At 41.0% G+C, this 122,744-nt stretch overlaps 1 protein-coding gene and 1 pseudogene across 1 annotated transcript; both read right to left on the bottom strand.

The window, feature by feature from the left end:
* Window positions 1-1,650: 1,650 nt before the first annotated feature.
* On the bottom strand, window positions 1,651-76,597 carry PPP2R5A (protein phosphatase 2 regulatory subunit B'alpha). Its single transcript, XM_047754283.1, has 13 exons — window positions 75,694-76,597; window positions 45,021-45,217; window positions 41,509-41,610; window positions 19,536-19,628; window positions 15,558-15,688; window positions 14,348-14,407; window positions 13,375-13,483; window positions 12,517-12,570; window positions 5,878-5,928; window positions 5,488-5,607; window positions 5,281-5,408; window positions 3,901-4,002; window positions 1,651-2,830 (listed from the first exon to the last, which is right to left on the bottom strand). Exons 1-13 carry the CDS (start codon window positions 75,875-75,877, stop codon window positions 2,698-2,700), a joined length of 1,464 nt encoding a protein of 487 aa, XP_047610239.1. The 5' UTR covers window positions 75,878-76,597; the 3' UTR covers window positions 1,651-2,697.
* LOC125112038 (protein FAM136A-like) lies at window positions 64,773-66,115 on the bottom strand (annotated as a pseudogene).
* Window positions 76,598-122,744: the final 46,147 nt, after the last annotated feature.

Consider the following 122,744-nt stretch of genomic DNA (forward strand, 5'->3'; position numbering starts at 1 on the left):
ATCATTAAAAGTGAACTTGTGGAGTTGCCGTCATGGCTCAGCGGTTAAACCTGACTAACATCCATGAGGTTGCGGGTTCGATCTCTGGCCTCGCTCAGTGGGTTAAGGATCCGGCGTTGCCGTGAGCTGTGGTGTAGGTCACAGACATGGCTCGGGTCCCGCGTTGCTGTGGCTCCAGCATAGGCTACAGCTCCAATTAGACCCCTGGCCTGGGAACCTCCATGTGCGGTGGGAGCGGCCCTAGAAAAGGCAGAAAGACAGAACTTGTGTAAGGAACTTGTGTAAGGAAATAGTCCTGGCTATTTTTCTGTGCTACAGAAGCAGGCCCATTCAACCTTTAAGCCTCGGTCCTATCTCTCTAAATCTTATTGTAAGGCAGATGCAGAACCAGGTGTAAAAGTTTCCTCTGACAGTATTGAAAAACAGGTGTGTGTTTTTAAAGTAGCTCTAAAGAGGACACGCCACTTTAGTACTAAAATAGCTAATAAAACTTGCTCCGATGAACATATTAAAATCACTTGTGTATTGTAGAGTTGCGAGACCCGTCGAATGCATAAGTAGCTAATTAGGAAGTGAGCCTTTCTAGCTCTTTGAAGGGAATATCTTGAACAACTCTTAGCTGCAGCCTGCCAAAATCCACTCTAGCTGCTCTTTAGTAAAAGAAACATATGCCCGAGCCTTCCACACAACGGACATTTAGACCCAACCTGGACTGCCGGGGCTCGCCTTTTGTTGTGTGTTCTGTAGCAGGATCACCCGTTTCTTCTCCGGGCGCTGCCCCAGCTGTCGAGAGGCTGCCTGGGCTCGGCTCAGTGTGGAGGATTTGGATGGCAGCGGCAAGGTGCCCCTTGAGAACAGGGTGATGGGTGAGCCACGGACCCAACGGAAGATTGTCTCCTGGGGCCGGAGCAGGCGGGAGGGGTTGCTTCCTCAGAGACCTAGGAATGGTGCGCAGGGTCCAGGCTTGAGTTCTTCGTGGATGTGAAAGCAGAAGCAGACGTCAGCGGTTGAAACTTGATAAACAGCTTCTGAATCTGCCACAGTCTCCCCCCCAAACCCCAAAAAGTGCTGTTTCTGTAGATTTTGCGATTTATCCTCCTAGGTCTGTTTTAATTAAAACTGTGCATGCATACATACATTTAAGGTACGTTAAACCCAGCCTGTAAACATAAAGGGGCATGAGAGAAGGTGGAAGGGTATTCTAGAACTTAGAATTTTATGTGAATATTCTACACAATGTACAATAGATATACTTTGGTAAAGGGCAGGAACTTTGGCAGACTATATATTATATATATGTATATATTTTTTTCTCTTTGCTTTTTAGGGCCGTACCTGTGGCATATGGCGGTTCCCAGGCTAGGGGTCTAATCGGAGCTGTAGCCGCCGGCCTACCCCACAGCTCACAGCAACGCTGGATCCTTAACCCACTGAGCGAGGCCGGGGATCAAACCTGCATCTCCATGGATGCTAGTCGGGATTCATTTCCGCTGCACCATGACGGTAAGTCCCATTTTCTATTCTTTCATCGGAATGCCCCACACTTTGCAAGGAGGTTTTCTGCACATGCACACGTACGTATGCACGAACGAAGGGGGACAGGCTTCTTCTGGATGCCTAAGCTTAGTGCTGAAAAAAGCAAAGACGACATAAGGCAAAATACAAACATAGACTTTATTAAATGCTGCTCAATCCCCCAATGACGATCTCTCATTACAAAAGTTTTCCGCACGACTGCAAGAGATTGGAATGGTACTCTGATAACAAAATGTGAGAAATACTTGACCAAATAAAAACATACACGACCTCTCTCTAGTCAGCTTGTCCAGAACCCTACAGAGGAAGCCTACTGCGATTCCTGTCCATAAAGCCAGGCGGTGCCAAGGAGCGTGCCGCCTCACTGCCCGGAGGGACTGGAGGCGGGCAGGCTGTGTGGACTGGAAGGGCCCTGCCTTCAGCCTTTGGGAGGAAGAGGAGGAATGAGTGAGAGGCGGGCCAGCGTTCACCGCGCCGCCGCCACTGATCTGTGCTCGTCACTCCGGGAGTTGCCGGGGAAGGGGGGTGTTCACGAGGAGCTGGCGGAGGAGTCTGGTTTACTTTCCCAGCTTTTCTTCATAATTTGTGCTTTAAAGAGCCTGGAAATTGAAGGTTTTGCTCCAATTCCAGCGTACAGTAATCTCTAACAAAGGCAGGCTTAGGGCAGGTCACTGCCTCCATCCCGTGTCTGGGCGCGATGGAGGGAAGGTTGTCAGAGTTACGCCTCGGTTTTGTTTGAGGACATCTTTTTCCTAGGATGTAACTAAGGTCTGCAGCGACGTGAAAAGCACATTAGAAAAGGGAAAAAATATACAGAGCAGACTACTCTATGTGCAACACAACCCCAAACAGAATTCAAGTCATGATTCTCACCACGCCCATAATTAGTTCACTCATATCATAGATGATCAAGTTCATTCATTTCTGTGAAACTGCAGAAGTGACACAAATCAATGATTAGACAAAGGTTACAATATACTGTGGCTATAATATAGCCCAGGGCTATGTTTAGTCCATGTTTTTTTTTTTTCATTTACAGTTGCCAGAAAAAAAAAATTGGCTTTTTAATTATATTATACTGATGAGGTTTGTTTTCATAATTTTTACACATTTCAAAAAAGTGTACAAAACCGCCTATCCGGCAGAGGTGACAGGCTTTTTTTATTCATCGCTTGTATTGCTGAGGATACTGTGCATGTTGTAAGCACTGTTCTGCTTTTCTAGAGCTTTCTTTAGCTTTAGCTCCTCTAATTTTTTCCATAATTCTTCACGTTCCAATTCCTTCTTTTTCTCCCTGTAGATAAAGCAAAAATCTTGTAATTAGAAATGCACTTCTGAGCTGGAAGAAACATGCTGTTTGGCAGTTTGCTGGAGGACGGACTGTTCTCTCACATGTCCCTTCAATCCCCCTGCTACAGCATTTGAGGCCCGTCCCCCAGGGCACCTCCTTCTCCTACAGGAACCCACATCCGCGCACCTCCTGTACTGGCTGAGAGTCACCCCTCGCCTTCCCTGCCTGCATCTGATCACCACCACGGCCCTTGGGCTTCACGGTTAACTTCCGCAGGTAAGCCCCCTGCAGTGGCTGCAGCGGTCACGGCCACTCTTCTGCAGACAGATGGACGGGCTGGCCACGCGGTCAGGCCAGGGCCGTTTCCAGGGGGAATCGCATCCTTTGGCCCCACAGCTCTAGCTCTTTCCACTTGTGTCTTATTATCTCTTGTCTCTTACAAATCAAATGGAAACTTGAAAGTTTGAAAAGTCTGAATAATCTCTTTAGGGAAAAAAACTTAAAATATGTTGCTTCAACTACTTAATTTCAATTCGAAAGAAAACGTTTCTGAATAACTTGGCTCAAACTATTGTGAATGTCTATATGAACATGTGAAAAAACCTTGGGCTTACGGTTCTGCACTTAAATGTGTAAAAATGCTGATTTATGCAGATACTAAGATATCCACTGACTTGAAAATACCACCTTGGTAAAATGGGCAGCTTAAAAACTATCACACTATTGTGCATGGAACAGGTGACGAGTAAGCTCACTATGAAAGCCCATGTGGACTAAAGTGATTCTCGTAAATGCACAAGTCAGATTGTGCACAACAGTATTTAAAATGTGGCATAAACTGTATTTCACAATGCAGATGCTACGGACTGATGACGTCTAAGGCTCAGAATGAAACAAGAAGAAAAAATTAGAATGTAACTGTGAGGCGTTTCCCTGAATATGTATGACTTGGAAGTGTTTATTAGGGACATTCAGATTGTAATACTTGTCACTGGCTTCTTAAACACTGGACTAAATTACCGTCAACTGATCCAAAATACACAGATAACTCTGTCATTAAAAATGTCAAATACCTTTGTCTTTCAGCCTTGTATGAGCTCGTAAGGTCATCGAAAAGCTTGCCGTTCATCTCCATGAGGGTTTTCAGCACGTTGTACACCAGCGCTACAATGGTCCTAGAGTGGAAACGAGCCAGTGCTGGGTTATTGCCGCTACTACTCGACGGGAGATACAACACTGTCATCTTGGAAATGGGTTAGATGCTGGCTGACTCAGTCTACCTTAGAAATGATAAAGTTGGAGTTCCTGTCGTGGCGCAGTGGTTAATGAATCCGACTAGGAACCATGAGGTTGCGGGTTCGATCCCTGCCCTTGCTCAGTGGGTTGGCAATCCGGTGTTGCCGTGAGCTGTGGTGTAGGTCGCAGATGCGGCTCAGACAGATCCCGCGTTGCTGTGGCTCTGGCGTAGGCCGGTGGCTACAGCTCCGATTCAACCCCTAGCCTGGGAACCTCCATATGCCTCGGGAGCGGCCCAAGAAATGGCAAAAAGACAAAAAAAAAGAAAGAAAAAGAAATGATAAAGTTCAAGAAGTTTAGAAATTTGCTCAAGGCCACACAGCCAGTGGTGGTAGAGGTGGTCTGTCTGATTCCAAAACTCATGGCCTTCCCCCTGTATCGTGCTTAGATGAAATCCTAAAAATGTTGTGGTCAGCTTCCCGTACGCTCTAGAGTCTACTGTCACGAACCAGAGTAACAGCATCAAGAGAAGTTGAGAAAGATCCAATCACCGTAACTTGTAAGAAGAAAGTAGAAAACAGGATAAGGGAGTTGAGAACATATGCGAAATCTAAACATTACGATGTGACTTTCATGTACAGTTTTCTTTTTAGGGCCGCACCGGCGGCATATGGAGGTTCCAGGCTAAGGGTCCAACTGGAGCTGCAGCTGCTGGCCTACACCACAGCCACAGGAACGCCAGATCGTTAGCCCACTGGGTGAGGCCAGGGATTGAACCCGTGCCTCATGGATGCTAGTCGGGTTTGTTAACCGATTTGCCACGATGGGAACTCCCGGATGTGACTTTAACCACTGAAGCTCCCCCGAGCCAGGCCAGCTCTGGGGGCGAGACCAGATCCTGGTGGCCTGCAGTCTGCCAGCGCTCTGCAGATGGTGGGTTAGTTTCCCCAACAGTGTTTAACCACACACTAGGGCAGCATGCCACACCAGACAGTCCCCACCCTAGATCTGTAATTCTCAACTGAAAGGAAGAATACATAGACACATATTTATAGCTCCACAAAACTATGTATAAAGTATAGAACAGAATAAAGCTATGTAGTGTTAACCTTGGAATCGATTCCAGGTGATTTCAAGGATGAGCTATGAGATCAAGTGACAAAAAGGCTAAACAAACAAAACCACAAGAGTAACAATCAACAAAAAAAGACACTTACGGATTCCAGTGTTCTTTGGAGATTTTATACAAACTGCCAAACATAATTGGCAGAATTTTATCAATGTTCTCCTCAATCAAACTAAGAATATATTCATTATTCCAGAAGTACAGTGCCCTTTCTGCAACCTGAAAAAGACATTTAGATGTGTCAAAACGAAAAACGTAATAGTACAAGATAAACATGGCTTTTCTGAAAACGTCATACCTGAAAATGAGAACTGGATACACACTTGGATATCTGCTTAAAAAGGGGCTCTTCAATTTTTTTGAATTGTGTTGGTTCAATGACATCTAAGATTTCTTCAATTTCTCCTAAAAACATCACCTGGGTTAAAAAAAATTTTTTTAAGAAACATAGTATGACAAATTATATGATGTTAGTATAGAAAACACAGAAATGAATAGGTTAATCTACAAATTAACAGTGGATGAAAAAAACAGTACGTGCAGTTTACGATAATGTCGAGCTAGTCTCTCTGATCCCCGTGACACCCCCACTTGGTAGCAGTGACGGTACACCCAGCCCAAAGAAGCACGGTTGTAACTCGAGATTGAAAAGTCCTAATAAATGCAGTTTTTGTTAAACAAGGCCCACCTCTTTCTGACTGCATGTTTTTGGCCAAAATTTCAGCAATCCTCTGATCACCTGCAAAAAAGGGAAAAGTTTAGCATGAATTAAGCAATGAAGCTGGTTAGTCCCAAGAAATTTTAAATAACTGTGATAACCTCAATGTTGATTAATATCTATGTACATCTCCTTCCCTTTACTCTGGCTCAGCTTTAGACTTTCACCAATTCCAACAGATAATTATTGAGAGTCTTTGTATCAGATGCTGTTCCAGATGCTAGGAGCCTGCTGATAACAGGACAGAGGAGGGCCCTGATTTTCATGAAGCAGGAAGACCAACATAAATTATCAATTAAGCTTACAAATAAAATAATTTTTTTGTCTTTTTTTGTTGTTGTTTTTGCTATTTCTTGGGCCGCTCCCGCGGCATATGGAGGTTCCCAGGCTAGGGGTTGAATCGGAGCTGTAGCCACCGGCCTACGCCAGAGCCACAGCAACGTGGGATCCGAGCCGCGTCTGCAACCTACACCACAGCTCACGGCAACGCCGGATGGTTAACCCACTGAGCAAGGGCAGGGACCGAACCCGCAACCTCATGGTTCCTAGTCGGATTCGTTAACCACTGCGCCACGACGGGAACTCCCACAAATAAAATAATTTTAATAGTAAGTGCTACTTTCCTACTAAGAAAATAAGGGAAAATATGAGATAATGACTTGGTGGGGTTGGGGGAAGGTTATTTTAGAAATTAAGGAACAGATGATTCCTGTTACTTCAACCATGATGAAGCACTCAAGCCAGAGGTTCTCTATTTCATGGCTAGCACAATCTTGATAACCCAAACACAAGAAAACAAGGGATCATGAATTTAAGTAAACATAGTTACAAAATTTGTATTACACAGAATACAACAGTATATTAACAGAACATTAACTACCTGCCCAATAACTAATTCCTGAAATTCTAGGATGTTTCAACTCATTACAGTTATAGGTTAAAAGGGAGGAGAAAAATTCTATGATCAGAGTTGCCACCGTGCTTCAGTGGGAACAAATATGACTAGTGCCCATGAGGATGAGGGTCGTTCAATCCCTGGTCCTGCTCAGTGGGTTATGGATCCGGCGTTGCCGTGAGTTCTGGTGTAGGTCGCTGACGTGGCTTGGAGCCAGTGTTGCTATGGCTACGGCTATGACTAGGCCAGCAGCTACAGCTCTAATTTGACCCCAGCATGGGAATTTCCATATGCCGTGGGTGCAGCCCCCCCCCAAAAAAAAAGAAAAAAGAAAAGAAAAACCGAACTATATGATCATTGCAAAAGATTTCGCACAGTTATTTGATTTTTTTTTTTTTGTCTTTTTCACATTTCTTGGGCCGCTCCTGTGGCATATGGAGGCTCCCAGGCTAGGGGTCTAATCAGAGCTGTAGCCACCGGCCTACGCCAGAGCCACAGCAACGTGGGATCCGAGCCGCGTCTGCAACCTACACCACAGCTCACGGCAATGCCGGATCGTTAACCCACTGAGCAAGGCCAGGGATTGAACCCACAACCTCATGGTTCCTAGTCAGATTCGTTAACCACTGCGCCATGACGGGAACTCCAGTTATTTTTTTGATTAACTATATATTCTGATAAAAGTTTAGTAAGCCAGAGCTAAGAATTTATCAGAAACTATCAGCAATCAACTTATATAAATTGATTTCTTGGAAACAGGCAGTAAAACCAACTGGACCTGCTGCTTTTGTGCAAATAAATCTTTGACAGCCTTTTAGGTAATTTTAGTTATTGGTCTTGTCCAGTACTGAAGAACACTCATCCAGATTAAAATTGGGAAGAACACTATTCTGGAGTCAGTCCAGTAAGATGAAAAGGATCTGATGAAAAATGTTGGAAAGGAATACCAGAATTATCCTTATTTGTCTAAGGTTATAATTATATACCCCCTAAATATTAAAAAACTAAAAAATACTAAAATGAGTATGAAAATTCAATATGTGGCCATATAAAAGACAAGTATAGGAAAAATTTCTTTTGAGGCAAAGTATCAGTAATAATTATGAAAATAAGATACCTTTCATAACAAAAAAACTAATGCAGATAATACAATTAGTAAGAAATGTTTACAATTTATATGAAAAAAAATATAAAAATTCCCTGAATATCATGAAAGACTAAAAATAGATGAGATGAACCAGTATTGTACATATATTTCCTCCAATACTAAATCTATACAAGTAATACAATTTCAGTCAAATACCAACTGAGTTATTTTATGAAACTATAAACAGGTATTTCAAAATCCATAAATGTTAAGTAAACAGCCAAAATTTTTTTTAGGGGGAGGAGGATAAAATTAATGGAATGGAACCTGTACTACTGAGATCAGTAATTAAAACAATATGATAGCAGCATGGAAAGTGACAGAAAAGATATATAACAGGAGTATCCAGACAGACAGAAATACATATGAGGTTTAATATATGACAAAGGTGGCATTTCAGTTCCATGAGAAACAGCTGAATTGGTGGGTACTTGAACTGGTGGCTCATTGGTTGGAAGGAAAAAAGTGTAGTTCCTCTGGCAGGCAGACTTCTGAAATGATCTCCTATGATCCTTACTTCCTGAATTCACACTCTTGTGTAGTCAAGCCCTCCCCTTAAGTGTGGACTGGTCTAGTGACTTGCTTCTAACAATCAGACTGTGGCGAAAGGGACAGAATGTCACTTCTATGACAAAGTGACAAAACACTGTGACTTCCATCTTAGCAGTAGACGCTCTAGGGCTTTCTTGTCTTGCAAGCTGCTATGTTGGAGGCCCAAGTAATAAGGAATTGATGGTGGCCTCAGGCTAACAGCCAGCTAGGAGTCCTGAAGAACCGAATTCTACCACCAACAATCATGTGAACCCAGAAGCAGGTCCTTTCTCATCTGAGCCTTATATGCAAGTCCATTCCCTTGCCGATGCCTTGACTTTATCCTTGTGAGAGACCCTGAGGCAAAGGACCCAGCTAAGCCATGCCTGGATTCCTGATTCACAGAAACTGTGAGATAATAAACGGTTGTTGTTTTAAGCAACTCAATTTTGTGATAATTTTGTTATGCCAGCAACAGAAAAATAATACAGTTCCATACTTCTGTCATACTGAAAAATTTCAATTTCAAATGGTGTAGTGGGTTGAATGCTGGCCCCCAAACAGATATGTCCATGTCCTAATCTCTGAAATCTATGAATGTGACTTATTTGGAAAATGGGTCTTCCAGATAAAATTAAGGATCTCAAGATGAAATCATCCTGGGTTATGTGGATGGGCCCTAAATCCAATGACAAGTATGCTTGTAAGAGAATACAGAGGAAAGACAGAAGGGGCAGCAACATGAGATTGCAGTGATGCAGCCACAAGCCCAGAACACCCTGAGACACCAGAAACTGGAAGAGGCAAGGAATGGTATCTCCCCTAGAGCATCTGGAGGGAGTGCAGTCCTGCCCACCTTGATTCTGGACTTCTGACCTTCAGAACTCTGAGAGAATAAATTTGTTATTTTAAGCCACCAAGGTAATTTGCCACGGCAGCTCTAGGAAACTATTATAGATGGAATAAAGTTTTTACACATAAAAACTAAATCTGTAAAGTAACTAGAGTATAACTAGAATTAGTTTTATAATCTCAAAGGTTAGAAGGATTTTACTTAGCATAACAAGACCAGAAGCCTTAATGATGAACAGATTCCCCCTACATAATTTTTTTTTTAGTTCTTTAAAAAGGCAAAGATTAAAAACAGTATATTCAAAGTGAAAAGAAAAACTCCAAATGAACACAAAAAATTTGTAAAATATAATAGGAAAAGCCTTAAAAAGTAGGCAAAGGACACGTAAATATAAATGACCAATAACCATGCAGAAGGATGGCTATAATAATTTTTAAAAGGCAATTAAAATAATATTTCATACCTATTAGACTAGCAAAAAATTAAAACAACATTCAGCCCTGGCTGATAAGCGGAAACAGGCACCTTCACACTCTGGACTGGAATACAGAATTGTTCAAACTTTTTGAAAGGCAACTTAGAATATATTAAAATTTTCATGGATTCTTTGACCCAGCAACATGGTTTTAATTTCAGTAGTTTAGTTTTTTAAAAATTTCATATACAGTACAATTTTTTTTTCCTTTTTTTGAGTATAGTTCTGACGTTTTTTGAAAACACAGTTTTTTGTTTTTTGGTTTTTTTTGGTAACCAATGTCACAGAAAGGAGCCAGAATAATTTCAACATCCTAAAACATCCCCACGCCCAACAACATATTTATAACAATGAAAACTCCAATAACACAGTGTTTACTAATTAAGGATTGCTTAAATATGTTACTGTAATTCATATAATGGAATTTGATGCTACCAGAGAAAAAAAATGAAGCAAATTAATATGAAAGGATAGTCACATTATATTGAAAGATGAAAAAACCTGGTCAGCACTGTCCTGCTGTTTAATCTATACATAAATATACATATAGAAAAACAATTCTAGAAATGTATCCACCAATTTATATGGTTATCTCTAGGGGACTAGATTTCAAGTAACTTCCCCCACCTTATGCTCTATGGTTTTGTCTAGTGTGAACCAAATTAACACACATTATTTTCATAAATGGAAGTAACAAAGTCATTTCCATTTTGGAAAATAAAATAGTTTCAATACAAGATATGGGAACATAAAGAATGTAACAAACTAGCCAAGGCTCTGACTAGTTTATACTCAAAGGAGTTATGACATGAATGCCAGGCTTATAGAAAATGACTAATAGGGCTCGAACCCAAGGACTTGGGTGCTGGAACGGCCTATAGGAGAAAGTGTAGGATCTCTGTATCTACAGATCTTTATCAACTGAAAAATACTTTCCTTTGTCAACTTGGACATTTTACCTTCTCATCCTGTTTCTATTTCCACTGACCCAACTCACCTAACCCAAATGCCCTCATCCCTCTCCCTAACGTTTTACTCTTTAAAAAGAAATCACCTATCTCCCCAATCCACTCATTAATTTAACTTACACATATTTAAATTATATCTGTTTATTACTTACCAAGCATGAACCATGACTTATTATATTATGGGTTTTCTTTGTCTCAATTCTAATGAGAGTTATCATGGATTTGTATTAAGATTTAATCCACCTTAGAGGTTTATGTGGTTTGATGTAAATACTGGGCTTCTAATTCTCCTGATTTGTCTTTAAAAACTGTTTTTAGCTGTTTCCAGAAAGAATTGCAAGTGTAAAGAGTCTAAAACTCTAAATATCAGAGAGTGGAAGAGTAACTTTCATTCCTTTACAAAGACAAAGCTCAAGTCAGGAGTTCCCACTGTGGCTCAGTGGTAATGAACCCGACTAGTATCCATGAGGATGCGGGTTCAATCCCTGGCCTTGCTCAGTGGGTTGAGGATCTGGTGTTGCCATGAGCTGGTAAGCAGACGCGGCTTATCTCTGGCATTGCTGTAGCTGTGGTACAGGCTGGCAGCTGCAGCTCTGATTTGACCCCTAGCCCGGGAATTTCCATATGCTGTGGGGTGTGGCCCCAAGTACATATACTTTTTTCCGAGCACCCCAGCCTCAGAAAGTTCTAACATAAAGAAAATATTATAATTTAAATCCCTTAAACCCTCTGCTATTCTTTAAGAACTCTTAAATATTTAGATCTAGGATATCTAGAAAACTCTCAAACTACTTATTTCACCAAGGTTAAAATGTTATTTTCTATGCTTTTACTCTTTTCTGTCTTTCCCTAAACTTACCTTCTGTTTCTTGAACCTTCAATTTTCATGATAACATTTTTATTCTCTCCTAAATCTTTGTTATTGACAAACAGTAAAATTCAAAGACTGAATTGCTATGCTGAAAAAGTAAAGTCTATTATTCTAAGATTGTATCTTTTTTTATAATGATTATTTTTTCCATTATAGTTGGTTTACAGCGTTCTGTCAATTTTCTACTGTACGGCACGGTGACCCAGTCACACATACACATTCTTTTTCTCACATTATCCTCCATCATGCTTCCCTGCAAGTGACTAGACATAGTTCCCAGTGCTATGCAGCAAGATCTCATTGCTTATCCATTCCAAATGCAATAGTTTGCATCTATTAACCCCAGATTCCCAGTCCATCCCACTTCCTTCCCCTTGGCAACCACAAATTTAAGATATATCTTAATCACCAAAGGCAAGGAAATGTTTTTAATCCCTATCATGTGGATTACTCTTAATAAGAGGGGAAAATCTTACTTCTAAAGACAAAACAAAACTCAAGGGAATAGTTTGGGGACCCTTACAGTATATTTTAATTTTAAAAGATTAAAAAGGCTATCACTGAAGATACTATGTATATAAAATTTCGCTGTAGTCTTTTGATCCTGTTATCATACATCATAACTACTGTATTTCAATATTAATCTATATTTAAGTTATTCAAGGCATACCTCATAACTCATGAGAACTCACTGTCCCAACCTCACTTTTTAAAATACAGATTTCAAATGTCACTTTGCTTCTTCTAAATAATTTTATAGTTTAAGAAATATTACTACTACTTATTGATAACTCTATGAGGATAGAAAGAGGGTTAAAGTGGAATGCTACAATGTAGACCAAAAACATAAAAATAAGTCCAACACTTACTGGTTCTGTTAGTGTTGTATCTTTCTCCAGGAACTGTACAACACAGTAGGCTAGCTAAAATGCAAGGGACAGTTTACAAATATTACTGAGTGAAATAATATTTAGTAATGCAGGATTTTTATATTTAGCTAACAAAAACATTCTCATTTTGACAAACTTTATCACAATACATAAAAATGAATATACTCGTCACTGTCTAAGCAGCTTCTACTTCAAAAAACATGTCCTTTTTCAGTAGTAACTACTGAACTTTAAGTTAACTGAAATATTAGAGAAATGTAGTTGGGCATATCAATCTTCTTCTATCATTTAGGTGACAGAGCACTTCTCTGGGGAATTAAAAGTAACTGTCTTTATCTCACAAATCAGCAATTTTACTATAGCCCACTAAATAAATAAATTAAAAAACAGATAAAGTGGACTGACCTAAGACTGGAGTTAACATTTTAGTTTTCCAGTATGTTGCTAACATGTATGCCTATGCTGATATATTATTCTCTGAGTATTAACAGAGGAAACTAAAGCATTCTCTAACTAGGTCACCACGGCTAGATGGAACATTCTGCAGGTGTGTGGGATTCATTCAAAGTCACACAGATAACTAGGTCAAGGCCTGGACTAGAAGAGAACGTGACCCTTCCTACATCTACACTTAAGAGTGCACTGAGCTTATTTAAGAATACTGAATCTCTCAATGCTTTAAAAGTATGATACAGTAAAAATTTGCTTTGGGCAACTTACAAAGCAAACTGCTTAATTATACTTAAAACTGCCACCTTGATATTTCTCAATTTTTCTGCCTTTATATCAGTCTTTGTAGCAATAGTCATTCCCACCTGAAATTTTTCTGAAACTTACCTGAGCATGAAACAAAGCTAATCCTTTCGCAGTATGCATAGGAATAAGAACCTTCATTAGAAATTGTTTATGTTCTGCTTTCAGTGGCAATGCAAAGCCATTGATAATACTGGAGGGAAAAAAAGGCAGGGGAAGGGTTAAGTAGTTACTACTTTATTTCTAAAAGTTATTACAACCATGAGTACATAAGGAATTGCTCTGCTTCCGTCCTGGCGTTGAATGGCTTCCTCATCTGCAAACTACTTTAGACAGACTATCGCTGTGAAGTCTGTTCCTTTAAGTCATCCGCTGTCCCTATGAAAGTTTCCCAAAAGAAAACAGGAATGCCGATTTAACGTCCCAGTTCTTCTCCAAAGCACAGGGGAGTCAATACGCAATACTGTTAGAATTTTCAGTATTTTCCGAAGTAAATGGGGAGCTTCTCTTCACTTATTGAGAGATCTGAAATTAAGACTCAGTTCTCTCCATAACCATTCCCTAAATATTAACAGAGGGTCTAAACTTCTCTCGAGTTAATACTGCTACGTGGTGAATAAGAAAGGTGGAATGTTCACATCAACTAAAAATCACAGGGTACAGATTCTTCTAAAAAGAGCAGATTGATTTAGGAATGGTCTAGCAACATCTGAACAAGAATTACTGTAACTTCGTCAAAGGTTCACCATAGCTGATTTCATCTCTTCCAATCAGATTCTGTAAGTTTCTGAGGGCAGTCTGGCAAAATCAGGCATAAAATATGCCACAGCTTCAAAAGCAGGAAGAAGCCTCCTCTGAACCAGATGTCTTACATGGCAGTACTTTAATATGCTGACCATCTAAAAAGCTATAATAAGAATTCAGTTGAGAAACTATGTCTTATGCTCTATATTTAAACTCCAAAATACAAAATCATTTCTCTAATCCCAGCTAATATTTTAATACATAAAACATTCAAAGTTATTTAATTCTTAAAAAGATCAAAAAACTGACCTACCTTCCTAATATTTCAAGGAGCTCAGCAACACCATTGAAATGCTCTGTTTCATATATAAACCTGAGTGGAAAATAAAGACAGATGAAATGAAAAAATCAAACATCAGAAAACTAAACTGAGAGTAAGTGGCAGAAAGGTATAAAGAGATCAGCCAAAGGGCGAACATAAATGTACAAGCACACGTTAGGAACTCTCTGTGAGCTTTTTGCCTCCAATCAGTTACTTCTTAGCTATCTTATAAACGAATGTCTATTTCCTATTAAATCACATATACTTTTGCTAAAACTTGCCATATATTAAGATAACAATTAATTCCATCTGGAATAGTTTATTTTACTTTAAAGTTTCTATGAAAGATGGATTTTTCTCAAAGAAATACTTCTCAAAATAGGAAACCTCTACTCATATGAAACTCTAAGAGAAAAAAGGACTCAAAAAGTAACAAAGCCGCTTTTATTTAGAATTTCTCTAAGCCTAAACTACATAGGCTGCCTAGCTTTAGAAAGATTAGGGTTGCCTTTAAAGTAGGGAGTCATAAACTCAAATGACTACCGGACAGGCAGGGAAGAGACGATAAATGACGGACGTGGACCCCGGGGAGATGACAGAGAATTGGGGAAAGCTGCTCGCTCTAGAGGAGGCAGCTACTACTCATCTCTGACTGTTACAATGGGAAAATGCCAAGTCTAATTTTGCCGGATCTTCAATAAAAACAAACCAAACCAAACCTGAAATGTGGGTATTAAAAAGCAAAATCCCCTCATCGGCAGCAACTACTTAATGAATTATCATTTATAAAGTAGTCAAAGACAGGCCCCATATAAATTAAATTAGCTTTGTCAAAAAAGCCAATGAAAGTACTTGCAAGAGCTATTGATTTAAGTAGTATTTACATTCAAAATTTTTAAGCAATTGCTCAAATAGATGACTAGACAAATTCTCCTCTCAATACATTTTAAACATGATTAACACTGGTATTATCTATTACAAACTTTCTTCACCACTACTATCCACTTAGATAAGAAGTAGGTTGTTACACATTTCTAAAAAGTTATGTGCAGAAAAACGGCTAAAATGACATGCAGAAAAATGGCTAAAAATGACAAATTCTACTAAGTTTATAAATTTCAGTATTAAAAATTAAACTAAAGCAGCCGGAATAAAGGGAAATATGGGGGGAGTGCTATATATGAATACACAACCAATTTACCTGAGAAAAATGTTGTTAATTTGTTTTCTGATGAATGCTCTTAATCCAAGAAATTTCCCATAAATTCGATGCAGAACAGTCTTCAGGAAGTCACGTTCTCTGGGATCTTCACTATCAAAAAGCTCCAGGAGCTTTAAAAAAAATCTGAGAAATTACTTTTAAAAAATAATCAAGCTAAAACTTCACTCTATTCTAATTTTGATTTTAAGATAACACACAAAATCTTTTAAAAATTTTAAAAGATTCTGCTTAATCAGTTTGATTTTATCCTTGTTAAATAATGAAGCTAAAGAAAAGTTTAGTATTTTTTTTACTTCATTTTGAAAAACAACACACAATAAATAATACAAACATTTCAAAATGTGGAGTTTTGGAGTTCCCGTCGTGGCACAGTGGTTAACGACTAGGAACCATGAGGTTGCGGGTTCGGTCCCTGCCCTTGCTCAGTGGGTTAATCATCCGGTGTTGCCGTGAGCTGTGGTGTAGGTTGCAGACGTGGCTCGGATCCCGCGTTGCTGTGGCTCTGGCCTAGGCCGGTGGCTACAGCTCCGATTCGACCCCTAGCCTGGGAACCTCCATATGCCGCGAGAGTGGCCCAAGAAATGGCAAAAAGAAAAAAAAAAATCAAAATGTGGAGTTTTTTGGGTTTTTTTGTTTTTTTTTTTTGTTTTTTTTTTTGCCTTGCTACTCAATTTTAAATGCTGTCCTAGGAGTTCCCGTCGTGGCACAGTGGTTAATGAATCCGACTAGGAACCATGAGGTTGCGGGTTCGGTCCCTGCCCTTGCTCAGTGGGTGAACGATCCGGCGTTGCCGTGAGCTGTGGTGTAGGTTGCAGACGCGGCTCGGATCCTGCGTTGCTGTGGCTCTGGCTGTGGCTCTGGCGTAGGCTGGTGGTTACAGCTCCGATTCAACCCCTAGCCTGGGAACCTCCATATGCCGCGGGAGCGGCCCAAGAAATAGCAACAACAACAACAACAACAGACAAAAAAAAAAAAAAAAAAAAATGCTGTCCTACTCTTGACTATTAAACATGGCTCATAATTACTTTAAAATTACTTTTAAAATTAAAATTTGAAATTTAAGAGATTTCTGATATGTCAAAATTACATATAAAATCCTAAGCTTATAGACTGCAAATTGTTAAATAAATGAAGTTTAAAAAATATGCACTCACGAATGTGTATTTCTAGTTTACCAGGAAAATTTATACAAACTTTCTTTTCTTATGATTTTACACTAAATATTCCAGCAGTCACAATGCCAACAGCTCAAAAATTAACATTTAGTAGGCAAAATATTGGTAGATACATGTTAATACAGTGAAAATCATTCATGAAATAACATTGAAACAAAAGATGAGACTACAGATTTCTATTTAAAAGTCAGTTCCGGAGTTCCCGTCATGGCTCAACATTTAATGAACCTGACTAGTATCCATGAGGATGCGGGTTTAATCCCTAGCCTCACACGGTGGGTCAGGCATCTGGCGTTGCTGTGAACTGTGGTGTAGTCTGCAGATGTGGCTTGGATCCTGCATTGCTGTGGCTGTGGTATGGCAGCGGCAGTTCTGTTTCGACCCCTAGCCTGGCAACTTCCATATGCTGAGAGTAACACCCTTAAAAAAAAAAAAGGCATATAAGGACAGTGCCTGGCACATAAAAAGCACTCAATAATCCCTCTCTTCCTCCTCCTGAAATCCCACGATTTGAACATAACCTGGAATCATGCACTTGATTACTTCTCTTCAAATAATGAATGTCTAAATTTATACTTTAGATTTTTCTCCTGTACTTCTAAGTCTTAAAACTTACCACCTAATCAAATAATTAAAAAATACAAAAGCCGAGAATTCCCATAGTACTATATATTAAAGCAACACATTAAGAATACCTCACAGAAGTGAGCTGTGAAAGCAGTGACTTAAACTTCTAGAAACACATTACTGGGCCATGACTTCTCAGATAATTCAGACATTTAGAGCAGAAGGTAGAAAAGGGTCCCAACCTACCAGTGTTCTTGTTTCCCCTACTTCTTCCCCTTGCTGAGTAATCCAACAGCCAAAAGACCTAAAGCTCTACAGTGAGGAAGCTCTAAAGCAGCTGCTCCACTCAATCTGCTATTATCTTAAATACACTTTAATATGGCATCATCAGAGTTCCTTCATATACTCTATTCCTTTTGGAGCACACAAGAGCTACAGAAGGAAATAATTATGCATTCATTTGCAATGACCAAAATAACTATTTAATCTGACTGATTTTTACTTGCTAGTGAAATGAAATTAACATTTTACTGTTGACACACACCTAATATTTCTTCATAATTGGGGAAGAGCTATTTGAATCGTTGAAAGACATATTCTTGACAATGTTCTTTGTTTATCAATACTTTATAGCAACTAGTCAAAATACCTTATATGAGATCAGGGGTAATGACAACAATTGACTAAAAATGAACTCCAAATATGTGGAACTCATGTTCACATCATCTTCCTCACAGGGGACACAAACTGGTGGGAAGACAGTAGCAAAGGCCCTTGTAATACCTTTAAACCTGGCCTCAGCACTTCATTACCTCCCCTCTGCCCATCTTCTACCTTTCTTTAAGTGCTGATTACTCTAGGAGTTCCTGCTATGGCTCAGTGGTAAGGAACCCGACTAGTATCCACGAGGTTGCAGTTTGATCCCTGGCCTTGCTCAGTGGGTTAAAGATCTGGTGTTGCTATGAGCTGTGGTGTAGGTCACAGATGCAGCTCGGATCTGTGTTAGGTTACAGATCGGCTCGGATCTGGAGTTGCTGTGGCTGTGGTGTGGGCCAGCAGCTGCAACTCCAATTTGACCCCCAGCCTGGGAACTTCCACATGCTGCAGGTGCAACCTTAAAAAGAAGAAGAAGAAGAAGAAAAGCTAATTCCTCTAGAAAATGACAGTATCAAATTCCTAATGAGACCTTACTTACCGTTAAGTATTCCAAAGGAGAAAATGGACACAAAGGCTTGGCCTACTTCACAACTTGTCTAGGGCCAGCAAATTCCACATAGTTAAAAAAACACCTTTAGAAGTTCCCATTGTGGCTCAGCGAATTAAGGACCAAACATAGTGTTTGTGAGGATGTAGGTTTCATCCCTGGCCTCACTCGGCAGGTTAAAGATCCAGCATTGCAGCAAGCTGCGACAAATGCTGCAGCTATGGCTTGTATCTGGTACTGCCATGGCTGTGGCGAAGGCCTCAGCTACAGCTCTGATTCAACCCTTAGCCCAGGAACTTTCATATGCTGCAGGTGTGACCATAAAAAGAAGGAAAAAAATGGCCTTTACATTGTTGAAAAGATTTTTAAATAAATATTAAAATGAACATCATCTGAGAAATTAATTTTGAGTATTTAGGTTCACCAAAAACCCTAATAAACAAAGCTAATAAATGATTTATAAAAAGAAAGAAGGTATCACATATGTTTAACTTTATCTCCCTTTCTTCTTAAAGATCTGTGGTTTAGGAACTGGGCGGCGAGAATACCTAAGGTGCGGTGGGGGCGGGGTAGGGGGGGAGCATAAACCCCAAACTTCTAGCAAAGGTTCCATTTCTATTTTCCCCTCTCTGTCATTTCAAAGTCACAATGCTTACAACACATGTCTAGTTCAAAGACTTTAAATTTTTAAAAAGGTTTGCCCTTGGACTGCATGGTTATACCACATTTTCTCAGATATTCCAGAAAGGCTTGCTTTTTCTGATCTTCATAAAACAAGTATGAGAATTTAGGACTGGACAGGATAATCTGACTGACTTTAATAGAAGCTACCTTTGATTAAAAATACTCTTTACACTCAAAGCTACTTTACTTTTACTCTGATTGTCTGGCAAGAATATTAAGTGCTTTTAAATTGAAATCATTCACGTTTTGAAAGACTATTTTAATCACAAATTAATAAATCATTGCTAAGATGAATATAAGAAAATTTAAGACATAAGAATTCTTTACCTGTTGTACAAATTTCTGATCAATGTATCGCTTGGCAATGCTAGGCTGGAAATCAGGGCTCTCCAAAAATCTTAAGAAGAATTCATACACCAACTATAAGAGAAAATAAAAGCCTATAAAATCTTACTCTAAGTCACTTCATACCCAAACCACATCTCCCTTACCAACTTAATAAGGAGATTTCAGATCTCACTAAAAATGAGATGAGGAGTTCCTGCTGTGGCTCAGTGGTTAACAGATCCGACTAAGAACTATGAGGTTGAGGGTTCGACCCCTGGCCTTGCTCAGTGGGTTAAGGATCTGGCATTGCCATGGGCTGTGGTGTAGGTCGCAGATGTGGCTCAGATCCCGTGTTGCTGTGGCTCTGGTGTAGGCCGGTGGCTACAGCTCTGATTGGACCCCTAGCCTGGGAACCTCCATGTGCCACAGAAGCAGCCCTAGAAAAGGCAAAAAAAAAAAAAAGAATGAGATGAGTTGGGACAGTGTTAAAAAAAAAACAAAAAAAACTAAATATATACTTAGAATTTGGTCTCCTAAGCTGATAAATTTTGTGATTTATTTATTACTCTGAATCATTCATTGAAAATGTAAACTTATATAGGAACCAGAAAACAAAGATAATACCTATAAGATATTTAATTTAGAAAATATTTTGCACTCCAACTAGTGGGAAAAAGTAAATTGAAACTGGGATATCTTATCCACACTTGGGGAAGAATGAGCCAAATCATATAAGCACCGGGCTCAGGAAGGAATGTCAGTTCAAAACAGTGAATAAACTAAAAGTCGTAACAAGCTTTCTACTTAAAAAATGCTGGAGTTCCCTGGTGGCCAAGTGATTAAGGATTCTTCATTGTCACTGCTGTAGCTTGGGTTCAATCTCTGGCAAGAAATTTTGCATGCTGCAGCACAGCCAGAAGAAAAAAAGTATCTTAAAAATAGAGTAGTTCCCACTTATCCATGGGGATTATGTCCTAAGACCCCAACTGGATGCCTGAAACCTAGGGTGGCACTGAACTCTATTTTCAGTTCAAATTTAACATCCTTTCCATCTTAACTAAGCACTTATCATGCAATTTGGCCTTAACTTTTGCAGTTGGAGGTGTGATAGCAAAATCAGCGTGTTTTCTTCCTTCACAATTTCACAGATAAAAGGTTCATTCTTACCTTAGATCTTAACCTCAACATAAGCTTTTTTGCTTTTTTCTTTCCTTATTGAGAACTTCCACCTTTTCACTTAAAGGAAGCACTTTACAGCTTCTCTTTGGCAGATCTTAATTGCCAGCCTCACCACTCTCACGCTTCGGGGCTGTTATTCAGTAAAATAAGGATCACTTGAACACAAGCACTGAGACACCATGACAGTTGATTTGGTAACAGAGGCAGCTACTAAGTGACTGATGGGTGGGATATGCTAGACAAAGAAATGACTCATATCACTGACAGGACTGTGGAAGATGTCAACTTGCTACTCAGAATGGTCCACAATTTAAAGCTTAAAATTGCTTATTTCTGTAATTTTTGAGTTGTGGCTGACCCCTGGTTACAAACTGCAGAAAGCAAAACCACAGATGAGGGGGGTGGGGGGGCTACTGTAATAGCAAAATGTTCACTTGCCACCACAAATCAGAATTAAAAGTAATGTTTAGTTCAACTTACCTACACGACGGCTACATCCCAACCTTTCAAGAAGAAAGGCAAAAACAGCAGTTTTTTCCTATGGTAATCTAGTAGCTATAAAAGGCAAGAGGTTTTTTGTTTGTTTGTTTGTTTGTTTGCTTTTATTTTTTAGAGCCGCACCTGCAGCATATGGAAGTTCCCAGGCCAGGGGTCACATTGGAGCTGTAGCTGCTGGCCTACACCATAGCCACAGCAGTGTGGTATCCAAGCCACATCTTTGACCTACACCACAGCTCACAGCAACACTGAATCCTTAACCCACTGAGTGAGGAGGCCAGGGATCAAACCCACGTCCCCATGGATACTAGGTCAGGTTCATAACCTGCTGAGCCACAATGGGAACTTCCAAAGGCCAGAGTTTAGCACAAAATGTGCCTTAATTTATTGGCTATTAAAACATCTCAAGCAGACACCCCAGAAGTTAGTAAGGAAGATTAGATCCCCAAGTAAAAACAAGTCATTCAATAGCATTTGGGCAGCCAGTCAGCCCACATACTGAGGGGTGGGGGGTGTCTACACTAAATTTACAGCCTTCACAATATACCAAAAAGCACTAACATCTGGGCCCTATCATTCACCACAGAATAGCAAATTTTTACTGATATGAGTTCATTAATATGCTAAGGCTGGAGTTCCCATCGTGGCTCAGTGGTTAACGAATCTGACTAGGAACCCTGAAGTTGCGGGTTCAATCCCTGGCCTCGCTCAGTGGGTTAAGGATCTGGTGTTGCCGTGAGCTGTGGTGTAGGTCGCAGACACAGCTCAGATCCCGCATTGCTGTGGCTCTGGTGTAGGCCGGTGGCTACAGCTCTGATTAGACCCCTAGCCTGGGAACCTCCATATGCTGCAGGATCGGCCCTAGAAAAGGCAAAAAAAAGACCAAAAAAAAAAAAGCTAAGGCTAACAACAATTTGGGGATCTGACTAAATAGTTCTGTTTGATGCATCTTTGTCCAACCGTGCAAAAAAAGACTAATGCTTATCTAGTCTATTATTATCCAACTTAACATTTAAGTATACTAAGTATGAATTAATGATATAATAAGAAATAATAGAGGTTGATATTTTTCTGTTTAAAAGTAAGTTTCTAGCTATATAGATAATTTTGCTTTGGGATAACACATACAAAAAGATATACGAAAGTTGGAGTTCCTGCTACAGCAAAATAGGAAGGGCAGTGTCTCTGCAGCACAGTGGGTTATCGGATCTGGTGTTGCCACAGATGTGGTGTAGGTGGCTACTGTGGCTTGGATCTGATCCCTGGCCTGGGAATTCCATACGCAGGGTTGTGGAGAGGGGCAAAAAAGAAAAGAAAAGAAAAAGATACATAGAAGTTACCACAGAGTCCTGTAAAGCGTACATTCTTGTGAACTGCTATGCAGTTTCACTGGCACAATTTGAGTAGCGCCTCTTTTCATCTCTAATACTGGGCTACTGTGATATCGTGGCAAAATTAGAAATCTATACTTGGTCTTCATCCCTGGTTACTGGCACAGGGCTCCTAAACCTTTGGAATTTCCTGAGTGACTGAGTGAGAGAAAAATCTTTTGTTACTCTTTCAACCATATCTGAGTTTATACTATTAAGGTGACTGTGGACCATGCAAATGAGTTACGAAAGGAACCAACCAAAGGATTAGAGGGTTAGAAAGTTCATTCCCAACCCCTCACGCTCCAGGAAGAGAGTAAGGGCTGGAGACAGTTTAATCAGCAGTTTAAACATGACTACCTAGTGGAACTATCAAAAAAAAAATCCTCAACAAAGGGGTGTGGAGACCTTCTGGACTGGTGAACACATCAAGGAGGTGAGAGGGTGGTACAGGGGAATCTGAGCCACTTCTCCACACCTTACTCTATGCATTTCTTCTACTTGGCTGTTGCTGAGTTGCATCCTTTATAATAAACTGGTAACAGTAAGTAAAGAGTTTCCCTGGGTCGGAGTTCCCGTTGTGGCTCAGTGGTTAACGAATCTGACTAGGAACCCTGAAGTTGAAGGTTCAATCCCTGGCCTCGCTCAGTGGGTTAAGGATCCAGCATTGCCGTGCGCTGTGGTGTAGGTTGCAGACACAGCTCAGATCCCACGTTGCTGTGGCTGTGGTGTAGGCCGGCAGCTATGTCTCTGATTAGACCCCTAGTCTGGGAACCTCCATATGTCACCCTAGAAAAGACAAAAAAAAAAGTTTCCCTGTCTGTGAGCTGTAGCAAATTACTGAACCCGAAGAGTAGCTCATGGTAAACCCAGATTTATAGCCAGTTAGTCAGGAGTATGGCAGGCCCAGGCTCATGAATGCCGTCTGAGGTGAGGAGCAGTCTTGCTGGATGAGCCCGTAACCTGCGCACTCTTTGCTGACTCTGGGAAGTTAGTGTCAAAAATGAATAAACTGTAGTACACCCAGTTGGTGTTCACAGAGAATCCGAGAATTTCTTGTTGTGAAAAATCTATATATTTGAAGCCAGAAGTGTTGGGGGTAGAAGAAACAAGTTTTCCTTTAGCTATGCTCAGGGTCAACAGACATTAGGCACCATAAAGCTCCAAGAAGTTCATTCACTTGTTAGGGAGCTAAGGCACAAATAAACACATGTAAAACTGCATACACATAAAAATTATATGGCATAAACTATGAGAGCAGGAGACATTCAGAAAGGGGTTATATCACTGTGGAATAAGGTCAATAGGAAATGTTTTAAGGATGACATACAACTTGAGCCCTGCATCAGAGATGATCAGTCAAGAAGGAAGAGGAGGGCTTTTATAAGAAAGGTAGAACTTGTCTTATAAAGGGTATAGGCTGGTGGGTATGAAATCAGAAACTCAGAATCTTCACGCAGATCCCAAGTTAAAAGCCATGAAAAGGTGGGACCAAGCCAAACCTGAGTCAAGTATGGCATGCATTAGCTTATATACTCTATCTCTTAAGACCTGTATCAGAAATGCAGGGCTTATGGTTTTTTAGTTTTAAGAGTAATAGCATGTCTTTTGGGAGACTTACATGACACCAAGTTCCAAATTAAAATGAATCCTCTAAATGACACATATAACTGAAACCTGCGCCTATCACAAGTATGACATATTATTTCTTACATAGTTTTCATCTGCATCATTTACCTGATACAGTGAATTAAGTGACCAGTCAAGATTAGCAGCAAACTGGAGTTCCTGCTGTGGCTCAGCAAAGTTAAGAATCCAACTAGTATCCATGAGGATGCTGGTTCAACCCCTGGCTCACTCAGTGGATTAAAGGATCTGGCAGTGCCATGAGCTGTGGTATAGGCTGCAGACGTGGCTCAGATCTGATATTGCTGTGGCAAAGGTTGGCAGCTGCAGTTCCAATTCAAGCCCTAGCCTGGAACCTCCATATGCCACAGGTGCAGCCCTAAAAAAAAAAAAAGATTAACAGCAAACTACTTTTATGCAACCAACTTAGCACCACTGAAGAAATGATGACAAAAGGTTATCTAAATACATGTTGAATAATCCCAAAGGCAGAACAAACACTAGTCATCTAAAGAGCTAAAAATCTTCAATATGGCACAACTAAGACTACTCTTCCATAAAACTGCACCCTGTCCCTACTGTCACTCTTGCCATACGCTTTAACCTGCACTGCTTTTTTTCTTGTATTTATCACGCCCTGACATAGTATTAGTTATTCTTTCCCCCTAGAATATAAGACAGTTTGCATATTAGTTTAACACTTTACCCCAAATATTAAGAATAATTCCTGGAAAACAACAGACACTCGATAAATATTTGTTGAATGAAAACCACAGTAGTTGAGAGGCTATATTTCTGTATTAAAGTTTCTCTATATTCTTCTATATGAAGAAATAATTTGCTCCAAGAACCTAAGAAAGAGTGCTGTGAAGAACAATAAGACACTTTTAGCAATGGGTTTACTTCTCTAATAAAATGACAAACTTCATGTATGTTCAATGTACAGCTGGTCCTCCTACTTCTATAAACAGACAGACAAACGAACAAAATGCCTTTTCGATGAAAGAGAACTAAAAAGTATAAGGAATGAAGGGTAATCTTACCATTCTACTCACTACTGACTGTGTCTTTCCTAGCAGTTAAAATAAAACATATAAAATTCTGGTCTTTACCAATAAAAGATTTTGGAAGGTATGACCAAAACAGTATAGATCATTAAAATATTTGAAAATAAGACCTTTACAAAAAGCTTAAGGACTAGAAATGTTTGGCCTAGAAAGGCAAAAACTTCAAAGTAACTGTAACTATCTGCAAATACACAGAGGCTCTTTCTCAAGGAGTAGAGTGACTGAATGTTTTTCAACCTCTATTAAGAGGGAGCTAATTTAACCAGGGTTTTAAAAATTGATTCAATACTTGAAAAAAGTTATATAAGAACTGACATATACTAAACTACATGAGATATATTAAGAGCCTAGAACATTGCCTGGGACACTGCAAACACTAACAAAGTCTTAGCTCTATATGAATCTTTTTTTCCTCTGCAATCTTTTTAAAAATAGGAATATTCTGCATGAAACTTAAATAGCTTAACTATGATCAGCCTATTTTCCCCCTGCTCTTTTCACCATAATAATTAAAAAGATAGTAACAAATAACTATTTACAATTAAAAAGGTCAAAGTAATAAAAATGTTCTCATACTAACATGAGGATAAAAGATGCCCCTTTCTATTGCTGTGAGTGTTAGTGCATTAGGCTATGGTCCCTATAAGTTTGGGCCCTTTAGAACATGCAAATATTTGTGACAGAGTATCTAGTCAGGAGCTATCTGAGTGTAAAGGTGTGTGTTATAAAATATTTATGTCCCTGGTTTAAATTTCTAATTATATAAATCAATAAAGAAGAGCCTCTGGTCGTTAAAATCAGGTTATTCTAAAAGGGTCTATGTTCTATCCGGTATCCTACATAATTATATATTAATTATCTGTGCTAATAAAGAAAATAATTGATAAAAGAAAAATACTAATCTGCCTGAACTCCAGGCTAGTATAGCAGCCATGCCTAATTATCTAAGAGTAGGTATACAGAAAATTACTGTCTTGTTGGTCTTCAATAAATATAAAGCAGTAATACTTGGGAAAGAAATTTTAAAATTACTTATAACTGTTGTACATTAATAATTATCATGTAATACTTAGTAAGTTAGAAGCTATGACCAATTCCCTAGTACTCAAATGGTCTTTTGTTCTTTTCTTCTATGTTTCTTTATTCCATTATTCCATTGCTCATTAGTATTTCCATTACAGTGTGAAAAAAAAGGAAAAGAGAGAAATTATAAATTAGCACATTTTTAGAAAATTCTCAAAAAAGTTGAAGAAACAAAAATTTGAGAAGTTTTTGAAATTACTTGTTATTACTCCCTTAGCTAAACTGAATGCTTTTTTTACCCTATCAAACTAATTTCTAACATCAAAGACTTGATAAGCTAAAGGTAAAATTTCCTCAGTGCTACACTCTAACTTTATTTGCCAGAAGAGAAGTAACATTCCATTCTAAAAAATGTATTATTAAATAATGATGTAGCTACAATACACTGACAAATCCTATCAAACAGTTCACAGTATTTAGCAGACCATGTGACAAATTTAAGAACTGTCTGTCAAAGTTTAGTTATTAAACAGATTTTTAACTATAAATATATATATCCAGGGCAGAGCCTTTTAATCAGGGGACCATGGAATAATTATTTCTTGTCTGTATCTATAAATCTGTCTTGAGAGAAAACACATTTTTTAAAAAAAATCATATTTTGAAAGCACCTCACCATCTCCTAAAATGTTAAGAACTAGTTTCAGAGAATTTACATGAAACTTCAAATCAGACCAGTGAAAAATAGAAAGCATGTTGTTTATATATGGCTGAACTTTTACTGTTTATTCCCAAAGGCATATTAAAACATCTTAATGGAAAAACTGTTTTTAAAAGTTCAAAGACTGGAGTTTCCGTTGTGGCACAGTGGAAATGAATCCGACTAGTAACCATGAGGTTGAGGGTTCAATCCCTGGCCTCACTCAGTGGATTAAGGATCCAGCGTTGCCATGAGCTGTGCTGTGTCACAGACGTGGCTCGGATCCTGCGTTGCTGTGGCTGTGGCGCAGTCCGGCAGCTGTAGCTTCAGTTCAACTCCTAGCCTGGGAACCTTCATGTGACACATGTGGGGGCGCCCTCCCCCCACTCCCGCCAAAAAAAAATTCAAAGACTGAGGAGATTTCTTTTAGGTTAACCAACTGCATGTGATTAAAAAATATATAACTTGACAGCTAATGAGAATTTCATGCTTTTAAAAGCTTTGCATTATTAAACATAGTATCATTAATTTTACACAACTATGGCATGAAATTTCAGATGAACTATACACAGTGCTATTAAAGAACAGTTTATCACTTAAGATTTTCTAATTCTGTAAGCTCTAATGTGCTGATAAACCTTAAAACTTATCGGTTTACACTAATTCTAAATTTCCTCTTCCATTTTATTTAGATATATAGGTGCTAGACACAGTGAATAAACAATGAGGCTGACTACTGCTTTAGAATGTCCAAAATAGTTTAGAATATAAATTAATTTCTCTTGTCTTTTATAATAAAAATAAAATGAAGTGGCACTAAAAATACAAGTCCTGGCAAAATAAAAAATCAACAACATAATTTAAAGTAATAACTAATACCCATTAACAAGGTTCCTCTCTATCTCCCAGGAATTAGGTACAAAATAGCTGATGCTGTCCATTTACCGTCATTAACAAATCTATCATTTTTCATTTTATTCAGGACAGACTCTTGCCCTCAGTGATTCAAGCCTGTGGCAGGCATTGCTGGTTAGCTAATCTAACTCCCATTCCCTTCCCCTGCATGTCTCATGGAAAAACTAAATATTCATTCTGTCAGTCTGCTTTTCAACAAGAGTAATGGAATAATAAAAAAGAGGATAGAAAAAAAATTAAAAACAATCCAACAGAATGAAGAAAGAGATTTAAAAAAAAAGATTTCAAGGCCAAGTGAGATATACAGATAGAAGCAAAGAAGAGCCAACATATTAATAGCAGGTATTCCCTAAGAAGAAAAACAAAGTGGTGGAACAAAAGAAACACTAAACAGTATTATTGAAGAAAACTTTCCAGAAATAAAAGTGAGCTTTTATAGTGAAAGAATACTATTCAACTAGTGAAACTGACCTAGAAAAAATCAACATTTACCTATATACTAATGAAAACAATTGGACATTAAAGGAAAAACATCCTTTGGGCATTCAAGCAAAAATAACAGGAATATAAGGAGAAAAAAAATCAGACTGAGGTCACGAAGAATGGAATAGAATAACAGATTTAAGGTACTTAAGGAAATTAAGAAGTTGAACATCAATTAAAGTTGATCTCTAAATATAAACGCTAGAAATAAACTGCTATGAAACATGCAAGAACTCAGGAAATAATGTTCCTACGAGCTCTTCTACTAAAGAATGAGCTTCAAATAACCAAGAAATGATCAGAGACACCTTGATATAGGATTGACAGTAAATATTACCTGTAGAACTAATGACTTTATGCCATAATGGTGACAGGATAGTATAAAATTAGTTACCTGTTCTAATTGTAAATATTAACACAACTATCAAAAATATGGAGTTGGAGGAAAGGAAAAAGAATATGGGAAGTAGAAGAAGCTTCAAATTGCCATATACGTATTTACTATGAGAGTAAAGGCTATTACCTTACATCAGATGCTAGAGAGGAAGGAAGTGGGGAAGAAAAGACACTTACTAATTAATTTCAATATTGTTCGTTCTAAAAAATCAATAAACTAGCTACAAAAGAGGGAACCAAGGGTGTCACTTAAAGGCATTAGCACAGAGGTAATGGTAAGAAAAAGTATACACTTCATAAATCTCAAAAGTAGTATCTTTTTCTTTTTTTCTTTTTTGTCTTTTTGCCACTTCTCGGGCCCCTGGCGCGGCATATGGAGGTTCCCAGGCTAGGCGTCTAATAGGAGCTGTAGCCGCCGGCCTATGCCAGAGCCACAGCAATACAGGATCCGAGCCCCGTCTGCAACCTACACCTCAGCTCACGGCAACGCCGGATCTTTAACCCACTGAGCAAGGCCAGGGATCGAACCCACAACCTCATGGGTCCTAGTCGGATTCATTTCCACTGTGCCACAACGGGAACTCCTCAAAAGTAGTTATCTTTTAGGAAAACGGAAGAAGAAAAGGAAACAGTGTAGTTTACAAAATGGTGCTAAGTTCTGTGCATACATTATCACATTCAATTCTTACACAACTCTGTTTTATGCCAGTTTCATAAAGGAGGATGCAGAGAAATCATGCAGCTTAACTAACACCGTTTCTGTAGAAAAGTTTGAAACTGGGATTTGAGCAGAGTCTGTCACCAGAATCATTTTCATTTCACCATACTTTGTAATGATAATAATTTCTTGTATCTTTTTTTTTTCTTTTCTTTTCTTTTCTGCTGTACCTGGGGCACATGGAAGTTCCTGGGCCAGGAATCAAATGTGAGCTGTAGCTGTGACCTACACCACAGATGCAGCAATGCCAGATACTTAACCCACTGTTCCACAGCGGGAATTCCCAATAATTCTTTCATATCTTCTTACAATGTGCATATACAAACTTTTATTCCATTTAACTACGGCACATCTGTACCTGTATAACTATACCTTTAAAAATTCATTATGAGGGCTGAAAAGAAAAAGTGATAGCTACTGGAATAATTTGGGAGATTTTATTCACTAGTGTTTAATGATACTAAAAAAGCATAAGTTAAACTTTATAAGAATTTGTATATATCTGTTTTAGAGTCATAGACAATAATATCTAGGAGAGGCAGTAAAGTTTTTAATAATGGAAAGCAGGGACTATGGAATAACAGTTTTTTTTTTTTTTTTTTGGAAACCTTATTCTGCCACTTACTTTTTGTATAACCTCGGGCAGGATTCTTAATCCATTTTAGCTTCATCTAAGCTTACCTATAAAGTATGAACAATACCTACTTTAAAGTGTTACTATGGGGATTAAATAAGATGATGTATACATAATTAGCTAAACAATAAAATTAGCTAATTAGTTTAGTGCTTTAGCAAAAATTCTAGTTCAAAGCGATACATGTACCTCGATGTCCATTGCAATCTTATAAGTGAATACTGTTGGTCATATGTAGGCAAATACATTCAATTTACTAGAACACTTCATTGTGCTGGCCTACACATTTTAGGTCACTAATACTACCTAAGAAATAGGAGAGTCATCCTGTCAGAATGGTTATCATCAAAATGACCACAAATAAATACTGGTGAGGATATGGAGAAAAAGGAACCCTTGTACACTGCTGGTGGGAAAGTAAATTGGTGCAACCACTGTGGAGAACAGTATGAAGGTTTCTGAAAAAATTAAAAATAGAACTACCATATGACCCCCAAATCTGCCCCTGGGTATATATCCAAAGAAAACAAAAACACTAATTTGAAAAGATACATGCACCCTAATATTCACAGCAGCATTATTTACAATAGTCAAGATAAGGAAGCAACCTAAGTGTCCAACAGATGGACAGATAAAAAAGATGTGGTATGTACACACATACACACACATAAGAATACTTATTCAACCATAAAAAAAGAATGAAATTTTGCCATTTGCAACAACATAGACAGACTTAGAGGGTATTATGCTAAGTCAGACAGTGAAAGACAAATATCATATAACTTATGTGCAGAATTGAAAAAATAAACAGACCAGTGAATGTAACAAAAAAGAAGCAAACTCACAGATACAGAGAACTAGTGGTTACCAGTGGGGAGAAGGAAGAGGGGGAGGACAAGACAGAGTAGGGGATTAGGATGCATAAACTACTATGTGTAAAATAAATAAGCTAGAAGGATATACTGTACATTATAGGAAATACAGCCAATATTTTACAATAACTATAATGGATTATGATTATAAAAATTTTGAATCACTACATTGTACAGCCTGAAACTAATACTGTAGATCAACTATACTTCAATAAGAAAATATTAAAGTCATAGTTGAAGCTTTGGGCAAGGGTGACTTTTACTTTTTCACTCAAAGCTTTGCTTATTTTACAAGTAAGAAAATATTTGAAAAACTTACAGTTTCCAAAGGAGATGGGTTGGGGGGTGAGGGGATGCGCTGGGGGTGTGAGATGGAAATACTATAAAACTGGATTGTGATGATCATTGTGTAACTATAAATGTAATAAATTCACTGAGTAATTAAAAATAACTTTAAAAAAAAGAAAATATCTGTAAACTGAAGGTGTCATATGAGTCTTCTCAGAGCATTTTTTTTTCCTCTTTTTAGGGCTGCACTTTTGGCATATGGAAGTTCCCAGGATAGGTGCTGAATTGGAGCTGCAGCTGCTGGCCTATGCCACAGCCAGAGCAACAGAGGATCCGAGCCACATCTGTGACCTACCTCATAGCTCATGGCAATGCCAGATTCTTAACCCAATGAGCAAGGCCAGGGATTAAACCTACACCCTCATGGATACTAGTTGGGTTCATAACCCACTGAACTACACAATGGTGGGAACTCCCTTATCAGAGCCTTTTAATTAGACATTTTGGGAAAAAAAAAAAAAAAACCTAATGCATGTAATAAAAAACCAATAATCATAAAGCCTAGCTATATAGGAACATGTGCAGAAGAAACACTAAACACACATTAAGTGTATTTTACAGCTATAGTGGAATCTTTGTATTTTCATAATACAGCAAAAGAGGTATAAGATGCTCTACCCAGAATCCTAGCTAAAGAGTTCTAATTACCGAAGTATCAAGTAAGACAGTGCCAATGTGATTCAACTGAGTGAACTTTAGATATCATGTTAAAGCCATATATTTGAGGAGATGTTTGAATAAAGCAGTAAGGGCTTGATAGAATTAGTCTGGGAAGGTTTAATGGAAGAATTGGTCCTATTTATATAAGTGTTTCTAAAAATTCTGAAGTATGACCTGTCACACGATGGCATTAGGGCAGGAAGACTATCCCTCCCTCAATCTCAACTAAGACAGGCTTCAGAGACGGACTTCCTTTTTTTTTTTTTTTTTTTTGTCTTTTGTTGTTGTTGTTGCTATTTCTTGGGCCGCTCCCGCTGCATATGGAGGATCCCAGGCTAGGGGCTGAATCGGAGCTGTAGCCACCGGCCTACGCCAGAGCCACAGCAACTCGGGATCCGAGCCGCGTCTGCAACCTACACCACAGCTCACGGCAACGCCGGATCGTTAACCCACTGAGCAAGGGCAGGGACCGAACCCGCAACCTCATGGTTCCTAGTCAGATTCGTTAACCACTGCGCCACGACGGGAACTCCCAGAGATGGACTTCTGAGTGAGGACTTCAGTAAACTTGCAAAGTAAAAGCTCAAATTGGAAAACAATTTGAGCTAGCAGAATAAAGATGGGTCATTCGAGACAGTCTTGTTAGAGGTGCAGAAAGACTGAGGACAAAATGAACGCTTCAGAGACCTGTGGGAAATCATCAATCATAATAGCACATACATAATGGGAGCCTCAGAAGGAGAGGAGAAAGAGGAAGAAAAAATTACTCGAATAGCTAAAAGACTCAAAATTTATGAAAAATATTAATTTTATACAATGAACTTTTTTTTTTTTTCCACAATGAACTCCTAATTGTGGCTCAATGAACTTCAAGTAGAATAAAGTCAGAGATCCATATTTAGGTATACCATCATCAAACTGACAAAAGTTAAAGAGAAAATTTTCAAAGCAGCAAGAGAAAAATAACTCATCCTATACATCAGATCTTAAATAAAATTAATAACTGACTTATCACAAGAAAACCATGGACACCTGAAAATAAATTGGATAATACTTTCAAAGTGTTGAAAGAAAAAAAGCAGTTAGCCAAGAATTCTATACCCAGAAAAACTCTCCTTCAAAAATGAAGGGGAAATTAAGACATTCCCAGATAATCAAATAAATACTGAGAGATTTTATCACCAACAGACTCACACTATGAGAAATACTAAAGAGAATTCTTTGGGATGAAATGAAAGGACATATATATAACCTCAATCCATAAGAAGAAATAAAGAATATGGGTAAAGATAATTACATAGGTAAATATAAAAGACAGTATAAATGTATTTTTATTTATAACTCTTATTCTTCTGCTTTACATGTCAATCACATAAAGCAATAATTATAAAACTTTGTTATGTACGGCTTGGAGATATTGTGGGTTTGGTGCCAGATCACCATAATAAAGTGAATATTGCACTAAAGCAAAACATGAATTTTTTTGTTTCCTCAATGCATCTAAACGTTATGTTTATGCTATAGTCTATTAACTGTGCAATAGCATTATATTTAAAAAAATTGTACATATATTACTTAAAAAAACTTTATTGCTAAAAATGCTGCCCATCCTCTGAGCCTTCAGCAGGATGTAATCATTTTGCAATAACAAATAACAACATCAAAGATCACTGATCACAGATCACCATAAAAAATATAATAATGAAAAAGTTATACACATAATGACCAAAATGTGATACTGAAACATGAAGTAAGCAAATACTGTTGGAAAAATGATGCTGATGAACTTGTTGCATGTAAGGTTACCACAAACCTTCAATTTATGAAAAATGGAACATCTGCAAAGTGAATAAAGCAAAATGCAATAAAATGCTGTTTTATGTGTGCATGACTATAATACCACAAATAATATCATAAAGGAAGGGGAAGAAATGGAGGTATACTGGACCAAAGTTCTGTATACTACTAAAACTCAGTTAGTAATCAACCAAACTAAATTGTTTTAAGATGCTAATATAATCCCTAAGAAAATAACTAAAAAAAAAAATAAAGAAAAAAATTAAAACGGTATCCTAAAGGAAAAGAAATAAGTAACATACAAGGGAAACAAACCTCTGACCGAGATTACTCTACCCAGCAAGGCTCTCATTCAGATTTGAAGAAGAAATCAAAAGCTTTACAGACAAGCAAGAATTAAGAGAATTCAGCACCACTAAACCAGTTTTACAACAGATACTAAAGGAACTTCTCTAGGTAGAAAAGAAAAGGCCAAAACTCAGAATTCACACTGTGACTCAGCAGAAATGAATCTGACTAGCATCCATGAGGATGCAGGTTCGATCCCTAACCTTGCTCAAGGGGTTGAAGTATCTGATGTTGCCACGAGCTGTGGTATAGGTCAAAAACACGGCTCAGATCTAGTGTTGCTGTGGCTGTGGTGCAGGCCTACAACCATAGCTCTGATTCAACCCCTGGCCTGAGAGCCTCCATACGCCGTGGGTGTGGCCCTAAAAAGACAGGAGAAAAAAAAAAAAAAAAAAAGAAGCCACAACTAGAAACAAAAAAATAACAAATGACAAGGCTCACTGGTAACATCTTATGTGTAGTAAAGGCAGGAAATCAGAGTTCCTGCCGTGGCTCAGTGGTTAACAAATCTGACTAGGAACCAAGAGGTTGTGGGTTTGATCCCTGGCCTTGTTCAGTGGGTTAAGGATCCAGCATTGCCTCGAGCCGTGGTGTAGGTCGCAGACTCGGCTTGGATCCCGCATTGCTGTGGCTATGGCGTAGGCCGGCAGCTACAGCTCCAAGTAGACCCCTAGCCTGGGAACCTCCATATGCCATGGGAGTGGCCCCAGAAAAGGCAAAAAGATGAAGAAAAACAAACAAAAAAGGGCAGGAAATCGTCCACACACAAATATGCTACAAAAACCAGAAACTGAGAAGAGGAGGGTACAAATGCAGGATACTGGAAAAGCATTTGCAATTAAGAGACCAGCAACTTAAAGCAATCTTGTATATACAGAGACTTCTACACTGAAACTGCATGGTAACTGCAAACCAAAAATCTTTAATAGACAGACACGCAAATAAGAAAAAGCAATCTAAACACAACACTAATGATAGTCATCAAACTCCAAGAGAACAAGAGAAGAGGGAAGAAAAAATACCAACAAAAACAAATCCAAAATGATTAACAAAACAACAAGAACACACGTATCAGAGTTCCTGTTGTGGCTTAGAGGAAATGACTAGTATCCATGAGGACGCAGATTTAATCCCTGGCCTCACTCAGTGGGTTAAGGATCTGGCACTGCCGTAAGCTGTGGTATAGGTTTCAGATATGGCTTGTATCTGGCATGGCTGTGGCTGTGGCATAAGCCAGCAGCTACAGCTCCAATTCAACCTCTAGCCTGGGAACCGCCATATGCAGCGTATGCCGCAGGTGCGGCCCTAAGAAGACCAAACAAACACACAAAAAAGAACATAAATATCAATAATTACCTTAAATGTAAATGGAATCAATGCCTCAACCGAAAGACAGACTGGGGGTTCCTGTAGTGGCTCAGTAGAAACAAATCTGACTAGCATCTATGAGGATGCAAGTTCGATCCCTGGCCTTGCTCAGTGGGTTAAGGATCTGGCACTGCTGTGAGCTGTGATGTAGGTCGCAGATGTGGCTCGGATCCCACATTGCTGTGACTGTGGTGTAGGCCGGCAGCTACAGCTCCGACTGGACCCCTAGCCTGTGAACCTCCATATGCTGTGGGTGCAGCCCTAAAAAGACCAAAAAAAAAAACAAAAAAGAGACTGGCTGAATGGATACCCATATATATGCTGTTTTCAAGAGACCCATTTCCGTTCTAGGGACACATACCAACTGAAAGTGCGAGGACGGAAAAAATATTCCATGCAAACAGGAAGCCAAAGAAAGCTGGAATAGCAATACTTATATCAGACAAAACAGACCTTAAAATAAAGAATGTTATAAGAGACAAAGAAGAGCATTACATAATGATCAAAGGATCAATCCAAAAAGAAGTTTTATATAACAATTGTAAATACATATGCACCCAAAATAGGAGGACTCCAATATATAAGGCAACTGCTAACAGCCTTAAAAGGAGAAACTGACAATAATACAATAGCAGGGGAACTTTAACACCCCACTTACAACAATGGACAGATCATCCAGACAGAAAATCAACAAGGAAACACAGGCCTTAAATGTGGCATTAAACCAGATGGATACAACATTCCATCCAAAAGCAGAAAAATATACATTCTTCTCAAGTGCACATGGAGCATTCTCTAGGATAGATCACATTCTGGGCCACAAGTCAAGCCTCAGTAAATTTAAGAAAACTGAAATCGTATCAAGCATCTTTTCTGACCACAATGCTACAAGACTGGAAATCAACAACAAGGGAAAAACTGCAAAAAAAATAAACGTGTAGAGACTAAACAATATGCTACTGAACAACCAATGTGTCACCAAAGAAATTAAGGAAGAAATTTAAAAATACCTAGAAGCAAATGACAACAAAGATACAACAATCCAAAAGCTATGGGATGCAGCAAAAGCTGTTCTAAGAGGAAAGATTAGAGCAATACAAGCCCACCTCAGGAAACCAGAAAAATCTCAAATAAACAACCTAACTTTATACCTAAAGCAACTAGAGAAAGAACAGGCAAAACCCAGTTAGCAGAAGGAAAGAAATCATAAAATCACAACAGAAATAAATGAAATAGAAACAAAGAAAACCATAGAAAAGATCAGTGAAACTAAAAGTTGGTTTTTTGAAAAGATCAACAAAATTGATAAACCCTTAGCCAGACTCATCAACAGAAAAAGAGAGGACTCAAATCAGAAAGTCAGAAATGAAAGGGAGAAGTTACAATGGACATCACAGAAATACAAAGGATCATAAGAAACTACTATTAGCAAGTATATGCCAATAAAATGGACAACTTAAAAGAAATGGACAAATTCTTAGTAAAGTACAATCCTTATAAGACTAAACCATGAAGAAATATAAAAGATGAATGGACCAATCACGAGCACTGAAATTGAAAATGTGATTAAAAAACTTCCAACAAACAAAAGTCCAGGACCAGATGGCTTCACAGGCGAATTCTACCAAAAATTCAGAGAAGAGTTGACACCTATCCTTGCGAATCTATTCTGAAAAATTGCAGAGGAAGGAACACTTCCAAACTCATTCTATGAGGCCACGATCACTTGATACCAAAACCAGACAAAGATACCACAAAAAAGAAAATTACAGGCCAATATCACTGAGGAAACAGATAAAATCCTCAACAAAATACTAGCAAACCAAATCCAACAATACATTAAAAGGATCATACACCATGACCAAGTGGGATTTATTCCATGGATGCAAGGATTTTTCAATAGCCGCAAAATCAGTGTGATATACCACATTAACAAACTGAAGAATATAAACCATATGATTCTCTCAATAGATGCAGAAAAAGTGTTTGACAAAATCCAACACCCATTTCTGATTAAAAAAAAAAAAAAAAGCCAAAACCTCCAGAAAGTGGGCATAGAGGAAACCCACCTCAATAAAGACCATATATGACAAACCCATAGCTAACATCATTCTCAATGGTGAAAAGCTAAAAGAATTCCTGCTAAGATCAGGAATAAGACAAGGATGTCCACTCTTGCCACTTCTATTCAACATAGTTTTGAAAGTCCTAGCCATGGCAGTCAGAGAAGAAAAAGAAATAAAAGGAATCCAAATTGGAAAGGAAGAAGTAAAACTATCACTATTTGCAGGTGACATGATACTGTACCCAGAAAAATCCTAAAGACACTACCAGAAAACTGTTAGAGCTCATCAATGAATTTGGCAAAATCACAGGATAAAAAATTAATAAACAGAAATAGACTGCATTTTTATATACTAACGATGAAAGATCAGAACGAGAAATTAGGGAAACAATCACAATTACCATTACATCAAAAACAAAATAAAATACCTAGGTAAACCTACCTAAAGAGACAAAGACCTATACTCTGAAAACTATAAGACACTGATGAAAGAAATCAAAGATGACACAAACAGATGGAAAGATATACCACGCTCTTGGATTGGAAGAATCAATATTGTCAAAATGACTATACTACCCAAGATAATCTACAGATTCAATGCAATCCCTATCAAATTACCAATGGCATTTTTCACACAAGTAGAACAAAATAATTTAAAATTTGTTTGGAAACACAAAAGACCCCAAATAGCCAAAGCAATCCTGAGAAAGAAAAATGGAGCTGGAGGAATCAAGCTCCCTGACCTCAGACTATACTGCAAAGCAGCAGCCATCAAAACAGTATGGTACTGGCACACAAAACAGAAATAGAGACCAATGGAGCATGACAGCCCAGAATTAGACCCATGCACCTATGGTCAACTAATATATGACAAAAGAGGAAAGAACATACAATGGGGAAAAGACAGTCCCTTCAGTAAGTCGTGCTTGGAAAACTGGAGTGCTACATGTAAAAGAAGGAAATTAAAACACTCTCTAACACCATAACAAAAACCAAACTCAAAATGGATTAAAGATATAAATATAAGTGGATACTATAAAACTCTTAAGAGGAAACTATAGACCAAACACTCTCTGACATAAACCACAGCAATATCTTCTCAGATCCACCTCCTAAAGTAATGACAATAAAAACAAAAATAAACAAATGGGACCTAATTAAACTTGAAAAGTTTTTGTGCAGCAAAGGAAACCCTAAACAAAACAAAAAGACAACCCACAGAATGGGAGAAAATATTTGCAAATGAAGCAACTGACAAGGGATTAATCTCCATAATATATAAATAACCCCTGAAGCTCGATATAAAAAAAAAAATAACCCCCTCAAAAAACGGGCAGAAGATCTAAGCAGACATTTTTCCAAAGAAGTCATACAAATGGCGAAAAAAAAACCACATGAAAAGATATTTAACATCAATAATTCTTAGAGAAATGCAAATTAAAACTACTATAAAGTACCACCTTACACCAGCCAGAATGGCCATCATAAAAAAGTCTACAAATAATAAATGCTTGCTGGAAAGAGTGTGGAGAAAAGGGAACCCCCCTCCTACACTATTGATGGGATGTAAACTGATGCAACCACTATGGAAAACAGTATGAAGACTCCTCAAAAAAACTAAAAACAGAATTCCTATATGATCCAGCAATCCCACTCTGGGGATCTATTCAGAGAAAACCATGACTCAAAAAGACATATGTACTCCAATGTTCACTGTAGCACTATTTTCAATAGCCAAGACATGGAAACAACCTAAATGTCCAATGACAGAGGGCCAACTAAAAAAGATGTAGCATATATATATGTGTGTGTGTGCGTGCACGTGTGTGTGTGTGTGTGTATGATGGAATATTACTCAGCTGTAAAAAGAGTGAAATAATGGCATTTGCAACATGGATGGACCTAGATATTATCATGCTAAGTGAAGTTTCAGACAGTGAGACACAAACATTGTATGTTATTACTCATATGTGGAATCTAAAAAAGGGTATAAATGATCTTATTTGCAGAACAGAAACAGACTCATAGACTTTAAAATATTATGGTTACCAAAGGGGACAGATCGTGGGGGAGGGAGAGACTGGGGGTTTGGGATAGAAATGTTCTAAAATGAGATTGTGAAGATGGTTGTACAATAATAAATATAATAAAACTTACTGAATTTTAAAAAATGGTACCCTAGGAAGTACCTATTTAATACAAGAAGCAATAATAGAAGAACAGATGAATAAAAATATAGGACATAAAACAGCAAAATGGCAGATATAAATCCTACCTTATCAATAATTACATTAAATGTAAATGTAAATGGATTAAATACTCTAGTCAAAAGGCAGAGACTGTCCAACTATATAATTTGTCTGTTTACAAGACAATTTAGATTCAAAGAAACAAGGAAATTAGAAGTAAATACATGTAAAAGATATTATCATGAAAAGTAACCAAAAGAGAGCTCAACAGTGGCTACAAAATATTAGGCAAAATGAACTTTAACATATAAATTGTTATTAGAGTTACAGTGGGAGATATAAGGGAGATACCGAGGAGGAAGAAACGATTATAAACACACATAGTGAATAAAAGGGCCCAAAAATACATGAGGCAAAAACTGACAGAACTAAAGAGAGAAAGAGACAATTCAACAATAGCTGAAGAGGAGTTCCCATCATGGCTCAGTGGTTAACCAACCCAACCAGGAACCATAAGGTTGAGGGTTCAATCCCTGGCCTCGCTCAGTGGGTTAAGGATCCAGTGTTGCCATGAGCTGTGATGTAGGTCACAGATGCGGCTCAGATCCTGCATTGCTGTGGCTCTGGCATAGGCTGGTGGCTACAGCTCCAATTAGACCCCTAGCCTGGGAACCTCCATGTGCCACGGGAGTGACCCTAGAAAATACAAAAAGACAAAAAAAAAAAACCTCAAAAAACAATAGCTGAAGACCTAATATTCAACATAGTACTCCACCCACCACCAACAACATACACATTCTTTTCAAGTACGCATGAAACATTATCCATGGTAAACTGTATGCTAGGCCATAAAACAAAATTAGCCATAGAAAAAGCCTCAATAGATTTAAAAGGATTGAAAACTTCAAAGTATATCACCTAACTACAATGGAATAAAATTATAAATCAGTAACAGAAAAAAAATTGGGAGTTACAAATATGTAGACATTAAACACATTTCTAAATAACTAATGGGCCAAAGAAGAAATGAAAAGGGAAGCCAGAAAATATTCTGAGGCGAATGAAAACAAAAACACAACATTTCAAAATTTATGGGAAACATATGTTAACTTTTTATGAATGTTACAGCAGCTCTAGTTGCATAACTGCCAAAGGCAGAAACCACCCAAATGTCCACCTACTAATTACTGGATAAACAAAAGGTGGTATGTTCATTACAATGGAATATTATTCAGCCATTAAAAGGAACAATATATTGATACATGTTACAATACTGATGAACATTAAAAATATTAAGTAAAAGAACACAAACACGAAAGGCCAAATATTATATGATTCCATTTATATTGCAAACCGATAGTGATATAAAGTAGATTAATAGTTGCTAGGGCTGTGGGGGTGGGAGCATGGAAGTGACTGTTAATGACAAAGGGGTGTCTATTTGGGGTGATGGACAGATTGTGGAACTAGATAGTGGTAATGCTGCACAGCATTACGAATATACTTAATACCACTGAACACACTTTAAAATGGTTTAAATGGTAAATGTTAAATGCATTTTATCACAATAAAAAAATGAAAAACGGTATTTTTAGAAAAGAAAACATTAAAAGTCAAGCATTTTAAATAGACACTCAGATCTAAAACAGAGCTCCATGATGATTTCAGCAGACTATCATAAATATAAAAATCATCAATACAAGATTGTGTTCCATACTTGTATGTGAGGCCAAGAGGCCTCGAGTGTGGGCTCATCCTCTTCTGGATCAAAATCTGGATTATCACTTGGAGGAAGAGTTCGGAAGATGTTAGCACTGATCTGTAAAGAAAAATAAATTTAGATTTATGTCCTTTGTTGTATAACTGAATTTCACAATGCAGAATGATTTAAGATAACTTCATCTAAGAAAAAAAGTTAAGTTGTGGCTATAAGCTTAGTTCAAAACCTATAAACCTCTTCAAGATATGAAGGCAGACATTTGCTTCTCTCTTTTCTCTATTCCATTACTCTGACTTCTACAGACACCAAATTTCATACACATTACCTCTAGATTCCTCTTCCTTAAATCACAAATTGTTCTTTCCAAGTTTTGCTTAAAAAAAAAAAAAAAAAAAAAAGAGGAGGAAAGGGAATTGGGTCGAACAAAAAAAGCACAAAGTCGGAGTTCCTGTCATGGTGCAGCAGAAACAAATGTGACTAGGAACCATAAGGATGCAGGTTCGATCCCTGGCCTCACTGAGTGGGTTAATAAGGATCCGGTTGGATCTGGCATTGCTGTGGCTGTGGTGTAGGCTGGCAGCCACAGCTCCGATTGGACCCCTGGCCTGGGAACCTCCACATGCTGCAGGGGCAGCCCTAAAGAGAGACAAATAAATAAATAAATAAGCACAAAGTCCCTAACTTGATTCTCATGTTTCCTGACTCCCTCCCATATTCTAACCCAGCCATTTACTTACCTTACAACCCAAAAGTTTGGTAAAATATCTCTATTCTTATGCATACACACCACACTTAAGCAGGGGAGTGACAGGAATAGAATACTTTCATTGCCATTCCAGACATAGTTTATAATAACCCATGGTGATTTAATTAACTTAATTTCATTTACTTTGAGCCTCTAAAAAATATTAGTCTCTCTAAAACAAATGGATATGCTGTGAGATGCTTCATTTTAGATTATAATTTCATTTTTCACATTGTATGTCTTAGTACCAAAGTAAACTACACATCCTTTTGCTCTAGAAAAGGTTAGATTGTGAGCCCAACTCAAAATTCTTTGAAGAATGATGAACAGACTGACAGGCCAAATGGTTCAGCAAACATTTGAGGATGAGAGAAGTGTTGTTTGGTGGTGCAAGCAAACTCCCAACCATTCTTATGAAGTGGTCTCTATGGTAGTCCAAACAACAGTCAATGCCTACAACCGCAAGACTTAGTAATAATGTAAAATTTTATCTGCTGTTAACTCAAAGCCAGTATATGAGGACAGAGGCAATGAATAGTATGATAGATATTAATTTCACGAAGAGTTGGCAGAGAGCTATATAACTTGAGAAGGAAATATGTCCCATAAGCAGGTATAATCTGCCTTTGAAATGATACTTATTTTTTGGTAGCAAAAGAAAACGTGAACCTAATAGCCACCAATAAAACTGTCTGTATATTGCAAACATACCGAAGGGCTTTAGAGGACTAAATGGGTGAGTTGCCTTTTTATCTAGATAATAAATTAAGTACCACAAGTTAAAAAAAAGACAAAACACATACCTTTTTACTTGGGAAAAGAAATTAAATCCCAGAATTTATTAGTATATAGCAAAATACAGAATAATTTGACTTAAATATTTGAGTATTTCAATATCTGAGGCAACAACTTTATAAAGATAAAAATATCTTCCCTAGGATTTTTTAAATTCCTGAATACAAACCATTTGAAATCAGTAAAATGGAAATATATCATTTTCCTCCTAGATATTTTTAATGATAAAACCCAGAACAAAATATAAAATCTATCAATATTCAGTATTTATATTTTCAAACTTCCACTTACCTTTCATTATCTATGGAATTTAAATGATTTTTTTTTTTGGTCTTTTGTCTTTTTTGTTGTTGTTGTTGTTGTTGCTATTTCTTGGGCTGCTCCCGCGGCATATGGAGGTTCCCAGGCTAGGGGTTGAATCGGAGCTGTAGCCACCGGCCTACGCCAGAGCCACAGCAATGTGGGATCCGAGCCGCGTCTGCAACCTACACCACAGCTCACGGCAACGCCAGATCGTTAACCCACTGAGCAAGGGCAGGGACCGAACCCGCAACCTCATGGTTCCTAGTCGGATTCATTAACCACTGCACCACGACCGGAACTCCTATCTATGGAATTTAGGAAGCCAATTTCATTTTGATTCATGGTCTCTCTAGAGCTAATCTTTTTAAAAATGTTAAGGTTTTTCTTTTTCTTTTTAAAAAGATAAAAACCAACCAAAATGTCTTAAATTCTTTTAACTAGTCTTCTAGTACAATGTATAAAAGAAAATTCAACTAGTGTATTAGGGCCAAATTTAACTTTCTTAAACATTCTGCTCTTCCCCCAGAACATAGATTAGGGAAGGGAAGGAAATTAAGGCAACTAACTATATATAGGTTATACTTGGTACAACTTTCTGTAACCCTGGTAACACAAGCTTAAATGGTGTAGACAGTGACTAATTACTCCAAATGAATTTTTGTATTTTGATAGTATGCACCAAAATACAAAAATCACGTCTTAAATAAATTTCTACAGTTTGATGAAGAATATAGCTAAATAATTAATAAACAGTATCCTAAACCACCTTACTTCAATAAAGTTGACAGTAATTCTTTTTCCACATCAGATATTTCAAATGTTTGTTTACATCATTTAAGTTCTTAAAAGTCCTAAGTTTTTATTAAAATTCAGTGTTATAGAATCTACACATGAAGTTCCTGTCATGGCTTAGTGGGTTAAGAACCTGTCTAGTATCCATAAGGATGAAGGTTTGATCCCTGGCCTAGCTCAGTGGGTTAAAGGATCTGGCATTGCCGTGAACTGCAGTGTGTCACAGACATGGCTCAGATCTGGTGTTGCTGTAGCTATGGTGTAAACCAGCAGCTGCAGCTTCGATTCCACCCCTGGGTCTGGGAACTTCCATACGCTGCAGGTTTGGCTCTATTAAAAAAACCAAAAACAAAAACCCCCAAAACAAAACTACACATATGATATCAAAATATCCTAAATAAGAATGTTTTTTTTCTAACATCCAACTCTCTTATCCACTGCTGAAATGTGGAGAGGCCCATCGTTTATCAATGGTCTTTTCTTCCTCCTTTAGATGTTCTTTTTCCATACCTATTCAGCTGCATGATATTAATTACCTACCAATCTACATAATCTTGAGCTTACATCTTTCTCCTAAACTCAAGATCTGTACTATCCAATATGGCAGCCACCAGCCACTGTGACTACTGAATTCCCAAGCTATTAAAGCAATGGCAGCATCACTAGAATGGACGGATGATCTTTCGAATGGACTATTTTTAAAAACATTCTTGTGAATGTTATACACAAGAATGTTATAATAATTATAAAATGTATAATTATTATACACTTTATAATTATTATACATTTATTAAAAATTAGTTTTATTAAATCATAATTATACCTCAAACCTTGAATGTATATAAACCTGAGGAACTTAAGTCTAGAGGCTTACCATTTTTACTATATCAGAATACGCTGATTCAACAATTACACCACGATTAGTTGAAACATACTCAACCAGTTCATTCAATGTTGCTCTTTTAATTTCTTTGCTCTTCAAGTCTGAAACAGAGTCCATGAAATCAAACAGTATGCAACACTGCTGCAACTTCTGACAGAAAAGTTCTTGTTGTTCATTTGAAGTGGCATCTATAAATAAAAATAAAGAGAAACTTAGAAAACGATCTACTCAAGAATTACCTTTATATGTTTATTCATTTTGTGGAAGATATTCACATACATAAAGTAAAACTTCTCCCAAAAATCTAGTGAAAATTTACTCATCTAATCCCATTATTCATGCCATAAATGAATTTCTACCTTCTTCCTCTTTCACTATCCACAATTAATCACTGAACATTATTGATTCTGTTTCTTTAACTTATCTGGAATCTATCCTTTTGGCGTCATTCCCACTGCCACTTCAATCCTTCACCATTCATCATCTACACTACAGCAATGATATCCTACCTGTTCCTCTAGCCTGAGCCCATAAACACTGAGATTCCTGATTTATCTTCTAAACGACTCAAAAGCTAAAATCTTGTTAAAATGAGAATCATTCTGAACATATAGAATACTTTTCAATGAGACTCCAAAAATTACAGAATGAAGTTCAAACTCCTCAGGATTGTATACAAAACAAAGCTGCCTATTGCCAAGAGCCATCTCTCAATACTATCATGTATTTTCACTTTGGTTAAACCTCACTCTGAGCAATTTTCTAAAGAGTTTACACTGTTGCCTCTGCCTGGAATGCCCTCTTCCCATGTTCCCTCCAGGGAACTCTCCCCATTTATTAAGTTTTGGCATAAGCATATTCCACTCTCAGAAACTCTCTCTACGGCACTGAAGCTAAACTGGTTGGTTATTTCACATTTAACTAAATGTATCTTAGGTGCTATCTCTACTGAGTATTTACTATACTATACGGCAGTTATATTTTATGTGTATTACATGCCTAGATTATAAGGTCCCCAAAGACAGAAAACAAGTGTTCTCTCTCTCTCCCCAACTCTCTCATTATCTAGCACAGTACCTGCTACATATTTAATAAATGTTTATTGTTTTACCTTCCTGCAAAAATATGGACACATTTGATTCTAACAAACATATTAAGTCTTTTTGCTTTGAACATTCAAAAAATAACAGAACTTCACATCTGAACCTTCAAATCTATAAACAAGGACCTTTCACTTAGCTCAATTATTTAAGTTTCTTGAACTACTGAGATTAAATTTTTAAAAATCTTGTATTTCAATACTGATATTGAGCTTATAATATATAAAGGAATTCCTTCATTCAAAACCAATGCTACTTTATTCAAAGACAAGAGGTAGAAATCTTCATAAAGATGATAACCTAACCAAGGATGCCTATGCTTTTTAAATTTTTCTGGGGCAGAAAGCCAAGTGAATTACTTTGCAACTATAATCAAGTTGCTGTCCTTAAAAAAGCTGAGTTAGGGTAATGCTAAAATGTACCAGGGTCAGATACCCCAAATGCACTCACACAAACTAAGAAAACAAACAGCATATCTTTTTTGTTCTTTTCCTTTCTTTTTAGGGCCACTCCCATGGCACATGGAAGTTCCTGGGCCTGGGGTTGAATTGGAGCTGCAGCTGCCAGCCTATACAACAGCCACAGCAATGCTGGATCTGAGCCACATCAGCAACCTATGCCACAGCTTGTGGCAACACCAGATCCTTAACACACTGAGTAACGCCAGAGATCGAATGCACATCCTCACAGAGACTATGTCAGGTCCTTAATGTGCTAAGCCACAATGAGAACTCCACAATGACCATTGTTTATCAACAGCCTACCTCAATAGTATATTTAAATGGATTAGACAATGATCATGAAGGTGAGTGCATATATTGCAAAGCAGAATATATATGGAAGGCATTTTTTTTCCTCACATCATAAGCTAGTAGCCTAAAAGACACAAAATTATTTTCAAGACTAGCAAATAGATTCAGGAACATGGTACATATAAAAAGGAAGTTTCTTTTTCTGGGCACCTAACTCTTGCATCTCCCCTGGGAAAAATTAATGTCTTTCATTTCTTCTCCTTTCAGTAATCTACTTCTCAGCCTAAAGATTTCTTTAAACTTGGTTTCTCTTCCAGAATTATATTCCAGCATTACCTAATATCTGGATAGGATAGGTCACATCTGGATTTTCCCAAACATTAGAAATATGTAGAAAGCAGTTAACATTTTAACTCCTCTGACTCTTGAGTTAAAACAGAAATGTCCAATCCTCAATTATGTTTAGGTATTAGGAAAAATTTTTCCTACCCAACCCCTCCTGTAACCACATGTTCTATTGAGCAGTCTACTGTGCTACATAATAAAACAATGCTAACATTAGCACTTTCTTCGTGCCAAATACAACTCTGTTTCATATGTCTATTTTTCACTTTCAAAACTAGTCCTTTGAGATTAGTTTTGAAAGTTAGAGATGCTTTCCTGCCTTCAAGAGCTTAAAAGCAGGTTGAGAAGGCAAGATACAAAACATAAATAAGATTAGGAGTAATAAAAGCAGGAAAGTTAGAGACATTACACTTGTGTTTAGTTCCTTAGCAGCTATGGTAAAACAGCTGTGGAAGAGTTGATTCCGTTGTAAAAGGTTAAATGAGAGAGGAGAGGAAGCTCTGGTCATCTACTATGCGTTGACCTACCTCTAGGTTCAAGACATGCAACTTTTTTTTTTTTTTTGTCTTCACAGGGCTGCACCAGTGGCATATGGAGGTTCCCAGGCAAGGGGGCGAATAGGAGCTGTTGCTGCTGGCCTATACCAGAGCCACAGCAACACCAGGTCCCAGCTGTGTCAGTGACCTACACCATAGCTCACAGCAACGCCGGATCCTTAACCCACTGAGTGAGGCCAGGGATCGAACCCACAACCTCATGGTTCCTAGTTGGGTTCGTTAACCACTGAGCCACTACGGGAATTCTGCAACTTTTTTATATAGGTTGAAAACATCTTTATAATGGTTATCTTAGTAAGAAAAGATGAGATCACTGCATCATAAAAAATTATTAAATAGTTTGCAATTATAGATGTTTATCCCAATTTTTAGGCACCTTTCTGAAATATCAACTTTCAGAATTTTCTCATAAGAAAAAGACAAAAAGCAGAAAATATATAAATGTTGAAAAAAGATCAGATTATGTTTCTGGCTATATTTCATAAATATGAATAACAACCTGTAAGGAAAAGAATGTATAATAATTCTGTTCACTACAACAGAATTATTTTTTTTAAAGTAAAAAGCACTGACGGTATCCACACTGACCTCTTTACACTTGGCCCCCCCATTACAAGCACACTTACAAATGAAGTAGGTCTAACAGTGGTGCTTCAGTCTGGTAATGTCTTACTTTTTTTTTTTAGGGCTGCACTGGCAGCATATGGAGGTTCTCAGGCTAGGGGCCTACACCAGAGCCACAGCAACTTGGGATCCGAGCCGTGTCTGCAACCTACACCACAGCTCACAGCAATGCTGGATCCTTAACCCACTGAGCAAGGCCTGGGATTGAACCTGCAACCTCATGGTTCCTAGTTGCACTGGTTTACACTGCACCACAACGGGAACTCCTTACTTGGCTATTTTTACTGGGCTAATGTTGATTATCCATTTGTCATTCTCAATGTGGATAACAATATCCATTCTCATTCCTATGGTGATAGTTTCTTCACCTAGGATCCTCCCTGTGAGAAATTAACTGATATTTTCCACCAGAATACCACTTAGAGGTTTAAAAATAAAAATACCTCTGGAAACATATAAATTCACAGGAAAATTCAGAATACCCCACAGTCCTACATCATAGAGCAAATGGAATGGTGGATGCTGATGATGTAATTGCTTTGCATCATGCCCCAAGTACAACTCTGTATTTGTGCAGTCACCTTGACATTAATTACAAGAAACCCCCAATTTTTTTTTTTTTTTTTGGTCTTTTTGCCATTTCTTGGGCTGCTCCCACAGCATATGGAGGTTCTCAGGCTAGGGGTCGAATTGGAGCTGTAGCTGCTGGCCTATGCCATAGCCACAGCAACGCCAGATCCCAGGCGTGCCTGTGACCTACACCACAGCTCACGGCAACGCCAGATCCTGAACCCACTGAGCAAGGCCAGGGATCAAACCCACAACCTCATGGTTCCTAGTCGGATTTGTTAACCACTGAGCCACGACGGGAACTCCAAGAGACCCCAAATTTTTGTTAGAACCGTTTAAACGAGGTCTTCTTGAAGAAATGACACTGTACCTATTTCAAATATTAAGTTCTTCCAAAACGTGACAATGAATTGTAAGTAAATTAAGTGCTTAGTACTGAAGATCCTAGTGACTGCCATTTAAATGAAGAGAAAAACCCAGCCCTACACATAAAGTGTTTAGTACATCTTGACCTTCTAAGGACTGATCTGGGAGCAATTCAGACCATTACTTATGATCATAGTATAGCATATTCAACAATTTTAAATGTCTTAAGTCTTTTTTTTTTTTTTTTTTGGCCACACCCAGGCACGTGGAAGTTCCTGGGAGAAGGATCAAACTCACACCACAGTAGTAATCTGAGCCATAGCAGTGACAATGCTGGATCCTTAACCCACTACACCACAAGGGAACTTCCTTAAATGTCTTAAGTCTTTATGTTGCCTCTAAAAAACCTAATCACAACTTAAGAATATAATGTACTAGACCTGAAATACCAATTAAATTCATCTCTTCAATAACAGTAACAGAGCCAAGGATAAGAGTGCCCTTCTAGAAAATATTACTAAATCCCCTATATAAAAAGCTCTTCAAGGAAATTATTAAAGCTACAATAAAGCTGCACAATCAAAGAACTATCTTAAAAAAAAAAAGATATGCCTTACCTTGCAAAACACATAATTTAAATGACTGGAAGATGAATTTTTTTAAAATGCATCTTAACTGCCTTCTATTTTATTACTATGACTGGAATTTGATCCCACTAAAATATTCTCACTGTTGAGATCCTTGCAGGGCATTAGGTAGAGGAAGAATCAAGACAACTCTAGGAAATGAGGCATTTCAGTTTTGGAGAATTATTAACATAACTTTTAAAAGAAAAGCCCTGCTAGGTATTCCCTACTTATCTCTAAATTCTTAAATTTTTTTTTTCAATACCCAATTTGAAGATGTTTTGGCTCACACTTTAAAAAATATTGCTCTAGAGAACTGTTTTTCAAAGTGTGGGTTGCAACCCATTAGTGGGTAGAGGAAGATAATTTCAGTGGGTTAACAACAAGAATTTAAAAATAAATATAGGCGTTCTCATCGTGGTGAAGTGGAAATGAATCTGACTAGGAACTATGAGGTTACAGGTTCAACCCCTGGCTTCACTCAGTGGTTTAAGGATATGGCATTGCTGTGAGCTGTAGTGTAGGTCAAAGATGCGGCTTGGATGTGCTGTGGCTCTGGCGTAGGCCAGCAGCTACAGCTCCTATTCGACCCCTAGCCTGGGAACCTCCATGTGCTGCAGGTGTGGCCCTAAAAGGACAAAAGACAAAATAAAATAAGAATATAAAATATCAGCATGTTGCATATAAAAGTACATTTTATGGAACTTTATATGAGAACTGAGTTGTAACATAAAATGTTTTCATTACAGTTTTCAGTCAAAAAATACTGAAAACCACTGCTCTACACTATGTAAAGTACTGTAAGATTTCACACTACAGTGTGCCCAAGATCACAAAGAATGTCTGCAATGAAACTGGGGTTAGAAACATCTAGAAGGTAAGGAAAACAAGTTTAAGACTTCTGTCTTTGAAATATCAACTGACCTTTAATAGTTATCTTCTAAATCCCTACCCACCTAGAGCTTATAATGCATGTTACTTTAAAATGGCAAGTTAATTTCCTCCCCTTTACTGTAAAAGATCAGACCTGGAAAAGAGAGAGAGAGAGAGAAATCTACAATGTCAAAGAGAATAGAAGAATGGGCCCTTAGGCAAGACTTCAACAAATTTATGGAATAACTCAAAGTATATGAAGTGTTAAGTAACAAAACCAAAAGAGAGGACACCACATCCTAGAATAAACAAACAGAAAGCGGGTTACAGAAGAGGTTCCTACAGCATTCCAGATTAGAAAATCCAGGTAAAACAGAGGATGGGATTAAGGTACGAGCCGAAAGTAGGGGGATTACATAAATCTGGTGTTTTTTGTTTATTTTTGTTTGTTTTTCTGTTTTTTTAAGGGCCATACCCCCAGAAATTGCAACCAGATGTTGGATTTAATAGAAAATGACCTCAAAATAGCCATTATAAATATGTTCAAAGAAATAAAGGAAACCATGATTAAAGAAGCAGAAAAGGAATTCCCATTATGGCTCAGCGGCGACGAATCTGACTAGCATGCATGAGGGCTCAGGTTCGATCCCTGCCCTCTTTAAAAAAAATTAAGGGGAGTTCCCATCGTGGCGCAGTGGTTAACGAATCCGACTAGGAACCATGAGGTTGCGGATTCGGTCCCTGCCCTTGCTCAGTGGGTTAACGATCCGGCGTTGCCGTGAGCTGTGGTGTAGGTTGCAGACGCGGCTCGGATCCCACATTGCTGTGGCTCTGGCGTAGGCCGGTGGCTACAGCTCTGATTGGACCCCTAGCCTGGGAACCTCCATATGCCGCGGGAGCGGCCCAAGAAATAGCAAAAAGACAAAAAAAAAAAAAAAAATTAAGGCAAAATAGGGAGTTCCCATTGTGGCACTGTGGAAACAAATCCAACTAGTATCCATGAGGATGCAGGTTCGATACCTGGCCCTGTTCAGTGAGTTAAGGATCTGGCGTTGCCATGAGCTGTGGTGTAGGTTGCAGACTCGGCTGGGATCTGGCGTTGCTGTGGCTGTGGCATAGGCCGGCAGCTGCAGCTCTGATTAGACCCCTAGCCTGGGAACTTCCATATGCCTTGGGTGCAGCCCCCAAAAAAAGCAAAAAAAGATTTTTTTAATTGTGTAAAATAATATGTATGTAATGTATTGTTAGGTCATTAACATATAGAAAGAATATATTTGCCAATAACAGTACAAAAGAGGTAGGTAGAAACAAAGCTGTACTGAGCTAAAGAAATAACTACTGTGAGTTTCCACTGTGGCTCAACAGTAACAAACCTGACTGGGATCCATGAGGACAGATTGGCCTTGATCAGTGGGCTAAGGATCCAGCATTGCCATGAGCTGTGGTGCAAGGTCACAGATGCAGCTTGGATCTGTCATTGCTGAGGCTGTGGTGCAGGCCGGCAGCTGCAGCTCTGATTCTACCCCTCACCTGAGAACTTCCATATATAGCAGGTGTGGCCCTTCAAAAACAAAAAAGGGGAAAAAAAAGAAATAACTACTCATGGTACAGCAATAATTATAACAATGTATGGTTAGGTTTTTTAACATTAATAAATGTAACTGCATAACAATAATGCCACAAAAAGGAAGAAAAGGAAATAGAGGAATAAAGGAGCAATGGTTCTAATATCTCACTGGAACTAAACTAATATAAATCTGATTGATTCCATTAAGTTAGTATGTATATGGTAAGCCCAAGAGCAATCACTAAAAATAAACTAAAAAAGATACAGTGAAAAAACTATTAAACAAATTTAAATGCTGTGCTGGAAAATATTAAGTAGCTTAGCACTAAAGAAAACAGTAAAGAGAAAATACAGAACAAAAAAGACATGAGATATGTGTAGAACAAAAAATAAAATGGCAGGAATCCCTGCTGTGGCACAGTGGGTTAAGGATCTGCCGTTGCTGCAGCTGTGGCTCCTATTTGACCCCTGGCCTGGGAACTTCCATACGCTGTAGGTGCAGTCAAAATAATAATAATAATAATAATAAAGGCAGACAGAAATCCAACCATATCAGTAATAACATTTAATATGAATGGATTAACAATCCAATCAAAAGGCAGAGATTGTCAGACTGGACTTTTTTTTTTTTTAAAAAAGGCCTAACTATATGCCATCTCCAAAAAATATACTTTAGCTTCAAAGATACAAACAGACTGAAATTAAAAGGATATAAAATGATACATCATGCAAACAACCACAGGAAAGCTGAAGTGGCTATACCAGTATCAGATAAACTTTGAAGCAAACAAAAAAATTTACTAGAGATAGGATCATTTTATTTTAAAATGGTCAATTCATCAGGAAGATGAAATGACTATAAAGATATCTGCACCTACTAATAGTGTCAAAATATATATGAAGCAAAAACTGACAGAAACGAAGATAAAACCAGACAACTCAATAGTAATAGTTGGAGACTTCAATAGCTCACGTTCAATAATGGATAGAACAATGAGGTAGGAGGTCAACAAGAAACAAAAGACTTATTTAACACTATAGAACAACTAGACCTAACAGACTTCTCCAGAAACCACAGAATTTTTATTTACTATAGAACACTCCATCCAAAAATAGCAGAATATATATATATATACACACACACACTCAAGTACACATGAAACATTCTCCAGGAGCAACCATATGCCAGGTCATAAACCTCAAAATATCTAAAAAAAACACAGAAATAATATAAAGTATGTTCTATGACCATAATGGAATAAAATTATAACTCATAAAACAGAAAAAATATGTGGGAAACTCACAAATGAGGAAATACAACAATGTTCTCCTAAATAATTAATGTGTCAAAGAAGAAATCAAAAGGAAAATAATAAAATACTTTGAGACAAATGACAATGAAGACACAAAACAAACAGGATGTAGTTTAAGCAGTATTTAGAGTATTTAGAGGGAAAATTATAGCTATAAATGCTTTTATAAGAATAAAGATCCCAAATCAATAACCTAACTCTTGCAACTGCAAGTGACCAAGAATATCCAAAACAATTATTAAAGCCAATCCTTTGAGGTTAGTTCTGAAAGTTAGAGATGATTTCCTGTCTTCAAGAGATTAAAAGCAAGTTGGGAAGGCAAGATACAAAACAAAAAGAATGAAGTAGAGAGACTCATACTTTCCCATTTCAAAACACACTGCAAAGCAACAGTATTCAAAGACAGTGTGGTACTGATTTAAAATACAAAAAAAAACACACACAGAGATCAATGCAGTACAATTAAGAGTCTAGAAACTCTTAATTGTGCCAACTGATTTTCAACAAGGAAACCAAGATTAAATGGGAAAAGCACAGTCTTTTTAACAAATAGTGCTGGGACAGCTGAACAGCCACGTAAGAATGAATTTGGACACTTACATCACATTCCATGCAAAAATTACCTCAAAATGTGTCAAAGACCTAAATGTGAGAACTAAAACCATCAAATTCTTAAAAGAAATTATCAGGGGAAGTTCCCATTGTGGCCTAGCTATGAAGAATATAGTTAAATAATTAATAAACAGTATACTAACCAACTTTACTCCAATAAAGCTGATGGTAATTTTTTTTTCACATTGGATATTTCAAATGTTTGTTTACATCATTTAACTTCTTAAAGGTTCTGAGTTTTGATTAAAATTCAGTGTTATAGGAGCTCCCACTGAGGCTCAGCGGAAACGAATCCGACTAGGAACCATGAGATTGCGAGCTCGATCCCTGGCCTCGCTCAGTGTGTTAAGGATCCAGCATTGCTGTGAGCTGTGGTGTAGGCCAACAGCTGTAGCTCCGATTAGATCCCTAACCTGGGAACCTCCATATGCTGCGGGTGCAGCCCTAAAAAGCAAAAAAATAAATAAAAAAAAAATTCAGTGTTACAGAATCTACACTGGAGTTCCTGTTGTGTGTGGCTCATCAGGTTAAGAACCTAACTAGTATCCATGAGGAGGTGAGTTCAATCCCTGGCATTGCTTAGTGGGTTAAAAGATCTGCCATTACCATGAGCTACGGTATAGGTTGCAGACAGCTTGGATGTGGCGTTGCTGTGGTTGTGATGTAGGCCAGCAGCTGTAGCTCTGATTTGACCCCTAGCCTGGGAACTTCTGTATGTTGCACCTGTGGCCCTTAAAAAAAAAAAAAAAAAAATGAGGGTAAATCTTCATAACCTTGGATTGGAAAGGATTCTTGGATATGACACCAAGAGCATGAGCAGTAAGAAAAAAAAGATAACTTGGATTTTTTATCACAATCAAAAACATTTGTGCTTCTAAGGACACGGTAAGAAAACGAAAATACAAAGGGGACATATCAATAATAAGATTCTTACAACTCTAATGATTAAAAAAATATACATAACATAAAATGGGCAAAGGATTTAAGAGCCATTTTTCCAAGGAAGATATACCAAACAGCCAAGAGCACATTAAAAGATGCTTGACATCATTAATCATTAGAAAAATACAAATCATAACCACAAAGAGATAAATTCACATCCATGAGGATGGTTATAATAAAAAAAATCAGAATAACAAGTGTTGGTAATTCCCCCTTAAATTCCCTCATTCACTGCTGGTGGGAATTTAAAATGTAGGCACAGTAGAAAACAGTGTAGCAATTCCTGATTAAACACAGAATTAGCATATGATCCAGTGACTCCACTCCTCAGTGTATACCCTAGAGAAATGAAAACATATGTCCACCCAAAAACTTGTATACAAACGTTCACAATAGCATTATTCATAATAAAAGGTGGGAAAAAAACAAACGTTCATCCACTGACAAATGGACAAATGTGGTGCTAAAGCCATTCCATGGAATATTATTTGGTCATAAAAGGAATGAAGTACTGATATGTGCTACATACAACATGGACAAACTTAGAAAACATGCTAAGTGGAAAGAAGTCAGTCACAAAAGACCATATATTATAGCTTCCATTCATGCAAAATGCCTAGAATAGGGATATCTACAGAAACAGAACATTGATTAGTGATTGCTTAAGGTAGGGAGTGAGAGGAATAAAGGGATAGTAAGGGTAAAGTTAAACAGTAATTTATTATTTATAATAATACTAGGTTAGAAATTTTCATGGAACATGTAAGTGAAAATTCAAAAATCACCACCTAAGATTAGTTCATTAATATGGCTACGTAGGGTTAGTTTTAAGAACAGTTCACCGAATTACAACAAAGACAAAATTCAGTATAGTAAGATTATTTGGAGTTTTCCCTCATAATATAGTTTTACTGGTACTGTCTCATTTGAATCTCACCAGAAAATCTAGTCTATATTCATTTCTCTCAAGACTTCAAATGCCAGGAACACTGAAATTTTAAAATACTCATTACCATAAAGTCTTCCTCTTGTCCATTTTCATAAAAGTTGCTGTGATAAACTAAACTTCTTAGGGATAACCAAATTATTTTAAGTTGCTCATTGCTAATTCTCTATTTTATATCAAAGAATAAACTGTGAAGTACTAAGTATCATAATTGGTAACAGAAATAAGTTTTACAGGTATAATTTTCCTTAAAGAAAAAAAGGTAACATATTTCATTTACTGCTGCTCAGATATTTGAAATCTAAAGTAGGCTCTCATATAAGATTCATGCTACAAATTATAGAACAAGCACCGTATCATAGCAACCCAGCAATACCACTACAGTGACACGCTGAGGATGCAATCCAAGATTCTAATTTAAGAAACTGGCACAGAATATAGGACATGTAGCTTTTTCTGGCAATACCTCCAGAACATTAATAACTAAGAGTCTAAAATCAGCTTTTATTTGAAACTTTAGAGGATGAAGCTATTATAAAGTAACAATGGAAACATTTATTAACAAATGATTCACAGCATTGTAACTAAATATGACTTAGAGGGTCTATGATTTCACTGACATTGAAGATGGGAACAATTATAGACAACACATTTTGAGAATTTGAATACATGTATCCTATCAGTTTTGATAATGAATGCTAATATACAAATGTATGCCATTTTACAAAAACCCTTAGAATATGATCTAAAACTTTAAAGAGCATAAATATTTACATACTTTACTCAATTACCACTCAAATGTGAATACATCCACAACTACTACATTACAGAAAGGTTAAAATATACCATTCAATTTTTTTCAAAAAATTAACTTATTTTTTGTATTCAAAACCACTTTAAAGTAGAAAAGAACAAGAAATGAAGATGATCTAGTAGGGCATGTTATATGGATTTCTTGGAATGTAGAACCTTAAGAAGCAGAATATTGAAAAACAGTCTCCTAGGAAAAAATGGAGTATTTGCGTCATCCACTTAATTTATTTTAAATATAAAACCTGCTATCATTAAATAAAACAGGTTTTTAAAACTATTTTTGTTTCATTCGGGACCCTTAGGAGCAAGAAATACCTAATAGACCTTTTTTTTTTTTTTCTTTTTTAGAGCCACACCTGTTCCCAGGCTAGGGGGTAAATCGGAGCTGTAGGTGCTGGCTTTTGCCACAGCCACAGCCACACCAGATCCAAGCCACATTTGTGACCTATACCAGATCCTTTAACCCACTGAGTGAGGCCAGGGATTGAACCCACATCCTCATGGATACTAGTTAAACTCTTAACCTGCTGCGCCACGACAGAACTCCTCTAATAGATCGATGGAGATGAGGTTCCATTCCAGCTAATCCTACCTGCACCAAGAAACCTCCTTATACGGTGTTAAGGAAAAGGACTGCCTACTATGGCAATGTTGTTAAGTGTCTAGGGCAGGGCCTAAGGTTCACCCACTTTCCTTCTCTATCTGACTAGAGATGGGCTTTGGGGTGGTGGTCCAAATCCAAGAAACCTAAAATTATATGTAGAACATTGGATACAGTATCTTCTGAGATAATGGGATTCCTAGAATCAGATTTTCTAAGAGATTCATGTATAACCTCCCTAAAATTAAATACCCGTACCCTCAGAAATTATTTCCTTTTAATATAAGGATGTTATTTACTTAAAACAACATTTTTATAATGTTATCACAAATGTTTATAATCAAGGTTTAAAATGATTTGAACTCAGTATTTCCAAAAATAAAAAGTTTATTCAGAAACAATTCTCAATAGATTTTAATCTTCTCCTTTCAGAAACATGCTATTATATTTTATTAAAGTAAAAGTAATGGGTTAAATAAAGAACAGCATATATTATATGACCTCACTAATGGGAAAATATAAGAAGATGCTCAAAATTTTAGAAGTTTCCTTCAGCTGGGGATTTTCATTTGACTTTGTTGTTGTTGTTTTAACAGTGAGTCTATTAGGTCTTACAAAAATAATAAAGCTATTATACAAGAAATGGGATAGTTAAGAATATGACATTTCTCACTGCATAGTCTTTAAATGAGTTTATTTTAGAAAACCATGAAAACTGAGACTCACTCATGACTCACAGCAAGTATTGTATCCTAAAATAGTCATTCCTATTCCAAGAAGCAGCTACTTTTCCAGATCTTAAAAAAAAAAAAAAGTTCTCAAAATATCAAAATATGTTATATGTAGGATTATCCAGGTGGTCCAAACTAAAAACAGAATTATCAAAATATATGAAGTACCAAAATCAGTGCCTGGGTATCTGGTAGCTAGGTAAAAGATAGGTTATTTTTACCTTTCCTACATGAATAATGGCAATTTTCTATGAAGGAAATATGACTGTGAAAATTAAATGCACCTTAAAGCACTTCATTGTTACACTTGCTACTTTATTTCCACTCTGGATTCAAATTTAGTCTGGTTCATTCACTAGAGGCACAAATGTCTGCAGAAAACTACTAAAAAAAGATGACATATTGTCAATTTGTTTTTTCTGGGGTTTTAGCAGAAGAATAAAATCAGTGAAGTGAAACATGAATAGGTCCAATTGACTCTTATATCCATGTCTCAGTTAACTTGCCCCAATTTATTTTCCCCCCTTGAACTGGGAAATAACTATCAGGAAGACAGCACTATGTCATTGTGGTTACAGTTGTTTTTTTTTAAAGATTAAAACAACAACAACAACTTGTGTGTAAATAGCTTGTGTGGAGGAGAACAAAGAGGCAAAAATAAGTAGACAGAATCTAATCAATTATTGATGGTCCATAACCATTCCATAATTCCTCAAAGCTGTTAATTACAGATCATTATAACTTTAACTGAGGAGAGACTCCCAATTTTAAATCCAGCTCTGACACAAATATGCTGAGCGATTAAAAGTTCATCTTGTTTCTCAGTAGTCATTCATAAAACTAATACTGTAATTTCTTCTTCAGAAAAACTTTGCATTACTTAAGAAAGGGAAGAGTGGTGCTAAAAGGGAGACCTGCAAAGAAGGTTAGTGAAGCATTTTTATATCAGAACAACTTAGGAATAAAGATCCTCTGCTTTAAAGATCTTAGAAAAACATGTTCAGTACTGTCCTATCTGCACAGGATGTAAAAGAAATAAGTATCTCTCTTGTAAGGCTCTCAGCTACAAATATTTCTCCTTTGCACTGTTAGAAAATAAAGTGATAATTCTGCTCTAGTGCAGACAATACATATTTTCAGTTTAATATTACAGAGGAAGAATCAATTGAGAAGATGAAGATAAAAAGGACTTGCATGAGAATATAACAGAGCTGTTTGGTTACTATGTCAACAAAATGCTAAATTGGGGGCTGTACATAAACTATTACTCAATTATAAGTCATTATAAAATTGGGAATTACTGCATGACACAAAACGGTGATTTTCTTTAAATCAATAGAATTTGCTTCATTATTTTTTTTCCTTTTTTTTTTTTTAATTTTCCCACTGTACAGCAAGGGGGTCAGGTTATCCTTACATGTATACATTACAATTACATTTTTCCCCCAGCCTTTCTTCTGTTGCAACATGAGTATCTAGACAAAGTTCTCAATGCTATTCAGCAGGATCTCCTTGTAAATCTATTCTAAGTTGTGTCTGATAAGCCCAAGCTCCCGGTCCCTCCCACTCCCTCTCCCTCCCATCAGGCAGCCACAAGTCTCTTCTCCAAGTCCATGATTTTCTTTTCTAAGGAGATGTTCATTTGTGCTGGATATTAGAGTCCAGTTATGAGTGATATCATATGGTATTTGTCTTTGTCTTTCTGGCTCATTTCACTCAGTGTGATTCTCTAGCTCCATCCATGTTGCTGCAAATGGCATGATGTCATTCTTTTTTATGACTGAGTAGTATTCCATTGTGTATATATACCACCTCTTCCGAATCCAATCATCTGTCAATGGACATTTGGGTTGTTTCCATGTCTTGGCTATTGTGAATAGTGCTGCAATGAACATGCGGGTGCACGTGTCTCTTTTAAGTAGAGTTTTGTCCGGATAGATGCCCAAGAGTGGGATTGCGGGGTCATATGGAAGTTCTATGTATAGATTTCTAAGGTATCTCCAAACTGTTCTCCATAGTGGCTGTACCAGTTTACATTCCCACCAACAGTGTAGGAGGGTTCCCTTTTCTCCACACCCCCTCCTGCTTCATTATTTAATTTAATAAACATTAAAACCAAGCACTGACTGCCTGAATATTGGGAAATGAGATATGGATCTCAGGTTTTGGAGCAATTAACTTAGAGTCTAAAGGCAGTAAGACTCATGCACCTTTGCAACATATTTTGCGATCTACCTCACACATACCCAAGGACATCTTGCCACATGGTGTCCACAAACATTTCCCTGAATGGGGGAATAGATAGTCCCATTCCGGCCAAAAGACCAAGTGGCCAGGATCCCAAATCCCAAACTATGAACATTTTCTGTCCCCCCCCCCTTTTTTTTTTTTTGCTTTTCAGGGCTGCACTCGCAGCATACATGAGTTCCCAGATTAGGGGTTGAATCAGAGCTACAGCTGCTGGCCTACACCACAGCCACAGTAACGCAAGATCCAAGACACATCAGTGACCTACACCACCGCTCATGGTGACGAGAGATACTTAACCCACTAAGCGAGGCCAGAGATCGAACCCTCTTCCTCATGGATCCTAGTCGGGTTCATTACTGCTGAGCCACGATGGGAACTCCTATGAACATCTAATAAACAACCTTGAAAATCTTTTAATTAATGTTTATGAGTCATAGAAGTTAGCAATGGGCACTCTGCGGTTCACACATCAAAAGTCTATTTGTATTTATGCCTAGGTTTTCAAAAGGCATCTCAAACTTAATGTCTCTAAAATATAACTCTGGAATTTTCCCTCTTTACCTGGTTCCTTTTCTAATGTTATTATCTTCTCAGCGTGGCAGACCAATCCACTCAGCTTTCCAAGCTAAAACACACTGAAACATCCTGACTCCAAACTTTGTCCACTCCTGCAAACAATTCATTAACAAATCCTAGCTTAGCTATACCTGAATGCATTTCCTTCTCTTCATCTTTGCTGCTACCACCCTGGTCCAAGCCATATCATGCCTCATCTAGCCTATTAAAACATACTCCTAACTGGTCCTCCTTTGAAAAATCTTGTTCTGCTACAATCCATTCTCCGCCCAGCAGCTAGAGTGATAATTTTTTTTTTTCAATTATCAAGCTTCCTGAAAGAGATATCAATACTTACTGTCTTGGCTTTCCCAATTCCCATTCATTCTTCAACTTAGAGAAGTCTAGTTTCAAGTCTATCAATCCTCTGAATGTCTCTCAAGTCACCAAATGCAGCCTGAAGACTATCAAACATATGGAAACTTTCCAGTTCTTATTTGACTTGTGAACAACTCTTTTCAGCTTACTAGCCCCACCTTCCTCCCATTTAAAAACATATCTTCTTCCGTGACTGCCTGATCTCTACGCTGTCCTGCCCTCCTTTGCCTCCACTCAAGCTGTTACTCTTACCTCACGGTTGCTCCTTTTCCTTTCATCATCATCTAAATGATGGTGTTCCTCGGCCACTTCTCATTCTCTACCTGTTCAGTGGGCAGTTGCTTCTACCTGCATCTCTTCAAATGCCACCTTTAATCTAAAGCTCCTAAAGTCTTATAGAAATAAGATCTTCCTATTTAGCTCCAAACCCAAATATCTAATGTCCTACTATACACTTCACTTCTATTTCCACAGGTACTTCAACTTGGTCCACATGCACAGCCATTATCTTCTCCTAAACCTGATCTTCCTCTCTTTTTCCCTTTCAGCAAATTGCTACCATACATCTAGTTGCCCAAGTTAGAAGTGCAACATCATTGATTTTTTTCCCTCCACAAAGTCTCACCTATGATACCACCCTGTTCCCACTGAGATGAGGCCACCATCACCTCTTATCAGGATTACTGTGCCAGCATTTACTAGTATTTCTCACTCCCAGCTCCCAATATACTCTTCACACTACTGTCAGGAATAAACGTAAGACATAGCATCAAGGCTATGACTGAGACCCTAATTGTTGCACCTGTCTCTTCTCTAGCCAGTTTCCTAATATTTAAAAAAGTATATTTTATTAAGGTATAGCTGAGTTATATGAGTTACAATGTTGTACCAATTTCTACTGTACTGCAAAGTGACCCAGTCATACATATATATACATTCCCTTTCTTATATTATCTTCCATCATGATCTATCCCAAGAGAATGGACATAGTTTCCTGTGCATACAGCAGGACCTCATTACTTATCCATTCTAAATGTAATAGTTGGCACCTACTAACCCCAGACCTCCAGTTCATCCCTTTCTCTCCTCCCTCTCCCTTGGCAACCACAAGTCTGTTGTCTATATCTGTGAGTCTGTTTCTGTTTTGTAGATAGGTTCCTTGGTGCCACTTATTTTAGATTCCGCAAATAAGTGATAGCATATGATATTTGTCTTTCTCTTTCTGACTCACTTCACTTACTATGAGAATCTCTAGTTGCATCCATGTTGCTGCAAATGGCATTATCTCATTCTTTTTATGGCTGAGTAATATTCCATTGTATATATGTACCACATCTTCTTAATCCATTTATCTGTCAATGGACGTTTAGGTTGCTTCCATGTCTTGGCTATTGTGAACAGCACTACTATGAACACAGGGGTGCATGAACCTTTTTGAATTACAGTTTTGTCCAGATTTATGCCCAGGAGTAGAACTGCTGGATCATATGGTAGTTCTATATTTAGTTTTCTGAGGAACCTCCATACTTTTTTCCATAGTGGTTGTACCAATTTACATTCCCATCAACAGTGTAGGAGGGTTCCCTCTTCTCTACACCTTCTCCAACATTTACTATTTGTAGATTTATTAATGATGGTCATTCTGACTGGTGTGAGGTGGCACCTCACTGTAGTTTTGATTTGCATTTCTCTAACAATTAGTGATGTTGAGCATTTTTTCATGTGCTTAATGACCATCCATATGTCTTCTTTTCTTTTTAGGTCTTCTGCCCATTTTTCAGTTGGGTTTTTTGTTTTTTTGCTACTGAGTTACATGAATTATTTGTATATTTTGGCGATTAAGCCCTTCGCAACTGCATTATCTTTTCAGGGTTTTGTTTTTGTTTTTATGGTTTCCTTTGCTGTGCAAAAGATTGTAAGTTTGATTGGGTTCCATTTGTTTTTGTTTTTATTTCTATTGCCTTGACTGACTTAAGAAAACATTTGTACAGATGATGTCAGAGAATGTTTTGCCTATGTTCTCTTCTAGATGTTTTATGGTATCTTGTCTTACGTTTAAGTCTTCAGGCCATTTTGAGTTTATTGTTGCGCATGGTGTGAGGATGTTCTAGTTTCACTGATTCACATGCAGTTGTGTCCAGTTTTCCCAACACCACTTGCTACAGAGACTGTCTTTTTCCCATTTTACATTCTTGCTTCCTTTATTGAAGATTAATTGGCTGCAGGTGCTGGGTTTATTATTTCCAGGCTCTCTATTCTGTTCCATTAATCCATGTCTGTTTTTGTGCTAGTACCACACTGTCTTGATTACTGCAGCTTTGTAGTATTTCTCAAGTCTGCTTTTTTTTCCCCCCTCAGGATTGCTTTGGCAATTCTGGGTTTTTTTATGGTTCCATATAAATTTTTGGATTATTTTTTCTAGTTCTGTGGAAAATGTCATGGGTAATTTGATAAGGATCACATTAAATATATAGATTGCTTTGGGTAGTATGGCCATTTTAACAGTATTAATACTCCCAATCCAGGAGCATGAAATATCTTTCCATTTCCTTTTTTTTTTTTGAGGAAAAAATTAAACCTTATTTATTTTTAAAACAAAACCACTAGGAAAATATCTTGCAGTATTGAAACAGTAAACAGACAGGCTATATGATCATTTCAAGTAATGTAAGTTGGTAAAAAAAAAAAGACAATAATGTCCACATCAAAACAATAAGGTGCCAGAACTGGGGCAAGAACAAAGGCCCTAACAAAGTGGTATTTGGTCATGAGAAGCTGTCCCTCTTTTCAAAGGAGTCACAGCTTGCCCTTGAGTTGGTTGCTTTTTCTCCCTAGACCTTCATGTTGCAAAGGGATTGTCTCAATAGAGCCCTGTTATTTCAGGTGGCAAAGCAAGCAATATTGAGTTTAGGTTTTTATTCTATTCTGCTTTATGAAAACCAGATTTTTCCAAATCCAGTACTTTACAACTCTCTTAATTAAGCAGACAACAGTTTCTCTTTCACTGTTCACTCTTAAATCATAGCACAGAGCACAATCAGGATCCCCTTCAGGGGAGTTCCCACTGTGGCTCAGAGGAAATGAATCTACTATACATGAGGACACAGGTCTGATCCCTGGCCTTGCTCAGTGGGTTAAGGATCCCATGATGCTGTGAGCTGTGGTATAGGCTGAAGCTGTGGTTTGGATACTGTGTTGCTATGGCTGTGGTGTTGGCCAGCAGCTACAGCTCCGATTTGACCCCTAGCCTGGGAACCTCCATATGCCGTAAGAGTGGCCCTAAAAAGACCAAAAAAAAAAAAAAAAAATCCCCTTCAAGGGTGAGTTTCACTGCCAGACTGTTCTGTCCCTCTGCTGCAGACAGCCTCAGGGCCCATCATGGCTGCCAGTGAAAGGGAAGATTTGCTTCCCATACCACTGTGACATCACCTCTTGTATTTCTGCAGGGTCTCCAGGCTGAAAGATGTAATGTGTGAGCATTTTAAGACACATCTACATCTCGATGGCCAGAAGTGAATACTCACGAGGACCCTTTCAAAGTTCTTATCAAAACTACCACCTCCAAATCCACAACTTTAACTTCATGCCCTTGAATATAAAAGAAAACCAAGCAAAACAAAACAAAAGCTGTGGAAGCCCCCTTTCTCCTTCTAAATTCGTGGATTTTGTTTTATTGTAGTTTGTGGAAAATGGCATGGTGTGTATGGATTCTTCTGATATACAGGAGGTTGGCTGGCAACAAACACAAACACCTCTCCTCACACTCCACTAGATCACAGGCAAGTTCGAGGAAGTTGCCAGCCTACTGTTATCCATGTACTAAGATAATCTGGTACCTAGGAGGGCTCTGGTTTGGTACAAGAGAGGTTCCCTACTGACAGGGTAAGTAAGCACTTGCCCCATGAAACCGAGGCTCTCAAAAACTCTCCCATGCGATCTCTGACCCAAATTTTAGCACCAGTTTTTTCCATTTCACTCTCTAGGATTGAAACACAAAGGAACCAGTGTCCAGAGCCAAGTGAGATAGGCCTTAAACTTGAAATTCTTCATTCATAGACTTTGCTTAAGACCCAAATCCCCCATTCCTCCTTTTAAATAGATTCCTGACCTCAGCCCCAATAGTCAACAGCCAATTTATATTTCCCCATGGATGAGAGCACCTCCATCTTCTTGGCCATGGTTGGGATGAGGTTCGTGTGGTCATCCACACACTTGGTCACACAACTCTCCAGCTGCCACTTCACCTGGAGCTATTTACTTCCTGCATCTATTGAATCTTTGGCTTTGTCACTGCAATGCATAGTGCACCCAGCCAGGCGGTCCTGGAACTTCTCCAACTCACTGGTGACTAGGGCTTGGGTTTGAGCCAGAGGTGCAAGGCAGCACTCAGTGCACTGGTGCACCTGCTGCTTGGAAACCTGGCTGACCTCACAACTGCCAGCACTGCACCAGAACATGAGGCCCTGCATCTTCCAGATGTTCTTGCTCTCCAGATTCTTCACCGTGGAGTTCACTACCTCCTGTACCTGGAGCTACTGCAGCTCTGCCATGGCTACCCCCAGCTCCTCCCTGTCCCAGTGGCACCCACATGTCTTTCCATTTCTTTGAATCCTCTTTAATTTCTTTGGTTAATGTTTTATGGTTCTCCGTGTATAAGTCTTTTACCTCCTTGGTCAGATTTATTCCTAGAATTTAGTTTTTTGGGGTGCCATTTAAAAAGGTATTTTTATATACCTTTTCTATTTTTTATATACCTTTTATAATTTCTGAATGTTAATCTTGCATCCTGCTACTTTGCTGAATTCATTTATCAGTTCAAGTAGTTTTTTTTTGTCTTTTTTTGTTGTTGTTGTTGCTATTTCTTGGGCCGCTCCCGCGGCATATGGAGGTTCCCAGGCTAGGGGTCCAATCAGAGCTGTAGCCACCGGCCTACGCCAGAGCCACAGCAACGCGGGATCCGAGCCGCGTCTGCAACCTACACCACAGCTCACGGCAACGCCGGATCGTTAACCCACTGAGCAAGGGCAGGGACCGAACCCGCAACTTCATGGTTCCTGGTCGGATTCGTTAACCACTGCGCCACGACGGGAACTCCCTCAAGTAGTTTTTATGTGGATATAATACTCTTTATCACAGCCACATATACTACTGGCAGTTTTCAAATATGTAATGCTTATTTACCTCTAAGGGCGCCCATACTGTCCTTTAGGTGGACCTCTCGGACCCTATCAGTTTTTTTGTTTGTTTGTTGTTTTGTCTTCTTGGGCTGCTCCTGCAACATATGGAGGTTTCCAGGCTAGGGGTCTGGCCTACACCACGGCCACAGCAATGCGGGGATCCAAGCCTTGTCTGCAACCTACACCACAGCTCATGGCAACACTGGATCCTTAACCCACTGAGCAAGGCCAGGGATCAAACCCGCAACCCCATGGTTTCTAGTCGGATTCATTAACCACTGAGCCATGATGGGAACTCCATCAGACACTATCAGTTTTGGCCTAACATCTCTGGCCTTTTAGGTCTCAGTTTACCTGTCACTTTCTCCAGGAAGCTTTCCCTGATCCCTAGCCTCACATACCAAAACTGAGTTCAGTACCTCACATACTCCCCTAGCCTTTTACAGCTTACTCTTATCACAACACTTGTCACTAACTGAAACCACCAGTTTATGTGTCTATATTTACCCTCACTATAAGCTCTTAAAGACACAATTTCAAAAAAAAAAGTCATTTTATTCCCTTTACTTAGTAAAGTTTTAATCTCTACAATCTCCACCTAAAATTTAAGCACTATGAGCATCAAAGAGGAAAACATTTCTGCACTGTATTTTGAAAGCAAAGTATGTATCTAGTTTCATAGCAGGCAAACAAAATATTTTTCCTCTGGTTAGTTAAAAGAAGAATGGTAGTGCAAGTCTTTTTTTAAAAAAGTAAATACATACTTTATAGAAGTTACATCTTATTTTACTTATGATTTCAACTGATGTTTACCTTTAGAAGTCTGTCTGAAAAATTATGTTAAAAAAACCCAGCGAATTCAAATTCAAAGCTTATAACAAAAAAAGTCTCATCATTTTTTCTTTATCAATTTAGAGACAGGATTAACAATGAGTTCAAATAATCAACATCTTCTAATAATAGCTGGAATATCCTTTATCAATGAGTGTGAATCAAAAGCAAACCAATTAAACAGAGAAAATGTGTCATTTTGGAAACTATATATACATACAGTTTTTCTTTTTAGGGACACACCTGCCAGCCTACACCACATTCAAGCCACACCTATGAACTACGGTGGGTCTGCAGCAACACTGGATCCTTAACTCACCGAGCAAGGCCAGGGATTGAACCTGCATCCTCACAGACACTATCTCAAGTTCTTAACCCACTGAGCCACAATAGGAACTCCATATATTTAATATTTTATGCTCCTGAACTATAACTTCTAAGCCTAGTCATTAAAAAAAAAAAACCTCTAGTTTCAGATAGTTAACATTTTTTAGCTATCGTCTATGCAGTTCACTCATTAAGCAAAATCTGAGAGCTTAAATTCCCAGTACTTTTTCTCCCTACCTTAAAGAAAGCTTTTCTGACGAAATGACAAGATAGCTATTTATTTAGAACCGGAGTGAAACTCATTCCCAATGAAAGCTAAACCAGAATGACTTCTGAGGTCCCATTTAGAACTGGAAGGCTCAACTAGATAGAACATCACAGTAAGGTTACAGTAAATGTAACTAGCATCACCACTCCAGTAGGAGGAGTATGTTCCCAAGAAATCCCTTGCCTTCAGTATCCGAGTTAGAAATAGGTTCTCTGAATTTTATAATGTGAACCTATAATATTCAGCAAACTACCAAAAAAAAAATCATAATGGGTTTCTTTAGGAAAACTGATAAAAACTGCAGGATTTCTAAAATTCATCATTGCTCAAAAAAACCCACATAAACAAATTCCTTCAGGAAGGAGTTCAAAAAGACATACATAAAAAAGTGGTTTGAAACTGCTTATTAGTCAATATCCTGCTCAGACAAGTAGAACTTATTTCACACAAACCTAGCCTGTCACGTAAAACTCTTTCAGCAAAGCATTTAGGCTCCTTGTTACATAATGCACTAAAAGTAATTACATATTAAAATCCATTCCTTTCATCTCCTTTAAGGACATCCTTCTAAATTAACACTGCACCTTAAATTTAGAAATTACTGCAAACTAGTTATTTCAATTTACCCAATGTTAATACACAGATGTCCATGTCTGGGAGTCAATCTACTATTACTTCCACATAGTCCTTACACAATACTTTTCCTAGCAATAAATCAATTATGTTACATGTCACCAGTCACTGGTAAAGCACAAAATACAAGAACAAACAATTCTTTGTTTCAAACCCGCATTTACTATGTATTACCATGTTATTAAAACAGAATTTATTTACTTTAAATTACTTAGAATACGATTTAGGCACAAATATAGTAAAACCAAAAATGAAACAGAAGAGAACCAATCTGTTGGTAGAACATGGCTGAAAGAAGCATAATCAATAACTGGGGATGTATGTAAAGGGAAGGGCAACAGGTAATTTCGTAATCAAAACAGTGACCCTATCTACATGTCTACCCTTGTTATGCACAGAATACTGCATTTGGTACTATAATAGGATATGAAAATACAGATGACTTCTGCTTTCACAAAAATTTTACCATCTCATTCTGGAAGGAAAACATCAACACATAACAACTGACTCTGACCTAAAATAACAAGTCAACAAATGTCATTATTCAGACTGGTTAGCAGAAAGGCCAAAGACAAAAGAGGGTTATGGAATACAAGTGGCCCCCAGTCCTTAATGCCCTACCTTCAGTATAAAGCTGTGGTCAGGATTAAGATGATAGATATGAAAACACTTTGAGGAAAAACATCTTCCCCCTAAAATGCCCTGTTTATGCTTCACGGATCTGTGGGTCACCCTTGTGCAGGACCACGCTAATCTCATATAGTTCAAGTTTTAGTATATGTGCTGCCAAAGCGACCACAAGAAAAACATTACTTGATGCTAAATAAATACAAGGCATGACCAAAAACAGGGTTAAGATCAAGAACACCGCATTTGTTCAACACCTAACAGTCAACATATACAGTGGCAGTATTAGTTCCAAATCTTCAAGAGGCAGAACAATGCTGTGAACATACAGCAAATATCAGTTGTGCATTCCAAAGTGTTTAGAATTATCATGTTACCCTGAATCATGGGATTAAAACTAGGCAAACTGCTATCACATGTTCTTACTTTTACTTGATAGCTCAACCACAACCCCAAAAAATCAGAGAGGAAAAAAAACACCTGACCACCTTGCATCAAAGGATAATAGTTAAGTTTTAATTATGATAATAGCAGCAAAATCCCATCGAATCAACTTCAACTCATCACACCTAAAACTCCAGACTCCAATAGCACTATCCCCCTTCAGGAAAGCAGCTGATGAGCCATAGGGGGCAGCAAAGTTAAGAGAGTGAAAAGTAAATAGCAGGAGGCAAGTGAGGGCAGGAAATGTTAATAGGCTGGGTAATGAGCCATGAGTATCAAGAGAAAAGGACAAAGTCTCAATTAATGAATTAAATCAATAGACAGATAACGCCAAACCAGTGATTCTCAACTCTGGCTGCACATCAGAATCATCCTGGGAGCTTTCAAAAATACAAATGCCTGCATCTTACCTTAGACCAATTAATTCAGAATTACTTGAGGGTGGGGCCCAAGCATTGATGTTTTTTAAAACTCTCCAAGGACACAGCCAGGGACTGAGAACCAGAGTGCTAAACACACAAAAATAAAAATAAGCTAGTCTCTATCCATGGCTTTTTACAATTTAAAAAGTTAAAATTTTAAAAAATACACAAAAATCTATTATTTCCCAAATGTATTATTTTTGTTGATATAAACCTGTCTTTGTCATCCAAAGAGGGACAATAACTCATTAAAGCCTAATTCACCTTTGTGATTTTATCAAGGGAAAATGTTATTCTTACAACTAAAAACGATTAATCTGAAGTTCACTGGGGTTAAACAACTAGCCCAAAGCAATTGTGACTCATCAATGATGTAGGAAGACAATTTACAGGATGGCGCTCTACCCCAATGACCACATTATCTTACTTAAACACGTTTTACTGGATTCTTACTTTATAGGCACTTCATAAAAAGATCCCAAACTCAGTAAGAATCAGAGAAGGTAAAAGAGAATTGGGGGAAAAAGAAATTTGACCCTAAATAGGAATTCTGAAGATGTTAAATTAGACTTAAATGAAAAAGTGTTTCCTTCATGTGAAGGCCAGCAACAGACACTATATCAATTTCTCTAAAAGTGTATATCCCCTCAAATTTTTTAAAATTTAAAAATAGGTTTACCAAAAGAAATAAGCATTATTTCCAGAAGATAGTCCTAAAATGACTAAAGTGTTCTAATCCTTTGTAAACAAACATTTTTAACATATTCAGATAAATTTCAACTCTCCTTGCCATCCCAATTACTAAAATGGGTTTTGGGTTTTAGATAGAATGACATTAACTTTGAAAAACTCTATAAACCTTACAAGTTGAATGAGTATTCTCTCCCACCAGCACAAAAAAAGTTATGAAATTTCACATCATGTCAATGTTCTTGTTCTAGTTACCCTAAAAGACCATATACAGCAAGGGAAAAAAAAAATTTTTTCCCCTAAAGCACTTCAAATAAGCACCACTGTTCCTGGCCTCAATACCTCCAACCGGACCCAGGTTCTAAGAATACACTAACCGAGAAACTGAGGAAACTTGAGAAGTGCTTTACCTCATCTGAAGGGGACTTAAATCTCAAAGCCAGTTGCACTCTGTTCTTTGCCATTTACTGGCTATGTCCTCTGAGAAGTGTACATCTATACCATTCTATTGGTTAATTCAATTTCTTTGATGAAAAACTTCTAACTACAGTTTCAACAGTTTCGACAGTCACTCTTAGTTCCACTTCCATACTTATGCTGATGTTACAGCTTTACCTCACTACACAGAAATCACATGTGAAAACTTATTTAAGTGATGCTTTACCTCGCTTCACGCAAATCATATGTGAAAACTGATGATATATTATACTTTAAGTACACTAGCAAAGTTCACTTTTATGTGAATCCTTCATTTAAAAAATACTTTTAATCTGGACTTTTCAAATATCAAAGAGAATGGGAACTAACATTCTTTGCCTATTTTTAGGCACTAATTAACATTATTTCACTTAATCCCCACAATCCTGTGGAGAAAGAAGGCATTATCCCCATTTTACAGATAAGGAAAACAACTCAGAAAGATTAAACTTTTACCTTTGACCCAGGACTGCCCCAGTGACCCAACTGTAACATACTGCTTCAAAAGTTCATTAAGCAGATTAAGAGCAAAAACACTGAAATCATTTAACCTGGGTACCAGTGTCAGTTGCAACACCATAAGTAATCACAGGCCTGAAACTACGCTGTGTAAGCCTCAACTTTCTCATCAATAAAATGGGAATAATACTGGTCTTGCACAGAGTTGCTAGGATGATACAATGAATTATGTTTGTAAAAATATACTGCACTGTGGACTGTCGCACAACAATATTATCTTAGTAGAAGTGAAAAAGCAAGGGGTTAGGACTGTTGTGCTTATTATCAACAATACTGTTTAAAAGCTTCCTACTAATGGGTTTTTTTGAAAGTTAAGTTTCCTAACTGTTGGTTACCAGAGGAAACGTTTAAGTCAGAAAAATTAAGTCCTGCACTGATGTAAATTTAAATACAGGGAAAAAAAAATGACTGACAGAATGTTCCTATTTTTATTTTCTAATACCTTGTTCTCAGAACTTATAGAATTAACATAAGAAATTTCTAGTATTTTGAAAAAAATTTTAAGCTATAAAATATAAAGCAGTTTAATTTTGAGAACCCACACAACAGTTTCTCGTTAAAAAAAAAAATCCTTTTAACAAGGCTTATGTTTAAAATGCTTTCTATAACAAAGCGAAATTTTCCCTGAACATTTTCACCATTAAAATCCTGCAACCCACTTACTAAATTATTTTGCCAAGTAAACTTCTTATAGATTAAAAAAAAAGGCAGGATTATTTTGTTAATCCTTACTCATAACCTGTTTTGAGGAAAATAGCTGGTACCTTTCCAGCTTAGATTCATGTGGACAAAGTGTAACATAAGCAGGTTGGTTTAAACACTTAAAGGATCTTAAATGCCCACAGATATCTGAATCACTCCACAGTAAGATAATATTTAAGAAAAGGAAGAAAATTCTCTTTCATACTATAACAGTTTTCCACTGGTTTTTGTTAAGGCCACGAATGGAAAAAAACTACTACTGACAGAAAAAGCACACGATGCTGTGGTATCAAGTCCACTGCCAAAGCACCAAATGAAGCAAGCGAATTTTTTAAAAATCACTTTTCAAGCATCTTGGCATCACATCTGGAGTAAAAGTAGTTTTTCCTATTACTGAGTAATCTAAGCAAGGATCTTATTTCTCAATTAAATATGTATAAATTTATCCTGAATATGTAACTTTCCTCATAAAGAACACTGTAGTTTCATGCAAAATATACAGAATAAATCTAAAGTTCCAGTTTTATTTTTTTCTCTACTAGTGAACAAATACTGTAAGTAAAACATTCGATGGCAACTTCAGCTTGAACTATACACCATAAATAATCATCAGACGATTACTGACTCTGCAAGTTTTTGCCAGGCTTTTAAAAACGAAATATACTGGTGTTCCCTTGTAGTGCAGTGCGTTAAGGACCTAGCATTGTCACTGCTATGGCATGGGCTTGATCCCTGGCCCAGGAACTTTCACATGGCTCAGGCATGGCCAAAAAAACCCAAAACGAACAAACAATAAAACCAAAATATATTAAAGTTGCAGCTCCTGGCTTGAACCAATCATTTGTTTAATATTCAATTATTTTTATTAAATATACATATGTAATATATTTACATTAAAAAGGACAACATAAGGAAGCAAGATAACTTACTAAAAACCAAATTAAAGAAACACAAAAGAAAAACACTAGCACCAAACCTCAGAAACTGTAAAAATAATTTGATAATTTAACAAAAAATATTAATACTGTAAAAATAACTAGGTGTTCCCTGGTGGCCTAGCAGTTAAGGATACAACGTTGTCACTACTGTGGTGTAGGTTTGATCCCTGGCCTGGGAACTTCCACATACCAAGAGCACAGCCGAAAAAATTTTTTAATAAAAAAGCAAATAAAACAAGTTTTAAAAAATAAATGAAAATGACTATGTTTTAGTTAAGTTTAAAATCTAAACTTGATGAATAGCAATTCAATGTCCTAATAAGTAAGACAATATTCTTTTATAGCTATCACCTCAGGAATTAAAGTCTTGGCAATGCCTACCATGTGCTCTACCGTTGACTACGACAGGTAAAATAAACTTTAACAATTTTTAAATGCTAAAAAGCAAATTATAACTGCTATACCACAGGTTACACATACCTTAAGCAAAACCTTCTTTCAAAAGCCTGTTTGATTCCGGCTGTGGGATGTTCTTAATTTAGAAGTACCCCAAGAGGCAGGGCAGCACAGGATCTGAATGGGGTTCCAAAACTATGGCAGGTCAACTGTGATTTGATCTGGGGTTTTCTTTAGACTCCTAGTCAAACTAAGGCTGGATTCATAGGCCTAAAGACAAATCAGAACCAGACTGGCCTTGAAGGATTTGCTGGAGCTTTTTCAAACTGATCAAAAAATTTGCTGAACATTTGTCTATTTCAGTATGAATCTTTTATTTCTTGGCTTTAAAACACAGATGATTGAGGGGAGGGGTCTTTTAGGGGCCCCACCAATGCATATGGAGGTTTCCAGGCTAGGGGTCGAATTGGAGCTGTAGCTGCCAGCCTACACCACAGCCACAGCAACCTGGGATCGGAGCAACGTCTGCGACCTACACCACAGCTCACAACGCCAGATCCTTAACCCACTGAGCGCAGCCAGGGATTGAACCGGCATCCTCAAGGATACCAGTCAGATTCGTTTCCGCTGAGCCACGATGGGAACTCCGCAAAACAGATGATTGGGGGTTTTTTGTCAGGAAAAAAACCCTAATGTTTAGGACTATTATCTTGTTCCATGATGATGTTATCTCATAAAAAGCAAAGTTAGTAAAATCATAAAAGTAAAAAGCAGTAATCCACAAAGAATAAGAATTAGAACACCAGAAACCAATTTCTTTTTTTTTTTTTAATCCTCTAAACCTAGTGGGAAAAGTAAGTGAGCCAAAAGGAGTGCCAAGCTCTCCTGCAAGGCATTAGGCACGGATACCAATTTGAATGACTGTACAAACCTACCAAGTCCCTGGAATCAGCTTGGCGAACTGAGTTCCCACTCCATTGCAAGGCAACACTATCTACTCTTTAGAACTCCTCCACATTTACCGTGTCTATCTTCTCAGACAGTATTTTAAGGCTTCCCATTATATGGGCTAAAGGGTGACATTTAAATCTAATGACCCCGTAAATAAGACACCACCCTGGTCAGATTTTTAGGCTTTTTCTGTAGAAATAAATCTAAAGGCCAGATAACTCTTCACTGGTGTTTGCATTAGGATTCCGGGTCTGTAACTCTTCGGAAGGATCCACAGGAAGGGAAGTTAGGGAGAGGGTGAGTACGGTCGCTTTATAACTGGCAAAGTAAAGGGCTAGTTTAGAGTGGCTGAAAGAGAAGGTAGGTCTCGGGAAAGTGAAGGTCGGAAGATAAGACAGGTAGTTAAGGCAAGATGGGGAAGAAGGACACACGAACTCGACCCCGAGGGACGCCCGAGGGAGGAGAGTTCCAATCGCCAGGGCAGGTGAGCGAGCGCGCAGGTGAGGAGGGTGTTGACCTCCTCCAAGAAGCTGAGACTTAGGTGAAGCCAGGAGGGATGAGAAAAGCAGCTCGCAAACCTGTTTGAATCAAAAGGCGGGGGGGACGCCGAGGCTGCGCGGGGGGCGCGACTCGCACACCGCGAGCCCCAGCGGGGCAGACGGAGCCCGCAGGAGGAAATGGCTCTGCGGGCGCGGAGGCGAGCCCCCGCGCTCCCTCCCGGGCGGCGCCCTCGAAGGTTACCTTTGAGCTGGGGCAAGGGGTGCAGCTCCGGCTGGCTGCCCTGGCTGCGGAACTGCGACGAGCCCTGAGAGCGCTTCTGCCTCTGCGCCTTGCGCACCGATTTCCGGGTGAAGCCGTCCACTTTCTCCGAGGCCGAGATGGCGGCGCTGGCAGCCGCCGCCGGCGGCGGCGACGACGACGACATCTCCGCGGCCCTGGCGCTTGGCAGCTCCGGCTGCTGCTTGCACGGAACGGGCAGCGGCAGGAGGAGGAGGCGGGGGAGAGGCGCCGAGCGCTCGCGCCCCTCCGCCCCGTTCCTCCGGCCGCACCGCCCTCCCGCTCCCGGGCGCCGCCGAGCTTCTCCTCGCCGCCCGCCGACGCCTCACGGCCACATCTCAGGGCCGGCGAGTCCTGGTCCCCGCCGCGCGGCGAGCTCCCGGGGCTGACGGAGGGCGAGGGCGGGGGCGGGGGTGGAGGGGGGTGAAGAAGTTGTTGACTCCGGGAGCGGAGGGCGGGTGGACTGGAGCCCGAAGTTTAGACAACTGAGGCGAGGACGCGGGAGTGCGGACGCCGAACGCGCCTCTAGTCCCTGCAGCCCGGGTCCCCAGCCGGCCGGTCCGCCAGCACCTCAGCGGCCGCTGCCAGCGCAGCCCGCCCTGCCTGGAGCCTCCTCCCGAGGCGCTGCCATCGCGGGTCCCCTCCGAGCCGCCGCCGCCACCGCCGCGGTGCCCGCTCTTCCCTGTCAGCGCCGAGCCCTCATCTCCCAGGGCGGCGACCCGCTGCCCCGGCCCTTGGGGCACACACACACTCTCTCCTCCAAGTCCCGGGCGGTCCGAGCCCCCTCCCCCACGCGCCCTTCCGCCGCCCACAGAGAACCCCCAGCGAGCGACCGCTACAACTTGAGAAGGTGCTGGGGAGAAGCGAGGGGGGAGTGTGTGTGCGTGTGCGCGCGCGCCAGGGCGCGCGGCCCGGGGGAGGGGCCTCGCGGGGTTGGGGACGGAGGAAATTGACTGACAACTTCCGCGGGGTCCCACCAGCCTCTCGGTTGCTCGGGAAGGCGTAGGGGGTGGGAAAGCATACCATCTCTTTCAGCCAATCGCGGGGCTAAGCGGCCGCAATAGGGTGAGGCGTGGCCTCCTGCAGGTCTATCAAGCTGGGAGGTAAGGCAGGGGAATGGGGCGTGGTTGTGTGACGGACTTCGGCCACAGCCAATAGTAAGTGAAGGCGGTGAGCGGGGGAAGGGGGCCCACTTACGTCACAACTGTGTAACTAATTCTCTAAGGATTGAGGGGAGGTGCCCCTCCACTGGTGAGCACCTTTGCACGCCTGCGCGACAGGGCCGGGCTCTAATTGCTCTCCTGGCAGCCTATGAGAAGACTGGAAAACTAGAGGAGGGAGTTTAGAGAGAAAATAGTACGCCCCTTCCCGTCCCTCCGCTCTCTATTGACCAATGAGGAACTGAAGCGACTGGTGGGGAGCCTGAGGGCTGGGCCGCGAAAGAGCTCCAGGTGTTACGTCACCGAAAGAGGGCGGAGCAAAGGCCTAGTAGTGGAACTAGCAGAGTGATTGATGGTTGAAGCGGTCCCGCGGAAGGCAAGGAAATGGCTCGCCCAATTGAAGAGAGTTGCTGAACTCTTGGGCGGGCCTTGGAGCCTCACCGGCCCTGAGCCGCGCAATTGGTAGTTACAGGATAAACATGTAGCTCTAGGGTGGTTTGGGCGCTGCGGTTCCTGAGAGCTGTTCTAGCGCGAGTTTGGGGCAGTCTAGCGTCTACCACTTCAAAGAGTTTCCCAAGACCACACCCTCCAAGAAGAGGAGTCTCATTCCCAAATTAGTATCCTTGTAATTTTCATCCTTCAGCCGGAGGCTGAAACTGCTTCAACAGGAGGGGTGCAGATTCGCTGACCGGTGGTTTGTGGATTTGGGGGCTTGCCATTTATTTTTGCTAGGATCTCTTCCTTGTAGATCCCATCCAGATTTTAAACTTCTTAAAAGCAGGGACTGCTGGTCATCTGTTTGTTGTGCAGTGCTTTCTTTATAATGGTGCTTAATAAAAATAAGTGAGCTGAACAATCTGTCTTCCTTTAGCTTGGCACTTTGGCCCTGGTGGACCCCAATCTCCATTTCTCTCCCATGAGCCCCAGACCTTTTCTTTTGGACGTAATAAAAATAGCTGCCATATATTTAAGCAAAACTGCCTGATACATGTGTACCGAAGATTCCAACTTTGGGTAGGAAGTTGGGTTCTAGCTCTAGAACCAAATACTACCTTACAATATTTCCTTCCTTAAGATTCACTGGAGTTCTCCTGGAAGCTCAGCGGAAACGAATCTGACTGGTATCCATGAGGACTCGGGTTCCATCCCTGGCCTCCCTCAGTGGGTTAAGGATCCGGCTTTGCCATGAGCTGTGGTGCAGGTCACAGACGCAGCTGGGATCTAGGGTTGCTATGGCTATGGTGTAGGCCGGCAGCTACAGCTCTGGTTGGACCCCTAGCCTGGGAACCTCCATATGCCAGAGGTGCAGCCCTAAAAAGACCAAAAAAAAAAAAAAAAAAAAAGATTCACTGAGTGGTGAAATTGTACACAAGCCTCCTAGTCAGGAAGGTTCAAACCTCAGCAGCATCTTTTACACCTTTCTTTTTCCAGTCAAGCTCCAGATCTTGTTGAATGTACTTTCACAAATGTTCAGACCAAGCCTGCCCTTACAAGTTGCACAAGCAGCCGCCAAACAGTTCAGGGCTTTCAAATTCACTGACAGATCAGTCTTTGAAATGCCACATTTATCTTATTGGCGCATGTGAAGAACTACCCAGTGCCTACGGAATAGAGTCCCATTTCCAGGCTCTCCTCAGTTAACTCGTAGCCATCTTTCCAGGCATAAATCAAGCCATGTCACATGTCAATTTGTTGAGGTATAAATTGAGCCACAAACTCTTTTTTTAATTCAGACACATCATTCCATGTATTGATACCCTAAAAGTTGTGCTGCTTCCCTGACCCGCAGTTCCAACATCTTGATATAATCCCCTCTTTCACGTCTTGCTGAGACCTGTTTTTTCTTCAAACTGTGCTCAACCTCTATCTTTTATAAAGCCATTCATGATAATCTGGCCAAAATTGATGCTTCCATCTTTACATTCCTGTAGCATTTATTATCTACATCACTCGCAGGGTTTGTCAACATCTAATGTCCGAGATGGCAGGCATGCATATGCTCTTTCTCCCCTGGAAGTTTGTAAACACCAAGAGAGCAAGAACTCAGTTATTTTGTACCTTTGTATCTCCTACTGAACAGAGGATAGTTAAGCACACAAAAGTTTGAAACCACTATCCTCTAATCATCTAGATGTTATTAAAAATAGATTATACTGGAGTTCCTGTCTTGGCTCAGCAGGTTAAGAACCCAACATACTGTCTGTGAGGATGCGGGTTCAATCCTTGGCCTCTCTCAGTGGGTTAAAGATCCAGCGATGCCAAAAGCTGCAAGTAGTCACAGGTGCGGCTTGGATCCTGAGTTGCCATGGTTGTGGTGTAGGCCAGCAGCTGCAGCTCTGATTCGACCTGTAGCCCAGGAACGTCCATATGCTGCAGGTGTGGCTGTAAAAAGAAATTAAATAAATATATAAATAAATAAAATCTAGAAGTCAAGGATAGTACTACTTGTAATAAAGAGAATTTACATAGGATAATAAGGGGAAATAAATAGCAAAAAGCAAACCAATAAAGCTAAAGTTCATACTGGAATGATATAAAATAAGTAATAGAAAACATATACTGGAAACAGGTTGTTGGGAGATTTGGAGCCAGCAAAACTGGGTTTTCTGAAACAATCACTTGAGGAATTTTGAGCACAATTATTATTATTATTATTTGGGTTGTATCTGTGGCATATGGAGGTTCTCCAGCCATGGTTCGAATTCATGCTACAGCTGGGACCTACACCACAGCTGCATCCTTAACTTACCACCCTGGGCAGGGGATTCACCCTGTACCTCAGCAGCAGCAGCAGCAGCAGCTTGAGCTGCTGCAGAGACAACGCCAGATCCTTAACCCGCTGCACCACAGAAGGAACTCCTGAGCACAATTTTAAAGAAAGAGTGAGTCAAAACCAGAAGAGAGAGAAGGATGGCATTCCAGATTCACGTCACCAAACAGATATGGAAAAATACGATAGCCAAAGCATCAAAAGGCCTGAGTTTATTAGTTATCGATAGTATGGTCTTATCAAGTCTCTCACCCCCTCAGAGCTTTAGTTTCTATATGGTATATCAGGAAAAAAAAGGGGGGGGGGAGAAAAGAAATCAGCCTTCTTCTTCCACAGTGTTGCCATGAGTTTTAAATGTGATACATAAAACAAAACACTTGGAAAAGTGAAATTATGCAAGATAATTTTATAGATGTATGTATCTATCACACATTTATTTTCCATGCGCTGTCTTAAGTCAATAAGGTCTCTGGGTCCTAAACAGAGAGTTGGTCACTAAGAATCATCCAACAGAAAAATGCCATCTCAGTGCTGGTCTGTATGTTCCCCTGACACAGGAAGAGTGTTGATGATGATTCCACATGCTGTAAACTCCTGTCTCTTCCCCCACGAGAAGACCCCGTATGCGACTCAGAGGCCAAGGCTCCATTAGTGGCAAGTTCTTAGATTTACTTTATCTTCGCTTGACTTGATTCCCTTAATCCATAAATATAACGCTTAACTGATCTATTCTTTCATCCACAATGCCTAGCTTGCTGGGGAAAATAAGCAATTCAGGAAACAATAGTATCCACAATAGCAAAATCATGGTCCTTTAAGGGTTTTAAAGAGTGCATCACAGAGGGAAAAAATTCCAGCATCTCTGATGGTTGAGCATATTACATATGCTTTAACATTTAAGAATATTAGAATAAATATTTTTTTAAAAGAGTGCATCAAGGAGAATATTCTTTTCAAGTCACTGTGAAATCCTCTAAAGCATATCCAAGCAAAGTTTTGGCTGTCAATGTTCTCCTTCCTTAAGAGCCATGATTCCCAAACCGTGCTCCAATAGAACCCCAGACAAACGTGCTTTCTCTGCAGAATCAACTTGTAGTGGTATTTTCCAAATTTACAAAAATAAAATAGGAGTTCCTGCTATGGGTTAAGAATCCAACTGCAGCTGCTCAGGTCACATCACTGTAGAGGCGTGGGTTCCATCCCTGACCTGCCACAGTGGGTTAAGGATCCCACTGTGGCTGCAGCTGTGGCATAGGTCTCAGCTGAGGCTCAGATTCAATCTCTGGCCTGGTAACTTCCATATGCTGCAGTGTGGCCATTAAAATAAATAAATTTAATTAAATTTCTCCCTTTTCTAAAAGTTCAAATCTGGAGTTTCTGTTGTGGCTCAGCAGGTTAAGAACTCCATATAGTGTCTGTGAGGATGCAGGTTCAATCCCTGGCCTCGCTCAGTGGGTTAAGGATCTGGCATAGCCTCAAGCCGAGTTGTAGGTGCAGATGGATGAGGCTCGGATCCAGTGTTGCTGTGATTGAGGCTGTGGCATAGGACTGCAGTTGCAGCTCTGATTTGACCCCTAGCCCAAGAATTTCTATATGCAACCTAAATAAAAGGAAAAGAACTTTAATTCTTTTTTTTTTGTCTTTTTGGTTTTTTTTTTGTTTCTTTGTTTTTTAGAACTTTAATTCTTAGTACGGCTTTACTATACTGGAATCTAAATCAAGATAGTATCTGATTCATCATAAAATATTAATTTTTAATGTGTCATTCCTTTTTATTCAAGTACATTCAAGTTATGTAAAATTCCAGAAGAGGGGAAGGGTAACAGGAAATGTTTTACTCCCACCTGTCCCCCAACATCCAGGTCCCCTCCTCAGAGGCAATCAATGCCATCACATTCTTATATGTGCTTCCAGAGATAGAATAGGTTTGCTCCCTTAATCTTTAACAATTTCACATTTTAAGAAGCTCCACCCACATGATTTATAGGTTTTTCATTACCTGCAGAAGTTTGAAAACCACTGCTCTCGACTTCAGTGAACCTTCCGGAGTTCTATAGGTTTATTTATGTCCATTCATTCATTATTTTCTTAATTCACTCATGTAACAGATATGTATATACACATGTACCAACAAAAGATGAAAATTGAAGGGACATTAAAGGTTGATCAGGTAAAGCTGGTACCTGATCCCAGGCAGACCAAGAAGGTCCTGCTCACAGACCTCAAACTGATCCAAACTAGAAAGCCCCCCTCCTTTTTTTTCCTGTCTTACAGGCGAATTTTGTTTCCATGTACAACTAGATCTTCTAATAACTTACTATGCCAGTTGTCAAAGCACATTGACATTTGGTTTTCATAAACTAAACTCAGCACTCTTCTAGGTTTTTTTTCCAAGATGTCTTAACGCTGTGTTGTCTTCTGGCCAGGGTTCAAGCACAAGTGCATATTGAGATGATTGGAATTCCTGCCATTTTTAGGAAGGGTCCTTTGTTAATGAGGCAAGATCAGTAGTCCTGGTTTTCAACTGCTGCCATTTTTTTCCTTTATTTATTTATTTAGAGTTTTTTGTTTTGTTTTGTTGTTTGTTTGGGGTGTTTTGTGCACCCACAACATGCAGGAGTCCCTGGGCCAGAACCCGAGCTGCTGCAGTGACAATACCAAATCTGTAACTGCTAGGCCACCAGGGAACTCCCATTTTTCCTTTTAAATATAAATTGTTTTTATTTAAGCTTGTCATTTTTTTTTTTTTTTTTTAGGGCCGCATCCAAGGCTGATGGAGGTTTCTCAGGTTAGGGGTTGAATTGGAGTTGTAAGCTACCGGCCTACACCACAACCACAGCAACACCAGGTCCGAGCCGCCTCTTCCATCTACACCACAGATCACAGCAATGCCAGATCTTTAACCCACTGAGTAAGGCCAGGGATCAAACCCGTGTCCTCCTGGATGCTAGTCGGGTTCGTTGACTGCTGAGCTATGACAGGAACGCCAAGCTTGTCATTTTTTAATCAGTTTGTTGTGGGCCATTGTTCAGGCTCTTGTGTTGGTCAGCCAAGAGCTTAGACTAGGTCAGTGGCCAGTGGTCAGTAGAGATGGTTCAATTGGAGATTTATTTTAGAGAAGGGTTACACGGGATTTGCCAAAGTTTGGACATGAGCTGCTGGTACAGCAGAGGTATTATTAATGCCCTCAAACATGCTGGTACATACACTTGATGATTATCGCTGAATCATTTTGCCATCGCTGTGAGGTGTTTTGCCCCATCTAAATGGGCTGCAATCATAAATTGGCCAATAACCCCCAATAACCCCTGGTGTCTCCAATGCTTTACCTGTGTACTAGATGAGGAGCCAAGACAGAGTTTGCAGGAGCTCAGATCATGCCATATTCTCTCGTCTTTGCAGAGTGGGACTAAAAAGACTGATACTGACAAACCCCGTTCCAGGCCGGGGATTGAACCCATGCCACAGCAGAGATCCAAGCCACTGTGGTAACAACACTGGATCCTTAACCCACTGTGCCACAAGCGCACTCCAAACCCTCCCCTTTTTAATTCAAGTGCCTCCTATGTGCCAGGCAATGTGCCAGACACAAGGAATGAAAAGATAAATAAAACATGAAACTTACAATTTCGTAAGGAGGGACAATGTAAACAAATGATCACAGGCTATATCCTAAGTGTTCCCTATGATGTCTAAAAACAGTGGAAAGAAGATCAAATTTGCTTTGCAAAGAGTGAGTTAGAGAAAAATTAACGGAAAAAGTAATACTTGAAGTGAGTTATTTTTTTTTTTCCTTTAAGGCCACACCTGCTGCATATGGAGTTTCCCAGGCTAGGGTCAAATTGGAGCTACAGCTGCCAGCCTACACTACAGCCACAGAAATGCCAGATCCAAGCCACATCTTTGACCTACACCAGATTCTTTTACCCACTGAGCAGGGCCAGGGATTGAACCTGCATCCTCATGGATACTATTTGGGTTCTTAACCTGCTGCGCCATAACAGGAACTCTTGAAGTAAGTCTTGAAACAAAGTTTTCATACGATAAGAACAAGAACAGCGAGAGTTCCTGCTATGGCACAATGGATCAGTGGCGTCTCTGGAGTGCTGGGACTCAGGTTTGATTTCTACCTAGCACAGTGGGTTAAGGATCCTGCGTTGCTGCCATGTCCGACTAGCCCGATACTATCACTCAGATCTGATCTCTGACCTGGGAGTGCCAAATGCTGCAGGGCGGCCAAAAAAGAAAAGAAAAAAAAAAAAAAAGAATACTTGCCATTCAAGAAATTAATTTACCCACATTTCTTCATCACTACAAAGATTTCCATATCTCAGTCAATGAATTTACTTATTTCACACAATATACTAACAAAAAAAATTCCATTGCAACAGAAAAGTATATCATGCCACCCCTTGTGTTAGAATTTGACCTGGGGGTGAATGGGGAAAGAATTAAATTAAATTCAACACATGACTGCTCTCTGGGTATATTTTGAGGAGCAGTGATTATAAAAATACTATATGGCTTCAAAATGGTCCACCCATATGCAGATTTTATATAAACCTATAAGAGGTCTTCCTCTTTCATCTGCCTGGAGGAAGCATCTAGTAAGCTTTGAGGCAGTCCTTCTCTTAAAATAACTAGTGGCTGCCTGCCAGCAATGTGTTCTCTCTTATTAGCTTGCTATTTTGGCTCAGACTTGCTGAAAATAATCAATTTGAAAATCTAAGAAATCAATCTTGTATCCTCGATGTCAGGTGGTTTGAAGCAGCACACTTGTAGTACTGCTGGGTTTTCAGGAATTATTGAACTGGAAATTCTCCAGTGTTTTCAGATCCCCAAGCTTTGACTTCTATACCAAAGGATATAGTGTTTTTTTTTTTAAATGTGTGCATTTCCAGGTGTGTTTAGATATAATCACCACCATAAATTTAATGCCTACTATGTACTAGGCACTATTCATGTAAAGAACCTGGCAGAAAGAAATCAAACAATATTCTCTATTAGAGTCTCTCTCAGCTGTATGACACGCCTCTCTATTTCCCTGGGAGTCTGGTCCCAGTGACTGCTGTCATGTTCAGGGGAAATTTTTTGTATTTTAGCATCTCGAGGGTCCTCTACATCTCTTGTGTAAAAAAAAAAAAAAATCAGTGGAATTCAAGCTCTCTTTATTCACTCTGTACAAAGACATTCACGAAAAAAATGAAATTGAATGGATTGGACTGTCACTGCCATAAGATTGCCTAACACTTTAAAAATGGTATCTACGTGAAACTATGAAGTCCTGTTACCTAGAAGGAAAATGAGATTATCAGGAGAGATGATGGTACTCAAAGGTTTCCCACTCGTGCATTCAAAAAATATTCATTAACTTCCTGTAACATGCCTGGTTCATTCATGGTGCTTGGAGAATAGCCATGAAGGACACAAGGCTGCCTGCATGGAGCTCAGCATCAGTGGGGAGAACTCACATCAATTCAACTTCAACTAGGGAAGCAAAGCAGGGAATATGCACCAGAGGAGACACAGGGTAACTGTACACTCCAATGAGAAAACCAAGTCTATTGGTCACCCTAGGGACCAAACCAGCACCATCACCTATTTCTTAGGCCTGTTATGAACATGGCCCATGGCTGAATATTAAGACCACAATGTTCTCCTAACCGAGCTCCAGGAGAAGAGGTGAGGCAGGAGTCCAGGAAGAGATAAGTTCTCACTTAGGATAATATTTGTTTTTTATCTTTTTCTTTTCTTCTTTTTTTCTTTTTTTTTTTTTTTAGTGCCCCACGTGTAGCATATGGAAGTTCCCAGGCTAGGGGTGAATTGGACCTGTGGCTGCTGGCCTACACCCCAACCACAGCAACACAGGATCCAAGCTGCATCTGTGACCTACACCACAGCCACGGCAATGCTGGATGCTTAATCCACTGAGTGAGGCCAGGAATCAAACCTGCAACCTCATGGACACTATTCAGGTTCTTAACCAGCTGAGCCACAGGGGAACTCCAGGACAGATTTTGATGAGAGTCAAGACAACAGAATCCAAGGTTGCTCACAGGTGGTGCGCACTCCTGCTGAGGTGGAAGAGATGGGATTTTAGCTGGACCTGGAGGACTGGGCATAAGTACCTAAGTGAGTGGAAGCAGAAGGGAGAGCACCGTTCAACTGCTCATTACACCGCTCTCCACCAGTGTCCAGCTTCTTGTGTCCACCTCCTCCTTGTGCTCTGTCTCACTACTAGATATCATGGTCCGCCAGTCAGGGAAGGGTGTGAAGGCATGCGGGTGGGGAAGCACACACACGTACAGGGATGTCAGAAGCTGCCTTCACTAGAGAAGGTGATTTCTGGAGGTGTAGTGGGAGAGAAAGCTGGAAAAGGTACCTTTAGTCACTCGACAAACATTTGATGCTTACAGTTAGCTATTTTCTGTTCTAGATTCTGAGAATAGAAAGGAAAAAACAACAGGGTTTTCCCTCAGGGAGTCTGGAAAGAAAAGTAATATGAAGAAACAAAAACACAAACCCACAAACCACCCTAGATAGTATAATGAGTGTTGTGTCAGAGGTAAGCACAGAGGAAGAATGCAGAATCTGCGGGAGTGGGGAGCAAGACAGGCTCTGGAGGAAGAGGCTCTAGATCTGAGAATTGAAGAACGTAGGAGTCAGCCAGGAAAACGCAGAAAAGGGAGCTCATTCCAAGAAGAGGAAAGGGGATGTGTGAGGTGTAGAAGCCCTGAGAGACGGTGGAGGGAGTTTGGGATGCAAACTTTGAGGAAGCAGCAGATCAAGATGATGGTGTCGGGGTAGAGAGCGTCTGTAAATTTGGACCTTATGCTGAGGTCAGTGCGGAGATGCTGAAGAATGTTTCCATGAAAGATGTCACGGGGAGAGCAGTGTTTTCAAACCCTAGGCGAGGGGAAGTGGAAGCCAAAGAGACAGGTAGGAGGTGAGGACAGGTGTCCAGGAAAGGGGCTTGACTGAGTGGTGCTAAGCAGTGTGTGTCAGCACCGGGGGAGTTTTTCCAAGCTACAGTGCATTTTGAAAAAATTCCCAAGGGACAATCTGGACCACCCCCACCCCCACTCCCTTGGTGATCCCTGGCTTACACTATAAATGGCCTTGGGAATAGACGTGAAAGGCATCACAAAGGAAACACTAGAGAGATCTGACAAATTAGGGGGTGGATGGCAAGTCAAAGGAAAGAATTACGGGTGGTACCAAGGTTTTGAATTGATTGACCACATGAACTGGGGGCCTTTAACCAAAAGTTCAAAAGCTAAGCCAGTTTTCTTGGGATGAAAAGGGTGTCAGAGGAGGGAAGGAAGGGGAAGCAAAGATGAATCTGAGGTTAGACAGGCTGAGTTCATAGAGTTTTTTAAGGTCACTGAGGCAGAGAGCTGGATCTTTATTTTTTAAAAGAGGTGATGACACATTGTATATTGATTTGGGGCAAGATGAGGATGAAGCTGGGCTGACAGCCTGGAGGAGGCCAGAACAAAGAAGGAAATTACACAAACAACACAAGCCTCTTTTTCCTCTTTAAGGAAAAAAAAATCAAGACAGAAACAAATGGACAAAAGAGGTACAGCCTGTTATGCGCCTTGTCCGTCTCCAGAGCCAAACACAGTAGGATGGCACAGGAGAGAAGCCGGCCAGACACTGTCCCTGCTGTGGCAGAGTGCCAGCGATCGGGAACAAGGAAGCCCTCGCTATTCATAAATAGGGCTGTGACCCCCCCTCCACACACACACACACACACACACACACACACACACACGATCTCTCTCTCTCTCTCTCTCTCTCTCTCTCACACACACACACACACACACACACACACACACACGCACACGCACTCTCATACACCTGCATCCTTAATTCATCTTCACCATCCACACAAAACACTGACAAAAATCTTTTCATGATGCTTTTACAAAGGAAGTCAAAATCTATCCATTAACGGAGATCTCCTGGTTTGAAGCAAGCCCTGTGTACAGTTTGCAGCTTCCCCCAGCCTCTTCACCAGCTAAGACCTCTCCTTGCCCTCAGGAACGAAGTCCCGCTCCCTCCCACTGAATTACAGTGCTTGTACTTGCCAGCTCACTGAGGGTCAAGGGTATGGGATAGGACTGGTGAATAACCGGTATCTTGTGAGGATGCAATTCTAGCCCCTGCCCGTGTTGGACTCCATATTTCAACACGAACCCTTTGAGTGCTGGTCTTCTAAAGAGGGAAAGAACGGCATCAAATCAGTGAGTTACAGCACTCTTTCCTTCTCTGTGTTAGGAGGTGCTAGGGAAACAAAAGACGAGGGGGCCAAAGCTTTGGCTCCCTCAGAATGTATCCTTTCACAGTGGAGAAAAGTCCAGTGCACGGAGGATCACAGCATAGGTCATGACAAGTGAAGAACAAACAAATGCAATTCGATCCCTGATGGTCTAGTGAGTAAGACCTGGGCGCTCTCAAAATGCAATTCGAATTAAAGCCAGGGTTGGTGGGGTGGAAAGAATATTCTGAGCAGAGAATAAAGGACAAGTGACAGGACCTTTAAAACTGACCTTGAAGAATGCACAGAATTTCAATGGGTAGATATGTAGAGGGAAGCGGAGAACATTCTGATGGGGGAGCATAAGCAAGGTGGCTGAAATGCGTGGCATATTTGAGGACAGCAGCTCGTTTAGTTTGGCTGGAGAATAGAGAGTAATAAAAGATAAAACAGGAGTTCCCACCACGGCTCGGCAGAAACGAATCTGACTGGTATCCATGAGACTAGTATCCATGAGACTAGTATCCATGAGGACGCAAGTTTGATCCCTGGCCTCGCTCAGTGGGTTAAGGATCCGGCGTTACGGTGAGCTGTGGTGTAGGTTGCAGATGCAGCTCTGATCTGGCGTTGCTGTGGCTGTGGTGTAGGCCAGCAGCTATAGCTCCGATTCGACCCCTAGCCTGGGAACCTCTATATGCTGTGGGTGCGCCCCTACGAAAGACCAAAAAAAAAAAAAAACAAAAACCCCAGGATGGGGGCCTGATGTAGTCTCTTTGAATGGTAGGGTGAGGAATTTGTCCTTAATTCTTTAGGCAGTGAGAAATTATTGAAGATGTTGGAGCAGGGCAGTGATTGATCAAACCTAGAAGTAAGAGGTTTAATCCTCCAGCTCTGAACTCAGGGGAGAAAGGGGAAAGAGGCTACAGGTAGAGATTTTGAACATGTTGAGTCTAACATGACTGTGGATTCTTTGGATGAAGATGCTCATTAAACTGTGGCGTGAGGGTCTGGATTCAGGAGAAAGGTACGGTTAAGGTCTTGGTAGCCTTGGTTTGTTTGTTTGTTTCTTTCTTTCTTTCTTTCTTTTGATAGGCAAGAAATAGATTTCTTAAGATAGGATGTTGTGAGATGCAAGTGGGCAGGCAAGGAGGTTCTGCCTTAGCTTCTTCATCTGTAAAACAGGGACAAAAAAACTTACTTTGTGGATTTTGGGAATTAGAGACAATGCTTCAGAAAACACGTATCACAGTGCCTGCCTCATACAGGGCACATGGGATAGATCTGGTGGTGATACTTGTGATGGGGGGGAGCGTCATTGCACAGTCAGTTAGTTCTTCCTTGAAACCCCCTTTTCTCCCCCAAATCCTGCCATGAGTTGAAGAAATAAAACCAAATAGTAAACTCTTGCTGTTCCAGCATTGCCCCTCTCCCTCAAGAGTTCCAGGGCTATATATAGGGTCAAGCAGTTGAACTGGCTTCTTTGTCCCTTGAGGTAACTACAGTAATGGGAGACCACATAGCCCCTGGTAAACAGAGTTAAGTTGAGTCTTTGTTTTGTCTTCTGTGCCCAGATACTGCAGCTCAGAAAAGCTATAGCCCTGGATGAATGAATGGAGCTTAAAAACATATAAAATGTTATGTATTGTTTATGGCTACATAAAGAGTAGTTATATATACATACACACATGTATACAAAACGTATCCCTCTCTATCTTCCTAAATAATAATTAGCATTATATTCATGTGAATTAAAAACACTAAAACCAGAGATTTGTTACTTCCTAGAAGGAGAATAGGAATGGGAATATGGTTGGGAGAGATACACTCAAGACTATATTTGTAATGCTTTATCTATACTCTTTTTTTGCTCAATGTTAGATTGGTAGGTGTTTATAATATCCTCTATACAGTTTGTATATAGTAAATAATAATATTAAATTTTGGAATGCGCAAAGTAGGATCTCTGTATTTAAAAAATGGTGAGGTCGTTCCCATCGTGGCGCAGGGGAAACGCATCCGACTAAGAACCATGAGGTTGCCAGTTGGATCCCTGGCCTCGCTCAGTGGGTTAAGGATCCGGTGTTGCTGTGAGCTGTAGCATAGGTTGCAGATGCAGCTCAGATATGATGTTGCTGTGGTGTAGGCCAGCGGCTACAGCTCCGATTAGACCCTTAGCCTGGGAACCTCCATATGCCACGGCTGTGGCCCTGAAAAGACAAAAGACAAGAAAATAAATAATAAATAAATAAATAAATGTGAAACTGAGCTGATACTTGAGCACTTATGACAGGGGTAACCCAGATATGGAGTGAATTCTTTGCAATGTGCATTTGATCCAGCCCATAGACAGACTACCAATCATCATGCCAGAGTAAGGGTTTCCAAAAGGAACCAGATAATGGAAGAGAGAGAGCCCTGAGTACCACTCTAGAGGATGCCCACCTGCAGGAAAAGTGACACCGAAGCAGCTCCAGCAAAGTACAAACTAGAACAGGTGGGCTGCTAAAACAAAAACAAGGAAAATGTAATTGCTTCAATTCATGGGGAGAAAGGAAGTAACAGGCTGTCAATGGCATCAGGGATGAAAGTTAGAAGACGGTTGGACTTGACAGAAGAATATTTTTACTCACTTAAGCCAGAACAATTTTAGGAAAGCAAAAAGCAATCATGATAAAGAAACCTGGACTTCTTAGGCATAAAAATTAACTGAAACTGGATTTACCCTCTCTCACCAGTAAGCAAGAATATTGGGCAACATGCATGAAATAATTGCGTTCATTAGGTAACACACAGTGCAGGATTGCGATCCCTGGGAGAAGAGAAACAAATGATTGATCTGTACAATATTCCTAGGTTTCTGCCTGGAGGCACTGTCCAGACTACAAAGAAGGGGGTGTCCATGAAGACAGAATAATCTTGCTAAAATGAGGGCATTTGGGCAGACTCAGGTGGCTATAATTTTTAAGGCAGAGTACAGAGAAGAGAGAGATATGCAGAGAAAAATCTTGAGTCCACTTGAGTCTTAAGCTGAATGCTTATTTAGCTGCATACTGCACGACTCTATGATACTCAGGAAAGAGAAATCCTAGATAGCTGAAAGTTAAACAAGTTCCCGAGCCGAGCTGGGAAACACTCAGGTTCCAACCAGGCATAATGGAGAGATCTTGTTGAACTCTTGCAGCTTTTAGAAGAGACCCTAGACGGATCATGCCCATGCAGTAGGGCTAAACCAGCCCTAAAGTAAAGGCTGCTCCAGATTTTCCCTAACAAAACTTAAAAACAAGCCTTGAAACAGATCAAACTGATCTGCAAGTAACTTAATTGTCCAGACATGCAATCACGTAGCAATGCAATGTGCACCATCCAAGAGAAAATTACTAGACATGCAAATAAACAGGAAAATGTGGTTCATGAACAAGAAAAAAAAAATCACCCAATAGAAACAGACCCAAAAATGACAGAGGTTATGCAATTAGGTGGCAAAAACTGTAAAACAGCTATGATGTGCTCAATAATTGAAGGGGAAACATGAACATAGTGAGGATTGAAATGTAAACTATAAAAAAAGAACCTCAGGGATTTTCTTGAGCTGAAAACTACATCTGAAGTGAATAATTTACCAAATGGACTTAAGAGTAGCTTAAACAATGCAGAAGAAAAAATCAGTAGATGTGAAAATATAGCAGTACCAACTATCCATACTACAGAGAAGTAACCTGTGAGTAACCCATGAAAAAATATCAAATGGTCTAAAATAGTGTAATTGAAATCCCAGCAAAGGGTGGAGAGAACAGAAATAATATTTGAAGAGATAACAGCAGAACATTTCCTGAAAGCAATAATCATAAATTCAACAAATTCAACACATCCAAGGAGGGTAAAAATCATTGAGATAGAAAACACATTCTGAATTGTTTTCAACAATGGAGTGGTTTTCTGCATGGACCAGTACCTGAAGGTTTAGTCCAGGGAGGAGAAGGAAAGATTGGTAAACTGGAGGAAACCGTACAACGTGTAGGAAAGTAGAAACCAGCCTAGGAGACACAAACACAGAAACATATTAAAGGTGTTTCTGTGATGAGGTGAGCCATCTGGAGAAACCAAATACCAAAGTTGCAGACATATTGCAGAGTAAGAAGAGGAACTCCTGAGAATAAAAAAGGCTGGAGTGGCATCTCCAGCTTTCTTCACGTTTGAGATTTTTTTAGTCTCCTTGTCCTCATTCCTTATTTTTTGATAATAGTTACCTCAAAACCAGACTTGAAGCTCCATTCTTCTTCCTATCGGGTCTGTCTTGCAGTTCACTGCTTCAGAGTGGGCTTCCTTAACCACAAGAATCTCAGCTGCCAGACACCTTTAATGAAACTAGTACCCACAAGCAGCCCCTAGGTTAGACTGCCACAGGGATGATCATGCCTCCCCACAACTAAACAGCTATGAATTTGGCCCTCAGCTTCCCAAAGCTTCCAATCTTTTTTTTTTTTTTTTTGGTCTGTTGTCCCTTTTTCAGGGCTGCACACGCAGCATATGGAGGTTCCCAGGCTAAGGGTCCAATCGGAGCTGTGCCCGCTGGCCTACGCCAGAGCCACAGCAACACCAGATCCAAGCTGCACCTGCAACCTACACCACAGCTCACGGCAACGCCAGATCCTTGACCCACCGAGCAAAGCCAGGGATCAAATCCGCAACCTCATGGTTCCTAGTCAGATTCGTTAACCACTGAGCCATGACGGGAACTCCAGCCAAAGCTTCCTGTCTTTATAGTTTCATGTTACTCCCTACTTTATCCTCCTTTTATTGAGCCCAGTTCTCTGTGATTTTCTGAACCAGGACCATAAGAAATACTTTATAATTTTTTATAAATTATTTATAATTTTTTGTACTCTTTTGCTTCACACCTGTCCTCTCAGCCTCTTACCTGCCTAGAGTCCTGGTTGCTCAAAACCGATGTTGGCTTTCTGAACCCCAGTTTATAGATCCTGAACCTGGGAGGCCATAAGGATATCTCCTAAATAGTTGGAGCTCCTGGCTTCAGAGGCAAGGAGGGGTTAAGAAAGTCATACTGGACTTGGAATCAGGGTTTGAATCATAGCTCTGATTCTGCTGCTTTGTCCAATAGGCTATCCACTAGTCACATGTGGCTGCTGAGTTCTTGACATGTGGCTAGTATGACCGAGGAACTGAATTTTTAATTTAATTGAACTTTAATTTAAAGCCTGAACCACTGTAAATCATTTCCCCATAATACATGGTGGAAAATCTTGTTATATTGTAGTGTATGTGTTGGGTATGTATGTAGTTACACACATAAACATATCTCTGATCTAATTGGTATCAATTGACTGGTTTGAACGATTTTTTTTTTTTTACTGAAGAAAGTAAGATTGTTTATTTGAATATTTTATGTAGACAGTGCAAGTTACCATAATATCTATGTAAATCATGTTTGGTAAGGAAATTGAAATAGTTATTTTAATTTTATTTATGACATAAAATTGTAGTTTAAAAAATAAGTATGGAAGGATTTTAATATTTAAAATGATGATATACCACTTATGTAGAATGAAGTAGAGATAAGGAAATAGTAAGTAAAATAGTAAAGAAAAAAAGTGACTGAAAGGCAAGTTGCAAATTTCAAAATGAATGGCAACTGTAATTTCTGCAGCAGAGCAAATGAAAAACCTGCTTGCTTTGTAAAAAATAATTTTAAAGATAATGAAATGGACAATGTTAGGAGATATTTTTGCCAAATACATAGTGAATTTGATAACATGTTTCCTCTTCACAGACCAAAGAGAATTAATGTAAGTTGCTTGAAATTAGAATTAAATGTCCAACAAACACTGCAAAAAAAAAAAAAAAAAACTTTAGCAGGATCTGAGCTTATAACTTTGGCCAGCTGTAAGATGACTTAGATTCTTGCACAAAATTAAAAATTATTTTTAGATGGAGAGATAATAAAATAAATGATTGTTTCATTTACAACAAATCTGTTGTTTCCATGTAAGAAAAAAACTAAAAAAGATATTTTTTTAAAAAAGTGAAAGATTCAATTAAGCCGCTAAACAACTTCTTATTGAATAAAAGTCTTTCTAGCAGTATCAAAGTTCGATTGATTCAAATCACAAAAAAATTGCAAGGGCTTTCTTCAGCTTTAGAGTGATTGTGATATGAGACACAGCCCCATTAATACTTTGGATGGTGTTTTATCTCAAAAGATTTTCAAACTCACAAAAAAGTCTTATTTTGCAGCCTAAAAACTCAACTCATTGGTGTAGGTATTGTTGAGTCTTTTACAATATGTCAAAGAAAGACTTCAGTTAGATAATGAAAAACATTGTTTCCATTAGGAGAAGATTCTCCAACTATGTTAAGTCAAAAGTATGGATTTATTGAAATTTTAAAGTAAGAAGCCAACCTTTCTTCTATTGTTTTTTTCCTCTTGAACGATACATATTGAAGATATTTGTGGCCACTTTTCTGAACAGTGTCATGGGTATAGTTGTTGAAAGTATCTATGTATGTGCGAATGCTATATGAATTATCAGCTTACGGAACTATAGAGAGAAATTGAAAAAAATGAATGTAATGATCTTGTTCTTTCCTTTTTTTTTTGTCTTTTCTAGGGCCATACCCACAGCATATGGAGGCTCCCAGGCCAGGGGTCCAATGGGAGCTGTAGCCGCTGGCCTACACCAGAGCCACAGCAACTCAGGGTCCGAGAGGCATCTTCGACCTACACCAAGGCTCACGGCAACGCCAGATCCTTAACCCACTGAGCAAGGCCAGGGGTCGAACCCGCAACCTCATGGTTCCTAGTTGGATTTGTTAACCCCTGAGCCACGACGGGAACTCCTGATCTTGTTCTTTTCCAATGCTCATTGGTTGAGTGGTGGAGCATCTTTACAAAGATTGATTGTACTTTTAACTCTAAAAATGTCCTTGAAATGAAAGGAATATCTGCCAAATATTCAATAATCAAAAACAAAAAGACAGCAACGTGATGTATGTTTTCTCACTGATATCACACTGCATGTAAATGAGCTAAATTTGAAATTGTAAGGAAAGAAAAATTTATTTGTGAGCTAGCTAGAAGGTTCAAGAATGTATGCTGAAACTGAAAATTTTCATAATAATCATAATATATTAAGATATTTTCAAACATAAATTAATATACAGAAGATTTTCATTGTAATCAAGAGCATTATGTAACTTAGCTATAAAAACTAACTTGCAGTTCCCTTGTGGCACAATGGAAATGAATCTGACTAGTATCTGTGAGGATACAGATTTGACCCCTGGCCTTGCTCAGTGGGTCAGGGATACAGCATTGTGTTGCCATAAGCCATAAGCTGTGGTGTAGGTCACAGACACGGCTCAGATCCTGCATTGCTGTGGTTGTGGTGTAGGTGGGCAACTGCAGCTCTGATTCAACCCTCTAGCCTGGGAACCTCCATATGCTGTGAGCGCAGCCCTAAAAAGCAAAAAAAAAAAAAAAAAAAATCAAAAAACAACACTATTAATACCAGCTAATTTATAGTTGCATTCAGTTTTTGAATTTAATGCTTAATAATACTGAGTTGACACAAGAGTTATTGAATTACTTAACTTAGATTTGAAACTGATAGGATATGCTTTAAAGATAATTTTTTCTAAAATAAAGGAACCAGCCTTGACAATATAATTGCAAATATTAAAAGAATGATGTTTGGAACTCAACTAAGTCACTGGAAAACTTTTAAGCATGTTTGGAATAATTTGGGCATGTGACTCTACTTTTTTAACTATAAATTGTGTAAAAGAAAAACGTAAGTTAAATATTTCTGATGAAAATTTAACATTTGAATTGAAATGTGCTTTAAGCTTAAAAATACACACTGGATTTCACATAAAAATGTGAAATATATAATAATTTTTTTTTTCGTCTTTTTGTCTTTGTTGTTGTTGCTATTTCTTGGGCCGCTCCCGCGGCATATGGAGGTTCCCAGGCTAGGGGTCCAATCAGAGCTGTAGCCACCGGCCTACACCAGAGCCACAGCAACGCGGGATCCGAGCCGCGTCTGCAACCTACACCACAGCTCACGGCAACGCCGGATCATTAACCCACTGAGCAAGGGCAGGGACCGAACCCGCAACCTCATGGTTCCTAGTCGGATTCATTAACCACTGCGCCACGACAGGAACTCCTATATAATAATTTTTATATTGATTACATATTGAAGTAATAATGTTTTGATGATATTTGGTTTTAAAATGTGTTACTAAAATTAATGGAAATGGACCCGACTAGTATCCATGAGGATGCAGGTTTGATCCTTGGTCTCAATCAGTGGATTAAGGATCTGGCACTGTCATGAGCTACGGTGTAGTTTGCAGATGAGGCTCAGATCTGGCATTGCTATGGCTGTGGTATAGGCCAGCAGCTGTAGTCCCAATTTGACCCCAACCTTGGAACTTCCATATGCTGCACCTGCGGCCCTAAAAATATATATATATATTAAATTAAAAAAATATATAGTAATTTTACCTGTTTCTTTTTACTTTTTGGATGTGGCTACTAGAACATTTAAAATTCCATGTGGCTCTCATTTGTGTCTTGCATTACATTTCTATCAGCGGCTCTGTTCTAGAGCAGAGGCTTCAGAGACTGGGCTCTAAACCCAGATAACTAAATTCAAGTTTGGTCTCTGGCGCTTGTGGTTTGTGTATCTTGGGCCAGTTGCTTAACATCTCCATGCTTCAGTTTTTCCCATCTAAACATGGGGATGGCAATAGTTCCTACCTCATAGAGTTCTTATGAGAATACTTAAATAGTATCTGACACATGGTAATTACCATGTATAATTGCTATGGCTATTGTTGCTGTTTTATTATCATTATTAACTGTATGGCCTTGAGAAGTTCCTTTACCATTAATTTACACATTTGTAAAATACCGATAACATCTCAATCACAAGTTTACTTCTTCTTCCTTTTTTTTTCCCAGTGCCACACCCCAGGTGGCACATGGAAGTTCCCAGGCTAGGAGTTGAAACAGAGCTGAAGCTGCTGGCCTACACCACAGCCACATCAACTCAGGATTTGAGCCACGTTTGCAGTGTACACCACAGCTCACGGCAACACCAGATCCTTAACCCACTGAGCAAGTCCAGGGATCAAACCTGTATCCTCATGGGTACTAGTCAGGTGTGTCACTGCTGAGCCACAATGGGAACCCCACAAGTTTACTTCTTGAATTAAGTGAGATAAGGTGTACAGAATATCTTGACAGGAGGTGGGTGCCCACCGCAAGCTTGCTGAATCTTCCGTATCTTAGCTGGTACTTGGAAGGTTCTGTAATCTGGCTCAGCTCACCACTCTGAAATTCAATAGTGTGTTTTGAAGAAGTTGCAGACCATAAGGTACTCTTTAGTTGCTAAACATTTTTATTTTTCTCTACCATGAAATTTCTCCTGTTAGTATTTGTTCCCTAACCTTGTTTACTTCCAGCCTCTCTAGTTCCGTCTAGACCAAAGGCCTACTTTTCTATTAAGCCTTCAGTGTGAACTCCAGCCCCAGTATGATCTCTCTCTTCCCTCTAAATTCCTGAAACATCCCCGCAGACTGTAGCATTTAATCATACATTACTTTGTAGTGTTTCAAGTAATCATGTAGGGTGAACAGTGTGTGAATTCCCCAACGGCACATGATAATGGTTTAAAAAATATTTGGGGAGTTCCCATCGTGGCACGGAGTTCCCATCGTGGCGCAGTGGTTAACGAATCCGACTAGGAACCATGAGGTTGCGGGTTCGGTCCCTGCCCTTGCTCAGTGGGTTAACGATCCGGCGTTGCCGTGAGCTGTGGTGTAGGTTGCAGACGCGGCTCGGATCCCACGTTGCTGTGGCTCTGGCGTAGGCCGGTGGCTACAGCTCCGATTCAACCCCTAGCCTGGGAACCTCCATATGCTGCAGGAGCGGCCCAAGAAATAGCGAAAAGACAAAAAATAAATAAATAAATAAATAAAATAAAAAAATATTTGGTCAACAAGTGGGAAGATTTGAAAAAATTAGAGGGAAGAAAGTTTGGACATGGGAGGCTCAAATTTTCTGTACAAAGAACAAAGAGCTGGGGCATCTGGTAGTTCGATGCTTAGTTTTCCGAGGTACCGCCACACTGTTCTCCATAGTGGTTGTATCAATTTTCATTCCCACCAACTGTGTGGGAGGGCTCCCTTTTCCCCACACCCTCTCCAGCATTTGTTATTTGTTGGCTTGTTAATGATGGCCATTCTGACCATCATTGGTGTGAGGTGGTACCTCATCGTAGTTTTGATTTGCATTTCTCTAATAATTAGCGATGTTGAGCATTTTTTCATGTGCCTGCTGGCCATCTATATGTCTTCTTTGGTGAGATGTCTATTTAGGTCTTCTGCCCATTTTTCAGTTGGGTTGTTTGTATTTTTGTTGTTGAGTTGTATGAGCTGTTTGTATATTTTGGAGATTAAACCTTTGTCAGTTGAGTCATTTGCAAAAATTTTCTCCCATTCTGTGGCTTTGCTGTACCACAAAAATTGACAGAACATTGTAAATCAATCATAAAAAATTAAAATAATAAAATAAAAATAAATAAATAAATGTTTAAAAACACTGAAAAAAAAAAAAAAAAGAATAGCCTCACTGGGGAGAGTAAGTTTTAAGCAAAAGTTTGAGCTAAGTGTGAAAGAGCAGAACAGAGCTGATGTGGGAAGTGAGAAGGACAGAGGTGGTAGCTCAGGACAGAGCAGAGTCAGGGAGCAAAGTGGAAATTCACCCTGTAGGACATTCCTAGAACTCAAGGCAAAGCTCCTTCTTTCCCAAGTCCCTCCACCAGCTATTTTTAGCTACATCTAATTTTAGAAAGCGACACATGGTCTCCTTCCAATCATTTCTTTTGCCGATCTCAGAGAGGTTCTTCCCAGAAATTTCTCCCTCTTGCTCTGGGAGCCTTCCCTACACCCAGGTAACTTTAAGATGTTTGGAAAGCCTTCCCTCTGCCTTAGTCTCTGCTGACCATCTGAAAGTGAGTGAGGTCAGGTGTCTCCTGCACTCACAGATCCCTCTGGGCACTCCATCAAGAGAAGACAGCTTGCTACCTGGGTCACTGCAGAATTCAGACACAGTGCCTGCTCCATGATAGATCTTCCATTAGCATTGAATGAGCCAATGTCATTCTAAAGATATTAGTGGTTGGCATGATTGGTTCTTGTCTGGGCTACAGTGGAGACAAACAGCTCACGGAGAGAGAGGAGCTCTTGTTCAACCATGGCTCATGGGCTTAACTCTCAATACAAGGTTCAAGTTGCATTTTTGTGGCACCAAGGTGATGGTGAACTGGCACAGAGAAAGCGAGGCAGTGTGGTGGCAGTCATGAGAGGCATGGTTCAGGCCTTACCACTAACTTCACTGTGACTTGAGTACCAATTCACACAGGTTTGCAAAATACAGAGGAGCCTTCCCTCCTCAAAATTCTTTTATTCTAAAGTTAGACCGATGTGAAGACACATCAATGGCAATCACACCTGGAAGGGGTTGACCCTCCCCAGGGAAAAGGGTCACTAATCATTGGACTTGGGGAAGTAGGACATCCCACATCTGGTTACCTTGGCCTCAGGCTCAAGGACATAGGGTAACAGAGGGCAGCCTGCATGGAGAGGGACCCAGCTGCCTTGGTCTTCAGCTCATGCTCTCTTTTTATCCACCCAGGTGCAGCCAGTCTCTTTCACTTTCTTTCTAACCTTATTCCCAGCCCCAACCCAAAATCTGATTACATAATCACTTAGTAAGTGTTCTCTGATGCTGATTTTCAATGAAGTTGGCTAGTGCTGCTTCCTGTTTTGAAAGAAACAAGCCCATTTAGAAAGCTAGTCCATGTCCCCAATACTCATTGCATCTTAGAAATCAAATGGGTATTTTAACTATTTTAGAGGAAAAATCATTAGATGGAAATAGGTTAAAGTTCTTACAACAGAGTGGGTAGCTTTTGAAAAGGGAAACTTTGGTAGCAGTTTAAGATTGTGATACCAACACTAGCGCTAGGCTCTATCTATCTATCTATCTATCTATCTATCTATCTATCTATCTATCTATCTATCTATCTACCTATCTATCTATCTATCTATCCATTCAACCATCTATCTATCCATCCATCTATCTGTCTGTCTGTCCATCTACCTTATCTATTCTCAGATTGTCATGAACTAATATCAAAATATCATGAACACGCTGTCTCCTAGAGCCTGCCTTTTTCCTGGGAATTTGGAGTAGGAGGTAAGAGATATCTGCAAGACTTTGGAAGGCATCTTCCTAGCAGACCCCTTCTTAGTCTCCTGCATATTTCGAAGGGTATCTTGGAATGAACTCTAGAAGTTCCCGTGGAGGCCTTTAAGCTCATGTTCTTTAGAGGAAGTAGAATCAGGATGCCCCTCGGCATTCTTGGTGTGTACACTGAATAGTACAAAGGGAAAGGGGAAAGAGAGATATTGGGGGGAGTGAGGGTGTTGGGAGAAATGGTGGGCATTCAGGAGAGGTGTTGTAGTTATTCTCCACAAAGCTGGTCTATCTTCTCACTCTAGACGCATGACTACCAGCCACTGAAGAATTAGATCTCACACGGTTATTTTCCTCCTTCAAACCTTTCATCCCAAGGATGCCTGCCATTGCACTCTTGATTTGACATTTGGTCCTGCCTGTATCTTCAAATTCATTTCCCAACACTCCCTGCCACACCTAAATACTTATCATTCTCCATGTGCTCTCTCCTTTCCACACCATTGCCCATGCTGAACTCAGTCTCAGAATGCCTTTTCCCACCTTTGTCATCCTTCATTTTCTTCTTGTTCTTTAAGATAACTCAGGTGTGACCATCCCTGACATCCCCATGAGCTTGGTCTCCCTCCTCTGTTATCTCGGAGCGCCCAGGCATATGTCTATTACAGTCTTTGTCACAGGAGTCTCTAATCATCTCTTTGCCTGACTGTCTCCCTAACTAGACTTATGGACCATAAGCTCTTTGAAGGTAAGACTATGTATTAACCATAATTATATTTCTAGTTTCTGTACAGTGCTTGTCATTTATCGAAGCTCAATAAATGGTGACGATCTAATTAGTTAGGTGTAGATTGGGGTAGAACCATTCCAAGCAGCTGGCATTGGCATGGTGCCATAGAATACACACCTGGCTTTGTCTCCAGTGCTCTCTGGAGCAGAAACCTCAAGTGCCACATGCACTCCAACCTGGGCCCTGCATCCACATATAAACTCACGTTATTGTCTCCATCTGGACTTGAGCTCTTCAACTCTGAGCTCCACGCTCTCCCTCGTTTTGGAAATCTGTTCCCTTTTTAAACCCACTTTGTTCTTTTCCCTTCATGTCTCTGCCACTCTTCATCGTTACATGTGCTGTATTTTGGGGGTGCACGTTTCCATGTCTATTTTGCCTGCATGGGTGTATTCCCTGCCTTCTCCATTTGGGTGGAAGTTCCTCGGACGTCCCTGACTATCCACCAAGCCACTGTAGTGCTATGTACTCAGTGCAGCTTGCTTCCCTCACTGGTCTGGAGCCTCTTGCAGACAATTCACAGTCCCCACAGTCTGCAGCCATTACCGCAAGATCTGTATGGCTTTCTGTGTAGCTATTCATTTCTGCTGTGTACCAAGCCCTGTAGCAGATCTGTGCTGAGTTACTAAACTCAGCATCCCTGAGACTAGAGATTTCAATTCTGTCTCAGGGATGTCAGGAGGTGGTGTGTCATGACCTTAGCAAGCTTAGAACAATTCAACAAAGTGTGAGATCTCAACGGGGTGGGAACACTGCTCCCATTTCCCAGTATGCCTTAGAGGGGAAAAGGAGTAAATTTTGGAGTTTGGCATTTCAGGGATTAGGATTCGCTGAGACTCTAGGATTCTACTGCAAATAGAAAACTATCTTTTTGGGAGTTCCTGTTGTGGCTCAGCGGGTTACAGGCCTGACTAGTATCCATAAGGATGCGGGTTCGATCCCTGGCATTGCTCCATGGATTAAAGGATCTGGCATTGTTGTGAGCTATGGTGTAGGTCGCAGACATGGCTTGGATCTGGCATTGCTGTGGCTGTGGCTGTGGTGAAGGCCAGTAGCTGCAGCTCCGACTCAACCCCTGGCCTGGGATCTTCCGTAGCCTGTAGGTACAGCCCTAAAAAAAAAAAAGAAAGAAAGAAAGAAAACTATCTTTTCTGTGTTCCTATGCCACAGCTCACAGCAACGTTAGACTCTTTAACCCATGGAGCAAGGCCAGGGATCAAACTCGCATCCTTATGGATACTAGGCAGGTTTGTAACCCGCTGAGCCACAGCAAGACCTCTGAAAACTCTATATACAAAGTTGTAACTCTTGACTGTCCATCTGTAGGGTATTTGTGATTATGGTTTATTATTTTTTTTTTAAATAGAAGATTGTATTAAGCCACTTTCATTGTCATCCAGTGGTCTACACTTGAGAAATGCTGGCCCAAGTTAGGAGTATTGCCTGTGACCCCACCGTAGTTGGAAGTGAACTGGCCCATGAAGGCATCAAATCTGTGACCTTGGCCCTATTCCCACTCGCCCAAGTAGGATGTGGGCCCAGAGGCCTGGCAAAGCTGGGGCTTGGGGACTGCACATTTGAGCAAGAGCAGGCTTCCCTGCGGATGACCTGTTACAGGTCCCTATGGCTGCTGGATCAGTCTGACCCCAGATCCCTGCTGACCAGCTTCCTCCCCCAAATAGCTTCCTATGTGAAATGGGCTTCCCCACGTCAGCGTCAGCGGATGGGACTAAGTCGAGCTAAATGCCTTTTAAGCAGCACGTCGTGACGGTTAAGAGCAGGGGATCAGGAACTAGGCATATCTGAGCCTGCAACCCAAGCACAGCTACCTGGTTGCTCTCTGGTCTGGGGCCAGTCGTTTAACCTCTCTGAGCCTCATTTCCTCTGTTTAAAGAGGAAATGATGACCAGAGTATCCAGCAACCCACTCCTGGGCATATACCCCCCAAAGACAAAAACTCTAAAACTCTAATTTGAAAAGATGCATGCACCCCAATGTTCACAGCGGCACTATTTACAAGAGCCAAGACATGGAAGCCACCTAAGTGTCCATCAGCAGAGGACTGGATAAAAAGGGAACGGTGACAGCACCTACTTTATATGTTTGCTGGGAGGTTAAAAGAGAAAGGCTTGTAAGGCACTCAGCACTATGCTTGGCATGTAGTTAGACTCAGTGGTGGCTATTCTTCAGTTATTAATAACATGAAGATAGTAATAGAAAATCATATTTTAAATGATTACAGCAAGATAGGACCCAGGTCAGCTGTACTCTCAGTCACTGCTGCCTACCCTCTCCCAAGGTGACCCCACGTGGCCCTGCCAGCTCTGTCTAGGACTGCTGAGGAGGTAAGAATCTCAGCCAGGATCAGGCTGCCTGGGCGTGACCCCAGGGCAGGAGGAAATGGGGTGTTAGTGGGCGGGCTAGGACTCCGGGGAGGAAGTGGGTTTGTGGTGGGGTAAGGGCGGGGTAAGGAAGAGGGGCCGGGCAGAAGTTGAGAGGGTTTTAGCCGGAAGGAAGGCAGTTGAGAAAAAAAAAGAAAGACATCCACCTTGTGTCTTATTGCTTCTTGGTGTCATTTTCTGGAAACAGAGAATCAGACAGAGAACCTAACGCAGAGCTTCTGGAGTGTCACACAACATCAGGCCTCTCTCTCTTCAATTTTTTTCTGGGGAGGAGGAGGAGAGGTCTCACCACTGTCCTAGCTGAAGCTCCAGAAAAGGAAAAATGGGCTGTGTTTTACAAATGGTCAGACTGTCGCACCAAGATCGAATGGGTGTTTTTCACCCCAAAAGTCTTGTTGCACAACTAGCGTTATTTCCACAGGCAGCTGAAGTAATTCTGCTCTTGAAATCCTGCCCCGTGTGGCTTTTTTTTTTTTTTTCCCCTTGTTTGTTAGCCCAGTAATTAAATAGTCATGACAGAACCGTCCCCCAGTTCTGCAGGGCACAGACCTGGGAGGTCACCAGCAGCTACCATGGCATTTTCAGAAAGAGCGTGCTGTGTCCTGGGTACTTGGGACTGGGGGAATAGAACGGATCCCCGCCCTCAAGAAGCTTCTAGCCCAATGCCCCATGTCCTTCAGCTATCAGTATCCAACCGAGATGCAGCTCGGTGCTGACTGAATACTCTACTAGAGCTGGGCCTGACCGATGGAACCCCGGGAAGGTTCTGCTATCTCAAACAGGAAGCGAAGGTCATTGGAGAGAAGGATTTCGAAAGCAAGGTTTCTTCAGCACCTTGGAAACACCCACTTGCCTCTCCACCATCCCCAGAGTTTCACTTCTTTTCTCTGTTCAAACACTCATTTCTTGATATTCTTCTTCAGACTCCAGGCTCCAAAGTTTCATCAGGTTTTATTTACATAAGCAGTATTTGATCTGTTTGACTCTGAGCCTCCTCACCCTCCATGAAATGGTCTATTGTTTGGAACAGTCTGTTTTATCTGAAATATCTTGGCTTCGTTACTCTGTCCTTACCTCAGATTTTGCACATTCAAAAGCAGTCCTGGCTCCTGCTGTGGCACAGCAGGGATCGGCAGCATCTTAGGAGCACTGGACAGGGGTCTGATCCCTGGCCTGGCACCGTGGGTTAAGAATCCAGCTGTTGCTGGGGCTTAGGTCGCAGCTGCAGCTTGGATCTGATCTGTGGCCTGGGAGCTCCATGTGCCATGGGGTGGCCAAAACACCAAACCAAACCAAACCAAAATGAAAGCAATCCTTGTCTCCCCAAATCAGCCTGGCTTCCTCATTTTTATTAAACAGTATCACCACCACTTCCCTAGCTGCTCAAGTCAATTGTTGAGTCATATCTGCTAGCTTCATAGTCTTCAGCAGCTTTGGCTGCTTCTGTATTCATCTTGAAATGTTATTCTACCAGCCCCTCATCACTGTCAGTCCTGTACAGCCCAAGCCATGACCATTTCCTTGTGCCTGGACCTCGGGAAGAGCCCCCCACAAGACCTCCTGGATTCACTCCATCCTGCCCAGCATGTCAGAATTAATCCATCCCAGGCACAGATTTCATCACTGCATCTTCTGCACAGAAGCCTCACCGCTGCCTATAGCACAAAGTCCAGCCAGGCATGCGGCCTCGCATTCCCCACATTCCTCTGCAGTCTGGCCGCTGACTTCTCCGGCAATCTCCCCACTCCCCAAAGGAGCCCCGCTGCTCCCAGCAGGCTGCTTTTACTATGGCACCCTGGTTATGGCACCTTGATATGGGGGCGATACTAACTCCTAGGAAGGGGGAGAGAGAGGCAAGGGGGAAGGAAGTGCTTGGCCGCATCCTCTCCTCAAATCTTTCTCCAGAAGCTCTAGCCCTTGCTCTTGGCCCCAGCTCTGAACTATGCCACCATTCAGGTCTGCACCACCCATTAAATACAAACACAAACTTGAGCTCCTGCGGGGGCACAGTGGGTTAAGAATCTGACTGCAGGAGTTCCTGCCCTGGCTCAGCAGGAATGAGTCTGACTAGAAAGCATGAGGATGCAGGTTTGATCCCTGGCCTTGCTCAGTGGGTTAAGGATCTAGTGTTTCCGTGAGCTGCGGTGTAGATCGCAGACTCAGCCTGAATCTAGCATTGCTGTGGCTGTGGCATAGGCCAGCGGCTACAGCTCTGATTTGATCCCTAGCCTGGGAACCTCCGTATGCCATTGGTGCAGCCCTAAAAACAATCTGACTGCTGTGGCTTCGGTCAATGTAGAAACACAGATTCGATCCCTGGCACAGAGCAGTATTAAAGGATCTGGTGTTGCCGTAGCAGTGGGGCTCAGATTCAATCCCTGGCCCAAGAATTTACACATGCCATGAATGTGGCCTTTAAAAAAAAAAAGAAGAAGAAGAAAGAACAGCCAAATTATTTTGGAGCCCCCGTTGTGGTTCAGCTGGCTAAGCACCCGACTAGTATCTATGGGGATGTGGTTTCAATCCCTGGCTTCGATCAGTGGGTTAAGGATCCAGAGTTGCTGCAAGCTAGGTTGTACGTGGCAGATGTAGCTTGGATCTGGCATGACTGTGGCTGTGGCATAGGCCAGCAGCTGGAGCTCTGATTCGACCCCTAGCCCAGGAACTTGCGTATGCCCAAGTGCAGCCCTAAAAACAAACAAAAACTGGTATTATGATAGCTTCCAAGCACATCCAAAACCCTCATAAACTCACCAGTCAGCTTTAATAGCCATCAAGTTTTGCCACATGTATTTCATCTATCCTGCCTGAAACCTTTTTTTTCTGGGGGTGGGGGGAGAGGGTGGACCATTTTAATTCAAATTCTAGACATTATGTGAATTTATACCCAACTACTTCAGCATGCATCTCAAAAAAAAGAAAGACATTTTCTTACCTAGCAGCAGTGACTTTATCACAGCTAACAAAACTGATAATGATTCTTTCTTATCATCTATTACTCAGAGGACATTCGTTTCCCAAACTGCCTTAAAAATCATTTTTAGAGTTGGGTGTGTTTTAATCAGGATACAAACAAGGTCGCACTTCCTCATTGTGATTGGTTATGCTTGTGAGATCTCTTTTAACTCCTTTTAAACTAGAATAGTCCATTTTTACCACTTTATCCCCCACACCATTGCCTAAGTAAGTAAGTAAACAAACTGGGTTCTGCAGAATCTCCTACATTCTCGACTTGACCGATTGCTTCCTTGCAGTATCATCTTTTTTTTGTTGTTTTTTTTTGCTTTTTAGGGCCACACCTACAGCCTATGGCAGTTCCCAGGCTAGGGGTTGAATCTGAGCTACAGCTGCCAGCCTACACCACAGCCACAGCAACATGGGATCCAAGCCTCGTCTGGGACCTACATCACAGCTCAAGACAACGCCAGATCCCCGACCCACTGAGCAAGGCCAGGGATCGAACTCAACCTCATGGATACTAGTTAGGCACCACAATGGGAACTCCCCTTGCCGTGTCATCTAAAACCACTCGTTTCTGCACTTACACCTTGCCTTACCCTTTGACCTAATTTTGTGTGTCCCACTACTTCCCAGAAGTACAAGCTTCTAAAGAGAGAGAGAGTGTGTGTGTGTGTTTGGCTTCAGTGTTTTGAGGAGTTTTTCACATACCAGATCCTCAATACATATTTGTTGACTCGCATTTATCATGCTCTACTGTCTCCGGAATTGAGTACGAGAGCAAGAGATACCGAACGAGATTGACTGCTAACCTTGGTGTTTCCAGTTCTGTTGATGATGCAGGATGAGGCTCTCAAAGTTGAGCAAGCATCAGAACCACCTGGAGGGCATTGCTGGGTTCTAGGCCCAGAGTTACCAGCTTGGCCGTGCACGTCTGCGTGTCTGACAGGCTCCCAGGTGACACTCCTGGCCCAAACGTTGAGAACCATTAATGTCAGACAGGAGCTTCAGAAAGTTTTCCACTGTCCCTGGTGTCCAGGCTGTTTACACACTCCCGGGTTCCCACCCTGCCCGTCTGAGCTCTCTCTCTGGGCTCAGGGAGTGACCTTGTCATCTAAACCTTTTGTGGAGAGGAGCTACTTTTCAAACACATCCTCCTGGTGGAAAAGGGGGAGATGAGGGGGCCTGACGTGGAGGAAGCGGTCAGCTATGTTCTGTGAGTCACGGCTTGAGAGGAGTGCTGGGCTGCAGGGGCCTTCCCCAGGCGGGCTCCTGAGGGCTTCAAGCAGGGGCCTTCTTGTACAAAGTGTGTGCCCGCAGCTTCGCCTGCATAGTGATTCCCAGCAGCCCCATACAGCACCGCCTCCAGGCGGGATGTGGCAGAGGCTTTGTGCCACTGCTCCTGCTCCCGGTGTCTGCCATCAAGATTGGAAAGGAAAAGATACCCTTTGAAAGGAGTGGGCAAGACTGAAAGTCTTTTCGGCATCCTAGAATCCAAGTGACCACATGAAAAAACCTTATTTTGCTCAGTACTTTCAACCAGACTTCTTTCAACTCCAGGCTTCTTTTTTTCCCTGCAGATGGCAGCCAGCTATTTCTTAGTGCTTTCCTTATAATTCCCATTACTTTATTCCTTCGTGGGGAACAGACTCCCTTATCCACTACCTCCCCCTTTAAATGTGGGTATTTGCCTTTTCTAGAATTGGCCCTCATCTCTTCTCATTGTCTTTTGTCTTTTTAGGGCTGCACTTGTGGCACATGGAGGTTCCCAGGCCAGGGGTCAAATTGGAGCTGTAGCCACCCGCCGCAGCCACAGCCACGCCAGATCTAAGCTGCATCTGTGACCTACACCATAGCTCAGGGCAACACCAAATCCTTAACCCACTGAGCGAGGCCAAGGATTGAATCTGAGTCCTCATGGATACTAGTCGGGTTCATTAACCACTGAGCCACAATGGGAACGCCTCTTCTCGTCTCATTATGTAGAGACATCATCTACTTCAGCTTCAACTTTCCACCCACGTGTTCATAGCTCCCCAAAAACATCTCCAGCCCAGATCCCTCTTTTGATTTCAGACCATCACTCCAAATTCCTGCCAGATGTTCTTCCAGATGGCCCACAGACGTCACACTCAATATGTCTACACCAACTTATCTTCTCCCTCCAAGTACTTCTCTTAGCCTTTCCCCTTGCCTCGTACCCTCTCTTCCCCCCTTCACTCCCAAACTCAGTGATGGCATCACCATTTCTTGAGGTACTAGGGCTGGAAATCAGGGTGTTCTCTTCAATTCTTCTCTTTCCCTCACCCTACCCTCTATCTAATGGCTCATGAAGCTCCATCTTTCCACTCCTGAAATGTCTTTTTTTTTCTTATGGCCCCAGTTGCAGCATATGGAAGTTCCCAGATCAAATCTGAACCCCAGTTGTGACCTATGCCACAGCTGAAACAATGCTGTGCCACAGCAGGAACTCCCTGAAATGTTTTATAATTCATATATTTTTTTGTCTCTCCTTTTTTTTTAGGGCTGCACCCACAGCCTAGGGAGGTTCCCAGGCTAGAGGTTGAAACGGAGCTATAGCTGCTGGCTTACACCACAGCCATGACAATGCCAGATCTAAGCCGAGTCTGTGACCTACACCACAGTGCACAGCAACGCTGGATGCTTAACCCACAGAGCGAGGCCGGGGATCAAACCTTCGTCTTCATGGATACCAGTCAGACTTGTTTCTGCTGAGCCACGACAGCAACTCCTATAGTTCATATTCTCCTTGCTATCTTTCACTCCTACATTTGACTTAGTTCCAATCCTCTTGCAATTGCAAGAATCAATACAATGTAGTAAGAGCTAGGTAGGGAATGCTTACTATGCATCAGGAACAGTACTCAAGCCCTTTTATACCTTATCTGACTTAATTTCGAGCTAATGAGGTAGCTGTTACCATCTCCATTTTACAGAAGAGAAAACTGGAGGCTTAGAGATATTGAAAAACTTGCCTAGAGTCTCATGCTTGCTCCTAAGTGGTGGAGCCAAGAGCCTGTGTTCTTGATCACGCCCCTGTACTAATACAATCTCACCTTGCAGCTGACTAGAGTCACCTGGGGAGCTTTTAAAGCCTCCTGTTATTCCAGCCCCTCCCTAGACCAAACTAGCCAAAACATTATCTACTTCTATAGCTTCAACTTTCCATTCATTTGTTCATGGCTCCCCAAACCTCCCCAGCCCAGACCTCTCTCTTGAGCTCCAGGCTCCTTCTTCGGGCAATGCTCCTGGACAGTCAAGGTTGAGAACCATGGTTTTTCTGCCTCGATGCATAACTACAGCCTCTGCTCTTGGTCCCGTTTCACTCCAAACCTTCCTGCAAGATGCTTTTAAGACACCATCAGGGTCAAACCCCCTGGTAAGCTCCCTCCCTGCCAAACTCCTCCGAGGAGCATCCAGACCCTCTACAGTTTGCATTCCCATCTGAGAACCCCCACCTGCAGTCACACCATGAACTTGAGATTTCCAGTACCTTTGCACATGCTATTTGCTCAGCCTGAAGTGGCCTTACTGCCTTATCTGTGCCCCATTTTAACTCTCTTGCAAATAGCATCTCCTTTTTTTTTCTTTTTGCTGTCCTTCATCCTATGGTGTTCCCAGACCAGGGATCAGATCCAAGCCACCATTGCAACCTATGCCACAGCTGCAGTAATGCTGGATCCTTTAATCCACTGTGCCAGGAAGGCCAGGGATCCAACCTGCGTCCTGGTGCTGCAGAAATGCCACTGATCCCATTGTGCCAGCGTGGGAACTCCACTTTTTTCAATGAAAATGTCACCTCTGTTTTGTCCAGATAGTATAAATGACTTCCCCTTTGTTCTCGCTGTAATCTGCTTCATTACTGTAAGTTGCAATGATTTATTTAGGCATCTGTCTCCCTCAGAAGACTTTGAGTCTCAAAAAGACCTGTGTCTTATTTGTATTCTTACCTTCATGACATAGCCAGAGTTAGGTACTCTGTAAGTGCTGAAGGGGTGCATGAATGAAGGAACAAACTTCCTTGTTGGATTGTGTTACCTACTGTTGCTGGGCCCTATGAATCAGATGAGTCCAAGTCCAGGTTCTGCCCCCTGACTAGCTTGAGGCCAGTCTTTATTACCCTCCTATGGCACAGTCTCCTCATCTGTAAAATGGGGATGTTGATAGTACCTACCTCATAGAATGACTATGAGGCTTAGATGAGATTCATCCATGTCAAGGGACCAGCATGGTCCCTGGCACAGAGCAAACACTCAGTAATTCTCCACTATTATCACTAGCTTAGAAAACAGTCCTCCAATATATTGTTACCATTTATGGAAAATTATATCTGTGTGTGTGTGTGTGTGTGTGTGTGTGTGTATTGAGAAAGAGAGAGATACATGGGATGGTGTTCATTAAGGTGATAGCAAATGGTTCTTTGCTTAGGTTTTTCTTTCTTTCTTTCTTCCTTTCTTTCTTTCTCTCTCTCTTTCCTTCCTTCCCTCCTGTCTTTCTGTCTTTTTCAGGCCACGCCCATGGCATTTGGAGGTTCCCAGGCTAGAAGTCCAATCAAAGCTATAGCTGCTGGCCTACACCGCAGCCACAGCAACACCAGATCAGAGCCAAGCCTGTGACCTACACCACAGCTCACAGCAATGCCGGATCCTTAATCCCCTGAACGAGGCCAGGGATCGAACCTGCGTCCTCATGGTTACTAGTCAGATTTGTTTCCACTGAGCCACGATGGGAATTCTGCTTGTGTTTTTCTTTAGTTAGACTGTTTAACAATACATACGGATTTTTACATATACCTAGCACTTCCACTCCCAAAGTACACATACCCATACATACACACAAACATCCCAACCCACAATATGCATATGCAAATCCCACAAACACGTACATAGAGTGTGCAAGCTCACACACTCCCTCGGGAGGCAGAAACACTGAGTCCAGATGTGCCCCAGCCTCAGGGATGCTGAGGATCTGGCCGCAGAGAGAACGTGCAGACCTCAGGCCACGGCTGGCTCTCAGCCAGCAGGAGGGGCGGGCAGTCTGCCAGCTCTGGAACCAGGAAGTGACATTCCTATTCATCTGAGCCTTCCCGTAAACACCCAACCTGCGTGTCTGGAGACCCTTATGAAGTGCAGGCTCCATGGAGGGGAGGCTGGCTGTTCCTTGGCTGGAGGAGTGCGCGGCAGAGGGCCGCAGCCCACACAACACACTAAACACTCTTGGGAGGTAACTATCCTCCCGATCGGCTTTCCAGAGCAGGCGGGGACTAACTGCTATCAGAAATTTTGTATTTACTTCTTTAATTTTTTGTGGGAGTTTTTTGGGGCCGCACCTGTGGCATATGGAGGTTCCCAGGCTAGGGGTCGAATCTGAGCTACAGCTGCCAGCCACAGCCACATGTTTATACCACAGCCCGCGGCAATGTTGGATACCTAACCCACGGAGCAAGGCCAGGGATCAAGCCCACATCCTCACAGACACCATGTCAGGTTCTTAACCTGCTGAGCCACAATGGGAACTCCCAGAAATGATTTCTTTTTATTCCTGAAAGTTTAGGAAATGAAGAAAGAATTGGAATGGAGGGAGCTAAATTCTATACTTTAATTGGAAGTTCCTTTTCCTTCCACTGAAAGAGAAAACTTGTAGCGCTCTTTTTTTTTTTTAAGGGCTGCACCCTTGGCATATGGAGGTTCCCAGGCTAGGGGTCCAATTAGAGCTGTAGCTGCTGGCCACAGCCACAGCAACTTGGGATCCAAGCTGTATCTGTGGCCTACACCACAGCTCACGGCAATACCAGATCCTTAACCTACTGAGTGAGGCCAGGGATTGAACCTGCGTCCTCATGGATGCTAGTCAGACTAGCTTCTGCTGAGCCACGATGGGAACTCCCTGCAGTGACTTTTGAACTGGCTTTGTTGATTAGGCCTCAATTTTGCTGGAGTCTAACATCAAATATATTGTCACAGTCAGTCTGCTCCACACGGGAGTGTATCATGACCCAGAAAAAGCAGGTGACATGTGATCTCCAGAGATCAAGCCTGTTTTCCCATTGAAGGACCAGTATCAGGACAGAAATGAGGAAAATCTCTGTGATTTTGATCACGAACCACCCCTGAGCTTTGGAGAAGAATCTGAAGAGATGAGCAGCAAACAGAATATAGAGTCCAAAACTCACACAGGGTGGGCCCTGCTGTCAGGCCCCCTGTCTATATCCAGTTTAGAGTCAGCATGAGAAGGTTACAGGGTCAAGAGCCACCTTTGGGTGCTCAGCTTAGGGCAGGAGAAGAGGGAGTCTCCAATTCCCTAAAAAGACACAATCTCTATCCTCAGAGAGTTTCCAGTGTAGTGAGAGCACTTGGGAAACAATTAGAGAAAAGCCTCAGCTTTCTATCTCAGGCAGTGGGAATCCCAAGGGCCGAACAAGTTCACAGAAGTGTGGACCTGAGCGGGGCCACCCCGTACAACACAGAGGTTGTACCCTGGACAGTCTGCAAGGGCGGACTGCCTTCGACCCTCACGTATCACTAATGCTCCCAATCGCCAGCCTAATGGGGAATAATCCGGGTACCAGAGGACGATGTCAACATAAATAACCAAATTTTATCCGCTTGTAGCTCTGGTGGATTCAGACCTTGGGTCATCCTTCTATCACCTTAAATTTTCCCAATTCTTGCCTTCCTTTTTAAAAAGTTGAGACATAATTTACATACCACAAATTGCACCACTTTGAAGGGCGCAATTCCACGGTTTTTAGTATATTCACAAGGTCTCGCAACCATCCATGCTCCCTCATTCCAGAACATCATCATCCCTGAAAAAGAAGCCCTGCGATACCCACTAAGTAGTCACTCTTCATTCTCTTTGCCCCCCAGCTTCTGTCGATCACTAATCTGCCTTCTGTCTCTGTGCATTTGCCTGTTCTGGATACTTCACGCCAGGGCAGCTCACGTAACCCATGGCCTTTTGTGTCTGGCCTCTTTCAATCAGCATGTTCCTCCTCATCACGGTCCATCTGTGTTGTAGCAGCAGCGGGGCTTGGTTCCCTTTCTTGGCTTTTCTTCTGGCCATCCTGGATGGTGGCTGCCATGTGCCCATGGACGCCTGCTCCACTGCAGACAAGTGCCTCGCAGCTGTTACCTCTGTCCCCCTGAGAGGATATGCTGTTCTCCTGCCTGGGTTCTGCCTTCCTTTGAATTGGAAACCCCTAAGGTGTCAAATGCCAGGTAGATCCCATCAGTCCTCCCTCTCTGAGCGGGAGCCAGATCCTGTGCAGACTTGGGCCGTGGTCTCGCTCCTCACCTGCATGCTGTCCTCGGCCCCTGGGACTTTAGGAAGGCCCCATCTTCAGCTGGAATGATGTCCCTCTCTGGTACCTGAAGGAGGACCTGGTCTTCTGGCCCCTCCACCCGCCCTCATCCACTCTGACCCTGGAGCCCAGCGTGGGAAGAAGCTTAAGATAAAACAAGCACATCCTAAGGCGAGAATTGGTGTGCCAGCCATTTTTAAGATGTGTTTCCAGGGAAAACCAGTAGCAGCGAGGGGAAACATCGAGGCCAGGAAGGGAGTGATACCGAGTGAGGACCCACAGAGGGGAACTTGAGCTCTGCCCCACGGGGGGGCAATAGTGGACATTAGACCTCAGAGCAGGGTTCGGACCCTGCCCCTGTCATTCATTGGTTGAAGGCTGCTCCCTGGGTGTGTATGGTCCAGGCCATTCTGCTGGCAGAGACCCAGCAAAGGTCATCCCACAGCCTGAGAGCAGTCTGTTGAGATAGAGATGCAGGTGCTGGCTGTTGGAAGGGAAAGCACATAGGCTCTGCTACCCTCCCTTTCTGGAGGTCTGCTTTTCCCACAGACACAGCAGAACCTAGCATGGTGCTGAGACCCAGTATCTGTTGATAAAAAGATGGCAGGTCAGTTGATCAACCGGTTGATAGACAGACTTCATGGGAGTCCTGAACGTAATTGTCTTTACAACAACGAAACACTTGTAAAAAATGGAGAATGTGATGCACACCTCTGGCTGCCTCTTTCCCACTTCCTGTCCGTACTTGGGTGCGTGCAAAAGAAAATGAGAGCAGTTCCTGCTGGGCTGTTGATGGCAAGGAAGGACACTTAGACCCACAGGGAAATCGATGGCATGAAGTTCCAGGCGACCAAGTCCATGCTGAAAAAAGCGTCCGACTTTGATAAGCCAGAGATTCGTGCTAATGTTGTATGTCTCACCCTGAATTCTGGAAGAGCCCCTCTCTGGCGTCTGCTGTGGGTCTCATTTTCTCGTTTTTGGAGCATAGAAGCCCAGGGAGCAGGGAACCGAGGTGTCTGCCTGCCTTGTGCATGTTGCCAAACATCTTTCTTCTTCCATTTCTTCAACTGCTTTCCCATGTCCCAAGGTACAAAGATTAAATCAGGAGTTCCCATCGTGGCTCAGCGGAAATGAATCTGACTAGCATCCATAGGACGCAGGTTTGATCCCTGGCCTTACTCAATGGGTTAAGGATTTGGCGTTGCCGTGAGCTGTGGTGTAGGTCGCAGACACGGCTCAGATCCTGCGTTGCTGTGGATGTGGTGTAGGCTGGCGGCTACAGCTCCGATTCAACCCCTAGCCTGGGAACCTCCATATGCTGCGGGTGTGGCCCTAAAAAGACAACACCAGAAAAAAAGATTAAATCAATGGATATGAAAGGCACTGAGAAATATAACATGCTCACAAATATAATGATTTAAAAAAAAAAACTTTTGGCTTTTTAAAAAAAGGAATCTTGGGCAACAAAGGGGAAAAGTTTCAAAGAATGGGGCTGAGGTTCCCTGGAGCCCTCAGTGGGGTCTGAGTCTCATCATGACCCCAGGCCCAGCCCGTGACCACACATTCATTAACCCGATACTAGAATTCTGTTTGGACCTCCCAGGCCACAGCAGGACTGATGATAAAGCTCCACAAGGGACCCCAGAAGAACGAAGAGGTAGGAAGAGAAAGAAAGCAGGGTCTCTAAGCAAGAGTGAGGGGAAAACGGAGCCCAGTGGATGAGCGAGGGCAGGTGACAGGTGACAGATAAAGAAGCAGGGGCAAAGGACAGAGAGGAAACAGAGCTGACCGGGTGGGAGGGTGATGGGCGCCCTTGGCATCTGCTCCTGGGATGTCCACATCCTGGGCTTCCCGGCTATGGTTCTGTGGTGCAGGCCACCTTTGCCACAAGCAGCCCTGCTCTCAATCCTCTGGCCATCTTCCCAAATTCTCTGAGAGGGAAAACAAGTCCAGCAGGGTCTCCGGGGCCGTCTGACCTTGACCCCTGCAGATCTCCCGCAGGCCTTGGGCAGAAAGCAGCCAGGAGACCAGGAAGCAGAGGCCCCGATCCGGCCAGCAGACAGAGGGCCCTCAGTGAGTGTGCCAGCCTGTAAATTGTCCTTTTGTTTTGCAGGCTTTACCGAACACAGTTTTATTTCATGTGACTCTGTTATTTCAGGAGGAGTAAATATTGCCGGCGGTCTGTTTAAAAAGGCCAATGACCTGAAATGCTGGTTTGTTTTTTCTCTTTTCTTTTCCATTTGAATTATCTCCAAGGGACAGGCCTGCCCAGGCATCACGCAGTTTTAAGTGGTTGGCACGTAGCTCTAACTTTCCCTTTTTGTTTCGTGAGATGCTGGGCTGGCAAACAAAAGGGAGAAAAGATATGAGATAAGGATATGAAGAGCTGACCTAGGCCCAAGGAAAGAGGGGGAGAGGGCCAGCGTGCAACCCGGAAGAGGGCCCGGGGCCCTCGGCTCCCTGCTGCCTTCGCTGCTTCCGGAGCTGGTGTTTGACCTATAATTATAGCCGCTTTCCTCTGATTTCCTCTGTGAAAAAATAGCAACATTCAGACTCAGCGCAGAGTGGAAAAAAGACTGCATAAAGGATCAGGGATTTATAAATACAGATAAAATTACAGGATTGTTAGTTTCGTTCTCTGAAGAGCGGGTTTGGAAGTGGGGGGGGGGGGGAGCTGACGGCTCTCAAAACCCGTCTCGAGTCCTAACACACCCAGGTGTGCCTCTTTGGGGCCCCAGGCAAAGAAGATGCCCTACAGGGCTTTTCCCACTGGATGGGCAGTCACTGTGGAAAAAGGATGTCCTTCCCCGGGCACATCCCGCTCCCCAGGTTTGTATTTGGACATCTCAGGGGTTTTCCCTCCGCATCTCGTTTTCTTCTCAGACTCATTATCTCTAAGGAGGGGGTGGAGGATATCCTTGTCTCATAAAATGCCTCCCAGTCTTCTGGGACCTGCTTTTCCTCCCAGACAAACAATGTGTTCATATTGGAATTGTCATGTTCTTAGAACCACCCTGGTCGTTGTCATTCACGCACACCAGCCCTCCCATGGGATTTTTCTTACTGGGACCAGGGGAGATCATCAGGAAAAGTCATCTCTGGTGAAGGAGACTGTCAGATGGACGTATGGCCATGGAGAGGGGAGGGAAGCAACCTTGAGTGAGGATCCCAGACAAGAGGCTGAGAAAAAGGCCTTGTCCCGAAGTCTCTGGGTTCTTGTGGTTCCTGAGCCTGGCTTCTTGCATCTCTGAGCTTTGCTTCATCTGGATACTCGACCTTTCCTTGAATTCCATGCATTTTGCCTAAACTCTTTCAAGTGGGGTTTCTGGTGTGCGCAACCAAAAGCCTGGACTAAGGTGACGGCACTAACGCCAAGAACTCTCCAGGGAAGCTGACGAAGCCATGTTATCTGTAAAGCTTCTCAAAACTAGTTTCGCAGAGGGTTAAGTGCAATATTTATAGTCTGCTGACTGCATGGCTGTCACTACTCTCCTTTCCAGAAAGATAGATGGTAGGAGGAAGAGTGAAAATATTCCTAGCAGCATTTATGACCCAGCTGCTGAAGAAGAGGAAGGACCACGGCTCCGCCTTCCTGTGGAATCACATTATAAGCTTTCCAGATAGGAGATTTCCAGAAAGATTGCAAGATGTCTTAACTCCCCCTATCAGATCTACAGTAAGTTAAGCTCACATTTCTATGTTTGCTTCTCAGTAGAGCCGGAGAAGACTGACTGACCCTCCTGAGCCTAACAGCCTGTCCTATGCTTAGAGCTGTCACTCCCTATGCTAAATGAGTCCAAACTTCTTTGGGTATCAGTGGGGCAAATGGAATGGCCTGGCGTGACTGGTGTAAAAAATGCCCTGAACAGGGAGTCTGGAGGCCTGGATTCCAGCTGAGGTTTTGCCACCAAGCCCTTAGAAGATGTGCTAAGCCTCTGGGTCATTTCCTCATCTGCCAGACAAGGAATTGGGTGAGACCATCTCTAAAACCCCTTCCAGCTCTTCTGTGCCATGAAATACAATGACTCAAAGGTAAATTCCCAGCCTACGATCATTCTCCACCATGAATACTATTTGCTTTCCACCAAAAGCAGGAGGGACAAAGAGGAGAGAGAAAAACAATAAGGACAACTATGCTGATTACAAACAGTTATTGTGGAAATGGAAAGAAATAATATATAAAAGCCTTTAGAAGAGTGCCTAGTATGCAGCAGATACTGCTATTGTTATTATGCCTCTGCTAGTGGGATTTGCTCTACCTAGAATCTCAGGAATTTAAAGAGTCTTACAGGTCACTGATATGTACAAGGACAAGCAGATGACTTCAGATATCCTGCTATTATTAGTTTACTTTTTAAATACTTTGGTTCCTTCCAGCAAATTCCTGACCTCCTTGAGGGCCTGGTTAGGCCTTGGGTTCCATGTGCCTTCTAGGGTGCCTTGTGCCAGGTAAGGGCCTCATAGATGGTTGACTCTGCTGATTGATGAGAGGGGATTTTCAGTGCAGCCCCAGCACAGCCAGTGCGGACCAGTGGAGTGGTCAGTGGCGCCAGTGGCCCAGCTTCCCCTCCCCCGCCACGGCCTCTCTGGAGCCATCCTCCCTGGAAGGCCCCCAGTGCCAGCAGCCCTTGCCCACAAGCGGAAGCCTAGCGCTGTGTGCAGAGCTGAATTCTTGGGACTGGAAGTCATCGCATCCTGCCTCGTGTGTGGGCTTAGGAAAACATCCCTACCAAGTCTCATCTAGCGCTTCCTTTGGTGTGTGCCAAGAGCCAACAAATATAGGGGTCCAATCTGTTTTGGGGAGACCTCCTACCAGGAAGGCAGCACCCCTGCCTGCTTCCTGAGACATAGTCTGGTTTCCCTTTCTGGGGTGTCCCTGAGGCTAGAGCTCTGAACAAACAATGGAACAAAGGCAATGAAAGTGGTTGATCCTTCTCAGCTCTTTGGTCTCTTCCGGATGCACCTGCTGACTTACCTGGGCCACGAAACAAGGCCCTTAAATGCCCGATTGCTGGGCAACCCCAGGCATCCATTAGCTGGACAGAAGTTTGGTCAAGCAGGACCACGAGAGAGAAAGGAGTTTCAGAGGAGCGGCAGCTACTAAAGGTGTTGGTGAACAGGGAGTTAGTGCGTCTTTAGCGTTCCTCTGTGCCAGGTGTTATGCTGGGTGTGTTGCGTAATAGTAATGATAATATTGACAGCTAACACATTGCACATGCCACCTGCCAATGACTATTCCAAGCCTTTTACACGTATCAACTCATTTAATCACTGCTCCAAATCAGTGGAGTAGGTAGTATTGTTATCTCCATCTTATCGTGAGGAAATTGAGGCACAGAGACACTAAACAACTTAAGTTCCCATGGTACGAGATTCCTACTCAAAAGCTTTTCAATCAGCTATGATCATGGGCGTTCCTCTTGTGTCTCAGCAAGTTAAGAACCTGACGTCGTGTCCATGAGGATGTGGGTTTGAACCCTGGCTTCATTCAGGGTGTTAAGGATCTGGTGTTGCCGCAACTGGTAGCATAGGTTGCCGATGTGGCTCGGCTCTGGCGTTGCTGTGGCTGTGGTGTAGGCCTGCAGCTGAAGCTCCCATTCGACCTCTAGTCTGGGAACCTCCATATGCCACAGGTGTGGCCGTAAAAAGGAAAAATAAGTATGATCATGTACATATAGACATACTTGACTCTCGCAGTAACTCTGTAATAGCTTACAGGTTAGTGTGGTCACATTTTGGGGCGGGGGGTGGGGGTAAGAAAACTGAAGCTCAGAGAGGTTGCATATGTTCGAGTCACATAGCTAACTATTGGTGGAATCATGCCAGGCCTGTCTGGCTCCATGACACCTTGAGACAGCGAGAAGACCATGGAAAAGGGCGGGGAATTGTTCCCTGGGCCTGGGAAAGGAGGCCACCGAAGGCCCACGAAGATTGGGGACGTGCAAATCGGGTCTGCTGCAGGTTGCTTCAGGCACAGTCGAGGAGCCAGCCCTCAGATTACCTGCTCTTTGGCTACTTTCAAGCCACACCAATTAGCCAGACAAATGAGCTGATTTAAATCTCAGAGCAGCATGCCTTGTCGAAAGGTGAACCCAGCAGAGCTGAAAAAAAAGACTCTAAAGGCAAGCAGCTCTCCGAATGGAAAAAATCTCAAAGCTTTTCTCATTCGCCCCACTCACTCTGCAAGCCCTCTAAGAGGTTCCCTTTCTTCTCTTCCCACTGGGATTTTTTAGCCCAGCTTCAAACTATCTTCAGCTCAAGATTGTTCAGACTCTAGAATCACAGAACCGGAAGGAACCCCAAAGAAGATGGATGTCCCTTGTCAAGGCAAATTAAAGCAACGGCTCCCTCTCATTGTGTGTTTAAACCTTTTCTCTTTGACTGAGGAAGAAGCCTTGACCTTTATGAATGGGGCTGAGTGACTGGACTGGCTGGTGGTGGAGCCAACTCAGGACTTGCCTGGAATCCTACAGCAGAAGCTGATATGGAAGCCACCTTCTCAAAACGGCTTTGCCTGCTAACCTCCACCCAACACCACCAGCAGCCAGATCCTCACTGGGGAAAGGGGGTCTACTCTACCTTTTTCTAACCAGAAGGAGCTCTTGGGAGTCACCAGGAATACAGAAATAGTAGGATCTATTGAGAAACTCACATTCGCATAATGACAATACCATGAGATTGTGTTAGCAGATGCCCATAAGGTCTTCTACGTGAGCTCTCCAACCAGAAGCTACCAGTGCCTGCACGTGTCCAGAAACCTCACCAAGAAGGAGACCCAGGGGAGAAACTGCAGGGCTAGGAGGCAGCATGGTTTACTAGCTGAAGGCGGGCGATGCTGCCTTTACAATCTGACTTTCTCCTTCCTAGCTGTGGGACCACGACCAGGGGACACACCTTGGCATTCCCAGACTCTATTTCCCTGTGCAGCTGTCAGACTGGGTGGGTCCCCGTAATAAAGAGGAATGGATGATGACTGTAAAATTGAGTTCATAACATGGATGACTATACACTTGAGTTACTCTTTATGCAGATTCTTTATCATCATCGTCATCATCGTGACCATCAGGCACTAACTGATGACCCACCTCCTTTAAATCAACTGATTGGGGATCAGCTTTGGCCACTGGGGTGGAGGCTTATGCTGAGCTCAGCATCTCTGGTCCTATCCCCACTGGGGCTAGGCTCCCGGCTGTGGCATTGCCGAGGTCCTAAGCTCCCTGGGGGAGATTCGACGATGGCACCAACAAGCATATCAGGACACCAGTAATCTTAGTCCCACACCAACTGTTCCTCAGCAGAAGCTCACAGATCATGTTAATTAAATCCCTGCTAAGCACCAGGCACCCTGATGTGTACTCTCTCTATATCTTACCCAGTGAATCCAATGAACCAGGTACATTGCTATTCCCACTTCACAGATGAGGAAACTAGAAGAGATTAAGTCCCTTGCCCAAGGCTGCCCCCCTCCCCCGAATTGTGAGCTCCACAGGAGGAAGGATTTCCTTATTATTGCTGCCTCCCTCAGACCTAGAACAGTGCCGGGCACAGGGAAGATACTGAAAAGAAACTTTTTTTTTTTGGCCATGCCCACAACATGCAGAAGTTCCCAGGCCAGGGCCTGAACCCATGCCACAGCAGTGACCCAAGCCACAGCAGTGACCACACCAGATCCTTCCCCCACTAGGCCACCAGGGAACTCCAACAAAAGCTTCTTGAATGGATGACCGAACAGGTAATCAATGGGGAAACAGAGAGACCAGGCCAACAAAGAGCTAAAGTAATCTACAGCTCTTTTAACCTTCCATTTCCCCATGTATTTACCCACGGATTGAGTGTTTTCAATGGGATGTGTCTTACTACTCTGTGGGTGTACAAGGCTGGCTGCTAATTTTGGAACACTTGAGAATCCTGGGCCCAGAGTCATGACCAAGGCTGGTGAGTCATATTCCCCACACTGAGAGCCCTGCATGCTGGCTGTCAGAATAAACTGGGAGAAGTCGCCATCTCATCCCCGCTCTGGTTGTCTCCTTTTACCTTCTCAAAATGATGAAGGGTGTTCTGCAGAGAGTGAAGTCAGGCTAATTGTGCACTTCCGGACACTCTTGTGTGCTCTGGAAACCTTTGCACAGACTGTCATGAAAGGTTCACTTTCTCCTGGAGGAATCCATCCTTCCCCCCGGGATATCTGTGTGAACCTGTAAGGGGCATGGCTTCTTTACTGCAGGCAATGTCAGTGGCAGCGCCCCCTCCCCTGCCATTCCAAGTGGGTACATAACATGACATGTCACCAGGAGACCATTAGCCTCTTTCACAAAGGACACGTCTTCTCATTCCTCACTTATAGAAAGGTTTGAAAAGACAAGTACCCTGAAGAGAGGAAACCCATTGATTTAAAGTCACACAAAGGCGCAGAAAGCTGATAGCAGATCTTTCTAGGGCAGAACGAAAGCAGAGCTCAGGGGGGATTTAAAACAGAAGTAGAAGTGGCTTGACACCTGGGTAATTCCCCTTCCTCTGCTTGGCTGAAGTAGAAGGCTGTATCCTTGCCTCCAAGGCTCCCAACCAGAAGAAATAAAAAGCCAAGAAGAAAAAAGAAAACCCAGAGCAGGCCCTTGGGACCCGTGATCAACACTAAGATCAGACTCTGATGAGCGTCGTGATGAGGCCAAAGGTTAAGTGGAGATTTTCATCCTCCCTTCAGGTTTGGACTTTCATGACATCCACCCTCCCCTTTATTCTAGAAAACTAGAAAGCTGGCAGTGGAGAGTGTGTGGGTGTGGGAGGATGCTCCAGTTGGATGGGCAGCTACGCGAATGTTGCAAATGCCAACTCTGCCCCCATAATTTCGCTCCTCCTGACCAAACTGGAGAATGCAGGTGTAAGAACAGAGAAAAAGCAGTGCTTTCAAAAACAGGTCTGACTCGGCAGCCTTTAAATAACCAAAGACTATGATAGGAGAGAGGGCTTCTCTGGAGCTCCAACTCCACTGAGAGCAGAACTTGGCAAAATGGCCTCAGTGGCCTTTGACTAAAGAGATTTGGTCTTTCTGCAAAGTAAGAAAG

This window comes from Phacochoerus africanus, chromosome 11 (genome assembly GCF_016906955.1).
Source record: "Phacochoerus africanus isolate WHEZ1 chromosome 11, ROS_Pafr_v1, whole genome shotgun sequence".
In the NCBI taxonomy this organism is placed as follows: domain Eukaryota; kingdom Metazoa; phylum Chordata; class Mammalia; order Artiodactyla; family Suidae; genus Phacochoerus; species Phacochoerus africanus.

What these genes read in the sequence shown, in the direction of transcription:
- PPP2R5A (XM_047754283.1), bottom strand. Translation starts at nt 75,877, where the DNA reads ATGTCGTCGTCGTCGCCGCCGCCGGCGGCGGCTGCCAGCGCCGCCATC. An exon ending in CCTCTTGGCCTCACATACAA is followed by an intron (nt 19,629 to 41,508) that starts GTATGGAACACA and finishes TTTCTCTTATAG; the next exon opens with TTGGTGTATGAATTCTTCTT. An exon ending in TACAAGGCTGAAAGACAAAG is followed by an intron (nt 2,831 to 3,900) that starts GTATTTGACATT and finishes CTTTATCTACAG; the next exon opens with GGAGAAAAAGAAGGAATTGG.